Below are 136,102 nucleotides of genomic sequence, written 5' to 3'. Positions count from 1 at the left end.
GGCTTTTAAAGCCAGGCAGAGGCTGCAGGGCTTAGAAGAAAACAGGATGGAAAATCAGAAAAGGGGATTGAAAAACCAGTGACGGGAGCCTGCCCTCTCTGTTGATGTGGCTGGGGAGCAAAGAGTGAAGGAAGGGCTCATAGTATGGTTATCCAAGTGTCCTGAACTGTCCCCAAGACTCACTGCAGCTGTCACCCTCCCACCTAGCCTGGGAGCCTCCAGGAGGGCAGGGTTCCCACCTCTGCTGGTCTTAAAGGTACAGTGCATACCCAAAGCAAAGTATAAATAGTAATTAATAATCACAGCAGCTGGGTGTGTGACAGGGACATCCTAAAGAATAAACACCACGAGCAGAGACATCCCGGCATCTCGTGGTCGCACAGCCGCGTGCCACGGGCCGCCAATTACTGCGGATGATGCTGTTGTGCCATCCCACTTATTCTCAGCGCTCTTTGCCTGCAGCATGCTGGACATGAACTCGCCAGGCACAGCTGGACCTTGCTGCACACACTGTGGAGCCCATGCTCTCAGCCAGCAGGTGTGAAAGAGCTTCGCTCATCGAAGCGTTTCCTCCGCACCCTCTTGCCCCAAGGCCAGGCTGGCAGCCATCACCCCACGAGCCAGGGTTCATAACCCTGAGTAATTTGAGCACAAAGTTCTCCAGATAAAACTCCAAAACTCCTGCTGCTGCCGCCACCAATGTGTCGTGTGTGCTATGGCAGTGCGACAAAGCTGGAACACCATGGCCAAGCTGGCCTCTTACCAGCTCCAGCACCATAGGCCCATCCCAGGGCACTGTGCATGTTCACAGTTACATTTCCAGGGCACTGATCACCTGGGAGGAGAGGACAGGAGAGGAAAACGTGCTCAGTGAAAGGCAGCATGTTCAAACCCAGTGACAGACAGGATGATGCAGGACTTTTCTGATTATCAGACAAGATCCAAACAAGGCAAGCACAGCTGTCATTTATTTCCTTGATAGAACCCCACGAGATGCCTCCAATGAAGACCCACACAATCAAGAGAAAGCTTGGGCTTCCTGTTGTGTCCAAGAGCTTTCTGGAGGTGGGAGCTGCATGGTCACGTTGCACAAGCTACCTCTTTCCTGTGTGGCTGGGCAGCGATACTGATGCTTGTGCTGGGGGCTGGGTAAAGGGACTGGGGCTGGGTACAGGGGTCCTGCTCCTCTATTGGTGTAGTGCCTCTTGAGTAAAATGGGTCAAAGGTAGCAAAGAAGGAAGTGCTGAGAAGGAGGAAAATACCACTGTGCTTAGCTAAGGAGGTTTTGTTACAGATGGAGAACAAAGCAGCTGAAGTGAAGGGACAGGATGTTGAAGATTGTTTAACACAGGACAGAAAGAAACCCTCTAATTGTTGTGACTGGGGAGTGCTCCAGGGAAAGAAAGCCTGAATGCAACTCAGGACAACAAAGGATCGCAAAGGACAGTCTGGGAGGAAGAAAGATACTCTGAGCCTTTGTCACTGCCCAGAGAAACAACCCTGCTTCACTGGAGATAGTCCCCAGGTCACCTTTCTCCTGTGCCATTCAGTGTCAGACACCAGCATACCAGGTGGGCTGGCTGCCCTGAGGGACAGTCATGAACACAAGTAAGGTCTCCCTTTTTGAGCCCTCAGCTCTTGTAGTGATGGGGCTGTCACAGGGACTCGCAGAGACTCAGCCTGCCCTGGCCCACCAGCAAGTCACATTCAGTTGGTGCTGTTGAAAGGAAATGGCAAGACTTGAAAGCGAGGTGTTTGCACCCTTCTCCAACTGAGCCGTGCCTGTGGCTGGACAGGCAGGCTGCACTCAAGGCAGAGCCAAAGGGAGCAGTCAGCTCAGTGCAAAGATGCTGCCACTGCAGGAACAGAGACCCCAGCAATGGAGAAAGAGAATAAATAATAAGGCATGGCTACGCAGTGTTGGCTTTCTCTGCCCTAGGAACAAACAGTGGGAATACCCCAGGAAGTTGAGGTTCCTTAGATGGTATTTAAGAAATGTAACAAATACAAAATTCAGTATTATTAAATCGTCTGGGGTTAACAGTGCCATGAATATGTAAACACGTAAACAGTGCGGAGCACTGCCAGCCCAGCCCCGAGGCTTTGATCCTCCCCATGCATCCAGATCTGCCAAGCAATTTGGTTTGGCAGGGGGTAGCTGCTGGAAGAGGAAACATCTTTTGTGTTAACTCGTTCCTAAGTATCTGCACAGCCAGAGTCAAGCATATGCCTGTGCAGAAACCTGGGAGCAGGACATTTACAGATCATCTGTGTGCTCTGCTCCACCTCTGCACAGTGAACAGGGTCTGGAGGAGAGTCTCTTCTGCTCACTGCTAGCAGCTCACAGCTCATCCCAAGCTGAGAAAAGCTCTTGCCATCATCCAGGCCCATACCAGCCTCTGAAGAGATTGTCCATTTTCTTCCCTGTCAAGGTTAAACATGTAGACAATAAACACATCAGAGTCTAGGTCTGGAAACTCAAGGACCGTTCACAGAAGAGGTACAGCAGTCCAATTTGGGCCTGTTTGACTTGGTGACTGCACATGGAGGACGTGTCCTCTGTACTTTCCTCCCAGGCGCCCGGCTGCCAGGGGCACAACTGCCAAGCCAGTGGGGTCAGCTTAACTTGCTTTGTCACTGTTTGCTTTAGGATCTCAGTAGGGCTCAGCAGGCTGCAAAACTGGTACCTCTCACCCATGTGAGATACCACTTGACCCTGGGCACCGAGTGCCAGTGAGGATGTGGGCACCAGCCTGGAGAGAAAGGTGCTGTGCTTCAGCAGAGCCCCAGAAAGGTAACCTGGAGGGGTCCCCATCCCCAGTTCCTCTAGACAGGGGTTCCCTCCTGCCTTCTCCAGGCAAACCCAGCATTTCCCAGGGAGCTGGAGAGACACTGGAGTATGGAGCTGTGAGTTTGGGCTCATGCAGCTGAAATGGGGCACCACGCACTTGGCCCCATCCAGCACACACCACCCTCTCAGGGCCCACTGTCCCCCTCGTGCCATGCGGCACAGCCGTGCAGGACTCCTCCAGGCTGCCAGGCCCACCTGGACTAGACACTGGAGATTTGGGGTGCTTGCTCATGTCGACATCCCAGCCAGGCTTCCAGATCTCCCCACCCTGATAGCCCGCAGGTTCAGAGTGGCAGCAGTGGGCTTGGGATTGTATGAGCAAGTACGTAGGGCAGTGGGCACACTCAATGTGTTTGCACCTTAACCCCAGGCAAGTGTAGAATCTAGAAAAACCAGTAAAATATTGTAAAAATCTGTGGTGCCAACCCGGCAACCCCAGAGAGACACAAATCACTGCGATGTGCTGGGGTCTGGCACTGGCCAGCAGGCGGTGAGCATTTGTATTGTGCATCATTTGTTTGGTTTTACCTCCTTTCCCTTTTACTATCATTATTATTGCTGTTATTCGCCATTATTACTGCATGTAACTTTGTTCTCAATTATTATACTGTTCTTATCTCAACGTACAAGTTTTACCTCCTCCCCATTTCACCAGGATGGCAGGGCGAGAGGGGAGTCGGGCGAGAGGCCGTGGCGCTAGCATTCCATCCGGGCTGGAGCCCCGGCGGTGCTGTGCCCCGCCGCCGTGCCCGCGCTCCGGTCCCGGCCCGGCCGCGGCCCCCGCGTCGGCCCGGCCCGGCCCGGGCGGCCCCGCGGGCAGCCAGGATTCCCCGCGGGCAGAAGGCAGCGGTGTGGGCTGTGGGTTAGCAGCAGCCCCACAGCCGGCAGCCCCACGGGCGGCTTGTGGCTGCTGGGCGCCCCTCCTCCGTGCGCGTAACGTGAGCAGGGAGATGGGCCCTGGTTAAAAATAATGCCGCTGAGAAGGTGGGTTTATTTTTAACTGGAACAGTGGTGCAGCCTCTGCACTGAGGAGTCTGGCTGGCAGTCCGAACAGCCCAGCTGCAGGAAGAGCCCAGAGCTGGGATGGATGGATGGATGGATGGATGGATGGATGGATGGATGGATGGATGGATGGGCCACAGAGGCCACTATGCAGGCTCTGCTCTGAGAGAAGTGCCCATCTTGCCCTGCTGCAGGTCCTGGCTGAGCAACCCCAGCATATGTGAACAGGTCTGCTGTGCCCATCATCTAGCTTGCTGAGTGGAGTGTGGATGTAAAGTGAATGTCCACCAAACCTGAGAAATCTAGCCTTGAAACAAGTGGAAAAAAAACTAAGAAGTAAACCACAGATGTTGCAGTGTTTTCTGGTCCATCTCTTGAAGAGTGGCCTGATCCCTCAACATCCTTTGCCAGCAGCATCCTCTTATAAGCCTGCTCTGCCAAAATTGCCCAGCAGACCACCCAGTGCCATCCACGCTCCTGTCACCAGCAGCAGGAGTGCCCAGCAGAGGCCGGACAGGACCAAATGCTCTCCGTGCATTCCGAGGCAGCAGGGGCTGCTCCAAAGAGCCCTGTTCCTGGTGCATTGTTTCCTCCCCGGCAGCCGGCCTTTGGGTGTTCCTTTGAGCGTCTTTCTCTCTGACATCAGCTTCCTCCCTCACAACGTGTGGCGGCCAGAGCCCTGCTAGGTGAAACACCCGACGGAGAGAGCGGCTGACGGAGGGATCCACCCACCGGCATCCCCGGTTTCCCCGTGCCAGGGCCGGCTGGGTGGCTCCTTGAAATCCCAAAAGCTGTCTTTGCACGGGGGGTTGCGCAGGAGCTGCTGGCAGACGGGAGAGGAGGGAAGCTCGGGGCCGCCCCGGCCGCTGAGCCGGGTGCCTGCGGGGTGGGAACTCCCAGCGCCCGCTCCCGCCGCCGCCATCTGCTGAGGCCAGCAAACTGGAAACCAGCTGCTTGCCCAACCCTCGCCAGCAGCCGGGCCCTTGTCATTGCTGTTGGCTTTACATCAGCCCTGTTTAGTTTGGCAGGCTGAGGGTAGCAGGTTCAATCCGGGCGATTTTACGAGGGCTGGTTCCTGTCCCACGCCCCTCGGTGGGGAACACGGCGTACGCTGAGGATACCCTCGCCCTGCAGCCCCAGGGCAGGAAAGGGTGCGGCTGAAATTAGTGTTTGCTTCTCAAGGGCAAGCCTGAAGTGCCGGTGTTTGGAAAGGCAATCAGCGGGCCTGGGAAGGTAATCAGCGGGCGTGAGAAAAGGCTTTCCGCACGGTCACGGCAGCATTCCGCATTCCGGGGGTACCCGGTCACCTGCTCCCGGAGACCTGGCCGTGTGGGAGACTGTAGGTGGGTGGTCAAAGGCAGGGATCACGCCTGAGGTTTGGGGCCGCAATGCAGAGCATGTCCAAAGTCACCCGGCGGGGCCGGAGGGATGTCCCACCAGGACAGGTACCCTCCCACAGCCTTTGCCCCAGGCAGTGCCTGCTACTGACACCCGCGCAGGGGGGATGTTCTGATGCATCCAGGCAGCTGCTGCCTGTGGTATGAGGGCTTCTCCTCCATGTTTCACGTTGACACAAGAAAGGAGAAATGTCACTAATTACTCCAATTATTCTTGCTGCTTCTTTGTGCCAAAACAGGCTCTGGCCCCATGCCATCCCAGGGCACAGGCAGCAGTGCTCCTAGCACAGGCACTCACAGCTCCTGGGCTGCAGGGAGTCACAGAGCCCAATTAGCCCAGTGTCCTCCTCATTTGCTCATGTCTCTTCTCAATCAACTGGCTATTTTCAGTGTCCTATCCTGCCAGCCAGGGCTGCGACTGGGTTTCCACCCTGTCTACTACTCCCTGTAGGAAGGGAGGGAGCAGTGGGGCAGAGGACAGGGAAGGGCCAACAGAGCACAGGACAGAGTTCAACATCCAGAAGCGTGTCTGCCCAACCCTGCCCCTGCTGATCCATCCCAAATCTGTCCTGCCCTGTGTCACACAGACCCAGCTGACTGATGCTGTGGAACAAGAGCAAGCAGCTGGACACCAGAGATTGGGGTGGAGGGGGGGCAGTGTAGCCCTGTAGTGCTCCTAGTCCCCTCCTGCTCAAGTCATGTATTTAATTTCTTTGCACTAGACATAGGAACATGTAGACAAGTGGCAAGCCAGTTCAGAGAGCTGACCTGGATGGAAACAGAACACTTTATTTCAGCAGGTTGAAGGTCAGCTCAGGCATCTTGCTGCTCAGCCTTGCCATGGGCTGAACTGTCGGGGTACCATTGCCACTCGGGGACCCCATTCCCACTCCTTGCCAGGTCCAGTTCTCAGCTGTGGGGTGGGAAGTTTCCCTCTTGTGCTATTCCCTTTGTCAATCTGTCCTCTGCCATTTTATCATGGTGAACTGATTGAGAGCAGAGTCAGGAGTCAGCCAGTGCATGGAGAAGGCTCCCATGGTCCCATGCCAGGATGAATAGGAAAAGCCAGCCCACGGCAGCTCGGTGTGCATTGCTGCAGAGCTGCACCTTGGGTGGATGGGCACTCGCCTGTGCTGGCACGACACAGGGTGTGGTGCTGGCAGCTGCCCCACTCCCTCTATATCAGCTGATTCAAACCTGGGAGGCACAGCCAGCAACTTCCGAGCCAAGCCGGGATGCCCGGTGCTGCTCAGGAGCCTCGCAGTGAGCTGTGCTGGAAGACGACTAACCCCACAAAGACAAAAGATGATGGCTCCTCTGCCAGAACAGCTCCCGGATCTGGTTTGCCAGGCAGTTGTGTACAGTGTTGCGCTGGCACAACAGGGAGGATCTGAGTGAGCGCTGTGCAGTTGGTATTGCTTACACCACTTCAAACAGCCTCAGCACCAAAAAAGTGTAAGCATGGCCACAGAGGCAACTTCAAGCTGACAGGGCTCCAGTTATTCAGCAAAGTCTCTGAGTCCAAGCCTGGCACACATCTTTACTGAATTGCTGCACTAGGAAAGGAGAGCTGGAGCTGAGCTCCTGCAGGAGGATTTGTCCTTTTCACACAATGTTTGAATATATTTGCACTTCTCTGCGGAACTGAGAGCAGGCTAGTTGGCTGCTCTCCCATTTCATTATATTCCAAGTCTGTAATATTTTCACTCCCTGAAGTATTTTAGTTTCTTCATGCATTTCTTGTTTGCTCTGGTGCCAGATCTGGCAGGTTTAGTGACCTCTGCCCCCGGGCAGCATTCCACATCAGTGCTGGAGGGGGCTGTGTTACTGCATTACTGTGCCATAGCATTCCTCCTCTCCTTTGTCCGCACCCCACGTGTAGGGGCTTACAGAGCTGCTGCACTCGCCACACAAATACTCTTCCTGCACGCACACTCGCATAATCCTTGGGATGCTCCCCCGTATCCTACACTCCTCCTCTCGGCTCTGATGATCCTCTCCCTCCCTAGCAAGAAGGAGCACTCTGGAGTGAACTACTCACTGCGATCGTGACTGTTGTGAAACAGTTTATCTTCCTACGGGAGCGGCAGCCCTTGCCTGTCAGCCTGTGCCTGGCGCTCACAACGCCTCCAGCACTCACAACCCCGCTTCCTTCTCCCTGACGTGCACATATGCACGCTCCTGCACGCACACCCGGCCCTCCTCCGGCATGCCTTTTGCGCCCGCCGCTTTCCCCGGGGATCGTGCCAGCATCGGGGATGCGGTGGTGTGCTGAGGGGGCTGGGGCTCCTGGCGCCAGTGCGGGATGCATGAGGAATACAGATATGGGTCCTGTTGGGAACATCCCAAGGATGTAGTTCTCCCACCCCAGCCAGCTGTAGATTGGGTGGGTGGGAGGTGGTTGCACATGGACCACAGCCCCCTTGTCCTGCGGGCTATCCCTCACCCAGCAGTGCTTCCTCGGGAGCAGCCAGACAGAAGGTATGGGCATTCAGGCAGACACATGCCCGGAGGGGGAGGGAGTCGGATGCCGTGGCCACCGCAGAGGCTCGGCGGTGTTCCCAGGAGGTGACTCTTTAGGAAGTGGGTGCGTCCTGCCGGTGCCACGGCGGGAGGCCCAGCGGGAACTGCGTGGGAGCGAGGAGAGCCACGGAGCAGGCTGGGTCCTAGCCTGACCCCTGGTCATTAGGGAGAAGGCGGCTTTGACATGAGTCAGCAGGAGAGCTGAGCACAGGGTAAGCAGTACCCAGAGCCTGGAGAAGCAGGGAGGTGCCAATCAACATCGTGACGCGTCCTAATTACTTTAACTTGTGCTATTAAATTTGCTTGCTTGTACAAGAAACAAAAGCAAGACACATTCCCCAAAACTCCCTCCAGGCAGTGGGCTCTAGCGCTTTGCCCAGATGTTGGCAGGCTCTTCTTATGTCAGACACAGAAAGGAGTCCTGGTCATGCCGCCTCTTGCCAAAAATTCCCAAGCCGGCAAGCCCAAAGCTTGCTGTCCTGCCTCGCTAGCCTGGGACCAAGCACCGGAGCATCGCTGACGAATACACCACCCGCGAGGGCCAGGCGTGGAGCAGCCGCAGCCCACAGGGGCGAGAAGCCTGTGTGATGCCCCCGCCGCCTGTGTTTGGGCAATGGCCCTGCGCGGAGGCCGGGCGCTGCGGTCAGCCAGCGCGGCACAGGATCCCAGCGGCTGCTCACCACGCAGTGCCTTTCGTGCGGGAGGGCAGCCCGGGGAGCGGCCCCTGGGGTGGCACAGCGGCTCGGCCACTGTCTGTGTCACACAGAGGCACCCCAGAGCACCAGGAACCACAGGTAGCTAGGGCAAGAGCCCCCCACATCTCCTGCATCCGATGGTAGCAAGCTGCCCAGCACCCAGTGCCGGTGCTTGCCTGGCTCTGCCAGGCGCCTCTGTGGCCCCGTGGGCCTCCTGCACACCCGCACAGGTTCCACCGGCAGAGCAGCCTCCTCCTGCTGTGGCTGCTGCCACCTAATGGAGCCGCTCCTCTTGCCCGGGTGAGATGAGAGCGGCAGTGCTCTGCGGCGGCCGGCCAAAGCCTGCCCACCCCGCCGCCCGCTTGTGCCCGTGCCCGCGCCCGCTGTGCTTCTGGCGGAGCACGTATGATGTGCTGCGCTGGAACGGGTGAATGGGTGAACCCCTGGGTGTATGTCACACCTCCCGGCAAGGAGGAGAGCCGGGCTCTCCCTATAGATGGTCGTCCCTGAATCTCGCTGGCACGCTCCCTGTCTCCGCAGGCACACACACACGGCACACTCGGCGCACCTGGCCCACGCAGCCGCACGGAGGTCTCGGCTGCCGGCAGCGAGCGTCCGAGCCTCTGGTTTGTAGCGGCTGAAAGCAAAGCAGCTCCCAAGCGACGCGGGTCATGGCAAGATGCTTTATATAACCCACCGCCACAGAGAAAACCAAAATAGCTGCCTCCCTGCTGCTCAGTTCGTCTCTTCCATCAAACACGGATAAAATTAGAGCAGGCCGTGACGTGCACCTACGTCTGCGCAGGGACTCCAGGGAGACGGAGGGAGCCGGCTCAGGGCTCTGCCATTAGTGGCACAGCCTGCCAGAGCTTTCAAGTAAGATCTGTCAGCAAGGCTGGTGTGTGGCCGCAGGGGACAGATGTGTGGAAGAGGAGGCGGCAGGGGGGAGCACGGCTGCCGAAGGCTCACGGGGACGGCTCCATGCCTCATCGCTGCCCTTTGGGAATGCAGGCTGAGAACTCACACGCAAGCTGGGCTTCAGCACTGCGCTGACCCTCGCTTTTCTAGCATGGACACCGCCGTGGGCGGAGCAGGGCCTCTGGAGGCTCTGGGTTCACCGTGTCTGAGGCCAAACTCCCCAGCAGAGGAATACTGGAATAGGAATACTTCTGCCAGAGCTTTCTAGCAAACTTGTTTCTGTGGGCTGGAACGTGGAGCTACTGCTGTCCCCTGGGAGGTGACCTGCAGAGCTGGCCAGCTCCCCTTGTCTGCTGGCTTTGCAACCTGGTAGAGCCATAGCCTGTGTAGTACTGAAAGGAGGTGAAAAGCTGACTCCGAAAACACTATGTTGAGACTCAGACCCTTTAAGAAAGAAAAAAAAGCAGGAAAATAAAGCCAGGGGAAAAGCCTAGAAAGAAGCTGGAAAACAGTCACTCACACTCCTGTATAGACACATAGATTAGGTCTGAGACTTTCCCTGCTGACATGAGAAATCTCAATTGCTCAAAGCTCCTGATTACTAGGTAATAGTGTCATTGTCCAAAGCACACACAGATGAAAGTATCTAACTTCTCTTTTGAATGTATTTGCTTTGATATTTTTTTGCCTGGTTTACTAGTCTGAATAGAGGAGAGGAGCCAGGGATGTGGTCATCTGTTATTCTGTGACATTGCTCTTCTCTGTGACTTTGGACAGAATTTTACCTGATGTCTTTGTGTCTGTATGGGGGCTTTGGTGTTCCATGCTGAATTCTGGGACTAATATTCCTCCATCCTCATTCAGCTGACATGTAAGACTTGTGAAGGGAAGCAAGTTAATATAATGTCATACACCAAACATAAGAACTCTGGAGAAAATTGCTGTGTTTTTCCTTATTTATGGAAAAACAACAACAAAGAAAAAAAATAAAAAGGACAAAAACTGTTTTCCTACCCTGAGGGCCATGTGTCTGCTTGAGACGGTAATATATGCTGTGTCCCCTGGACCTCTGCCACCTTCTCCCTCCACCTCTGTCATATGACAGTGCTGAATACGTCTCCTTTTGGAGAGGTGGCTCGGATCCCAGACAAATCCTGGAGACAGGAATCACTGATATATATAGCAGCATGGCAAGAGGTGAATGGAGCAGCCACAGGAGCAGTTCCTCATGCTGGGCTTAAAAAAAACCCCAAACCCCAGACCACTCAGAGCAAATGAAGCCTGTTCATCTTCCCCATGAGTTCCTGGCGGTGAAAGCTCAGCAGGAATGAAATGGCTGGGTAAGAGGAGGAATATCTGTGTCACATGGTGATGTCCCTCCTCACTCAGCCCTGCCCTCAGCCTGGCAAGGCCAGCTGGTAGTTGCTTGCATATCCTTGGGGACATTGTTCACTGAGTATCCATTGATGACTGTTATCTCACTGGTTTCTGAGGAATTGCCTTGCTGCAATCCAAACGTTAACCATATGGTGCAGAACACCTGGTGTGTCCCTTGTGTCTTCTGTTATCTTTTTCTCCTTTGGCCCATGACAATGCAATGGGATATAGAGTGCCTGAGGTGGCACAGACTGTTGTTGAGTATTCAGTGAGGCAGTTCAGAAAGTGTGTCTGGGAATCAAAGGACTGTACAGCAAAGTCCAGCTTCCCTGGGTTGGTACCAAGGTCTGTGTGACTTCCCCAGCAACAAACTCCTCAATGCAAACTCAGTGCAGCCTCATGCCCCTGCGATGCTAATCTCAGCGGGTCCTGCCCCGTGCTGCCCATGACAATCACCCCACAGGCAGGCAGAGCTCCTGGTGCTTCCTGCCACTAGGCAGGGGGGAATTCATCTTCTGGCTGCCCAGGTTGCCAGATTCTTTGATTCCACTGAAATTGTGTATTTGTAGCAGAAAGCCTCTGAGAGAGCAGAGTATACAGAAGTGGAAAGGGCCAGCAAGGATGGGACAGGCCAGGAGGGGCCACAAAACCTGTCCTTTCCCCACAAGCCACAAGTCAGTCCTGCTCAGACCAGGCTGGCTGTTGCTGAAGAGTTATGAGACACCAAAGGCAGGTGAGGCAGCCAGGGACCAGCTGCTGGGAAAGTGGAGAGAGGGTCACACATCTCTGTGGCCCAAAATATTGTAAGCCTTTTGTGCTTCCACTGCACTCAAAACTTGTCTGTGCTTTCTCCTACAAATCAGCTCTTGAGGATTGGAAGATGTAACACATGCACATGAAATATCAGGGTGTATTTGTTGCAGGAAAAGGCAGGAGAGCATTGTGATATGGTCTGGGATTTCCCTGAGGCTGTTGGAGGACTGGTTTTACTAGCGGGATCTCTGCTGGGATGAGATGAATGGGAAGCAGGATTAATTTGCAATCCCTCTTACGTCAACACTTGACAGAAGACTTAATGACTGGGATTTCCCTCTGATTATCCTGGGGGAAATGGAGATCATTCTACAGCTCTCACCCAGTGTCAGGCAAAGAGCCATTCTCAGGCTGAGTCTTTTTAGATGTCAGGAATAAAAATTGTTTCCTGTGAGCAGCAGCAATGAGTATCCTGGCACAACTGTGGTCTGAAAAGGATACTTATAACAGGAGCATCTTTTTCCTCAAACCCTCAGCATATTCCTCTTTCATAACTGTTCTGTAGCTCAAAATAACCTGTCCTGACAGCTGGTATTACTTCCATAAAGAGGAAGCTGAGGCCCTCAGTGAGGTCAAAGGGAAGAGCACCCTGTCTAGACCAACATCCCTGGGGATTTCAGCCCCTGACTCCTGGAAAACCCCCTGGTCCAGAATTGCCCTGGTGAGTCAGAGCCACTTGCACAAAGCCAGCACTGAGACAAACTCCAGAGCTATCCCACCAATCTGACACCTCTGGGGAAGGCTTCTGCAGGGCAAAGGAAATTTCCACTTTTCTCTGACCACTTGATCCTCATCAGTCTTCATAGCCATGCTGCAGCATGGATGAGAACCTGTGAATACACATCCTATCCATCTTCACTGTGTGTTTTTCCATTCCCTCCAGCTAGAATGCACTCCTTGTGCAGCTCTCCAAAAGGCCTGCCAACTGATACTCTCTGTACCAGACACTGCAATGGCCAGCCAGGTCTTTGGTGCTCACTGAGACAGGCACACTGGCAAGGCTCCATGGCCCACCGGCCTTGGGTACAATGCTTAGTGGCTGGTTCAACAGTGAGCAAAGCAGTACCTCCAAAGTACCTCTTCCTGGGTTTTGGGGTGCCTCCTGCACCCCCACCCAGCCCAGCAGCTCACTGTGCCTTTGCAGAAGGAACTCCTCAATGCAGAAGTTGCCCATCTGTGCCAAGTGGCCATGGAAGCTGTGGTTTGGGTGAGCCATCCTGCCCCCAGAAATCTTGCTGTACAGGAGTTATTAATATTCCTATTGCCCACGTGCCATGCTGACTAGCTTCCAGAGATAAGTGCTCTGCTCATGTGCCTGTGGAGAGAGGGGACTTCCCAGGCCTAATTCAATGCTTCCCATTCCTGCTTTCTTACACACCAATCTCTGCCGAGGCTATGAATATGTCCTGCTGAATCAGTGTTCATCCAGCCAACTTCCTTTTTTCACAAGGGGAAATATTTATAATCTAACAGTCAAGCCACCACTCAGTGCAGCTGGTGGAAGACATCCAATAAACATCCCATCTAACTGCTGCCTTTGCTGCCAAGCCTCCTCCCAAGAACTGGTGACTTGAGCAGCAATCAGCTGCACTGCTGTGGATATACAAGAGCTAATATTCATCATGCTGTTTGCTAGATGCTGGCTATTCTGATGAGTTGCAGGAAGCAATGTTCTTCATGTTAATCTTCAAATAATCATCAAGGTTGCTCTGAGTTGAAAAAAAATATGTCAGTCTGGAAGAATTCATTAAGCGTTCTCTTCAGTGGGGAACCTGGCTTGATACCCTCTATTAAATCTAGCATGGCGATATCTTTGAAACAGATAGTGTTGCTGTGCAGAGATGTCCTCTTTTTATTCTTACCAGGTGATATGAGGATAATATAATTCAGAAATCATGGCTCCATAGCTACAGCTGAGATTAGTTTTGTGTTTCAAATTAGAAATTCAAGCTCTCTATTGTCTTGGTGTTTCCTCCCCAGTGTTCTTGCACTTACTCTCTATCTATAAGAAGGAAAGATCTAAGAACAGACAGATTAAAATGTTAAATATCTGAAAGTTAAAAAAATAATTAAAATTAGGCATTGAAGAAATACAGCCTCCAGTAACAAAACGTTCTGACATTTAATCATCACTGTCGTAGAATACTAAAAAGACTTCAGGCTTCCTACACAATAAAAACTTCTTGCTATCACATGCAAAGCCTACACAAGAGTGTTTACATTTTTAATTCCTGAGTATTTTTCACATTACTTTTGACATGTGAAAGTCTCTCTGGATGGTTACATTAAGAATTCAGTTCAGAATTTTTCTTTTAAAAATACCACTGAAGTCACAGCTTGTCTTAACTGGGAATCATTTGAGAGAGTTGCCCTTAGACACACTGACACTCAAGCCTTTCCTGGTAGCTAACCTGGTACTTTTTATTATCTATTTCCCTCAGTTGCTCTCTCCTTGCAGCTTAGGCAGACACCTTTCTTGAGAGTGAAATCGACTATGTTCCCAACAGGTACAACTGCAGGATAGGTTCTGTGACAAGCTTGCAGTTATCAAAATCTGAAACTGATTCTAAGGAAATACCTTACAGACATTGGCCAGCAGCTCTGGAAAGCATCTGATTAAAGAGTTCAGCAATATTTAAAAAGCATTGAAATCTATATGGCTGGCAGAAAGATACAGATTTTTAAAAATGAGTGGATGTTTTACAAAGGATTGTGAGTCTTCTTCTGAGGGCCTCCGGTTAGGTCTAACTCATAGCTGTTTGGTGCTGGAGTAAATATATCCTGTCCTTCTGCTGTGGACTTCTCCATTGTCCTATGCCATGTCCATCTCTAGCCTTTATCAGAGAGAGACAGTGGAGGAGCTGGTCTGAGTGGTCTGGAAGCTGGCCTGGGGGTTCCCATCAGTTGGTAGGGACGAGGTGAGTGAGGACTCGAGCTGAGCTGTGTGGATGTGCACCTGGCCAACCACCTGTTATTTAAGCTGCTGTACACTGGGTAAGGACAGCTGTCTGACTGACAGCACAGTCAGACTCGTGCACAGCATCAATACACAAGGTAACTGCTGATTAGACCTTGATTTCAGCATAAATTCAGATTGATGAAATCTGAAGTGAGATTTATCTAACCGGATTTAGATGTCTGGTTCAGGATGAGGAGACTTCTCTAGAATAACTTATTTCTCCCCTGTGCTTGGAAAGGGAATGCAGCCCCCGTGGCCCATGAGATGCAGAGATGAGCAATTAATCAGATGGAACTCAGCTACAGTCTTTTAAGAAAAAGTAACTATAATGTTATGCCCCAAACACCAAATGTACTCTCTTGTGCATTGTTTTGAGCCTGCACTGTGATTCACAACTGAAAGAAAAATAATAGTATTACTTAACATTGGAGAATTCGCCTATTGAGACAAGACAATATCCCAAGCTTCTATTTTTTTACAGTTGTGGCTTAGGTAACAAAACCTCTTTCGCAGAGATTCTTGGAAGCCTGTGCAAACAGTACCCTCCCTGAGCAGAGGCATGTTTATTACAAAGGTCAGAGGAGGACAGGGCTGGGGCTTGAGAGGAGGCAACAAGACAGCTGCTTCTTGCAGAGGTTGGGTGTTTCTAGGTGAACTCTGTATTAGGGTTTGCTGGAAAAGTTAATCCCAACACTGTTGCTGGTGAGCAGGAAAGGCAGCAGGCCTCTGCTGTACATGGTTCATGCTGCTGGGGCTGTGGGAGAAGGAGGGCTTTGCCTGGAGCCATCCATTGGGAATGGAAAGGGATATGGGCTTCCCTTGAGCTCCAGGAAGGCAGTAGGTGAAAGTTGCTGGGAAGTGAAGTGGGAGGTTTCCAAAAGATGGGAGGGCTGTCAGGCTACTACTTAAAAGCTGAAAACCTGTCTGGCAGCAGGAAAAGCTCTGAGGAGAGATGAGAGAAGAATCATGAATGCTCACGTCCTCAAAGTGGTTTGTTTGTGATTGAATCTGAGCTGTCTTTGGTGGAGGATGTTTTGTTTCCCTAAATGAACTCATCATTTAGATTGAGTCCCATACACTTGATTTCAAGCAATTCACATCCATGCAGGATTTTGAAGTACTTTGTAGGAGTAACTTTAGTCACTTGGTGAAATGGAAGCAGATACATATAAATGGTAACAATAGTTTGTCTCCTCAAAGGATTCAACTCTAAATGATTCTTGATATCTAAAGTTGTTTTGTTCCATGCCTCTTACCCAAATGCTATATATGTTAGCTATATGGCCAGCACACAGTACATGTCATCTCTGGATCAGATTACAGGAGAGACAAAGCAGTGCAATGCTGGTTTATGGCTGTTTAGCTACTGATTTATTTTTAGTTGGTTGAATAGCATTTCTATCTGGAGTGTGATCACGATGATGACTGTGAGAGTTATATCCCAGCAGTGAGTTCAAATATAGCCCCTTAAAAGGAGTGGCCTTGCACTTTCTAGAAGTGGTGGATGGATAATTTTGCATGGTTAGTAAAAACACTGATTAGCATCGTAAAGCATTTGCAATTTTTATAGCATTTTCCCAGTAGCTTGTAGTGGATTGCCAGGTGCAAGGCAGAATGCAAAAGGATTAGAACATAAAAGTAAGTCTAGAATAGTTTTTAAGAGGAACATTGTTTCAACTTTTTATTGTCCAAAAGAAGAAAATGCAAAAATGCCACAGCAGCTGACGCAGAAACAGCAAAAAAAAGGTCTAATTATGTAATTCATACACATTCATACACATTGTTTCATGGAGAAAGCAAATTAGTGTTGCTTTCTGCCATTTACCACAAATAAAAGATTTTGGTGTGGCAGGAATTAGCAGACTACTGCTAACACTTTGTGAACTTTGTCAGTTGGGAAAAAATTAGAAATTTGGTGGGAAAAGGCGTATTTTCTTCATTGGCCTTTGCTGTCTCAGACTGTTGAGACATCCAAAGGTTTCCATTGCTCTTTTGCTAAAACAGAACTGAAAGCTGAATAATTCATTGCTCTCTTCATCACTTTCAAGACAGCGATAAAACCGCATTAGGGATATTTGGAAAGATAAAAGATATCTTTTATCACATGGACAAAACGGTTTGAATTTTGTCAGTGTGTCGGGGTTGGCAGCTGATATTAATGCTTCCTTTGGGGATACACCCGTGTGTCTATGGGCTGGTGGTAGGGAGAACAAACACCTGCCTCCAGCTGGCTGCCGAGCTCCCACAACGCCTAACGCAGCAGATTAAGCTAAAATAGGTCATCGCTTCATCTGGAGAGTTGTGTAACAAGTTATCAATCCCTCCTTCACCTCTGTTCAGGGTTTTTGAATTACAGGAAGCATTTAATTTTGTTAGCCTCCACTATGTGGAAACATTAAGGCATGTCCCTGCAAGACTGTTATTTCCTAACCTGCAGCTGAAAGGATCTTCAAATGCTTTCCCTCTGCTCTAAGTTACGTTGCACGCTCAAGGGAAATTGCCCCATTGCACGTTTAAGTGCTTTTAAAAAAAAGCTGGGGATTGTGAAGAGACTCACAGCAGCTCTGTAGCATTTTATTTCATAACGCACTGAGGCACTAAAGGATCTCTGAGGGGGGTTTATAATTGGATCTGAACTTGCCTGTGTGGCAGTTTCTAGAATAATGCATCCACAGGAGGAGACTACAACAGAAAGCAGGGGACAGATTTGTTGGTCATAAATGTAACTCATCTAAAAATGTACCGTGACAAAATGGCCACAACAGAAAAAAGGGATGGTAGTCAGTGATATGTTTGCTTTTTGATGGTTGAGTTCACTCTTTGATTTTAGAAAACGAGGCTACTTTAACACGAATGAGCCACTTCCTCTGGAAAACAAGGCAATATTGAATGCTTTAAACATGTTAGAAGGCTGGATACATATCACTGGTTTGAGGAATGTTCTGCATGAAGAAGTTTGTCATGCTCTGCCAGTTTTATCAGGAATTTTATGGTACAACATTTCATATCTTCATATTCTAGCAATCTGTGTTTCTTAAAGTTTGTGAAATAATAGCTCATTCTGCCTTAAGTGCTGCAATGGAAAGAATGTTTTCATTTGCAAATATACTTTGACATATTGCAGAAAGAGCCAAATATTTATTTTATTATGGTTACGTTTCCAAATAATTTAATTGTCCAAGTAAGGGAAGGTTTGTGAACTGATAAGAGAATTAAAAATGTATTGAAATGTCTGTCAAGTGACTGAAAATCCCACTTCAAATAATAAACTGGAGCTTAAAGTAAGGGCAAAGGTCTACTGCTAGGAGTTTTTTGTTGTTTTGGGGATTTTTTTGAGATTTTTTTTTTTTGGAAAGTTCTTTTTATTTCCTTGCAAGCAATGAGGTCACTCCACCACTGTACATTTGGGTTTAGTGCCTCTTTCTGCAGGAGACTTTCATATTTTCTCAGTAAGTATGAGCACAAGCAGGCAAAAAGCTTTGAAATGTTCTTTAAAATGCTCCACAGGTGAACATCCAAGCACGGAATTTGCTGCTAAAGCCTCTTTAAATTGAAGTTCATACCGACTCCTTGTCATTGCTTGTCATTAAAGACGTTTTGACCAGAGAGAGAACACAGCGGGTGATGTTTAAGGAATAAAAGTGGAACAATTACAATTTTTTATACTCAATTTTTTTACTCAAACCATTCAAGCTAACGGAAACCAAAAAGATATTTTGCTTTCTAGCAATCTTACTATCCATTTCTTTCTTCCTGCTTTTCCTTACATCTTAGCACACCCGAAATATTTGCAGCTGACTGCAACCGTGGTGGTCACAACCACACACCTGGGCAGTTTTCCTGCTCCCTGCTCGCGGTTATGCCGCAGAACAAGTCACTGCTCCCGCCTGTGCGTGTTCCTCCTGGCGATGGAGGGCACCTGGTGCCAGGGGAAGCAGCAGCCCAAAGCTGGTCAGTGGCTACTTAATGCTGTCTGACTAAAGAGTAAAATGTATCAAGAGCGGAAAAAAAGAGAAAAAGGAGATCTGAGTATATGTTGGAAAAAGAGAGAAAAAAGTAATGCTCTGTCTTCAAAAATCAGCATCATTTTATTTGCTTGGATAAAAACTTGGATACTCCTATTGAATGCTATTTGCAAGGCATTGATGCAAAGAAACGAGACATTCAATAAAACTGAATTTTCTTGTGTAAAGAAGTCAAGAGGGAAGTTACTCCTCAAAAAATGAAAAACCCCACACAATAAAGAGCAAGCGTCTTTCCCAGTGAAGGACTCCAGCCGCCAGGCAGCCTCACGGAGATGCCGGCTGCTTGTCCATCCCCGGAATGCTCCTGTGCCTCAGAGCACCGCTCGGTTTTGCTCTAATTTTCCAATTTTTTAACGAGAGAAACCTTTATTACTCTCCCCCCTCCGTTATTAGTGGATTAACTCCATTACTCATTCGTTTCATAACGAAACAGCCCCCTGGGAGGGTCACGCCTCGGCGCCCCGGCCCGCAGCCCTCACGCCGCGCCCCGTCAGGCGCCCCGGCCCCGCCCCGCGCTGACGCAGCGGCGGCGGCGGTCACGTGCGGCGGAGGCAGGCCCGGCCCGCCGCACTCGGAGCCGCCGCCATGCCGCTGCCGCCGCTGCCCGGCCGCCCCCGCCTCGGGCGGGCCCCGCTCCTGCCGCTGCTCCTGCTGCTCCTGCTGGTGGGCCCGGCGCGGCCCATCTCCTTCCAGCTGCCGGGCAAGGCGCGGAAGTGCCTGCGGGAGGAGATCCACCGCGACACGCTGGTCACGGGCGAGTACGAGATCAGCGCCCCGCCGGGCTCCTCCACCGGACCCTCCGCCAACCTCAAGGTGCGGCCCCGCCGGCCGGGGGGGCGGGGGTGGCCGGGGCGGGCGGCGCGGCCCCGCCTCCCCTCGCCGGCCGTGCGGGGCGGGGAAGGAAGGAAGGAAGGAAGGGGTGACGTTTTCCACGCGTGACACCGGCCCACGCGTGAGCCGACAGCCGCCCGGCCCCGGCCTGCGCCGCGGGACTCGCCCTGTGCGAGGGACCACCAGCCCGCCCAGGAGCTCCGGGGGCTGGGCAGCGAGCGACCAGGGCAGCGTTTTAGCTTGAGCCAAATAGGAGCTTTTTCTCCCCAAAGATCGGTTGCAGCGGCCCGTCCCCCAGCCTGCCATTTAATCCGCACACGATGCAGATTATCCGGCGCCTGGCGAGATGGGCCGCTGCGATAAAGCTGTACCGAGGCTGCTGACACCGTGTGAGCAGGAAAGAGCTGTGGTGACGTGGCTTTCCGAGGGCTCCCTCCATGCCTAGGGCCTGGCACAACGGGATCCTGGCACAGTGGAATGGGGGCTGAGGAAATTTTGCTGTACCAGATTCTGGTACCCAAAATGGCTATTCTCATCTTGCTGTGTCGTGGCTTGCATGGATTTTAGGTAGGCAGATATTTGCTGCAGGGAAGAAAATTATCCTGAAGGATGTTCAGGAAGTACAGGATTGGCAGAATATTCGTGACTAATACACCCGTGTGACACACAGCCATAAAATTTTAACAGCTTCACTTTAATTCAACAACTCCACTTAAATTCTGCCCACAATCTGCCTTTCCTAGGCTATCTTCAAAATTCCACCTTAGCTGAATAAAGTCTGTTGCTACTTAGTTCATAGCAAGGTTTCTGCCCCCTTTTTTATTTCTGTCTACATTCCCAAAAGTTTCAATAGTAAGCACACAAACTTAGCAGAATGTTCTGCTTAGGAGTTTCTGAACTTGGTTTTCTTCAGGTTTTTTCTTGGTTTTCTTCTTGTTTTTTTCTGAAATCAGGTTGCCTTTTCAGCATCTGCCTACCAATGTCTGAAGGCCCTGGCACTGACAGTTGTACTTGGTTATGGCTAGGGAAGGCTTCTTCTGGAGTCTTACTTTTTTAAAAACCATGTTCTCTTCTTGCTTCATTTGTTAGAGGAAACTCTTCTGTGTATAGGCAGAGCTAAGCAGCATTAAGGCTTTAAAATATGGGTGTAGTATTTGCCTGGTAAGGGACATGTATTCCAGATGGAGTGCCATGTTCCCATCTGTCATTTACTGCTTTGTAACCAAGCCTCCTGGTTCTCAGGTTGCCCACTCTTAGGCCAGTTGACCCCAGGGTCTTTTCCAAAAGTCACTTTCATTACACAGGACTTATCTAGGGAGGTGATGGTGAACCAGTGAATCCCATGTTTGAGTCTTGCTTGGCTTTGCTGATGAAACTGGTATCTGGGTGGTACTGCTTGTAGAAGTTCTTTCTTTGTTCAAACCATAAAATGAAATAATTTTTAAAAGTCACGTATAGTTTGAAAAGCTACAAAGGAGCAAAAGTAATGTGTGCAATTCCTGCTTTCCTTCTTATTGTTCAGTTGTGCTGTGTCCTCCCAATATGCTGGGCTTGTTATAAGTGCTGAAACCTCTCTGATAGGTGCCTGCTTTCTCTGTGGTCTGTGTGGGAAGGGCCACGATGTCTGCAGGTACTCTCTGTTCTGCACTGATGGTCTGCTCTGGCCCCTTGGACTGGGCCACCGACCAGAGGCGGGAGGAGGCTGGTAGTTAATTGTGCCCGGGCTCAGCTGGGTTCCTGCCGGTGCGCTGGGATTTGTGTGTGTGGTAGCCCGGCGCTAACAGTGGCCCCCTGTGTGCTGGAGGAATCCGGGGCTCTGCCAGCTGGCTGCTGCGGGGGGCGTGGGGCGCCTGGGCTCTCTTTGGCAGCCACGTGCCTCTGCCCCATTGTCGAGCCCGACGGCATCGGGCTGTTTGTCAAGGGCGAACAATGCCCTGTCTGTGGGGGACTGCCTTACCGTAAATAACGTTAGAATAGCATGAAAAATTCCTTTCAGGTCGACTCCCCCACAAGCGTTCTGGCTGGGCTATTAGCAGCTTCTCCGCCCTCGCACACCGGCTGAATGGGCCGTGTATTTGGCTGATTTGGGTAATGCTATTCAGTTTTGATGAAAGCGGATAGCAGAGCTTTTACTGTCCAGAATGCTGTTCATGAGCTGCAAAGGGCAAAAGTGGATCAAGCTGCATAAAGATTAGCTCTGCTGCCTACAAAGGCATAGGAAAATAGTGCTCAAAATAATAGGGGCATCTGAGAGCTGCTTTTGTGATGGAGAGCCTGGTGTGCAGAATATACGGTGTCATGCTGATGGGGCATCTTGGTTAATTGTGACCGCTCCACTAAAACAGCGCATGCCATGTCACGGCCAAATCACAGGCTTTTACATTGTGTTGGCATGGGCAAACGTGCACAGTCCTCTACTGCAGATGGGCCTGCTCACTTGGGCCCAGTGCTTCCCGGTGCCCAGTGGCTTCCAGAAAGGAGGTAGCTGGTGGCTTGTGGCAAGGGGATGGCAGCACAGCTGCCTGCACCTGGCCGTGCAGGTGTGCTTTAATCTGCTTGCCACTGGAAAACAGGTACAGCTCTGAGCTGCTGCATGGAGAACAGTGCTCTTCATTGTTCTCAGACGTTTGACAGCATATGGTGCAGGGGCAGCTACAACAAATCCCTTAACAGGCCATTGTGGGATAATCTGTATATAGAGGAAGCTTGTTCCTAAACTCTTGCCTGCTATGGTTTATACCATAAAGTGTGAGAGTTTATGTACTTGATTGTTTTTTCTACCTAAAGTGTGAGAGTTTATATACTTCATTGTTTTTCCTACCTAATGCAGCAACTCTCATCCATGAGTAAGTCCACACTTGTTTCAAATCCAGTGCCAGAGAGTTAAGTAGGTGCTCTAGTAAGAATAAAGAGTGTTTCTGTAGAATAGTTCTGGGTGCATAACCCTTCTGCATGGCCTTTGTACATGGAAAAAGGCTGGAATAAAGTAGTATGTTTGACTTAACTTTTCCATGCCACAAATTATTTTGTGTACTTTGGTCTTATTGTTAAAATTATTCCCAAGCTTTTTATTTTCTTCATCTCTTAAGACTTTCAAAGACCCCTAGTAACTTTAGTGTCCATGCTGTTTCAGACATACCTGTTAAAAATTAATGTTGAGGGAAAATGGGAAGCGCTCCAGTGGAATACACACTGTTCGTTTTCATGCAGTGTTGTAACACCTTCCATTTTTTTCACCCCTCTCCCCGGTCGGTGTTTCAGCTGGATGGAGCCTTTAATTAGGCACAATTATTCTCAAGCTTGCGTCATGAAATGCGTGTCCTTTCTTTTTATACTCTTTGTTGAAGCATTTTTGTAGACCTTCCACAGTTTTTGCCTATTCTTAGTAGTTTTATAGACTTAGTGCAAAGCACTCATTATTCTGTCTGTGTAGTCTGAATTGTCCTCTGAAGTGGCCACTTTTATGGATCTTGGCACCCAAAACTTGTGTAACTCAGGGCCACACTCATGGTTCATTTCTAGAGGAACAGATGTACCCTTCTCCATTTCATCTTCTGGGGAATGTGACTCTTGTCCCATAAGTCTTCTCCCTATCTCTGTTGCTATGGGAATTCATGAATTTTGCTTGCACAATAAAGGCAATGAATGACAGTTTGTTTCAGCTGTAGTTCTTACATGTAGTCTGTATTTGGGATTCACAGGAGGAAGAGAAATTAGTGGGTTTCAGTTTGGGATTTTTTTTTGATTCTTTGGTCAATAGATTTTTTTTTTGTGGGGGGTGTTGTTTTTTGGTTGATTGGTGGTTTTTGGATCTAAGAGTCAATAATTATTTCTTAGTCACTCTGACTTCGTCAGCTCCTGGTGTGTGGATGAGGAGGGGAAGAATTGATGTAGTCACAAAGAGGGAAAGAAACTGTTGAAAGGAGAAAGCAGCAGATCCAAAGGGGAGGCTAGGATTACTCTTGCTGCTCAGGCAGCATGAGCTCACAGCAGCAAAGTAGTGTTTCTTACCTTCATTGTCCCTCTTACAGATAACTGACTCAGCCGGGCACATCCTGTATGCCAAGGAGGATGCCGCCAAGGGCAAGTTTGCCTTCACCACTGAAGACTATGATATGTTTGAGGCCTGTTTTGAGAGCAAACTTCCTGTGGGTAAGTGAAATGAAAGGTGTGCTGGCTGTTTCTAGCTTCTGATCAAGTTTGTGTAGTACGTGGATTTGGAATATGAGTAAAGTGGGCCACAGAACACTTTTTGACTTTTAGAGCTGATCTTCAGGAGGTTGTGGCCAGTCTCACTGCAGAACATCTGCTCTGTGTGTTGCATTTGAAGTAATCCTCTGTGGTTGTTGTGTAGAGCACTTGGGTTTCCTCTGAAAGGGAAATTGGACATTTATCCTGCAGAGGTCACCACAGTTGCAATGAGTGGCAGTACCAGTGAGCAAACCACACTTCTTTTGCCAGTTTCATGCTTCTCCCCATCTTGTAGTTGAGCCAGGGCAGAGCTGGGTGCCATCGTCTCCAGGACCTCTCTTTCACCCCAGCAGGCCATTTCTTCCCCATTTGTTAGAATGTGATCTATGCACAATATGTTCTTGGTAGCTATCCTGCGATAGGTTGACAACGGTTTAATGAGGTTGGATTGTGTGTGTATAGGGAATGTGTTCTTGATTTGCACCCACAACTGCTCTTGAAGTGGTCAATAAAGGGAAGGGGAAATGAGCAGGGACGTCAGCTTTGCATTTGTGCTGCAAGGATGGTTGCCTAACGAGTGCTGAGGCTTGTTTCCTGTGAGTGTGATGCGTGTATTGCCCGAGCTCAGCTTCAGGACAAACGTGCTGGAAGTGGCCAGTGTGTGGGCTCTAGTCTCATCAGTGGTGGTGTGAGTGCTTGCAAGTTTGTAGGTGCTCCATCTTTTCATGGGTACTGTCAGAGTTCTGCTCCTTGGGCCTGGTTTTTCTTAGGTCTTATCCTAAAGGATCCCAGAGTGTTTCACAGAGCTTTCACTAGCAGCATTCCTCAAATCAGTTGAAAGGAGCTGCTGTTTTGCTATTTCTGCTCCATATATAAGATGTAAATAGTTTGCAAGTTGAAGAGAACTTTAAGAAGGATATATTCTTTGCTGGGATTGGGAGGGATCTGGCTTGTAACATCTCTTCTGTGGTGTTTTACAAATGAAATAGTGACCCCAAATGCTCAGGATTATGTTTTTATGTTACTCCAAAGGTAGGACTTCCAAATGTTCCCTAACACATTGAGACATGCAGGCAGTAGTGACTCATCTGGGACTCACTCATGCTATTTACTTTCCAACACCTGGGTATTTGAGAAGTCTCCAGACAGTCCTGCAGACCTTTTCATAGCTTCCATGTGATCACACACTGAAGTGGGAGAGGTTTCTTTCTTTAGTTGTGTCTAGACTCTTAGTTCGGTGCTTTTGAGCAGAGGTTTCTTGCCTAGACCGAGCCCCTTACAACTGTTTTGATTGTACCAAATGTTTGTTCCCTGACTCCCTTGTTGCAAGTTTGTTTTAAAGCTTTCAATATGGTTGAGGAGTATGTATTTCTAAAAGCTGTTTCTACCTTGATGACGTGTGGGGCGCTGAGCTGCCAAAATATAGAGCTCATCAACTGAGCAACTGGATCCCCTTCTGGAGGCTTTCTTTTTGGACCCAGGTGCCCCGAATTCCACCTGGGGTATCTCCAGACCTCCCATGTGTGTGCTGGAAGTCAAGGAAGTATTAAAGTAAGGGACATGACGCTGTGAGTGAGGCTTGATCGTCTGCAGGACTTGGTTAAGGTACTTGGAAAGAAGTAACCGTGTCACAAGGAAGTTTCCCCTGTAAGGTCAGCATGGGAGTGGAGGAACTTAGGAAGTCTGTTTAATTCCCATGTTTCTCTTTAAAGATTAGGGTCTTTTTCCCAGTCTCATCAAGTAAGCAATCAGGACTTGGACAGCAGCCAAGGAGGATGTTTGTAGAGTATTGAAAGAGGCAAACTGTTGGTAGAGGAAACCTATAGCAGTTGGATCTGAGGGGTCCAAGCAACTGGGATTTCTCAATCCCTAACCACAGAAATGAGGAAGAGGAAGTGAAAAAGAGATCCTATAGTGAAGGTTCACCTTATCAGAGTGGAGGAGTTCTTAGGGTGCTTCTTGAAGCTGTGGGTATTTGCATGATGGGCTTTTTACCCTTTTCTAGGCAGTATGGTCCTGTCTTCCTGACCAGTGCTCTGCTCCCAGGCACATTTAATCTCCCACAATATGCTGATTTCAGGTGAACAGCCTGGCCTCACTGCATTCTCCCTTTAGGGTTCTTCTGTGTGCTAATCTTTAACTGTCTGCTCCTTCTGTAATCCTTCTCTTCCCAAACTTTCTTAAGAGTGTTAGGACTAATTTTTTCTGGAATTCCTGTGGGAAAACTTTTTGATGTTTAGTTCAACCATCCTGCTTTTCCAGTGACTTTGCAAATTAAGAGCTCCCCTAATTTCCCAGGAAACAGTTCAGTGCTCATGTGAGATGACCTCTTGAAGACCTGAGGAATGTAGGTAGCAGGAATGTAGGTATCAGTTTAGTTCATGATCTCTGAATCTCGACTGTTTTTCTCTTTGCTGCTGATCCGGCTTGCTCTGGTGAGCCTTAGCTGCCAGAGAAGCAAGGAGTTTCTGAGGATTTGGTGACGGTGAACGGAGCTGTCTTGGGCTTAGTAAACTTATAGGAGAGCAGCTTGAGTTCCTGCCAGTTCCTGACAATGTTAACCTCTTGCAAAATGTCTGCTCTCTGTCCCTTTGCAGCTGGCAGCTTTAAGATTTCTGATTTCTTACTGCCTCTTGGCAGCTCTCCCTTCCAGTCTAGCAAATTAATTCTTCTAGCTCTGTTCTTCTGTTCACTGGTCTTTCGTCTTTCTCATCTCTTCCTGCAAACTTCAGCTCTCCACTCAAGTTGCTATAATTTGAGCACCTCTAAAAACAAACCTCTCACTGAACTGTGTGCTGTGAATTTTTTTCTACAGCCACTGTTGTCTGTCCTACCTGCCTGTCTCTGTGCATGCCAGTAACGTGTGTGGCATCTGCAGTCAAAACTTGTGACTGGGGAAAGGAGTACTGGGGGTTGTATACAGCCTGTCTGTTAAAGAACAGTGTTGGGACTTCAGGGGTTTCTCACAGTAGCCAGTCTTTTATAGGAAAACAACAAAATTCCATCCTAATCATAATTTATCTGTTGGGCTCTTGTATAGTGCATTCCCATAAAGAAACTTAGGAAGTGGTTTGTAGCTGATGTGCACCATCTTATCAGTGGACTATTCATTGTCCTGCTAGCAGTAGAAGGTGATTCTACTCTGGTGTTGAAGAGCTGTTCAGGGAGTGGGTAGAAAAAAAATTTGGGGATGTTGTATCAAAGATCTGGAATATATTCCTAGCTTCAACTGGAGTGACCCAGCATAACCTATATATTGAATTTGTTTATGGACTGAGGGAATGCCCACCTGGCAGCCTTCTGAGACAAAGTGTGAGTATTAGACACACTCCTGGATAGAGACTCTGAAATTCATAGTTTAAGTAGGTTCAGACCTAGTGTTTTGCTGGCAGCCAGCTGAGGACAGCTGTATGTCCCAACATGCTGGGATTTGGAAATGTGTTACATACAGGCATTTTCTTGGTGGGTGGTAGAGAATGATACTCAGATAAGCTGATGTGCAGCATTTTTGAGAGTATCTGATATGACTATCTTTTTTTTTTTTTTCCCTCTTGTGAATGTTCTCAGATGTGACAGTTTGAAGCAGTTGGAAGAAGCTGTAAGCCACAGGTTTCCCTGGCCTGGGGTATCAGCCTTGAAAGATACCTGCTCTGCTGGTGACTGCAGCCTTATGTGCTGTTTGTGTGGCTCCAGCTGGTAGCTCTCTGAGGCAGTGTTTTCTCAGCTTCAGAAGCCTCTTGCTCTTGGGGTTTGCAATAGCAGTGTGGTTCTTGTGCATCTGAGATGGTTAGTAAAAGGATTGCCTTGGTTTATGCAGATATTCCAGCATGTAGGGGTCAGTAGTCCTCATATGCCATGTTCCTCAGTTGGAGCAGTTTATCAATTGCTCCTTTGAATGTAAAGCCATTTACAGCCCCAGTAACCTTGACAAGTTGCTTGTTCACTTCCTGTGACCGTGGGCCTCCCAGCTGAATATTTGTCCCTCCGGTGACTTGTCTTTCACTAGGCTGTCTCATAGCAGCTGGTGTTCGTGTTCTAATGCTCTGCAGTTTTTACAGTGATTTGCATCTTGTAGACGCTCAGTGCTTTTAGTTACAGCTTGTTCTCATTATATTTGGGAGGCTCTCCTTCAGCCAGGATTTATTGTGAAGTCTCTGTATTTTTAGGCTGGACTGTGCTGCCTCCGCAGTTAGCTGCAGACGTGGAGGGAGGGAGGGGAGGGATTTGAGTTCTTCCTCACTGGTGGGAAGAGCTGGTGATTTCCTGGCAGGCTGAATGTTTCACACAAGGAATCCTTTCATTATGCTTCCAGGAACAGGGAGGATGCCGGACCAGCTCGTGACTCTGGATATGAAGCATGGCGTTGAAGCAAAGAACTACGAGGAGGTATGTCCCCTGGCTGCCTGCACTGCAGGCTTCCCTTTCCCAGCACTCACGTGATGCTTTTGTAGATCTGAGCTCGTGATGGGAAGCTGTTTTCCCAGTGGTGATGAAAGCCTGTCTGCAAACTACAATTGCAGCGAAGCTTTGTGTGTTATGGGAGGAAAAAAAAAAAAGACAAACATCAACTAGAATTGATTCTGTGCTCTGGGAATTGGAGCCTGATGTGTGAATTTCTTCGCTAGGTCAGCATGACCCAGCTTCTGGGCATAGGCATTTAGAGGCAACAAGACAACTGAGAGGTGACATTTCCCCAGCTCCTGCAGCAGAGGTCATCTTAAGTTAATATCAGATCCTTTCTTAAAGGTCAAGTTTCAATGTTACTGTTCTTACCTTCCTGCCTGTAAGATGTACTGGCTCAGCAGGCCTGAAATGGTGCTTGTGTGTTTCTAAGAACTGGCAGTGTATCAATGTAAAGGTGTTTGGCAGAGTAGTAGCTGCTGTGGAGTGGGTATTTGGTTTGAAGGCATGACATTGGAAATAGACATAAAAGCCTAAACATTTCCATCTTAGGAGGACATAGCTTGCTTAGGCCCAAGAGCCAGCTGTGTAGAGTAGCAGTTACTTTGTGGCTGAGACAGTCCTGACTGGTTTGGATGCCAAATTTTTGTGGCAGATGTCATGCTTTTGGCATGATAGAATTTGGCTCCCTAGATTTTGGGATCAGTCATTCCCCAGTACAGAGCCTGTGCCTGAGAAAATGAGAATTATTGTTGGAGAAGGAGTCCTGCAAATGATTGTTGTGTCCACTGTGCATAAGGGCATGGGAGATGCCATAAAGAGGAGAGTGGGTCGCACAGGAGGCTGTGCATGGTGCCAGATAGAAAATTAACAAAAATCTGAGATGGTAATGCTGCTGTTTTTATATCCTTTCAGACTTTGGGCTGTCTGGTCTTGCGTGATTTAAGTTGGCTGGGAGCACTTCCTATGTGGACTGTAAGGAGGTGCTTGGGGTCAGAGAAGAGCAGAGCAATCATTGCTTAAGTCAGTCTGGAGCTCATCCTACATGGACAATAAAAATGTGCTTGGGGTCAGGGAAGAGTGGAGAGCTCATAGGGCCAGCTGTTTGTCAACCTGTGACTGAGGGATTGCAAGATGTTGAAATTTTATGGAGTGAATCCCTGAGAGTGTAACTGGGAGGATTATTTTTGCTATATTCACAAAATCCCTTTAAATAGCACCCACAGCATACTCTAGAGTTACTTTACTGTAGTGCTACCTAGAAGCACCATTGCTGTGCAGAAAGGTTCTCTTACGCCTGTGTGTCTGCACACTCACTGGTTGGAATGATGAAACTGTCTTGGAATAAATGCATCTCTTACGCTCATTGAGAGAAAAGGTCCGTGGACAAATAACAAGAAAAGAAGACTTTAGGCTTGCAGTCCCATTTGATACCAAATGCAGATTTTGGCAGCCCTGGCAAGCATCCTTGACTTGTGAGGACCTCTCAAAATTGTAAACTGTATTGAGCCTTTGAACAGATACCTACAAAGGACTCAAACTGACTTCTTATTTGTACAGCTGCTATAGATGTTTAACCACACTGCAGAGTAGTATGGGGTTTTTTTCACCATCTCTCTTCTCAGGTTGCTGCAGTAGTTGTGAGTTTTGACTTGATTGTTGCTGTAAGGTCTCAGAGGGCAGGAATGTTGCTCAGGTTTCTCTTGTAGAATTGCAGTCTTTTTGAGCCTTTTGCTTGTGATGTTCATGTGTTGTTGGGTACCAGTGACCTGTTGTACAGCCCTAGTCCTTCTTGTTGAATGGCTGCAAGGAGACTTGATTCAGGGAGTTTAATGAGGGTCACTGATACTGCCTAAGTCTGGCTTCATAAAATTTCATAGATCCAGACATTCTTGGAGCAAAGCAGCTGGAATAGTGAGCCAGATTAGAAAATCGAACTGCAAAGTCATATCTTAATTATCTGGGTTTGGGAGGAATAACTTTACCCATTCAAGAAGTAGAAATGAAGACTTGTGAAAAGATTTCTGATGGCACTAAGAATGCGTGATGATCTAGTATTTTTTCCACATTGACTACTCCTTATCAAGTCTTGGCTATAGTGTATCTCTTTCTATGCTAGAAGAGAGTCAGGCTTTGACAAATCTTTAAGTGACCCCTGGGAAGCTCATTGGAGTTGTTATCCTGGTGCTGGTACTCCAGATGTTCTTTCTAGGATGATGATGTACCACCATCACAGATGCTTGGTGGGCTTTTTTACAAAATCTCTTGGAGCAGCTGTGCATATTGGGTCCATTGGGGTAAAAGGTTCCAGGACTGCCCAGGGAGGTTGTGATGTTCAAGGAAAGACTGGACATGGTACTTAGTGCCATGGTCTAGTTGTCATGGTGGTGTTAGGTCTTAGGTTGGACTTCATCTGAGATGTCTTTTCCACTCTAATTGATTCTGTGATTCAGATACACATCTTGGAATACATGCAGGACTAAAAGTAGCTATTAGATTGTAGCTACACCTGTTAAGAGCAGCTGAAGGGATGCAGATGGAGCAGATAAGCCTGGTTTTTCCCAGTGGAACCCTTGTAGCCTTATGTGAATGAGGAAATGAGCCCTCAAGGAAGATAATGGAGGTGGTCAGTGCAAGGCTATAGCGTATCAGTACAGCTGCCCAAGACCTTGTGTGTGTTAGAGACCTGCTGCTCTGGCAGTGTCAGCAGAGTCTGGCTGTAGATATGCAGACTCTGGTGCCAGCTTTTCAGCAAAGGTCTCTGCTGGCAGATATGTGGCCAGGCCTCAAGGTTTTGTCATTACAACCTATTGGCTAGAAAGCAGGAGGGGGTTAACCTACTTCTTCCCACCCCTCCTCTCAAACACACTGCAAACTGACACTGCTGTGCTGGCAGAGCTATATGTACAGCTTGCCTCAGCATAAAAACCCTCAGATGATTGTTTGATGGCTTGCTGCTTGCCAGGATATGTGTGTCATGTGGAGACCCTTCAGTGAAGGGCTGACTAGCTAGCACTGGCTTGGTCACGAGCATCTCTTCAGCTCTGGCTCTGATGCCCAGGCAGCTGCATCTGGAAGTGGCAGTTTGGGGATACCTGCGTGCTGGGTGCCCTCGTGCCTGCCTGTCAGCATGGATCGCTGAGATGGCCACCATGCAGCTTTTATCTGAATAATCCTGTGAGGCTGAGACTGGTGGTGAACTGCAGGTGCTTTGTGTGTTTTCTCTAAATCATTTTTCCTCTGCTGCATTACTTGGGGACACAGCATCTGGCCTTATGTCAGGGCCCTGTCACTTCTTGATAATAGTGACAAATTCTATTAAAGAACCGCAGTTACCCACACCCTGGAGAAGTGTCAGGAACTGCAGTTAGCTTCCTTTGAGTGTCCTTGTGTCACAGCTTTTATGTAACACGTGTGTCAGGTTATAGCCACAGCTGGGGCTGCACATTCACGTCTGCACATTCAGCTTAAACAGTTGCTGTTGTGTGCTGTGCTTTAATTGAAGTTTGCGGCGGATTTTTGGGTTCGGATCCCAAGCGTGTGAGCCGTGTGCCGCGGGCTGGGCGTTGCGCGCAGAAGCCGTGTCCCGCCTGGCCCGGCGCTCCTGAGGAAGCGGCTGGTTCCCGACGGGAGCGGGCCCGGCAGCGGCCCCGCAGCGCCACCCGCTGGCTCCGGGGTCCCTGCCGGGAGCGTGTGCTGCCCTGCAGCTCCTGTCTGAGGGGTAAAACCCCCCAGCTCTTGTGCGATAATCAAGCCGCTGCTGCTGGGAGCCGGGCTGCCTGGGCCCTCTGGGCATTAGCGAGGGGAGTCTCGGTGCTAATAGCCTGTGTGCCTATGGAACTGTATCGTATACGTATGTGAGTTAGTCACCTGTATCTCAATCTGTGACTTACACTCGCTGGAGGTTTAGTCATGTGGCAAGAGCTTCTACCCACTCCTCAGAAGCCAACTGTGAATTAGTTAACATTAAGCCGAATAAGGAAGAAGTGTGCTTGCATGCATGCTGTGCTCCTCCATTGTGTAGGTGGAGTAGTAGGAAAGTGTGTTTCAGAAGACAGGTGGGAGAAGTGATAGTGCTTTATGCAATGGTAGTTTCTGGCTTGTAGAGGGATTTCCCAAGGGGAAGGATGCCCCAGATCTGTAGCGCGTGGGGAGGAGTGGTTCAAACTGGCAGTAAAAACCCATGTGGGAGCTTTTGGTTTTGGTTCAGTGATTTGACTCTCCTGTTTTCTAGATTGCTAAAGTGGAGAAGTTGAAACCCCTGGAAGTAGAATTGAGGCGTTTGGAAGATCTTTCAGAGTCCATCGTTAACGACTTTGCCTATATGAAGAAGCGAGAAGAGGAGATGAGGGACACAAATGGTGAGAGCCTGTGTGTCCCTTCAGAGGGATGGAACTCTAAAACCCCTCATTTCTGTTAAATGTGTTATTAGGGCAGCATTTGGAGATCAAGCAATTATAGTGGTCTCTGCCTGTTCTGTTCCTAGTAAGGGAAAACAGAAGCAGTCACTGAGTCTTGTTGTTCTGTCTCTGGAAATCATTTCTTCCTGTTTCCATTCCTAATGGGAATTACTCTGTTCCATTCCGTGTTGCCCATTAACCACAGCTTCACCTTGTTCCCTCTTGTTATCTTTTTGTTGTTCTGTCTGCTTTTATTCTCAAGTGCTGCTGGTTCTCAGGTGCCCTTGCCTTCACACTGTCTTGCTCTTGCATGGGGGAGGAGAAGTAGTCCTGGAAATTCTGCCATCTTGGGGTGCATCCTGTGATGCCAGACTCAGGTGCAATGGTTTGTTTCTGTTTCAGAGTCGACAAACACGCGGGTTCTGTACTTCAGCATCTTCTCCATGTGCTGTCTCATCGGACTGGCCACCTGGCAGGTTTTCTACCTGCGTCGCTTCTTCAAGGCCAAGAAGCTGATTGAGTAAAGGAGCAAATCTTCTTCCCCCTCCTCTCAGGCCCAGCTGGACACTGCTGGGACCTAGCCATGGCCTCCTGGAGCCATCTCACAGATGATATCCACTGACTGGAGCTTTTCTGGAGGAACTTGGACCCTAAAGGGGGAGGGGAGCCTGAACATCGGAGGCAATGGGGGACTTGTGAAATCCTGTTGGATGTTGAGGGTGGGGGAGGTCATGATGGGTTTGGGTATTCCTGGGGCAGCGATTAAATAAAAAAAAGATATTTCCATGACAGCTGCAGCAAGTTTTTTTGCGCTGTCTATTCTCCTTCTATAATCATGGCTTGATGATGTCTCCCATCTGTCTGTGACTGCAGTGTTACTCAGAACCACCTGACCCTGCTGCGCTCTTTAGGTGGCATGCAGGTCACACTGGGGCAGAGCAGGGGGATTCCCTGTCCTCACCAGCTGGGATCTAAGCCTCGAGCAAATGGAGATGAGTGCAAAGCTATAGGATTCATCATTCCAGCAGGGCCTGAGAATAGAGGGTCTTCCAAGGTTTGGTCCCTGTCGTGGACCTCTGTGTTTCTCCCTGTGGGAGCTGGTGTCTTTGTGCTGACAGGTCAGAGCACTGAGCATATGGTGATTCAGCCTGGAGGAAGGGGAGCCTTCTAAGGCAGGCTTGGAAGTGTGTTTGAACTTGGAAAGAAGCCTGCTTTGCTCAAATAAGCTCTCCAGCCTTGGTCCCACCCTTCCCCCACATGTTTGTCTTGGATTTGCCTCTCTTGTTTTGAAATGGTGCAGCAGCTTTCCTGAAAACCTTGGTCAGGAACAGCCTTTTGTGCAGGAGGCCTCGGTCAGATACAGTCACAGAGCAGATGGGAGCAGGTCATGCTAGGAAACTTGCTCTTACACTGAGCAGGAGACTTCTCATCTATCCAGGCAGCTGGCTGAATATCATTTCATGAGACCTCAAAGCAGAGTGAGCTGATGCTCACAGGAGGCATGAGGGCCTGTGCTCTGCATTGAGGTCTGAGGGTACAATGATTCTGTGCAGGGTAGCAGAGGAGTTGGAAGAAGGTGGATGAACTGCAAAAAGGCAGTACAGTCTGGGAACAGGCTTATTCTATAACTAAGGGAGCAGTCTGTACTGTGCCCTCAACAGACCTGTTATTTTCCTGTGCAGTACTAGACAGTAAGAGCCAGCAGCTTCTCACCATTTCTCAGCTGTCCAGATGGCCCTGTGTTAAAAAAGCCAGGCTGGGAAAAAGCAGGCAGGTTAACTTCCTGGACTTGTTGCAGTTTTTAGGCAATGATTACAGTTCTGTCATCTTGTCTGCATTCCTTCAGATTGCACAGCATTCTTGCACAGCATTCTGGTGTCCTGTGTCTAGATACTTCTGGGTAGGGATGGTGTGGTCATGGCCCTGGGCCCAGCCTAGCAGTTTCAAGAAAGCATAGTTTTATAATTTCTGACCTGAGTCTGATCTATTACTAGGAAGGAAACAGTTGTCCAGGGTGAGGCAGTGGAAAAGAGCATGTGAAGATGATATCCTGTCATCTAAATACATTAGTCCTTTGCCATTCCCCAATTCCTGGAGTTGTTAGTTCCACTGCAAGTACTTTGATTGCTTTTAATTTGTTTGTTTTTTGATAAGGCCATATTGGGTTCCTAAGTCCACTCCTCTGCCCTTGCATCCATTTTATCCTTGTATGTTTTTGAAAGCTGTTACAGTGCAGAGCAGCAGCATGCCACAGGACTGAATTACAGAAGTCATTTGAAGATAGTTTTAGCTCCTACAGTTTGAAGCCTGTAGATCTGTTAAAGGTTTTGCTTTTGTTTTTATATAACTTGAAAAGACAGTACAAGAAAGGGTCTTTTCTGCTCTTGTCTGTTTTGATATCCTCTCCCCATCCTTATCTCAGTACAAAGTTATCTTAAAAATGATGGTGAGGCCTTAAGTTCCCCAGGTGACTGTTACACTCTCATTGTTCTGGTGTTACGTTTTGATCTTCACTGTACTGGAGTAGTTACTGGGGAGCAGGTGCGGGGCACTGGTGTGGATTTACCTGTAATGACTGGTTGGGAGACTTTTGTCAGCTTTCTCAAATAAAAATTTTTTTGGGGAAAAACAACCCACCTCACCTTGTTGCTGTGAGTCTTGTCCTCTTTGTGCATGTTCCTACAGGCTGCTGTTCCCTGAAAGTTGACCTGTCTCAGGAAGTAGCAAGTAAACAGAGTCCCCACAAACCTTAGGCTTCTCTAGTAACAATTAATTTTAGCCTAGTACTTGCACAGGCTTCTCTGTGGAGTGGGACCAGCACAGCAGGTGAGGTATCCCAATACATGTTACCATTTTTTGCCTTTCTCCCTCCCCACTTCCTAATTATATTGCTCTATGGGGAGGAATTTCGAGGCTGGTAGTGAAACAAGGGCTCGTGCTCCGGGGTTCAAGATCCAGTTTTTCACCACCAGCTCTCATGTAAAGTTTTTTTCATTAAGACAAACAGAAGTACCTTCAGTTTTGTACTTTAGAGGAGATTGAAAACTGTTGCAAAGATGAGTTGGTACTATGTGAGTGGCAGATAATGAAGAGAGTGGTTAAGTATTTACTGAAATGCTTCAGATCTCTGCTGACCCTGCAAGCCTTTTGTTAAGCAGTAGCCAAGTGAAATATGCCACATAACAAGACTGGGGACATATAAATGCTAGATAACTAGTTAGTACTATCAGGGAGAATTTCAGGAAGGGAAATTCCCAGATCCTTAGATAAGGATTAGCCTCTGCAAGTTCTTTCCCCAGATGAATATTTTGAGTATGTGAAATCATACAGCTGCTTGCATGCGGTAGGTTGGTAGTGGGTCTTGGTTGTGTTACAGCACTGGGGATGCAGGGCTGGTGTCTTCATTCCATTTCACTTCTGGGAAATAGCCTAAAGTTGAGCTGTTGCAGATGCTTGGGTCTGAGCCCATCTTTGTGACAGATGCATCACTGGTAGATCTATGATTGCCTGTAGCAAACTGCATCAGACGTTTCCAGCCTCTTCCACCCACTTGTCAATGTGACTAACGATTTAATTATCACAGTACTTAGCTCAGCACGTGAGCATTCCTAAGTAAGGTTTATCTTGGTGTATTCTGCAGCGTGGGCTGCACCCAGTACAGGGTGCCCACTGCAGCTGCTGTTTGCCTACATGTGGGAGGGGATGAGCATTTTACACAGTTGCTCATTTTTTAGAAGCTGCTCAGGTATGTGAGAAGTAACCCCAGTGTACAACACCTGTGTTATCTTCTGGCTGGCAGATGAGAGACGTTTGACTCAAACTAGTTTGGCAACTGGTTGTCAAGATCATGAAGGGATTCCTGCCTGTACATTTTGGTGGGTCCTGAGGCAGAGGTTTGGGAAAGTAGCGTGGCCTCTCCTTACCTCTGTCAATTCACATGGTATATTTCTGTCTCCCATATCTTTAGTTGTGTCCATGTGCTGTACTTGTCTTTCAGATGCCTGAGATGACCATGATTTTAGTGAACAAAGTCTTTGGGAAATTAATTCTTAAGTTGAAGGTGGCTTATTGGGAGAGAGAGACCACAAACCTGAAATGGATAAATCTTTCAGAGAAGAAAAAAAAAAGGTTGGTCTGGTGAAGACTACAGGAGTTCAGTGTTGGCAGGTTTTTTTCTGCTGCCCTTATCCACCTGGAAAATTTGTCAGACTTGTGCTTGTTTTTTCTTCCTCCAAATCACTGCATGTGATGGTGTGGTAGCTTGGCAGACCAGAGGCAGGTAACCTTTCTCTGAGGAGGCTGGAAAGAGCAGAGGGTTTAGAAAAACTGAGCTGGCATTTCTTGGACCTTTCTGTTAACCTGAAACAAGTGACCCCAAGCCTTTGCCACTGCACTAAAACATTTGTATTTGCTCAGTAGTGTTTGTAGGAATCCTATTTTGCTTTGCACTAGAAGGACTGTCAGGAGCTAGAAATTTCTCTGTTCAGCTGCAGCTGAAGTGACTTAAACTTTCTGCAAAACTGTCGTAACAGATTCCTGTTCTATTCTTCTATTGCCAGAGGTCCATCACCTCAAACTCACTGCATTAGCATCTGGATTTCAGCTCGCTGGCACAGCCTGCCAGAGGGCCTGTGATCTCTTGGTGTCCATCCCAGTGATCTGTGCTGTGAGGATCATTGGTTTAGCTCATGGCTGGAGAAAGCTGCTATCTCCCAAAGGACTGTCTAGTACTTCAGTTTCTGCAATAAAATGTACATGTTGAATAACTTCCTTTGGGGACACATAACCCCAAAAAAAGTAATGACAGGACCATGCTCACGTTGCTTTCTCTCACTTCTGTGGTTTCCTGTCACTTAAATTCCTTTCACAACTGATATTCCTGAGGTAGCTTTCCCCTGAGCTTTTAAATTGATTGCATTATATGATCTTTGCATAAACTGCACCAAGGTGTTCTGTTGGAACTGTAATGGTAAGAACTTGTTTTTCCTTGGATTTTGGTGGATGCTGTTCCTACAGCTGCCAATAGATGAGGCAAGCAGAGGAGACAAGGTGCTTTTGTTTTCCTGCTATGTCCCATGGCAGCTCTGGTCTGACCTGCTGCAGTTTTACCCTCTAGCATTTTCTCACCCACACCAGCTGCTTGGGCCTTTATTTCCCCCAATGTACTTTGTTTGGACAATCTTCCCTCACACGTAAAGTATTTGTTATACATATGCAACAGGATTTTCATGGTGTTGTCTTCTTAACTATAATTAACTATGTAGATGCCTTGCCACTTCTTTCTCAGCATGGGCTGATTTTCCTTGTAAAATGTGGGCTGTTATTTCCTTAGTAATATAACCAATGTACTGCCTTGACTCTGAAAACCATGAATGAGATCTTTGAAGTAAGGCCAATGCTTTCTATGATTTGGTTTAAATGACAGTTTTCCTACCCTTACCCAAATTCATCCTTCAATACTCATTTTGCAAGAGAGAAAATGACACATTGCCCCTTGATGGGGCTTGATGGTCTGATTTCTTTAAATGCTTGAGTGAAAAATACAGTGTAAAGTCAGGTATGCATTCTTCAGCCATATTCCAATAAACCTAAGCACACCGTGACTGCTACCTTAGGGGCATCTTGCTGTGAGAGCTACTGCCTGCTTCTTAAAGGGCAGTAAAGGCAATGCTGTGGGGTGGCTAAACCTGATTGTATCTACTACTGTAAGCATTTTGTGGAAGAATTTGTAAGATACTGTAGATAATAATGGTCAAGATGGCTCTACTTTTCAAATAGGAAAAATGAAGATTGACTTTTTCAATTAGTCTTCTGATTTTCTACAACTCCAAATTCCTTAATTCCATTTTCATGAGATTTTTTCATGTAGATTTTTTTTTTTAATTATTACTGTTTGCCAGGTGACATTTTCCCAAGTACTCTCCAAGGGAGGGAGCAAATGATCTTTAGCAAGACACATCTGAGCTTTTTCATCCATTACTGCAAGCTTCTTTATCCTAAAATTGACATGCTGTCTTTGCTGCTCCTAGGGACATCATCTTTGTACGGAAATAGGTTCAGTGCATGACAAATGGATGTTGATGTATAACGTACAAATAGGTGTATATAATGCCAAACAGCTCTTGAACCTTCAGCACCTTGCGAGGAGCATTGCTCATTCTTTCAAGTATCTTTCCAAGGTAGTGAAATAAGAGCTGAGTGGGCTCCATTGTGCTTGGGTTTAGGGCTTTGTGCTTCAGCTCCTGAGGTCTCCTGTAAGCATTGGATCAACTGGCTTGAAGTGAACGTTCTCCATCATTCAACTCCGCTTTCTACCTGTAGTTGTGACTGCAGAACTTTGAAAATAAAACATTGAAGCTATGATGGTGTGCATCATTTGTGAAGAAAATGAATCACAAAGCTAAGATTAGGGTTGCAATTACTTCTTCATGACAGGGAAGTAATTGTAGCTTCAGCTCTAAGATTTATGAAGCTTTTAGTTTATTTCTTCATCAGAGCGAGAATCCATGAACTGTGAGTGGCACAGAGAGAGAGACGGCTGTGTTTTATTAACAGTGGGAAATGTGTATCCACTCCAAGTGCTCTCACTATTCCCGCAGACCTCTTTGTGCTTGGTGTACAGTCGTGGTGTTTATCCAGGTGTGTGTTCTCCCTTGTGTCAATTATTTTTCAATAATGTATATTACGTGTAGCATGGCTAAGCAAAAAGAAACACTAACATCTGTATAACAGGAAGCAGTAATTACTTTTTCTATATAAATCAGTTACTTCAGACAGTCTTTTATTTCTAAACCTTCCCACGAAACTGGCGTTGGACTGTTCTCTCGTCGGGAGCCGACATGGAGCCCGCGGGGCCGCGCTGAGGGAGCGCCGGGCCGAGCGGGGCCGCCGTCGCCATGTCGCTGGGCGAGTACGAGCGGCACTGCGACTCCATCAGCTCCGACTTCGGCAACGAGTCCTCGGGCAGGGGCGGCTCCCGCGGCGGCGGCGGCGTGCCCGGCGAGCAGGAGGAGCTGCACTACATCCCCATCCGCACCCTGGGCCGCGGCGCCTTCGGCGAGGCCACCCTGTACCGCCGCACCGAGGTAAGTAGGCGGCCCCGGCGGCGGGAGAAGGGCTCCGCTCCGCCGCCCCCGCCGAGGCGCCCCGGGGCCGCCCCGAGAGGCGCGGGGGCCGCTGCCAGGGGCCGGTGCTTGGAGGCGCCGGTGCCCGACGAGCCGCAGCAGGGCTCGGCCCCTGGCGTGACCGACAGCCCCTGGGTGACACTGACAGCCCCCAGGCTGACATCTCCCGGCACCGCTCCGGGAACAACCCGGATACGAAGTGACAACTCCAGCCCTCAGTGTCCGGGTGCAGGGTCTGGGTTTTGTGACATTTGGGCACTGCCAGTCTCTGGGTCCCCTGAAGTTTGGCAGAGAGATGTGGAAGTTCTTCCGACGTGGTAGACTACTCATTTTTCTGTGTTTTGTTCCAGTTACAGAGGACATGGGGTCATCTCATACAGGTAACTCTCACATGCTCAGCGTTTTGGTGTAATCAGGGGAGGCTGGATGAGAAGCCAGTCCTCCTGTTGCTCCCAGCTCGTTTAATACCATCCAGTTCAATTGCAGTTGTGGTTTTAGTGGCTGTCAAGGAAAAATGCTTGATTTAGTTCCAAAGGAAAGTTCTTCAGTTTTTTTCTGGCCACCTTGAGATGTCATGGCTTGCACAGGTGTAAGTGAACGCTGTTCACTTGAGAGATCACTTGTAGCATGGCTGACAACGTGTGTGGGCCTAAGAAGGGCAAACTAAATCTAAATTCATTCTGGTTTCCTTATTGGTTTGTTTTAGAGGGTTTGTTTTGTTTTGTTTTTTCTTTAGGCTTTTTCCTTTGAATATTTGTAATAGCTTTTGGTCTTGTACAATATCCTACAGTTACAGCACTAAAAATACAACATTCTCCCTTTGTTGAACGAGTATGTTTAGTCTTTATTGAAAAAAAAAACAAACTCTGTGTCTTTCCCTTGGTTTGGTGTTTTGGTTTTGGCTTTTTTCCCCCAGTGAGTGTTGGCTAGCTAGCAAGATAGCTTCAGGCCATCATTATTTCTAATGACAAACTACAAACCTCAAAATTTAAGTTGTGAAGATTATTTGTCTGAAATCTGTAAGAGACAGGAAAGTCTTTTACTTTTCCTGATATTTTAATTCCCTGCTATAAAGGCACACACTGTTCTATTCATAAGAGTGTGTTTTTAATTGAAAGTTGTTTTTGTGTTTCAGGATGACTCACTTGTAGTGTGGAAAGAGGTGGACCTGACCCGGCTCTCAGAAAAGGAGCGTCGTGATGCTTTGAACGAAATCGTTATCCTGGCCCTGTTGCAGCATGAGAACATCATTGCATACTACAATCACTTCATGGATAACACCACGCTCCTGATTGAGCTGGAGTACTGTAATGGTGAGATCCCTACTCCCGTTTATGAACAGGTAGCTGCCCTGTGGCTGGGTCAGCCCCCTGCAGAACCTGCAGCGAGTGTTTCTGGCGTGTTGTCTGGAGGGCAAAGGAGTGGCGGTGAATTCTGCTGCATAGCTCCTGGGGAAGAGGCTGAGAATCCTTCTGATTTGTGTCTCAGGTGCTAGAAAAAGAAGCCCAGTAGTTAGGGGAGGCAGTCTATACAGTTAATGATTCCTTGAGTTTTCTGAATGGCTGGTGCACTGAAAGGAGTGGATTATTGGAGATAAACACTTCCAGTGCACCTTGCTGTGTTCTTTTAGGAGGGCAGTGGGAAAAGACCGGGAGACTGCCTGGGCATCTCTACCAGTACAGAGCAGGGCTGTTTTTTCAGTACTTAAATAGGTTTATAATTTGGCAATTATAAATCAAAGCTTAAAAATCTTGTGGTACACTGCAGTCAGAACTTTCTTCCTGCTTTCTGCTTTGAACTTTTACACTTACTATTAAAAAAACCCAAACAACAAACCTGGTCCTTCTGGTGGTGGAGAAAGTTTTAAAATTCTGTCCAAGAGTAGCTCAGATGGTGGTGTTTGGAGTTGGCAGGGAAAGCAGTCCTAGCTCGGATGGAGCGATAGAAGGATTGGCAATGAGGTTGTGACTAGTAGCTGCTCTTAGATGGCAGGAAGAGGAGCCCTTACACTGCTGGAACAGGATATGTGCCTGGAACTGCAGTGTGGCTCCTGTTTGGGTGAGTGGGACAGCTCCCCAGGTGAAGTATCTGGTGTTTGTACAGGGCTTGTGTTAAGCCTTGGCTCATCCGTAGAAACATTTTTTGCTGGAAAAAGGTATGGTTGTGTTGTGATCACCTTATACAGCATTGCTTTCACTGGAACAGGTTGGAAAGCACAACAGAGTTGTGTGAGGTCTTTTAGAAGGGTGTCAGACACCCTGGCTGGCAGCTTGGCCAACGCTGGTTTTTCTTCTCTGCTTTTTGTTCTTGTGGAGGGTGGAGTCCAGTGCAAGCATAGGGGAATGTTAGCTCTTTGAGGCACCTTTTATTTTAGGGGCTCTCTCTCTGGGTCAATTGCTTACTTGTCCTGAAAAGAGTGCATGCTTGAGGCCATGATAAATTTGTTGGAGGGCATAGAGAAAAGCTGTGTAGTATTGATGTCTGTGAACATTTGTAAATGCCTCAGTTGGCTTTGGGATAATAACCAAGAGGTGAGTGTATAGCTGATGTTGCCTGAATGTGTCTGAATGGTAGAGAACAAGGGACATGAGAAAGAGGAAGTCTTGTTTGGACTTCCATGTAGTGGTTGTGCCAATGCAGAAATAGTTGTTTCTTTGGCTTTTTTTTTTTTTTTTTTTTTTTTTTACAGTGTACGAGGCCAGGATAATTCGTGAGTAATTTTTAAAGTAAGGCTGGACTAGTCACTGTCAGGCACTTCTCTGAATCCAAAGGTTTTAATGTTTAATTGGCTTGTCTCTCCTGAAGAGCTAGAAAAGAATTTCAAACTTCAGTTAATGTTACCCCCGTTTTACAGAGGAGAAAGCCAAGATTTATTTACCTTTAGTTCCTTGTGTATATGATGGTACTGTAAGATTGGATTTACCATGGGATAACATCAGTGAATATAAATTATTTACATTTGGGAAGAAATATCCTATAAAATACAGTAATTGAAGAGACAGTAACCTACATTGGAAGGTTAGATGTGAGTAGATGAAACAAATACAAAATTAATTTGGTTTTTGTATGTGTGCATAGAGGTATTGATTATATGAGTCAAGAGCTAACTTGTCTCCTTGTGTAGGATTTTGGCAATGTAGTACCTATCATGCTGCTCTTTGGTTCAGAAAAGCTGCAAAAGAGATGGGAACAAAAAAGAGAGATGCAAAACACAATTGGCTAAAAACCTGCGGTTTGAATGGTTGGAAAAGACATTCATAAGAAGAGGCAGAAGTGAATACTTTTAAATTGTGAATATGAGGAATAGTTTGTAGCTAATTTGTGAATGTGAACATAAGGCAGAAAAAATAAATATTGAGAAGTTATGGCAAGGCTGAATGAGAATAAATCAAGTGAAGGAAATCTTAATTAGAAAAGTCTTCCTAACCCGGAAGTCTGAATTAAGTCCTTCAAGTAGACAAAGGAGTTTATCACTTGACAGACCCACAGAAATCATGCAGCCAAAAGCTGTCTTGCACCATGGGAATGGTCCTGGTGATCCATTACCGTTATGACATAATACATGATAATTGGGGATTGGAGTAGCAAGAGGTGGTGATCAGAATTTTTGGATTTACTGTTTGAGTACTGATCTGACAGGGAGTTTCTCTACCTGCAGCCCTCAGCATCATTTCTTTTAGTTCTCCTTGATGTTCAGTCTGCTCTCTTGAAGCCATGGGGTGCACAAAGATTTCTGCTAATTTCAGGCTTCTGTTAATGGTACTGTTGTTGTCAGTGCTTTGTGAATTCTGCACCAGTGTATTTGGCAGGGCAGAAAAAGGAGAGGCCAGTCCAGAGGGTGTAGGTAGGGAAAGACAGTAAATTGTGCTTTCAGGGACTACTCTGACTTAAAAATTGTTTTCTTTCTCTTTTTTAATGTATTATTTGTATATATAATGCTGAACAGGAAAATCTCACATTATTTGGTGTACAGCTCATACATGTTTATATATCCCAAGAAACACTTAATAAATAAATAAAAAAGTAGGGACTGCTGGCTGAGCTTAGTGATTTGGTTTTCAGAGAGTATTAAAGGGTGGTGTTAGAGAATTGTCTCTGCTTAGACTTAAATACACCACTGAAGTTCTTAGATGGAAGAAGAACCTAATTTTGTGAGTGCCTGACGAGTTTAAGTGAAGAATGCTGTGAGGGAGCTGTAATGATTGATCAGATCTCTTAGGGGTTTGAGTATTCCCAGCAGCACTTGAGCAGAGTAACTGCTGCCATTAACTAAGATGAACATCTCTCTCTTTCTCACTCACTTATGATTACAGGAGGGAACCTCTACGATAAGATTCTGCGACAGAAAGACAAGTTGTTTGAAGAAGAGGTAATCTGGGGTGGTTTGAGGGAGCAGTGGGGCTGGCCTAAGGTTCTGGTGATCTGTAGGATTATTTAAGTATTTCTTCAAATTTTTTTCTTTGTGATGGTGGGGGATTTCTGTGTTTTTCTGGAGACTGGTATCCTCCTCGTTCAATATTGCAAGCATTTATGGACTATCTGAAACTTATTTTCCTTTTAAACTGTCCATAATTCCTAGCAGTGTATAATTCCAAGGGAGGAATAATGAAAGAGAACTGGCTTTCTTCACCTTATCATCTTGGCAAACATTTAACTTTTAAACCTCTTTCTGTGTTTCTTCCTAGTGGGCCCTCTATTTCCCTTCTTAATAATTTTGTAGGGGTTTTTTTCCAAATAATTTCCTTGAATCTGTCTTACTCTTCTAATTTTCTGTCTTTATTTTATTTAAACTTACTTTTTGCTGTCTGCTTTCACTGCATGCCAAGCTGATTAATGATTATACTTACTTGTCTTATATAGTGACTTCTAAGGCTTTCTGGCTCATGGAGAGTATTTAATGGTTCCAATTCATATTTTGGAGAGCACAAGTGTAGATGTTTCCCAAGTGGTCATTAGTTGTCATTCTGAAGTCTTTTCATTGTTGAATCTGTAATGCTTGTCAGGACAGACACTATGAATGGAAGTAGAACAATCTACCATTTTGAAATATCTCTTTTAGAGATTTCCAAACCAGGAAATTTAAAAATTTTGATACTCCTGAAAGAGCATCTAAATGGCATGGCCAGGCCCCCTTGCTGTGCTTCAGTGTGACAGAGACGTGTAGTTTTGTGGTTTTAAAATTTTTTTCAAGCCTCACATTATGCTTATATTCCTACCTATGCAGATGGTGGTTTGGTATCTCTTTCAAATTGCATCAGCTGTGAGCTGCATTCATCGAGCTGGAATTCTTCACAGGTAAGGGTGGCATGCAGAAAGCTGAGGTTACAGTTCTTGGGGGTGGATGAAGAAATTCTTTGTTTCTTTGAAGCAAACACCAAGCTTCTCTCCACAATGTAATAGGATCTCCTAGATGTTAAGAATCCATTTTTTATTGGGCTAGAAACTGTCTTGTGATAAATGTGCAGGAAATCTCATATTTGAAATTGGAACTGCAGCTATGTGAACAAAGAGTTTATCCACATAGGAAGGAAGTAAATTTGCCCTTTATTGCGATAGCACATAAATTATGTTTGTTAAAGTGGGTAGGAAGAGCATTTACCACAGGCCAAAGGTGCTTCTGACCTGTTCCACAGTTAATAGCTGCAAGCCAATGTGTACATAATTCTGTAATTCTGGAGGCTAATGGTGATGAAGACTCTGCATTTGTCCATTGCTCTAATATAACCCATGTGAAGATTTGTCCTGCATTTGTCTGAATCTTATTTCTTTGGCCTGTTACTTAAGGAGCTAGTACAGTCTGTTAGTTTGCAGTGGTAATTTTGACAGCTATTCTGAGATTTTAGTGTGTAGCTAATTACCTTTTCCTATTGCCCTTTTCTGTTTGGGAGCAGTAAATTTCATGTCTTATGTGTGTTTCAAGGAGACCGTGATGTTCTGGGGAGTATGCACATGTAGACAGCCTCTTCCAGCACAGTTGGACCAGGTGCTGCACTAGCTTAGGGGCATAGCTGTGTGAGGATGTTTTCTGTAGGATGGCGTCCTGGCTGCTGCCATTCTGAATCTTTAGTAATTGGTGAGCTTTGCTAATGAGGGGTTGGTAGCCTACAGTCAGCAAAGCAGTGCCTAAGTTTTTGGCCTGAAGCAGATGCCACGTCTGTCCTGCTTTGTAGTGATTTCCTGCTTGCCACCTCTGAACGTGTGTGGCCCCAAATCCTTCCATAATAACAAATTGAACAATTATTTAAATGTTTGCAGTGATTTCCTTCTGCTGCAGACACTGTGAGAGTGACCCAGGACTTTGCGATGCCCCAAGTGGATGAATGCAAAGTGCTGCTTTACTTGATGTTTTCCTGATCTACACTGGGAAGTTGTTGATGGTACGTTAGGAAAAGTGGGTGTTGAGAAGTGTTGGCCACGAAAAGCATATCATGCTGCGGGGGCTTCTTCTCTATTTCCAGCCCCTTGTGTTGATCTGTGAAACTACACACAGATTACTCTGTCTGAGAGTGTTTTCTATCAGTTTTGGAGTTGACTTTTTGTGGCCATCAGCCTTTCAATCTCTTGGGCATAGTACATAGAATCATGGTATCATTAAGGTTGAAAAGACCTCCAAGATCTCAAGAGTCCAGCTGAACACCACCATGTCAACTAAACCATAGCACTAAGTGCCATGTCTAGTTGTTTCTTGAACACTTCCAGAGATGGTGGTTCTACCACTTCCCTGGACAGCCCCTTCCAATGCTTAACAACCCTTTCAGTGAAGAAATTCTTCTGATATCTGACCTGAACCTCCCCTGGTGTGTCCTGAGGCAATTTCCTCTTGTGACAACTGTCACCAGTTACCTTGGAAGTGAGACTGACCCCCATCTTGCTGCAACCTCCTTTCAGGCAGTGGTAGAGAGTGAAAAGGTCTCCCCTGAGCCTTTTCTCCAGGCTCCCTCAGTCACTTCTCATCAGACTTGTGCTCCAGACCCTTCATCAGCCGTGTTGCCGTTCTCTGGGCACGCTCCAGCCCCTCAATGTCTTTCGTGCAGTGAGGGGCCCAGAACTGGACTTGAAGTGTGGCCTCGCCATTGCTGAGTATAGGGGAACAATCCCTGCCCTGGTCCTGCTGGACATGCTGCTTCTGATCCAGGCCATGATGCCACTGGCCTTCTTGGTGACCTGGGCACACAGTGGCTCCCGTTCAGCTGCTGTTGACCAGCATCCCCAGGTCCTTTTCTGCTGGGCAGCTTTCGAGCCATTCTGCCCCCAGCCTGTAGCACTGCAGGGGTTGTTGGGGCCCAAGTGCAGGACCCAGCATTTCACCTTACTGAACCTCTACAACTGGCCTCAGCCCATCAATCTAGCCTGTCTAGATCCCACTGTAGAGCCTACCCTACCATCCATCCCATCTGCACTCCTGTCCAGCTTGGTGTTGTCTGCAAACTGACTGAAGGTGCGCTCAGTCCCCTCGTCCAAAATATTGATAAAGATATTAAGCAGGACCAGCCCCCACTGAGCCCTGGGGAACCCCACTGGTTACTGACTGACAGCTGGATGTGGCACCCCTCAGCCACCACGCTCTGTGCCCGGCCACCCAGGCAATTTTTAGCCCAGCAAAGAGTGCACTTACACAAGCCATGGGCTGCCAGCTTCTCCAACAGCCTGCTCCTGCATCTCTAAAATTTCCTTCCTAAAGTATGTCCAGCCTTCCTAGACCCCTTTGTTTTTAAGAGCAGTTTCCCAGCGGTCTGTCTGAACCAGTGTCCTGAAAAGACCAAAGTCTGCCCTCCAGAACTCCAAGGTGTGGAGGTTTTGTTGACCTCCTTCCTTATTTCACCAAGAATTGAAAACTGTCATTTTGTGGTCACTACCTAGGATGGCCTCCAGCCATCACATCTCCCACCAGCCCTTCTCTGTTCAGAAACAGCAGGCGCTGCCCCCGTAGGCTTTCCAACCAGATGTGTCAGGAAGTTATCTCTACACCCTCCAGGAACCTCCTAGACTGCCTCCTCTCTGCTGTGCTGAGTTTCCAGCAGACATGCAGCAGGGTAAAATCTCCCACAAAAACTGATGATCATGAAACATCAGCCAGGTGCTTGTGGAATCTCATCTGGCTCTTCATCCTGGTTGGGTGATCCTCCCCCTGCTTCTCACCCACAGGCACCGAGCCATATCGTCCCTGACCCTGGGCTCTATGCAGTCCCTAATGTAACACTCCCTCACGTTCAGAGCCACCCCACTGCCTGTCCTTGCTGGCCTGTCCCTTGTGAAGGGCTGCACTGCAGCTCTCCAGTGATGCAAGTCCCCCCAGCACATTTCCATGATGTCAGCTGTGTCACAGCTTTCCTGCTGCACAGTGGCTTCCAGGTCCTCCTGTTTGTTACCCACTCTGTGTGCGTTGGTGCAGATGCACTTCACCTGGGCTATGGATTTCATCCCAGCACTGGCATGCAGCCACAGGCTCCTGTCTAACCAGCCTGCTCTTACCTCCTCCCTTCAAACCTAGACTAAAGCCTTCTCAGTCAGCCCAGCCAACTCATGGGCTAGAATCCTCTGTCATGTTATAAAGAGTTCTTCTTGAGGGATAAGGACATTATGCTTAAGTTCTAGAGTGGCATCTGTTTCACACCCTCCACGTATGTGTTTATATTTGCATATATACATATTCATATTTACACTTATGTTTTTAGTGAGCTCAGCGTCTCCTGGCTTGGGTCTATTTATAAAACTAGCAAAAATAAGACCTGCTCAATGACCTTCATTCATATGAGAAGAAACTGAGAGAGGGAAAAGAACCTTTTGCATAGATGTCTGAGCCTGAGCTTTTGCAACTGTGTTGTGTTTGTGTGGGGAATGTGATAAAACATGGATAACTGCAGCTACTGCCCTGGTACTTGGAGCAAAATTGCCTTTGGAGAACTTTGTGTATGTGTGTGTGACAGAGTGCTGGCAGAGTAGCAAGTAGCTCATTTTGGGGGAAAAGTATAGTAGTCTGTGGAAAACTGTGAAATCTGTAAGTGTATTTGAGTGTTTGAATTTCTTTTTCTCATTTCAGAGACATAAAGACATTAAACATCTTTCTAACAAAGGCAAACCTGATTAAATTGGGAGACTATGGCTTGGCAAAGAAGCTGAACTCTGAGTACTCTATGGCTGAGACTGTGAGTATCTGCCATCTTTGTGTGCAAACTGAGATGAGTTTTTCTTTCATCTCTGCATGCCTTGCAGAAGAGCAGGGACATTCTTGCTGCTCGTTTTCTGTTACTTTCCTTTCCCTCACCCCTCAATTTCCCGCAGTGTTATGGTGTCATAGAATTACGGTTGGAAAAGCCCTCTAAGATCATTGAGTCCAAGTGTTAACCCAGCACTGCTGTGTTCATCACTAAACCATGTCCCCAATTGCTGCATCCACAGGTTTTTCTGAACACTTCCAGAGATGGTGACTCAACTACTTTTTTGGGCATCTTGTTCCAATGCCTGACCCTTTCAGTGAAGAATTTTTTCCTAGTATTTTATGTGAACCTTCTCTGGTGCAGCCTGGGGCCATTTCTTCTTGACCTGTCGCTTATACTTGGAGACTGACCCCACCTCGCTACAACTTTACTTCCTAACTTTGTCTCACTAACTTTGCCATATTTGCTGATGTGTTGCAGCCTACAGTTATCCTTGCTCCTAGGTTACCTTTCAGAGGTCTGTCTCTCTGGAAAGCAGCAGCAGACTAAAGATAGGTGCCACTATGGGAATAGAATTGTACCAGAGCTAGTGTAGCCATGCTAGAGAGCACTGCTCTTCTTTCCCCTAGGCGTGGTACTTTTAAAGGTGAATCTGTGTAACTCTAAGGCAGTGCTAGCTGAAGGGCAGAGACAACATTATAGTCACATCAGAACAATGCTCTCCCTCTGGGCTAGTTAAGGCCAGCTTCACAAATTACATTAATTTTGTCATGCTGCTGTGCTAACAGGTAAATTTTGCCTCAGGTGGATCTGAGATAGCTTGGATGTGTGTGCCTGACATTGCACTGTGCCATAGGCATGTCTCAAATATCTTTAATATTCAGGCTCTGAACTGGATTGCGAAGAAGCAAGAAAGGCACTTGTGTTTCTTATGGTAACCAGATGTATGGTTTATTGGTAATGTTCCTGAAGGGGGACAAAGCTTTGTAGGAGAGATTAATTCTACCAGAAGGCTGTCAAGCTTGGCCTTGTTCCAGACCCTGACAGAAAGCATTTTTGCAGCCAGTTATGACACAGGGTAAGCTGTATTGCAGGCACCTAAAAGGTTCAGCTTGGATTTCTCAGCTCCATTAATTTCTTGGGGAGTGTTAGGCTTGGAAAGGGAGATATTGTCTGAGGTTCCTGTCTGCTACAGCCTTTATTATAGTTTGGGACACAATCCAGCTCGCACTTCCTCTTACCAGCCTGTATCATTCAATTTAATGCCAGGCATTGGTGTTCTGTTAGGATGTGTAGTTAAATACTTGCCAGTCCCCTTCCAGAACATGAGCACTATTGTGCAGTTCTACTGTAAGTGGGAACTCAAGGCTACTGCATAAAGCCTTCACTAGGCTGGGTTGCAGTAGAGCCACTTCTATTTTGTCACACTTTCATATCCTTCCGACTTTCAGAGGCAATTCAGTCTGTGCTGTGAATTTCCAGGTTTGTTTTTGCCTGTGTTGTCTATATTCATCTATACCTACTAGACCTGCAAACCTTGTTTTTTCCCTTTTTTGCATATGAAAAATTTTGAACTACACACCTTCAACCATATTTTGATTTTTATATGCTGGCTATGCTCTGGTCTAGTTGCTCAATTTGTAACCTAATGACCAGTGGCAGACTGGAAGTAATTTTTTGGGAAATGAGTGCAAAACATGTTATTATCAGTATTTGTAATTGTAGCAGTCAAATTGTGATTTTGTAGAATGTTCACATCTTTCTTACTAAACACTGATTTCTTAATTTATCATTTTCATTACCAAAGAAGATACAGAAAATACATCTGTCTTACAGAAAGCTTATATTATCCTTTGCTTAAAAAAGGTTTTGTTGCAGTGTCCTAGTTCTCTGTGTGATACTCAGAATCCGGGGCTTCTGAACCTTCCCGTGGCTGGGACTCTGTACCTCTGTGGCGGCCACGCTCTGTGACAGGAAATGGGAGGGACATGGCAGACTCTCAGTGTGCCCATTAGGTATCCAGTGTACTTGCAGAGCCTCATGAAGGGCAGGCTTTGTAAAGGTCCTTGGAGCTTTGCTGAGAGAGTTGAAAAGAGGTCATCTAAAAATATTTCTCCTTTTTCTAAATTCTCTCTTACTTTGTTTTGCTGTCTAGTTTTTTTCTAAGGAGTGAACTCCATTCATCTGGAAGCTTCATTCTTACATCTTTTAACACGTTTGTTCTGTGTCTCCTTGTTGTGACTTTGAGCTAAGTCACTACTTCTGCAGTACCTGGGAGACCTTTGTATTTATGTGCAGGGGTTTGGATTTTTGTGTGGTGGGGTGTTTGTTCTACACAAAACAATTGTTCAGGAAAGTCCACTTCTGAAGTGAAAGCCTTTTGGGCGGGACTCAAGCCAGCTTTCTACGTACTGACCCAAAAGGAACCCTTCTTTTTGTTTGAGACAGAGCAGCCTTTGTCCTGGCACTATCTTGTGATCAGACCCAGCTCCATAGCTAAGGTCTGGCATCTGTATTTGGAAGCTTTGCTAGATGCTTTTTTCTTCAGCCTCATGTGATGGTTTCCATATGCCTGGTCGGTATATAAGGCTCTGATTACCCCTAAATGGTGTATATTTAAGGGAAGGGAAAGTCCTTGCTGTTTTTCTGTGACTATTACTTTAGTGAGAAGTCTGTACCACATCAGGCACATGAGAAGAGAGGTGTCTAGGATCTTTCAGGAAGCTCAGGGCCAGACAGGTTTGTGGATGACAGGAGAAAAAGTGTGCTTATTGTTCCTATCCCTCCAGCACATTAGGGAGGTGTATCACTTCAGTGCTGTGTCTAGCTCTGTCTTGTCTCAGCAGAATGGATACAGAGTTCCTGAACTGAAAGCTGCTGGACAATTTCTGATTTTCAATTTTTTTTTTTCCCTAGCTGGTGGGAACTCCATATTACATGTCCCCAGAACTCTGCCAGGGTGTGAAATACAACTTCAAATCAGATATTTGGGCTGTGGGCTGTGTCATCTTTGAGCTGCTTACTCTGAAGAGGACTTTTGATGCTACTGTAAGTCTGCAAACCAAAATGGACTGAATAACCTTATTTTTTATTGTCCTAAGATTCACACTCAGTTCATAGCTTTCATCAGTCATGTTTTTCCTTCATTGTTGTTTAAATCCACTAATTAAAAGAACAGCGCCCTGAGAGTGACAGCTATAGCCAGAGAAAACGTCTGCATGATTCCCCTTACCCTTTGTGCCAATTTCCCTTCTGCCTTCATACAGCAGCCTCCCTGGCTTCTGCCAAACCAGCCTTGTCTGCAGCCCATGTTTACTAGATGCAGAATAATAACTGTGCTAATTTGTATCATGGTTGTGAACAAAGTATCCTTTTCACTAGGAAGAGGAGGTTTGTGACTGTGTAGTCTTTTTGCTCTTTTAACATTACTAGCTGTGAATTTTCTGTGTAGAGTTCTGTAGCAAAAGGTTCCAGCCTTCACATTTCATAGGATCTAATTCTGTTACTCCTTCTCAAAACCTGATTGGAAGAAAAGTCTGGTCAAGCTGGCACAGGGGAGGGTGAAAGGAGCATTGCTGGCTGACACATGTGATTTGCTGACTTGTGCCATGTGATGGGAAAAGCTGCTAGTTGTTGTAGGCAAGATTTTTTGTAACCCTGAAAGTGAAGATGTGAAAATACCATCCTTTCCTGGCTTTCTCCAGTGATGGCTCTCGAGTCCCAGCAACTTTGCTGCTGTGCTGTGTTTAATGGCAATGTGCCACATAGGAGATTTCATGCAAAGAGAAGCCTGATCTCCCTGCACTGTTAGAGAATTTGGTGAAAAGCTGGATGCTGCCACTAAGTCCCACCTATCAGAGGTACCATTTCTGCAGGAATTGTTATTGGATTTCTGGAGAACTTTCTAGGCAGGGAAGAAGAGGGGTGTGTCCTGATCAGAGATGGAGGAAGAAAATACTGGTGGCCTATAGCATCTCTCCCCTTTGGACACATTGTCCAGTTTGGTCCCATTATGACTGATTTCTGGTTTCTGCCTAGAATCCCTTGAACCTTTGTGTGAAGATTGTACAGGGAAATCGTGCCATGGAGGTTGATTCCACTGTCTACTCCTGGGAGCTGATCGAGATGGTGAACTCCTGCCTTGACCAGGTTGGTGAAATACTTTCTAACTTTCAGATACCCATTCCCAGCTGTCTCAGCCATGGAATTAAGGGGTGAAGGGGAATGACCTGCCTGTTTCAGTATGTGAGCTGTTGATGCAGGGTAATTTTTGTGAGGCTTGAGGCATCACTAAGATTGGGCTTTTTCTGGTCTTCTGAAAGCTGTGTCTCAGTCCTGCAGGCTCTGGAGGTGTGCTGGGTTTACTCTGATCACAAGTATTTAATGGGCTGGCAGAAGCAATTAGTTTTTAATTCAGTGCTGTGAAGGTAGGAGCATCATCTCAGTACAGTCTCTTAGGGTTCTGGTTTTCTGTAGGGAATTAATTTATTGAAAGCAAAGATAGTATTAATACCTTTGGGGCATGCAAGTCCCTCCTACACATCTGTAGTATCTATCCCTACTCATTCTAAATGTTTGAATTAATTCCTTTCCCTTCTGAAGGGAGTCAAGGAAGGAAGTCCATGCAGGCTTGAATGAGGTCTTCTGGCCCAAGATTTTGTTGTAGATAATGAGTATTTCCCAGAGAGTTACTTGTTGCTTCCTTCTTTCAGGACCCAGAAAAGAGACCCACTGCAGATGAATTGCTTGAACATCCCCTTCTCAGCAAGCGCAGGAGGTAATCAGATGGTCTTGCCTGAAAACCTAGATAGCTGACAGGGAAAATGGGGATTTGTGCAGACTGGTGGTGTTTATGCTTTCATAGCAACCTCCTTAAGTGAAATTTAGACTGCTGTGAGGCAGATATTTAAGTAATTTATTTTCTTTAAAGGAAAAGTGCATTTTTGCAGTCTAGTCTTCTGATCTGATGTTCTGTTGGTGCATGGGAAAGATCTCTGCATCCTTAGGAGCTGTTGTATAGAGAACCTTGAGGTATTCCGTTCTGAGACTCTTTGAGGAATGCTTCTTTTTACTCTTCAAATTTCTGTGAATGAAGAGTCACAGAGATCCTCTTGCAGTCCTTGGAAAAAGCCATTTTGAATATATATATTCAAAATATATGGATCATTCAGTATAGAGATCCCCACTTTTTCTTTTTGTTGCCTCCCTCTTCAGGAGAGACTTGCATTGAAAGTGGCCCATGTTAGCTTAGTTTGACCATCAGCCTGCACACACTATCTTGTTATGAAAGGTGGACAGTAATTCTGGGCTGTTTTTATTCCACATTTGTTTATTTGGGAACAGCAGACTTAGTCCTTTATAGCAATACTCTTTTGCTTGGCGATCAGCAGAGTTTGAGTTTTATCTCGCTATAGGTATTGGTAAAAGCCAAAATCCTGATAATATTTAGCCTTTTAAGGTTATTCTTGTGCAATATGGGTATTGGTTGGCTGCATTTTCATGCAGACATAGTTTGTTGTCCTCAGCTCTTCTAGAAGTTAGCTGTGAGGTACATTACTTCTGCCCTATTTACTGTGTATTGCTGTGAACTGGTAAACAGCTGCCATGCTTCCTCCAAGAGGCAGCAGCATTTTATTGGAAAGGAAAACAGTCTGTGTGTGCTGCTTGTCAGTAAATTGCATAGAGCAATGTTGCTGTTTCCTAAAATCCTTTTTCTCCCTTGGCAGAGAGATGGAAGAGAAAGTGACGTTGCTTAATGGGCCAAATAAGCGACCAAGGTAATTATTTAGACATGTGTTTGAAAGGAAGTATGGAGAGAACAGCTCCCCAGAGAGGAACTGAGAGTGTTAGCCTGTGACAACCTAATGGAATAGTGTAGTTTAGAAGATCCCTAAATGGTAGAAGTTTGACACAGCTTATTGTCCTGTGTTTTACTCTGCCTTTTATATCCTACTTACTTGTATGGCTGGAGCTGCCCCATCCAGATCTAATCTGTCATACTGAGGATGTAATCTTTACAGCCTACATATTTGAGTTGTAATGTAGATCTCTCCTTTCACACAGGTTCCCTTCAGCTGGAGGAATATGACTGTCTGTGTGATGAATATTACATTAATATAAATATCTTCTATAAAACTTGATATAGCAGAGCTTCAGCACAGTTCCCAGCAAGCCTGTAAACAGGGTTGCTCTGTGAAGCAGTTAGCTTCTGTGACAGGTATAGCTGGTTGTCTATTATTTATCAGATAGAATTTGACCATTTTTTCCTCCTAAATTTGGAAGTACTAATTCTATCTGAGCATCTTAGGTGAAGTTGTCCCAGTTCATGGGCTGTTCACAGTTTGCTGGAAGAACAGTTTTTGAAAATAAAAACCATGAATGGTTGTGAAGAGGAAACTGCTAGACAACAGCAGGAAAATGGGTGATGACAGGGAATGCAAACTCATGAAAGCACGTGTGTTTTGTGGGGGGTGTCTTGTGCAGGTCAAGTACCATGAACGAGGCTCCCATTGCTGTGGTGACTTCACGCACTAGTGAGGTGTATGTTTGGGGTGGTGGTAAGTCCACCCCCCAGAAGCTGGATGCCATCAAGAGTGGCTGCAGTGCGCGCCAGGTGTGTGCTGGTAACACTCACTTCGCTGTGGTGACGGTGGAGAAGGAGCTCTACACCTGGGTGGTAAGTGAGACAAGCTGCAGGAGGGGGGTGAGAGTGGGAAAGGGGGGTTCACATCTACTGCTGACTGTTCATGAGCCTGTTTGAATCAGATGGGCAGGAAGCTTGGGAAGGGAGGATTCTGACTGCAGTGGACACTGTGGCCATCTGATTTGGGGCTGACACAAATCTCCCAAGGCAAGTGTGTTTCTGGGAGACATTTTTCATTGTGACAGAAAGTGTCTTGGAGACTTGTTGTGCACTTGAGGTTTGTAGATGGTGGTCTTGTAGGCCCAAACACTGAGTCAAACATCTCTTCATTCCTTTCCTGACTACTTAGACATGCAATGGAGACTTAGTGATTCTCTGTTTTTATATTTTTGAGGAGGTGTTTCAAGATCAGAATGGGTGGGATGAGTGGCCTTTTTGTAATACAGTTGTCATCTGCAAGGCAACTTTCATCTGAAAGCTGAGGGATCTCATGCTAAACAGCTGTGCTTTTTTTGATGAGTGGAAATTCTGGAATAGTTTAAAGTGAATAAAAAATGTTAGCATATAATGCATTTTAAACAATTGAATTCAGTCTTCTCAGGTTTAGATGACCTGTCTGAGACATGGAGGTGCTCTCCATTTCCAGACTTCCGTCGGTTTTTATATTGATTATACAGAATCTGTTAAAACAGGTTAGAAAATAAGCCAGTAAGAAAGGAAAGAGATCCAAATAGGAGGAGACAAACTTGGAGTAATTTGCTGGATGTTCCTGCCAGAACAACCACTAAAAACTTTCAGCTGGCTATTAATAGTTTTAGTTTCAACACTACTTGTTTTGTATAATTTTCCTGTGTTATTGCTATGTCAGGCCGCGTCAATAACATCTGGTTTGTGTTGTACATTTCTTTGCAGCCTCTAGGATTTAGAAAAGTAGTTCAGAAAGCAGAAGGATTAAGTTCAGTTCTGCAGCAGGGAGCAGGTTCTGTAGTCTGGCAGAAGAGGAAGGAGCAGGGATTCCTCACCAGATGCTGACCTGAGACTGGATCACTCCTTGTTAGCGCATCACTGCCAGAAAAGTCTGTGCTGCCACTGAGATTATTGCCTGCTGTATGCACAGAGATGGCAATCTCTTCCCAAGAGCAGACAGAACATTTTCTCTTGCTCCTTGCAGTCTTCTGTTGTTTGCTTCTGTTGTTCACTGTTAACTATTGATACATCTCTGGGATTGTGGAAATGTAACCTTACCAGGTGTTTCTGTCTTGCAGAATATGCAGGGGGGCACCAAGTTGCACGGGCAGCTGGGACATGGAGACAGAGCTTCCTACCGGCAGCCAAAGCATGTTGAGAAGCTTCAGGGAAAAGCCATTCGCCAGGTGTCCTGTGGAGATGATTTCACAGTGTGCATCACGGGTGAGAGCTGCAACTCCTTTGGCTCAGACTATTAAGGATGTGTAGGCATTGACAAGTCCTGTCACTTTGCTGAGCTGTTGGAGGTGTTTGCCTTCACCATGAGATTAGCAAAGCAGCTTCGTGCACAAAGGAGAAAGCCTTTGAGATGTTACTCATCCCTCAGTTGGGAGGATAGTACCAACGTTATTACATTTGGGGTAGATTGTATCTCAACATTTGAGATAGGTCAACATTATTACACAGAGGAAGATACTGACTCCCAAGAAGGATGGGATTTTGCTAAGGATGTGCTCCTTTTTGGTGATAAAGCTGGGTGTTGACAACAAATGTCAATATTTGTTGTGTCTGTGCAGAGTTTCTGCTTTTACCAGTCCATGTGTTGCCTCCATTCATGCTCACACTAAAGATAGTGAAGCCTGAAGTCGAGAATGTAGATACATTTGAAACTCTCTTTGGACTGTGTGGGAAAAGAATCACCCAGTGATAAAAAAGAATGTGTATCTAGGATTTGCTGTTTAGTTTGGAATGCTTGCCATCTGGTAGCTGTCTCTAGTTCTAACCCTGCTCATACTTTAAAGGATGTGTTAGGTGTGGTGTTATCTATTATAGAAGAATCTGACTCTGCTTTACCCATGGAAATTATTCTCAAAAAGGTAGTTTCAAACTTATTTTCCAGTGCTGAAAAGGCAGAAATTTGACAGAGATAAGCTCAGGTGGTCATTTTGAGGAAGGAGTGACTTAGATGGCCACAGAATCAATTTGTGGGTTATTGTTAGAGAAATTGACAGGTTCAAACAAAGATTTTTTGGCACTGAGGTAGCTACAGGTTGTCATGTAAGATCCATGTTAACATGAACAAGAAAGGACTCTATAGTCTCCTGACATTCTTCTGCACTAAAGAGGATGATTGCAGAAAAGAAGTTGCTCTGACCATGCCCTAAGAGGTTAATATGCAGCCTAGCACGAGCCCTGTGTGCTGACCAAGCTTCTCTTACGTCCTTCAGATGAGGGCCAGGTGTATGCCTTTGGCTCAGACTACTATGGATGCATTGGCGTTGACAAGGCTTATGGCTCTGAAGTGCTTGAGCCCCTGCAGCTGGATTTCTTTCTTACCAATGCTGTGGAGCAGGTCTCATGTGGAGACAACCATGTGGCAGTGCTGACCAGGAACAGAGAAGTCTACACGTGGGGCTGTGGAGAGTATGGTAGGTGGAGCCTCCCTGATCCCTAAAGGCCCTGGGACATGCCTGCTGGAAAGTGGCCTGGTGCAGGTGTGTAATGCAGGGCCTGCGTGAGGGCTGCCTGGTGTAAACCCTGGGGGCAGAAAACATAGTTTCTTTGGGACTTTCCTTCCTTTTAAAAATGGGGAACTGGAGACTGAAGCCTTAGGACTTTACTCTGGAAAGCTCTAAGGTGCCACTTGGCTTCCCAGTGGTTCTGTGAGTGGGGTTGGATTCCCTTGAGGGTTGGTGGGCGATGACAGATGGAGGGGAGCAGGGAGATTCAAATTAGATAGGGAGATTATTTTGGGACTATGGAGAGACAATACCAGTTGTTAGATCTGGGCAGCTGGGGAGGCCGTTTTAACTGCAGTACTTTCATTGATGCAGGACGCTTGGGCTTGGATTCTGAAGAAGATCACTACACCCCTCAGAAGGTAGGGCTGTGACTGCTTCTCAAAATCTGCAAGGACATAAATCCAAATTAATTGCTGTTTAGAAATACTATCTCTCTGAGGCTCAGGTGTTTTTTTCTGAGACATTATAGAATTTTCAAGTGTTTTAACTTTGCTTCCTCCCTTCATTTTGCTTCATTTCTCTCCTAGCAGAGTCATACCTCTCACAAACCAGACAGCATCATAGCTTAGAACTTCATTGCTCTGATTTCCGTGATGAAACTGGAAATGCCAGTTAATGTTGTAGAAATCGTAGTGAGAAATACAAATGGCTTAGCTTGGGTCTGTAGAGGAAACTCACAGCAGTGCAACTACTGCAAGTCTTTGAATGTAATATAATGAGTTAAAGATTAGTTGAAAGTAAAATCCTCTTGAAATACAGTGCTGAGGTAACTGCAGTATTCCAACCCACTGGGGGTTAGAAACAAGTAAGGATGTGCCTGGGAGCCAAAGATATGTGATCACACAGTATCACACCCACATGGCACAGACACAAACCCAGTCCTATCCACCTAACTGGGTTTGGTGTTTGTAGAGCCCATCTGGCCAGGTTGCCTATGCATCATATTTCAGGTTCCTGTGCTGGTCACTGGTGTCTGCCTTGAATATCTGCATTGTGACCAGAGTTTCCATATGCTACAGACTTTATGGTATTGTTACACCTTCATTCAAAGCAACTGTGTTGGCTATTGATAATGTCCAGGTTAGCTGTGCCACTGCTCTACCCTCATATGTTTTCCATGTGCCAGCTTCCGTGTAATAGGTGTTGGGATTTTTATTTTCTTAGGATGTATTTCTTCCACCTAGGTGGATGTTCCGAAGACCTTAAACATTGTGTCCGTTCACTGTGGCTGTGATGGAACTTTCCTGCTTACCCAGACAGGCAAAGTCTTGGCATGTGGACTCAACGAGTTCAACAAGCTGGGCCTGAATCAGTGCACAGCAGGGATAATCAATCATGAGGTAAGTGTGTTTGGATCCCTGGCTCCAGCTCCCAGCAATCAGTACTATATGGGGAAATGGAAGTTCTCTGACAAAGTGTTCAGTAGCTTCGTGGCAGTGCTTTAATTCCAGTCAAGGCAATGGATACTGGGATTGTGGCAAGGGGCAATTTGTTCCTCAGTTTTCTGTTTTGCCCTGTGCGCTTATGTCAGATCTGAGGTAGTGAAACAGAGTGAGCTGCTCTGGTGACTTATTCAGTGATACGGATTCTGACAGTTTTTTATCATACTTCTTTTAGGACTGTCTTTAGGTCCTAAAACCCAGACCTTAGGTCCATTAAACCTAAACTTCAGGTTTAATATTGTGGTCAGACATGAGCTTGCTTGAGTAGGTCTTAGCTGATGAATGTGTGATTTTTTCACTCTGTTTACCCGCATCTTTTGTCAGACATACTGTGAGGTGCCATACGCCACTTCCCTTACTTTGGCCAAGCAGCTGTCCTTCTACAAGATCCGAACCATTTCTCCAGGGAAGACACACACAGCTTCTATTGATGGTGAGAGCCTTGTGCAGTGAGAACTGAATGCTGGCTGCTGAATTACATTACATCAACTTTGCCCTTTTAGCCTGGCCCTTGATACTGGGGGTTTTGCTCTTGGTAGCAAGGTTCATGCCTGCTCCAGGAACTCAGGATTCCTGTTTCTCAACAGTCTTGTTTCCTGGCCAGCTGAAGCAGCAATGTCAGCCTTCCTGTTTTTTCAAAGGGGAGAAAAAAAAAAGTTTTGGTAAGAACCATGCTCTGGGCTAGCAGAGGAATCATTGTGATCAACTTAGGCTATGCCCAAGCGACATCAGTCAGAGAACTGTGAGGTGGCCCAGGCCCCAGCATCAGAAAAGGGAAGCAGTGGGAAAAGAAACTGGGGAAGTGTTTCCAGGCTAAACCCATTCCTTTTGGTTAGCACTGTCCCCTTCCAGCCTGGCTGGCTGCTCAGCAGAGCCATTCCTGTTGCTGCCTGTGCTCTGTCTGCATGGCTGCTTGCAGAGCTGGGCCCTCACTGTGGCTGTCTCCTCCTTCCTCCTGGCAGAGCGAGGCCGCCTGCTGACCTTCGGCTCCAACAAGTGCGGACAGCTTGGTGTTGGGGACTATAAGAAGCACCTGGGAATAAACCTGCTGGGAGGCCCCTTGGGGGGTAAGCAGGTGATCAGGGTTTCTTGTGGAGATGAATTCACCATAGCTGCTACTGACGGTGAGTGGCTCTTTGCCAAGTTGCGGTGGGTTACTTTAAACTTAATCTGCAGAGGGGTTAGTTGGCTCCCACTGATCGTTTCCTTTACCAGTCCTGCAGCACAGCCCTGAAATAAAGAAATCCTCCTGGACTGGGGCTGTCTTGCCCTGTTAATCACCCCCGTGCACCCCCAAGCATTTGCTGCCCCTAAGGCTGCAGAGTACTAACTCAGTGGCTGCCTGTTAGGTTTGTTACTGGTTTGTTCTCCCATTGTCAAAGTGGAGCTGGTGAATTAGATACTTTGGGATGGCAGTTACAGCAGAAAGACTGATCCTTACAGCAATTACAGGCTGAGAAGGAGGGATGGAATTGAGCCCCTGAATTTCTCTCTCTTCAGACAACCATATCTTTGCTTGGGGTAATGGCGGGAACGGGCGTCTGGCAATGACCTCAACTGAGAGAACTCATGGCTCAGATATTTGTACCTCGTGGCCTCGGCCAATATTTGGATCATTGCATCATGTTCCAGACCTGTCATGCCGTGGCTGGCACACCATCATCATTGTTGGTAAGTGTAAATTTAGGATGCAGTTTTGGGATCTTGTTTATGATGATATATTCTTTTGCCAGGAGAGCATAAATTTTGCCTGGGGGAAATGTGGCAAGCTGCTCTGAGCCATAGGCCTGCAACACTGGCTTTATAGGAGTTATCTTGCTTTCTGTGTGGCACTCTAACTGAAAGCATGCTTCTCTCCTTGCAGAAAAGGTGTTGAACTCCAAAACAATACGATCCAACAGCAGTGGCTTGTCTATTGGTACTGGTGAGTAACATGCCCTCAGGAGCTCTGGCTTAAGTCCACTCAGTGGTTGGTTGAGTGGAGGACGTTTGGTCCTGCAGTGCGGGTTCTCTGTGTTTGAAAGGCCTCACAGAAGAGCTCAAAGGGAAGAAATCTAGTTGGTGTCATGCATGAGAAGGGATGGCTGAAACAGAGGAGAAACAACATGGGTGCAGAGAGGCCTTTGTAGTTGAGGAACTTTAATTTGACAAGGAAAAGCTGAGAGGAATTCACTGAAGAGAACATATGAGAAGGGGCTCTAGTTGCTGGAGAGATGGAGTCCAGTTTCTTGGACCTGTGGGAGGGCTGGGGCCAAGAAACTGCAAAAGGCTGCTGCACACAAGCCCTTGTGGAGAGGCCTGCAGGGAAGTGTTAGAAGCTAAACTGCTGAGGCAGATAATGCTAGCATGTACTCTCACATGGCCATACAGTACAAATTTATGCATCTTCTCTGCTCCATCTGGGGTTTGCAACAGGAATAGCAGAGGTGGGAAAAGTATAAAGTTTTCACTTTTGTTTTCTAGTGCCTCAGAGCTGCACAACTGGGGGAGGAGAGGAAGAGGATAATGAACAGGAAGCAGAAACCCCCAATCCCAGTGGAGGCTTTCGGGGAACCATGGAAGCAGATCGTGAGCTGGGGGGCTGGATCAGCACTACAGAAGCTAAGGGAGGCAACAGTGCTGACAGCAGCTCCTGCCCTGGCTGGCTGCGGAAGGTAATGTGGCTTCTCAGAAATGCCTTAAAATGGGGATCTGGGCTGGGAGAACTGGGTGGCCCCTTCCACCTTTGAGGGATACTCTGATAGGTTCTTAAGAGTTGTGTTGCACAGAGCTCTTAAGGCCTTGCTGCCTGTTTAACCACAAGAGGGTGTTGGTGCATCGATTGAGAAGATGAAATGACCTGCAGGAAGTTGGCAGGCCTGAGAGAGCTTCTTTTGTGTATCCAGGAGCTGGAGAATGCTGAATTCATCCCCATGCCTGACAGCCCCTTTCCTCTGAGCATGGCATCTTCAGAGCCTGAAAAGGAGACTCTTCCTTACCAGAAACTTCAAGGACTTAAAGTGGCCTCTGAGGAACCTGTTGGATTAAACAAGCCCAAAACGGAGCCCTGGGTAATGTTATCAAAGTGAATGCTTGGCAAAAAGCTCTTGGGGACCATAAATGGCAATGTTTGAATTATGGGGAGAGCTGAGAAGAGACTGTTAGATAGGCCTAATTCATCTGGATGAGGAAAAGAGGGCTGGTGATAATCAGAGATGATGCTGCAGAGAGAAAAATTCCCAAGGATTTTTTTGGGAACACAAAGCTGATTCTTGGTCAGATTTAAAGTAATGAGCTCAGAAGCCTAGCAGAAAACAGAAATTTAGAAAGCAGAATTTGTTGTGAGATAGGAAGAAGAGCTGATTTAGAAAATCAATTAGAAATTACAACCTGTGAGACTACCTAACTCTAGGAGTTTTCTGTCCCAAGGGAGGCATGGATCCTATGCTTAGGGAAATGGGGGTAAAACTGTATGGATTTTGGTGCTGGGAGGATAGGAACAGCCTTCCCAGGGAAAGGAGGAAGCTAGTGGCTTTGTACAGAGGACAGAAGGAGAAGTATCTTGTTGACCCTAGAAATTTGGCAAGTCAGGGAACAAGCTGGAATAACACTCTGGGCATGTTTTTTTTCCTTGTGGCATATACAGCACTTGGCCTTGCACTCAAATCTGGCCTGACTGGCCTCAAATCTGACTTCCTTCCATGTCTCTGCAGCCTACTTGCCTGAGTCCAGCCTTACCATGTGGTGAAGGGAAGGATGCATCTCCTGGTGCAGGCTGCATGTGCAGTGCTCTGCAAGTGGAGGTGACGCACCTCCGAGGCCTGGTTTTACAGTGTCTGGATGATCAGAAGAAGCTGCAGCAGGAAACCATTCGTCTGAGTGCCCAGCTCCAGCGGTTCTGCAGGAAGATGGAGGAAATGCAGCAGGTAGGAATCCATCATCTGAGTGCATTTCTGTGCTCAGGGCTCACCATGCTCCTGCAGATTGTGGAGGCTGCGCAGAAGAAAGCAGCTCTTAACAGCCACCTCTGTCAGAACAGAATTTGGTGGACTAAGAAAGATGCCTGTTTCTTATAAGCTGCTGATGCAGGCTCTGATAGTAGCAAAACAGGAATGAAGCCAAAAAGAGTTTCCTCTGAGGATGGCCCACTCTTTGAGGGACCTGGGATTTCCCTTTATTTCTCCTGAAATGAGAAGGGATGGGCAGTCATATGTTGCGAAGAGTAACAACAAATGGCTGTGTAGAACACAAGCTGGGCCTTGTGCAGCTTCTAGCTTTTGTGCAGCTAGTCCGGCGCTGTTTGGGTAACTGCTGTGTGTTCTGACAGGTGAAGGTTCATTCCAAAGGAACACAGACAACCAAAGAGGAGATGGAAGTGGATCCAAAACCTGATGTGGATTCAGATTCCTGGTGTCTCCTGGGAACGGACTCGTGCCGCTCCAACCTCTAGTCTCCTGAGCCCACTGGGATCCATCTAACTTCACAGCACACTAACCGAATGCAGAGAGCGGCTTTTCTGGCGTCAGGTCACTCGCGGACAAGGAGCGAGGCCGGAGGCTCCAGAGCAGCACCCATGTACGTTTGATATGAACTAGGAGTGAGTTTGAGAGGGGGAGGGCCCTTGAGCTCTAGGCCAGCTCAGTGATTGAAGCAGCAGCAGCTCCTCTTTGTACCTAATCTGTCAGTTCTGCACGTGAGGCAGAACGGCCCCATTATGGCGATGGCTCCAGTAGCAGCTTGTGGCCCTTTCATTGTTTCACTGTTTCCTGGGAGCTGCCTTTGGGACCCCAGTATTCATCACTGCATCTCTAGACGAGAGGAGGAAACATGTTCTGTACTGAAGCTGGCTGAACCCTAAGACTTGCCACCTTCACTTCAGGGGGGTGAAGGACTAGGATCCTCTCCTCAGCACGTGGTGAGGCCCCGCCAGTGAGGCTGCTTCCCTCTGCTCAGGCGCAGGGGGACCAGCGAATGTATCACTCTGGAGGCAGTGGAGATGTTCCTCTTAGGGAGATCGTAGTAGACAGCACGTCCCTGGCCTCGAGGCACAGCTTCTGGCCGTATGGCTGCGTCCACTGGTCTGTATAGACAGAGTTCGAAGGCTTTATTCTGGGTGCCAAGGGCTTTCCAACTTCCAGGCAATGCACCAAGATGAGTGAATCAGGTGTTTCCTGTTGAAGTAGTGGGGACTGTCTGAGGTTGGATCTGTCGTTCTTGGTTTTCACCTGTCTCCCAACCAGATGCCAAGCATCTGGGCCTCAGACTAAGCTACCCATTTCTTGCTCCAGCTGTTCAACTTGGTTTGGGTGCCAGAGTTTCTGGTTTCTTGGCATAAGCCTGTAGCTGCTCCCTGCTTGGCTTCTCTTCTGCTCAGTCCCTGTGCCTACACTCTGTGTGGGTGTGGGAAAAATCTGTGGTTTTCCACTCAGTGTTCTTATGAAGCTGGAATGCCATTTCCTACCCAGAATAGGTCACTACTGCTGTGGTCTCAGGATGTAGCCTTCCCCAAAGACCGTGAATGATCAAATCTCAGTCCGGAATTCACCTTCTTTCAAGAAGTGAGAAGCTTTCCCAAGAAAATTGGAGATGGGAAGAGGCATGGTCTGATGCTCAAGATTTATTCATTTTCTGTTAGAGAATGAGGCTAATTTTATTCCCCTTAAATTTATTAGCAAATTGACTTTGAAGTAAAGCTTTTGGGATTGGTAGGATCCCTGGGAGCAGCTAGCTTCCCCTGTCTTACTTGGCGCCTCCAAGGAGTCCTGAGTTCCTCTCACCTTTGCTGTGAGAGTGGGGTTGTGATTTCATCAGGCTTAAATGGCATGTTACTAGAATTGATCCCCATCAATGGCATGTTACTAGAATTGCCTTAGGTCTACTGGAGGTGAATATCATATCACCTCTGACAGACTTCTTTTGAGAGACTGTTCTGGGGAATCCAGCATTCCCCATTTGTCTCTAGAGGTGGATGCCAAACCATTTGCTCATAATACAATGCTCCTTAAATACTTCTTTGGTGCCTATTGCTAGTATCTGGGAGCTGAATCAAGTGCTGTCTTCCCAATGCAGTGTCCAGGGCAAGAATTGTTCCAGTGCGCCTGTCCATTGCTACCAGAAGCAGGGCAGGAGGAGAGACCTCCTGGGAGGCGGTGAGAATCAGGTGCCCTGGTACAGCCAGGCTTGATTGCCCTTGTGACTCTGCTCTCCTTTCCCCCACGTGCGTTGGAGCCAGTTCTCAGGTCAGGGTCCCGGCTTGAGGGTCGTTGGTCACGTGCAACAGTGCCTTTGAGGACTGAAAAGTCGAGCCTGAGCCATGTTTAATAAGCAAGCACCAAGCTGATGAGAGTCGCTCTCCTGCAGTGCACTGCTATCCTCATTTCTCAATGCTCTGCAGTTGGGAAGCTAGGTGCACAGACTGGATTCCCCTTGGATCTAGTGGAGGATTAGGGCTCCTGACAGGGGATGCCCTGTGCTCCACAATCTCATATGTGCCTTAGAGGATTCACGCTATCCAGGTTGTGCCTGTTACAGACCACAGATTTCACACCAGCCAGCTATGCAACAAAAAAAGCAGTTTAAAGGTAGCACCTTTGTCTTGGGCTGAAAACGGAAAGACAGGCAGGCAGAAGTGCCTTCGAGCAGTTTCAAACCCTTTTTACTTCTCCCCTTCTTGCAGTGCTAGCTCCATATGTGTTGGTCTCCTGCTAGTATTGCTCCTGAGTTGTTGTAGAGGAACACAACTTAAGCCTGCTCTGACACTCTGGCTGAAAACTAGTTTGTCGTTGTCTTTCTTTGAAAGGTTAAAGGGTGGAGTGGTTTGGAATTTCTGTTTAAATAAATGGTTAAACTCATACTCCTGTGTTTCTACTCCTTTTCTTGTCTTTTTTTTTTTTTTCCAAGAGAGGAAAGGGAAATATGCATACAGTCATCTGGTTTTTTGGCATTCTGGTTTTGATTATTTTCTTTTGCTTATAGAAAGAGGGTGAAAGGGCTTTTAGATTCTTTGCTCTGGTTAAAAAAAAAAAGTCAGTTTCTGTGTCCCTTCATTAAAAGAAACCAACAACAACCAAACAAAACCCCCATTCTTTTCTCATACTGCTACATCTCCTCCTAGTGACGTCAGGAGCTTGTGTGTGTGTGTGTTTATTTCCACAGTTTGAGTGCCAAGTGGGGAAATGAGTAATGGGAAGAGAGGCTTAAAGGGAAGAAGTACCTGTTTTTCTCAGAAGATCTTCACTGATCGTTGAGGCCTACAGAAGGGAGAACATGCCTGACACCCCCTGCTTAGCCAGCTTTCCTGCACGCTGTACCTTAAAGCCTGTCACTTTTATCAGAAATTTTACTAAATTGTGAAATATCTTGACAGGCAGAGGAGAGTTGAAGATTTAAAATTCACTAGAGATTTGGATGCTGAAAATGCAGCATGTCTCTGAGAGGGGGATTGTACTGCAGGAGCAAAAGGAAGCTGAGCTGTCATGAATAGCACAGCTTGAGTAGTGACAGGGTAACTAACCATGGTAGCAAAGCAGCACCCTAAATCTCTGTGCTGACCTTGATACTTTGTCTGACATGTTACTAAGTTTTAAACCAGTTATCAGGGACTCTGGATACTGAAAAAATAGCAAAGAGGGGTGAACTGCCTGCCTTGGCTCCAAAACAGGTAACAATGAAGCATGGTGATTTAATAACTTTTATTTAATCTACAGTTTCAATCTTTTCAGTCTCAGTGTTAGCCATTTGCCTGTCAGTTTTGAGAAGTCCCCAACACATGAGTTTATTTTACAGCATCAAATGTTTTTTTGTGTGTATCCATGTGTCACCATTTACACTGCTGACCTTTAGGGTCCATTAAATATAGTCAATAAAATGTAGTGCAAGGGAAACAGAGTTAATATTAGAAGACAGGCAGTGGTGCTGAATTTTTTAACTAGTGTGTTCAAATCACTTGTTCCTTTAATGAATTCAAGGAGGCTGGCATAAAGGTTTCAATTTACCCCTTTCCTACCTCTTGCTATCCTGGTTTTCAAAACCCTCAAGTGAAAGCACTGGTCTTGCTTCTCCAATCAGTTTGGATACAGTAAATTATTTTCCCTTCTTTTGAGTCTGCTTTTTCTCTCAGGTTTGTACACCCATCGTTGGCTGGCACAGTGTAGCAATGATCCTTTCTGGGACCTTCATGCTTTTCCAGGGTGTTTTGCCAAGGGACTGAGACTTCTGCTCACGTATCTATAGGACAGAAGGTCTCCAACCTCTTTCAGGAGTCAGGTTCACTCATTGAAGGCTGGAGTATTTCTTCATATTCAGCTTCTGACTATTCCAGTTTAATCTAGTTGCTTTAGATCTTTCTCTAGGTTCCCATGAGCTGCTGCTATTGCTACCAGAGGACTTGCAAAAGGAGCTTCTGGAACTTTTTTATTCCTTGTTCACTTGTTGCAACTTTCTCATACAAAGTAGTCATTCTTACTGTGAGAACACAGATCATTCTGTGACCATTTAAAATAACTTTTACACAAGAGAACTAGTTTAATACATTTAATAATCACAATCTAGAAAAATAACATCTCAAGAAGAAAACAAAAGAAGGGATATGTTTTTGTCATAATTCTCTCCCATTGCAGCAACCAAGATGAAATAAGCGGATGACTTAAGAAGGGGTGAAAGCTTTGCTTTTAGAGGTTCCTAGCAACTTGGCCTGCAGGAAGAAAATTCCATTTTTTAAAATACTAAATCTGATTGTGATGGTTGTTCTGTTGCCTCAAGGGCCTGGCTGATTCAGAGTATCCTTGTTCTATGCACGTGAATTGACATGAGGATCCAAACAGTAAGTGCCTGCTATTGCTAGCTTTTCTAATCCCTGGAATTTCTGATCCTGAGCTTCTTATGCTGAGGAAAGGGGCATCTTTTGTTGGGCAACCTAGGGTGCAGGTCAAAGTATACAAGTTCTGTTTTTCAGCTGATTCATCCTGAGCTGTTCACTTGCTGTACATAGAAGCTTGCAGCCAGTGTTGAGACTACAGAAAACACAAATGTCTAACTGTGAATCTGGCAAAAAACAGGCAGGGAATCACAGCAGCAGATACAGCTGAGCTTTGCCTCATCAGCGCCTCCTCTGTGGTGGAGGTGGGGGCCTATTCCTTATGTTTTTGCATTTGGGAATATGCCTCTCAGCTACTCGGGGAGCAAACTTGCGTCCACAGTAGGTGCAGGCAACATAGTCTGGATTTTCGATGGGAGGCAGTGGGGGCAGGCCAGACACCTTCCTCCCCTTAGCGAGGATTTGCTCTGCCCGGCGGGCCTGTGCCATGATGTGGATGAGAGCCTCGTGCTTCTGTTTCCAGTTGCTCTTTCTGGGTGGTGTTTTACTCTGCGGAAGGGAAAGGCAGTCAGGGCAACTGGGACCACCATCAGCCTCCAATCTCAAACTTACACTCGGAGCCCAACCCATGTCTCCTGTCCCTGTGCGTTCCCTGTTGATGTAAAACCCAGCCTGAGAAGCTGAGTCCCACAGAGGGAATCAGAAAGACCAGCACAAAGGAGGATGTAAAGGAAATACTGATGGAAACATCAGTATTTAGAAAGAGCTTGAGGATAACCAGAAAAGCAAGCAGCAGGGCCAAGGAACTAAAGAGGGTTGCTACATCTCCTTTGCAGGAACAGAGCTGCATGTTTCCACTGCCTTCGTTTTAACAGACTCTGCTATTATCTGGATTTTTCAGTCAGCTCCCTGCAGCCCCTGATGTCACAGAGTTTTACTGCAGCAGAACCAGTCTGCATCCTAACTACAGCAAGGAAGTGAGCTTTCTCCAGTAGTGCACCCTTAACACATTATAAAGCCAACTCAGGACTCCTGCTTCCATCTATGAGATTTTAAATGGATCTATTTATCCATTGGCAAGAACCTTTCAGAGGCAATAGCTGTATTGTATCCCTTGGCCCCATGTACATGGGAAGGTGCTTGCATCTCAGTCAGAGGTTGAAATGGAAGGAATGTGAACAGTAGATGTGGATCCAGGGAGGCAAAGGGACTGCACGTTACCTGAGGACTCCTTGAGCTCTTCTGCTGCTGATACTGTTCCAGTTCTGTTCCCCTAGCTCTGGCCTTGCTGGAGTCAAACACTTTCCTCTTGGAGTCTTGGTTCTTGCCACAGATACTCATGTGTTTCTCAAGCCTTGTGCAGAGAAACTTACGTCTGCAGAAGCTGCACTGTCCAAAGCCTTCCTGCTCCACAGCACCGGCAGCCTCCATGTGTGGCAGCTCTGCAGAAGGGTGGTCATCAGAATCTTGGTCTGAGAGGACGGAGGGAGAAAGGCTCTGCTTTGGGACCAGTTTTGAACCAGAACCTAAATGCTCCACGGGTATGTTGTCTTGTGTTTCGCTGTTTGTTTTGTCGTGTTTTGCGGCCACCAGCCACTCCTTGAGTTTCCCCACAGCCAGCTCTTGGGGGTGGGGAGTGGTGCCAGACTTGGGAATGGTGTCCTCTGCAGACTGTGCCCCGCTGAAGATCTCAACACCTGGCATGTCTGCAGCTCTGCAAGTTTTCTCTTCAGGGTGCCTTGTGGCCTTTTGCTCATAGGTACTCTCCACTTCACTTCTCTCCTCTACTTTGATAAGATCCCTCTCTCTTTGAATCCTCCTAAGTGTCTCCTCTGTCCTCTTTAGCTTCTCTCCAAGAAGGGCCTTTTTCTTTTGAATTGCCTCTTCTAGGTTCCTTCTATCTGCCTCCAGCTTTAGGATGTAGGCCAGCTCTCTCCTGAATAGATGGGGAGCTGATGGTTCAGGCTCTCGTGTCCAGGGGCAGAGCACTGCAGCTAACTGAGATCTCCCTGCTGGAGCCATCTCTTTGTTTATTGAGCTTGATCTACTATTTGGAGCTTCCTGCATGTGGGGGGAACTTCCAGTGCTGAGCAGTGGATCACTTGCACTCTTGTGGTGAGAAATTGGTTGCAGGGGATATGCACGGTCCACTCCTTCTTTATGTCTGCCTAACGATTTAGCTGACAGAGTACAAGTCTGGCTGATGAGATACTTGCTCTCTAGTCCACCTGACCAGAAGCCTCCATGCCTGGGCTTGTCCTGAGTGCTTTCTGCAGACATAGAATAGGAATATCTTTGGTTCTTTTGTGCATAGAGATCTTTTAAACTTTCCTCTTTGTCAATTATGAATCCGTGCTGAAAGTTGCCCTTCTGGTATTTCAGCTGGGAACCAGGAGAAAACTTAGTAGCTGCCTCCACAGGAGCCACCGGTGGAAAAAAATCCATTCAGTGCCTGAGAAAGAGCGTGAGGTTAGAAGCAAAGCCATTACAAACAATTTTATCCAAACTGGACAAATCTTCTCCTAACAGTTTATGCATGAACACTGCAGACAGAGGTTATAATAAGTATTAGTAAAGGTTTGGTAACTTTTCTGCTTTCTGTAAATTTTTACATTCCTCCCATCTTGGGAGCTTCCATGCTGCCTCTTCTAGTCCCAGAAATAAGACACACTTTTATTTCTCTTTCTGTCTGAGCCCTGCCTTACCGTGGTAGCAGCAGAAATATACTGCAATGACAGAGGAATTGTTGTAGTCCCCAGGCAGTTTCCCATAACGTGTCCCTTCAGTTCTGGCAATGTGATTCACCACTCTGTCACACACATCTGACATGCAGGAGTCCCACCACGCTCGGCGCAATCTTCCTGTGGCCCGTTCCACCACATCCCCCGAGGTGCGTCGGTGCTCACGCCGCGGGGCGAGCGGGATTACCTGCGGGGCTGCGCCCGGCGCTCCGCCGGCCTCCCTCCTCGGCGAGCTGCGTCGCCGCACGCCGCGCTTACGGCCCGAGAGACCCGACCCTGCTGCCGCTGCCCGCGGCTCCCGGGGCCCCGGCGCGGAGCTGTGCCCGCCGCGAGGCCGTGCCCGCCGCGCCGTCCTGGCGCTGCTGGCGGCTGTTGCCGGGAGACCGGCGCCGCTCCGGCCGGCGCGCGCCCCTGGATCGCTCCCGGCCGCGCGGCCGTTCCAGCACGGCACGAGCGCGGCACCCGTGGGCGGCCCTGATGCATTATTCATGAGGCGGTCCGAGAGGTATTATTCCTGAGGTGATCCGACATGCATTATTCATGAGGCGATCGGACATGCATTATTCGTGAGGCGCTCGGATGTGCATTATTCATGAGGCGGCGAATGAGGGACCGACCCCGCTACGGCTCTTCATTGGCCGCGGAACGGAGGCCACGCCCCCGGCGGCCGCCGGGCGGCGCAGGCGCAGCGGGGCGCGCGGCGGCTGCAGCGGGCGGAGAAGCGGGGGCGGCGGCGGTGCCGCCATGGCGGACGTCGAGGGCTTGCTGTCCGTGGACTACGAGGTGTACGGCAAGGTGCAAGGCGTGTTCTTCCGCAAGTACACCCAGGTGCGTGCCGCGGTCCCCGGGGGCGGGCTGCCCTGCCTGCCCGCCCGCTGTCAGCCCCCTGCGGCGCCGGGCCGCGGCCGAGGGCTGGGCTCCGGCCGCTGCTGCTGAAGGGGGCTGGCATCGCGGTGCTGCTGGCAGCCCGGCCGCGTTATGTAAGCATGACTGAAGAGAGAGTCTCAGCCACAGTTTTTCGCGTGAAAGAATACTGCGTAGTCGAGTGAATCCTCTGCTGCTTTCCTGTTGGCCTGAGCCAAAGGAACTTCCTTGGGGGGGCTGTGTCTTGCTAACAAAATTGGGTCCTGTATGTGAATGTTGTTCTATTGCTCTTATAGTTTGGATTAACCTCATTTTGCTCTGCATTGTCTTCTCAGGGAGAGGCCAAGAGACTGGGGCTGGTTGGCTGGGTCCAAAATACCAGCCACGGCACTGTTCAAGGGCAAATCCAGGGTCCAGCTGCCAGGGTGCGGGAGCTGCAAGAATGGCTCAGGAAGATAGGAAGTCCCCAGTCCCGTATCAGCCGAGCAGAGTTCAACAATGAGAAGAAGATCGAGGCGCTGGAGCACAAGGAATTCCAGATTTTGAAGTGACTTTGTCCAGGAAGAAGCAGTCTGGAGCATGAGCTGCCTTCATGGAACATTGCGTCTCTTCCTCACTCATTCAGTCAGCCAATGTTCAGCTCTAGAGAACTTTATTTTATTAAATTTCTAATTTATTGTTTTGTTAGTTTGATGCTCAGCTGTTCACAGAATTCCAGCGGGTAGAGGAAGAGCTGTGTTGTCTCTGTTAAAGGGGCTGTTCAGGGCCAGAACCTCTGTTTACAAGTGTATGTGGTTTTGGGAGTTGTACATAAGATAAGTCTGAAACTGGTAGAGTGCGGTGCTCATGTGAAGGAAATCAGAGGGTCACTGCCGCTAGAAAACATCATTAAAAACATTATTTCTGTGTACTAAATGTCTCAGAAACTATTTTATCCCAGAAGTTCATATTTTCTGTAGAATAAAATTGCTTGGATTTTGCCTCCTGTGTGGAATGGATGTCGGATGGAGGGGCTGAGTGGATGAAGGCCTCGGAGCGGGATCTTGTTGCCAAAGCTGCCCCTCTCCCTCCCCGCTCGGTGCCGCTGTGCGGGAGTGGCCGGGGGAAGCCGTGCTTCCCGCAGCCGGGCCGAGCTCCCGCCTTTCCCGGCCTCTTCGGGCTCGGTCGGGTGGGAACTACAACTCCCGGCGTGCTCTTAGCCGGGCCCCGTGCTCTCGCGGCTGCGCGCGCGCCGTCGCCCCGCGGGAGGAGCCCGGCGGCCCGGCCCCGGCGGTCTCGCGCCGCGGCCGCTGCGGGGCCGGCCCGGCCCGGTGGGTGCTGAGGGGCCGAGGGCGGGACGCGGGCCCGGGGCGGCCGGGAAGAGGAAGCAGCTCCGGCAGCTCCGGCTGTGAGGGGAGGGCACGGACAGCGTGTGGTGGCGAGCTGAGCCGCGGGTCCGCGCTGCCCTCCTCAGCCCCGGGGCTAGGGAGCCTCGGGCGACCTGTCACAGCTGCGGCACCGGATCCTCGGGCACGGCTAGCAGGCCCCTTGAATGCCGCTAGGAAACCAGTAGCAGCCAAGGACTTGAAAACAGTGGGTTCTCTTACGCATAAACAGCTTGCTCTTTGTGCCTGTCACCCATTGCCAAGCCTGCTTTGCTCCTTTCCTGGATAAGTAGCAGCAGATACTATTTTACCAGGACTGTCAATTTTTTGTGGGGATGTAAAAACAGGAGAAAAGCAGCTTTCTGCCCAGTTCTTGGTGATATTTACTCTATAATTCTGATTAAAATTGCAGTAGAAACCTTTGGTTGCAGGTCCTTAGAGTTTTGCCTCACATGGTAGGAGTGTGATTTGGATATGCTAAGTTTGAGAACACAGCGTGTTGTTAGTAAGGAGCTGAGGCTCAGGCTCTGGCCATCTACCCTGAAGGCACTGACTGTGTGTAGTCAGAGCATGAGCATTAATCACAGAAAAAGCCTCTGAATGCCAAGAAAGCTAAGAAAAGTGTATTTATGAGGGTGAACGAAATAAATCAGTCTTTTCAGGTCTTTAATTTGTATTTATTTAATTTTTCCCCCTTGTCTCTCTGTGTTTTAAGGAACATGGAGCAGTGAGCTCCCTGCAGTTTCTCGTGGTTCTCATCCATCAGATTTTGACATGATCAAACGTTTGGTGGAAGATGTGCGAGCCAGGCTGCGTTCTGGAGTCACTGTCAGCTCACTCGGACACTGTGTTGAGGAGCTTGTCCTCAACAGCATCGATGCCAAAGCAACATGTGTAGCTATCAGGGTGGATCTGGAAGCTTTTAAGATCCAGGTGGTGGACAATGGCTCTGGGATGGGGAAAGAGGACCTAAAGGCTGTTGGAAAGCGCTACTTCACCAGCAAATGCAGCTCAGTGAGAGACTTGGAGAACCTGACTTTCTATGGCTTCAGAGGAGAGGCTTTGGCAAGTATAGCCAACATGGCCAGTGTAGTGGAAATCTCATCTAAGACCAGCAGGACAGCAAAAACGTTTATGAAACTGTTTCACAATGGGCAAGCACTGGAAGTGTGCGAAGCTGAATTGAACAGACCAAGTGGCGGAACCACAGTCACTGTGTGCAATCTGTTCCATCAGTTACCAGTGAGGAGAAAGTGCATGGATCCTGTGCTGGAAATTGAGAGAGTGAGACAGAAGGTAGAGGCTGTTTCGCTAATGCATCCTTCTGTTTCTCTTTCTTTAAGAAACGATGTTTCTTGTTCTATGGTGCTTCAGCTGCCTAAGACAAGAGACGTATACTCTCGGTTTTGTCAAATTTATGGACTGGGCAGATCCCAGAAGTTGCGAGAAATAAACCACAAGTCTGGGGGATTTGAGATAAGTGGTTTTATCAGTACTGAGGGGCATTACAATAAGAATATGCAGTTCTTGTATGTGAATAGGAGGCTTGTTTTAAAGACAAGACTACATAAACTAATTGATTTTTTATTAAGAAAAGAAAGCGTAATTTGCAAGGCAAAGAGTGTCCCTGCAAGCCGACAGGCTAATTCAAGTCCCGGTCGCCATCGCTGTGGGCCAGAGTTGTATGGGATCTTTATTCTCAATGTAACCTGTGCATACAGTGACTATGATGTGTGCCTGGAACCTGCAAAGACTCTGATTGAGTTCCAGAACTGGGATGTTCTTCTTACTTGCATAGAAGAAGGAGTGAAAATATTTTTGAAACGAGAGCATTTATTTATTGAACCAAGTAGTGAGGACATCAGAGAATTTAGTGAACATAATGACTTTTGTTTGCATAATGCTCCAGTTCTGAAGCCTTCAATTCTTGACGAGAAGAGCATCCAAGAAAGTTTTAAGAAAGCATGTAATGAAATTGTGGATTCTTATGAAATACGTAGCTTGCAATCAAAAGATGTCAAGAGGAAATCCATTACTAGGAAAAAAAGTTCAGATCTTATAGAGTCAAGTAAAAATGTGCAGGAAACTAAAAATGCTCCAGTTCAGAACACTGCTGAATCATCTGATCCATGTAGAAACAATAAAGCAGAGACTCCATTGCCAAGCAAAGATGACACAGGCTCTGATTTAATTAAATCAAATACCTCAGAACAGGATCGAAAACACACTAGCAGTTCCCAAAAAGTACCTGATATTCGTCTGAAACCTTCAGAACATCTTTGTTCTTCTTTCAGTGGAGGGGCCAGATCGGAAATAAGAGAAATAGATGGTTGTGGTGACCTAGGGGATTGTGCAGAGAATAATATAAAAAATGTGGGCAGCCGGCAAGGTCAAGTAACACAGGAAAGCAGTAAGGTTCTTGTCTTAAATAAGGATGTTATTCAATCACTGCTTGAGAGAGAAGACCCCACTGAAACAGCAGTGGGACCTGAAACTGTCTCTGGAAGTTCATTAATGAGACTGTGTAATGCAAGAAGAAACAGGGCAACAGCTGAAGTGATAGGTGATGCCAGAAGAGAGGCTGTTAGTTCAATACCCTTAAAGCTGTGCCTTACAGACCTCATAAAAAGTGTTATGCAAAATGAGTCCCCACATGACTGTGAACAAACAGAAACAAATCTTGCAATAAACACACAGTGTAGGCCTGGCCCTGTCAGTGCCAAGGATATTTCTGACCACAAAGTGAATGTTGTGATTCAGTCTTCAAATGCTAAGGATATTTCCAGTAATAGTAATAAAGAATATACAGCTTCTCTTACTAGAGAAGTGTGCAAGACTGCTGGTCATGAGAACAAACCTTTGTCACATCGGGTGAGGGAGGAGATAGCTATGGGCACTGCTACCAATAAACGACCTTATGAAACATCAAACAGTACGGAATTGCCGCTGACAACTTCTTCAGGTATTCCTCGCAAGAAAATTGTTATCAAAAACACTAGAAGACAGATAGTTGTGCCAAGATCGCAGCCCTCTAAGAAGCTGGGCTTGTCCACACAGCTGGGATCATTAGAAAAGTTCAGGAGGTATTATGGGAGAGTTAAGTCTACGCTACCAACACCCACGTCAGAGCAAAATGAATGTGGTCTCCCAGTTCTTCATTCAGAAACTAGCTGTGACTTTTCAAAGAATGGGAAAGGCAATCATGATAACTTCGGCAGTTGTGAAACTCCACCTGCAGAAGATACAGATTCTAATATTAACCAAGGTTTTGGTTCCTTGGAAAAGACTTCATTTTGCAGTGGAGAAGTGTCACAGGCCAAACGAGCCCTTTGTCAGAGTCCTTTGACATTGTCTGATTACTCTCTGGTTAGTAACAAAACTACAAGTTGTCAGAGATCTCCAGGATCATTATCATCCAAACTGTCCAGAATGAAAACTGATCACAAAGAAGTAGAACAACGTGGTGAACAGTTCCAAACAGACTCAAATAGAAAAGATAACTGTTCTTTCGATTGTGAATCCTCAAATAATGATTTTTTGTATAATGTTTGTCAGACATATAAACCCTCAGTGGAAAAAATGAGGGCGTGTAAGTCCAGCATTTCTAAGGAAGCTGTGTGCTCGCAATCAGATGGTGTGATAGCAGAGTCTGTGAAGAGTCCTGTCAGCTCATCACCTCTCAGCAGTATAGAAGGAGAGTACACAGTCTCTTCAGTTTTATCATTACCTGCTAAAAATGATTGTACTAACATCATCTGTAAAGATAGAAGTACGTTAGGTGAATCCTCAGAACAAAATATGAAAGATACTGAGGTTCCCCATGTGACCTTACAAAGGAACTTGGAATTCTCTGCTGACTGCACAAGCACAGGCAATCCCAGGAATGATTCATGTTCTGTCTGGCTCCAAGATTTTGATGCTTTATCGGGTAAGACGGTGTACATCAATACAGCAACTGGACTCAGCACCTACGGCACTCCTCCTAGTGAAGGATTTCAAACTGCCTGCATTCAAGATATAACAACAATGGCTGTGAATGTTGTTTCAGAGAATGGTAAGACAGGTGGTGGTTGTAAAAATGGGATGAGGAAAACTGTTCTTCTAGGTGCATGAAATAATCTTGCTGGCAGCATCTGAGGGCTTTTACTGAATTAGTCACTACCTTATAGCTAATAGCTGCATGGAAAACAAGAAAGTGTTGGGAGCTATGGAGACAGTGAAGCATTAACAGTAAAGTTATTAAAAGATCATTTTAAATAAAATGATAAAAAGAAATGTCAGCATCATGACAATTAACAGATAGCTGCCTAGTTTTCACTGGGTATCATGACATTCTCTGTGATGACAGTTACATATAACTGTTGTCACATATAAAATGAGAAACATACTTCAAAGTAAATGTACCAGAAAAGTACCATGTTTTTTACCATTTTATCCTAAACAGTTATGTTTCTAAGAAAGTGTTGTTAAAGAGAACCTTACATTAAAATGATCTTTTTTCAAACTGCCTACAAAATTTAAAGCAACCCTTGAAAGATGAATAAAAAATCTAACTTCATTGAGAATGTGTGTTCTCCATGGATTTTAGAAGGCAGGCTGTTCTTTCACACTTTGTAGCTGATGTTGTACAGCATTGTTGCTGTTTTGATGGTGGACCTTTTCCACTAGTGAAAGAACCCTGCATTATTTTATTTTTTCAGGGGCACAGCGTCCATGAGTCTTCACAGATCTGTCTGTTTGGTTTTGACTTTGTGTATATTCCTGATGTAGTTTGTCTGTCTAGTACTGTCTTTGACAATTTTCCCTTCAAGGGATATATCTGTGTTCTTGTTGTTGTTCATTCTGTCTATAGGCAGATTTTATGAGTGAAGATGCAGCCATTCTTGGTGTAGACTTTATTTTCTACTACATAAATTGTTTTGTTAAAGTAGTTTGGACTTCTTTCTAGTTATCTTGCAAAAAATACGTCTAATCAATTGTCATGCCCTTTGGTTTGTTCCATTTTTGTCTGTTACTTCCTTGTTTGTCACCAGTCACAGAAACACTGGTGCAGTAGGTATTTCAGTTATTGAGCTATTCCCCTTTTTGTATAATAATTGATGCCAAAAGCTTTTCATATCTATTGTGTTCCATTGAAGAAAATTTGATGCAAGTTTTTTTAAGCAAAATTACTTGGCAAGTGCAAATATACACTCCTTCACTAACATTTTAGTTTCTGTGGTATACCAGTTTTGTTGCCCACAGTACTCCTTAGTAACCAGCAAAGCCCTGAGATGTAGAAATTGACCTTCTATCCAAAATATTGGATAGTGCATTCAGGTTTATAGAGAGAATACCTCATGTACTCTTATGCTTTCAGATGGTGTACAGTCTGTAGGCTTTGAAGACATGTATTGGATTGCATCTTTTTACCTCCCATGGCGCTGTCCTTAGCCTTAGCATTAACTCTCTGTTACTCTCCGTTGTGTCTGTGGTTGGTGCCAGTCTTTCTAAACTCTGCCAGTTCTTTGGCGACGTGTCTGATTTTATTCTTTACTTAGGTTAAGAGCTGGACCTCCCAAATCTTCACAAGGTGTTTGAACTGCGGCTAGATCCTATAGGTCTTAGGTTTTCAAAGTTCAACAAACACATTCTTTCATATGTTTTTGAAGCAAAGGATGTTTGTTCCTTTCACCCATAGGAATAAACATAACTGCGTCCTAACACAGCATTCACGTCCCTTAGTGTTGAGCACTGTTTTGGATTGCTGTTAAGACCCAGGAGCAGAATAATTTCCTCACCTGTATGCTTTCATTTTGGTTTTCAGAGTAGTGTCAGTATACCAATGGTGTTGACTTAGAATTTCATAGCCCCTAAGAATAGCATCTCATACACAATTCTAGGGAAGTTACACTGCTTAGCAATAGGTGGAAGTAGGTAAGAATAATCCATATCCTCTTTTTCATGACAGCAGTGGCTGTCTGTCATCTTTTCCAGCCACAAGCCATGTGCTCAACAGGGATGTTAGATTTTGTAGGCCACACCCAGGCATCTTCATACTGATTAACCTGATTGCTACAGGAAAATTCAGCAAACTTCATTTCACCATTGGATGCCTTTTTGAACAATGCATTTGTAGTAGGAAGCTATCCTCGCTCAACCTGGTCTTTGTTGTTACGCCAGCTATATTGGCGGTGTTTGTTCCTTACATTATGCTGTGTCATTACACTGGTGTATCTTCATGACCTAACTGAGGCAAGTGAAAATGAATGCTCAAGTATGGTAATTGTATGGCATTTGCCTGCATGAAGTGTATACATTACTATCCTCGCCACCTTTTCTGATGTTACGTGTCAGAAGAATCATATTAATAGTACCACTGCCAAGTCTGAAGTCTCACCAGTTGTGGAGCAAGTAAATCCTAACTTTCTGAACAATATATATCTTGATCAAGGATTTTTCCTTCCAAGAAAATACAGGGAGATGACTCTTTGTCTATTACATGTATAAAACACTGGACTTGTGTTGCTACAGATGATAGATTCTTCTGTGAACTTGAGAGATATTGTCTTTTTATGACAATAGCTATAAAAGTTCTGCCGTAATCTGAATTGGGCAGCATTCTTCAATTTGCCACAGTTTAGCAGGAACTACATCAGGCATTTTGTCCTTTCCTGTGACAATGGGATGCTGAGTTACTCCCCAGTGCTGGGCTGTCAGTTTGGATTCTTGAAAGGATTCTCAGTCCCCAGGGTCAGTAGTCCTCACTGGAATGGAGCCAACAGTCCGGAGTCTGTGGACTGGCCTAAGATTTTATAGAGCCTTTTCATTCTGAGCTTATCAGCACACAGCTGGTTTTCTTTGGCATTATCACTCTGCCTCTTTTCCTGAATGCACACCCTTAATTTCTTGGTAGAAAGGAACTTTATTAATTCATTATTATTTCACAAAGAATAGAAGACTGAATTGTACCAAAGGAAGGGTGAAATGTTTACCAACGTGCTGGAAATCTGAGCCACTTTTCTTAATACTCTTGATAACAATACAAGTTTGTAATATTAAATCATTTCTGGGTGGGTGAGAACATATTGTTGGACTAACTCTGTTACCTCATGTGGGCTCACTGACTTGTAGTTTTCAGTTTTACAAATTCCTGATAACTGTATTAAGTATTGATAGGAATGGTGATAGACTGACAGTTTTGCTGCTCCTTAACAGAGGGAATTCAACAATGTTTTGATCTCTGATAGACTACTGTATGTGTCCTTTCTCTTTGGAGAAAACACTTCTGGTTGCCCTAATTCTGGAAATAATTATTATAAGATTAAGGCAGCAGCCAATTTTTAAATACAGTCCTGCAGAAACCATGGTAATATTTTTACATTTCCCAAGGCATGTATGTCTGATAATTCTCAGCTTTTTACATATGTGTTGTTATTTCTCAATATTAGGTTGCAAAATCTGCACGATACTCAAAATTTTATAGGGCTAAGCACATGCTCCTTTATAAGAATATAATACATATATAGCTTTTAGTAATTTTGCATGCTGCTTATTATGCAGCAGTAAATTTATTTCTTTGTTTAGGGTTTCAGTTCAGATGCCATCCCTTTAGAAGTGAGACTGTGCTTCCCTTCCTTCCTAGACCTCAAAAAGAGAAGATTCAGACAAGCCAGAATCTGAGAGGTAGGGCCAGCTTTCCAGCACACAGTGTTCTGTGGTAAAAACAAATCACAGAATTCTCCCAGATGTCCCAACAGGAACCAGAATTACTCAAGGTCTGTTAACAATGGGACTGTGTGAGTCATCTCAGATCTAGAACTGGAAAAAAAATTTTTGGGTTGAAGGCAGGTTAAAGAATACTTATTTACAGGATGAAATACCCAGTTCTTTGTTGAATTATGTCATGAGTTTAAAGAATAATTACCTACTCCCTTCTTTGTACTCATTCCAGCCTTGGAATGTGAAAAATATCTTCAATCCTCACACTTTTTTTTTTTGCAGTGGAAAGGATGAAATAATATTTTTGGTATGTAACTTTGTCAGAGGGAGTGGGTAGCTAAACAGGTCTTTCTTTCCCTACCATCCCTCCACCCCTTTTCCAGGCCTATTGAATTGTGCTGCAGCATTTTTAGGGGTCAGAAAGATGCACATTGCCCTTCCTAGTTAAAGCAGACAGTACAGAAGCCTAGTGCCATGTTCCATTATTTATTTGTACACTCTCCCCTTTTTATGAAGGAACAAAAAGAAATAATACTTGTGTGAGGTTGAGGTCCCCAGTGAACATTCTATTGACAGATGGTGGTAGTTCCTGTATTATCTATGTGCTTGTTCCTAGATGCTGAAAGGGAGTCTCTCCAGTCATTGCTTTTGGAATGGGATAATCCTGTTTTTGTTCCCTGCCCAGAGGTAAGTATTACCTTGCATATAATGCTGAAATAGGAATAATTTTAGATTTTTGTTATTTTATGACAATGGGTCCAAAATTGCAAATATAATGATTGTTATATAAGTTATCTAGAGATATATTACACTATGGACCTGGAAGTTTTGGTTTTTATAGACTGTTTAGATGCAAGTCCTTGTTGTGGATTTATTCAAAGAGAGGCAGGTATCAGGCTAATCTTTCATTTTACATAATTCCAAAACCAAAACATTGTAAACTCTTTCCCTCTACAGAGATAGTAATCTCAAAATTAAAAGTTGTCGAATGAGAAAATTGTAATATAGTGTCTGTCTGCTTTATGGACAGACATAAAATAACCCAGGTTTGAACAGGTCTTAAAAGTGTATTTTACCACAGCTGTTTTTAAAGCCTTGGCAGGATTACAGCATGTGAGAGGGAAACAATGTTGGAGCTTGTAGAAAAACTTCCTTTGCTGTCATGAGGTAGCATTATCTTTAATCCTCATGTTGTGTGTGTGTGTAAACATATGTATGTAACCATTTCCACCTGCAAACAATAGGCATGGAGCTGCAAACCACCTGCTGGTGAGTTTCTGGAAGGGAACACTTGTGTTCAGTCCTTGCAGTGACGTGTGCTCTGACTCATTCCAGGGTAATACATCCTTTGTAATGCCATCCCCCGAGAGCTCACGTAGGCTGATAATTAACTTCAGCTTTTGATAGGTACTTGGAATCAGCTGGATGCATTGAAATTAGCAGGTAATAGCTAGATGGGAAAGATATGTGGGGGTAGAAGTACAGGTATTGCTAGATGATTTTTTTAGTTATTGTTATTCTTGTATAGAAAGCTTGGTTTGTCAAATATAGTTATTTCCAGTTTTTGTTAAAACTGGTTTGTTTGGAGTATTTGCTCTGTGTTTGGGGTTCTGCGCCATATTGCTGAGCCTTTCCTTGATGTGAAATCCTGTTTTTACAGATTGCAGTTGATGTGACCAGCGGTCAGGCTGACAGTCTGGCTGTGAAAATTCACAATATCTTGTATCCTTATCGTTTCACCAAAGACATGGTTCATTCAATGCAGGTACAGTATAATCTATTACTAGCTTTCATCCCCTAAATCCTACTCAGCAGGTGGGATTTGCTGGTGTTTCTGCCTGGTAGGAAAGAAATATCCAGGAAAACAGTTCACATTCCTAATTTTCACAAGCACTAACAGAATTCTTGGTCATGTGTGATACCAGCAGACATGTGTGTCATGCCATATCTTAGTAACATCTCATGATTAATCAGCTATTTGCAAGTGACTCTAAAATGACTTGACTAGTATGATTAGATCAAAATCAAGAGATAGCCCTGTTACTGCTGCTTAGAAACATTATTAACTAAATGATAGTTCAAAGTACAGTTTTTATATTTGTTGTTTATCACGGCAGTTTCCAGCCGGGCTGTGCCCGGTGGGCTGCCGTGGCCAGGATAGCTCAGTAGGCCCAGCACAGCAGCTGAATTCCCAAGCAGTTCCCAGCTGCAGGCAGCCAAGCAAGCTATAGTGATTTCTGGCTCTTAGTGATTATCAGCTCTTTGTGATTTCAGCTCTTTAGCTTGCTGGTGCTGCTGCAGCAGATGCAGGGAGAGAGGAGAAGAAGCTGTAGAAGGTTCTGCAGGAATTCTTTATTGGTGTCCCCCATGAAGGGTCTCAGTGACAGCTCTTCTGCTGAACCAGGCAGAATTAGGGGTTTTTATACACTGCAGGGGTTTTGGAAATTGTCCAATAGCAAGGGTCAGGGAAAGTGACCTATAGGCTTACAGAGAGATAAGGAGGGTCTGATAGGCAGAAGAGAGCGGCTTCTAAGGCCCAGTCATCATGACTTGGCATTTCCTAGCTCAGGCTTCTGACCTCCAAGGAGGCCTTGCAGGCCCTGGGCCTGCTACAGTTGTTTAGCATTTTCTTAGTTCATATTTCTCCTACATCTATAGCTTCCTTTTTTATTTACTTTAGAAATTTAATTTCTTAGCAGAGTGATTTCAAAATCAAATCCAAGGTTTAATGGAAAAACTTGAAATTTCACCCTAAGATTTATGTCTGTGCTTAAAAGTGATTTTTAATAGTGGCATAATAACATCAAGTTTTATTATTTTTGTGTTTTTTAAATCAAATGTTTTGAGTGTTAGCTTAAAAGCTAATGTAACTATAAGTCTTCAGCTTACATATGTGATGGTTTGCTTGGGTAGAAATGCCAGAGTGGGTTCTCTCCCTCTCTTGCATCCCAGTAGCAAAAGGCCTACAGGTCCAGCTGGTGCTACTCTTACACAGCCAGGTTGCTGACTTTGAGATTGCAGGTCCTGACTGTGTGAGGCATGGAAATGTTCATCTCCAGGGTGGACAAGGATTCAAATTATTCCCTTACTTATGTTGTGAGTGCATGAATAATAGGAGTAAATAAAGTTACTGTAGTGAACAGGTTATGTTTCACAAAGACAAGAGAGAAAATATGTAGAATGGAAGGTACCATTTGTCTGTTTTCTCCTAATAAGAACTGTTCTTTAAAACTTACTGAAAGTTTCCGGTATTACCTGTGTCATGTTTTCCTTTCTATGTTTTTAAGAAGGCAAAACTAGTGGAAGTTAGTACTTCTTGTCTCTGAAAAAGCTAAATACTGCCTTCAGTACCCTACAGCAATTTTGAGAATCTGTCTACAAAAGATTAAAAGCAGAAAATGTTACATCATGCAATAGGAAAAGAATAAAAAGAAGAATTAGTCTTGTATCCCTGTAAAGAAATAGAGTCATCCATTAATTTTTACCTACCAGGTGAACAATGCACATGTTGTGAAACAGAGAATTCTGGTTGAGCTGCCTATGTAACACTGGGAGAAATTACCATAACACTATATCTGTGTATTTGAAATCTAACAATAAGATACTGAAAGCATTGTAAACCTCATCTCAATATTGCATGGTTGATTTTTGATGCTTGAGGGAAAGTGGAATCAAGTCACAGAGGCAAATTCTACATCAAAAAATGAAGGGAAAAATTGCTTCCTTCTTCTGCAGATTATTAACAAGTTAAAAAAAAAAGTTGTTTACATTCTCTTTTGGTGATATCAACAGATCAATTATTCTTCAGAGTCACTGTGCCTAGCTTTCATTCCCAACTCAAGGAGGTTTCTACATGGCCATTTAATTCACCTTAGAACAGTTAGTACCCATGCCCTTATTACTATCTTTGAAAAAGTTTATCCAGATTTTTTTAAAATATATTTCAACACTTTCTCTTAGTTCCAAACTAAACTGTTTTGTGACCATTTAATGGTCATTTGACCTTCTGCCAGTATTATATTTAGCTTAAATAATGTCTGCCTTTTTCCATATTTAGTTTCCCACTGTATTGATAAAGAATAACTATATAGCTTCTCAGTCTAGTTTTGCTAGGCCCTTTGGGTTAGGAAAGATGTAGCTTCCAGTTCTCTAGTTGTCATACTAGCTATTTGTTGGTCTTGATCCATTTTGATTGTTGTTTCTTTTGTTTGCCTTCATTTTAAAAATATTTGTACTGCTCTATAATGAGTTTTATGAGTATCTTACAGGTTCTTCAGCAAGTGGACAATAAATTTATCGCTTGTTTAATTAACACTAGGAATGGAATGGAAAAAACAGGTAAGACTAGTTAATAGCATGAAGTTGAGGTGGCTGTCAAGTGGACTGCAGGGGGAGCACTGACCTATTTGTAATCTCTTCTTGCTTTGGGATGATATTGTTAGTGGAGGAAAACTTTAGTCTTCGCTTGAAATTTCTTGGATCTTCTTTATCTTTATTTTGGACATTGCTGAGTGTTCCTACCGCCTTCAGATTAATGTTATAAAAATAGATTGTACTCAAATTGCTAATATCTTTCAGGCTCTGTTCACAGTGTCTGGACATATTCATTGCTGAAGCTTTCTGAAGCTGTACAAAAAAGGCATTCAAAATCAGTAGGTTTTGCAACGTTTTCAAAGACTGTGTCAAACAAAACAGTTTATGGGTGACCTCAGCTCTCATTCTGAAGTTAGAGGAAGATGTCAATAGACAAGAGTTTCTGACTCAATTTAATTCCCTAATTTAACCATCATTTTGGACCACTGAATTTCTGTTCTGTAGTAACTTTATGTTCTGCCAACACAGCCTCCTCCTCACTTTGTTTCTGTGAAACAAGCTGATACTTATCTTCTAAATGTGGCCTCTGGGAAGTGGTTATTCCTCCTCACCCCTGCAGTTGTCTGGTACAAAGTTGCCCATTTCTCATCTGTTGTGGTGCATTTTTAGATGGAAACCTCTTGATTTTGGTGGACCAACACGCAGCTCATGAACGGATCCGCTTGGAGCAGCTGATTGCAGGTGAGGATTCAGGTGGTATAAGAAAGCAAGATAATCAGTGCACAGAAAAGTTCAGATGAGCTCTCTGGGATGTACAGAACCGATAGGATATCCATTTGACATCTTTATCCTGATCCCTAGAAGAGTGCAGACGTTCAGTATTTGTAGCAATCATAATATTGGCAGCTGAAAATTCCTACAGCCTTTCCAAAAATAAAAGATACACTCCCTACCCACAGAACTATTGAACTAAAATAGTCCTCACATAATGAAAGAGCAGGAAGACTGATAGGAAAAACAATGAAGAGGAAATAAAACAACATCAATAAGTTTGTGTGGTTATACTGTGAAGAATAAGACATGGGATGCTGAGTAAAGAACCTAGTTAATTTGGTTCCTTTTTAGCTGAATACTGTGCTTAAAACCTAAAATTTCCACAGTCTGACTGTTTGCAAAGGGATAATAGTCTTCTGTGTAAGCTCATTAGCCATTGGTTTCAGTGTTAAAAAGCACAATTGCCATCCATCAAGTACTTAAAAATCATTGACCTTCTCTTACATCAACAAACACTGCGCAGTTCCTGCCGAGTGTTCCAGGAACTCTGCTCCTTTTGGTCAGGTACTGAAAAAAGGTAAAGACTGAAGGGAGAAATGCTTAATGAATAGTATTTTAACTCCATTTATATCTGACTTTTCTGTGGAAAAATTGTTCTCTCTGAGTTGAACCAAATATATCAGTAGGTTGTTTTGCTATTTAGGGTGACTCTTTTTTGGAACTGGTGGGAAAAAACAAAGTGGCATTAACCAACCCTTCCCCAGAGACTGGATGTCTGGTTTGTGACATTCCCAGTCCTCCACAAGTTTCAAGAGAAGGCATTCTGTGGTCATTTTTTAATCCGAGCAGGGGACTACATGCCAGACCAGAGGGTCATTAAGGGTAATGCCTCCGTAAATATTTTAAGAGGGGTTCTTCTAAATCTTTCATTCATAGATTCCTATGAGAAGGAAGCTGCAGCATGTGGCAAGAAGAAAATACTGTCATCCTCCATCTCTCCCCCTTTGGAGATTGAAGTTACTGAAGAGCAAAGAAGATTTCTACGGTTAGTAGTGACAAATAGCTCTCAGTTTTGGGGGATGGCTCTGTTGACCAGGAAGATCTCTATATATTGCCAGGTTATCATGAAACTCAGGAGAAAATTTGTTGATTCTTTCCTGAGCAGAGCCCACTTGGCTCTGTCTGTACTGAGGGAAACAGATACACTTCTTAGGCATGTTGTTACAACATCTCAAGACAAAACCCTGGGGTGTGCCATTTCTGTGCCTTTGCAATGTGCTCTGATTTCCCTGGGAAAGTAAACCTTCATGTGTGGGCCAGAAGACTGCCAAAGCAGCTTCCAACAGTTCCTCCTGTCTGGGGCTCAGGACCTCGGAGTGCACAAAGGAGTGCAGTGCCCAGACTGTCGACCTAGGTACTGACTTTACAGGCACTTTTTGAGAAGAGGAGGATGGGGTATGGAAAGTCTGTATTGTGAATCCTTCAAAAACACATTCCTCTTTCCTAGGTGTCTGCCAAGAGTAACTAATGAACACTGTTTCCCAAATGTTTCAGAATGGTGACCTAGCTACAATTAGGATATTTAACTTTTGTACTTCAAGAGGTTAGATACAGATTTCTTGTTGGGCTATTGCAGACCTATTGGACACTCCTCAAACTTTCTTTTCCCCCACATCCCTGTCTGTCACCTGCCACATGCATTTGTGAGGTTTTTTCAGTGCATTGTTCTGAATTTTCAGATGAAGTTCTGTCAGTATTACCTCATACTGTTCTTTTATTTTTTTGTGATTCCTGTGGCAAGCTCAACAGCTGCTGATTCAGTCCTTATTAAGATTGTTGCCTATTACAGGGATACACTTGCTTAGTGGTGTTCATATTTCAGTAACAATTGGATATTTTTTGTTCCCACCTCTCAATGATGTTGTTGCCAACGTCACAATACATGTAATGCCTCTTGTTCGACTTTCATTTATTTTTGCACTCACCTATGAATGTCTCTCATTTCTAATAGATCTACTTTAGAGAATGAATGGCTGAAACTGAATACAATATACCAAGTGAGAGAATCCCATTGATTTGTACAGTAGCTTTGCAGCTGTGCCCATGTTTTCTGTTTATTATATCCACACCTGATATTCTGTGGATTATATCCACACCTTATATCCCTTTTTTGTCTACTGCTGCTTGCATGAGCTGCTTGTCTGTGGATGGTCAAGGCAAAGAAACAGAGTAGTGGGGGTTATTTTTTGAATTTGTGTTGTTTATGTAGAAGCCAGCCAAAAGTAGAAATAGATTAAATTACTTCTGATAATTTGTATTTATTTGTCTTTAGGAGGAGTAAATTCAGTTTTTCTGCCCATTTTTCATTCATCCTACTAATCTTCATTTTTCTACTTATTTTAAATTCTGATTGATTTCAGCTTTGTCTCTAGTCTCAGCTGACCGAAATAATTTTGTGCTTTCTACAGATTTCCTTGCTTGACCATGCCTCTTCTTTTCCACATCATTAATAAGCAATCATGAGGATACAGATCAGGACTCGTGTTGAACGCTGACCATCTGTTACCAGCATACCTTGCTTCCGTAGTCTCTAAATCATCATAGATGGTGCTTCTCTATCCATGATAACCTTTTGCATTTTCTTTTTTATCTGCTTTTAAGAGGTGGCATTAAAGGCTTTTTGAAAGAGCTAATAAATTCTGACAGCTACTTTTTTTTTTTAATCAGGTAAATCATAAACATTTTGCAAAACTGAGTAAGGAAGTAAATCAGAAAGGTGTGTGTTTCTTCTAAGGACACTGGTTGAATATGAGGGGCACAGAGGGATGTCAGTTGTGATTCTCAGCAAGAAGCTTACTAGTGCTAGCTTACTAATACTTTTATTGTGTGACTTAATTTTTCAGTCTGTATTAGCAGTTCATCCCTTTGCAAATGCTCTGTGAGAGCATATCATTATTAAAAAGTTAGGAATTAAAAGTATTATGAGAAAGTCTAAATTCTATTGTTATTGTTACTGTCAGACTGTGACTGTAGTCTGTGGTAAAGTCTGGTGTAATAAAATGAACTTGTCTAAAAGACCTTTCACTTCAGCTATGCTTGCAATTTAATTGTTTAGCTGGACCTCTGGTTCACCTGCAGCTTTGGTTCTGTTATTTATCTACTAAGCATTGTAGTAACGCATTGTTCTGTTGACTCTCTTGAACTTCCTTCTTTATTTTTTCTTTTAATAATGATTTAAAAAATAGAAAAGCCCAGTTGACTTCAATAGCTGCTTGGATTTTGTCATTTCATTCACAATGGGCTTTTGTCTTTCTTTCTGTATAGCCTGCTGAAGGCTACACGTCTTCCTTTTTTTGTTTTGTTTTTTTTTTTTTTTTGAGTAGAATTTCACAAGCCATGGAGGCTAATAATTGTACTATTCTCATTATTGATTTAGGTAAGTTTAGATTTGCTTCTTTCTATTTTTTGTTCAAAGAATTTCTTTTCTAGAACTAACCTTTACCACCTTTGTTTTAAGTCAATACTCCCTGAATTAATAAAGTATACATTGTTACAGTTGTTTTCATTTCGAAGATAAGCTCTCATCTGTCTCTGAAGTCTCATTTTTGTGTGTATTTTTCCATCCACAGGCTGACATATTTCATAATTAACTAGAGGTTGTTCTTTCCTGTGTTTTCTTTGCTTAACAGGATATAAAGTTCATTAAACCATCATAAATTTCTCAAAATATTTTTTCCATTTTAAGAATTTGCTAATACACGTTAATTGAAATCACTGTTCTTTTAGATTAAAGAAGTCTTAATGCTGTGTAATTGCAGTATTTGGAACATTTGTATGTTGAACCAGACATCTTGTGCATGTTCAGAAAAGGCAGATTTCTGGATTTAGAAACAAAGCCTCTCTTCATATAATACAAGAACTCTTAGATCTTGTAGTTGTGGAACATGAAAAATGCATGGTTGATTGGAGAGAAAAAACGTCTGAATGTAAGCTGAAAAGGCAAAATTACTTGGAATCTCATGAGGCATGGATTTTGAGATGGGAAACTGTTACAGGAAGTGATATGAGAAACCATGTATGTGGACTACAGAAATATTTACGTGTGCTGTGGAGTCACAGATACAATGGTTGACGTCTTATTTATGTTGGGATTTTTTCCTCAGATGCTGCTACAAAAATTTGGAGGACTTGGGTCTTGAATTATCATTTCCTGAGACAAACAACTCCTTGATTCTTGTGAGGAAAGTGCCAATGTGTTTTATAGAAAGAGAAGCCAACGAATTACGACGGAAAAGACAACCTATCACTAAAAGTATTGTGGAGGTCAGCTGTGGACATGGGTGAAGTCATGATAGTAGGTCTTGTTCTGTATTCATGGCCCAGGGTATTACAGGATTATGAAGGACACAATGAAGTCCCATGGCAAATGTGAATGCCATCCCTTTTAGTAGCTAAATAGTCCCAAAAGTGAAATCACTGAACTGAAATGATAAAGGACTGTTTCAGACTTGGACTAGTGGAGAAGCTAAGAAAAACTGTACATAGCAAAGATATTTTAACAGTTTACTGCACATGGGTGCTTGAATGGACAGTAAATGCTTGAAGGAACAGTAAAATGAACAAGTTGTAACAAGTAATATTTATGTATCAGCAATATTAAAGTTGCTTCCATGAAATCTCTACATGGTCAGTGGGGCTTTCTAAAAACCACTGTTTCAGATGTTCTGCAGTTTGAGGGAGAAATTTCTGAAGTGATTACTTGCAATGGGAAGTCAGGACTTCCACCTAGATCTTCCACACTGTGGTCAGTGTACTATGGACAGTATCACTTATTCTGGCAGTCACAGAGTAAATTACACACAGATGTGAACAAAGTAGGGTAGGGGGATGGAAGGGAAAAATAGCAACTGATGACGTTACCTTTTTTCTTTCTAGGAGCTTATTCAAGAACAAGTTGAGGTGAGTTGCTGTCTACTTCTAGAATTGACTGTAATGTCCAATGCTTACTGCATGAATCAAAGGGAGCCTGCTGAGCTTCAGATGAGAGAGTGCACTAAATAATCCCCTAGCTTTTCCTCATTTTCAGTTTCCTTTGTGTTACAGTTCTTTTTTCTCATATTAAATGGAAAGTAACATGATACTCCCTTACTGCTTTTAGCTATTGCAGACCACAAGAGGAGGAGCACGAGGGACACTGCCTCTGACGTTTCTGAAGGTGTTAGCTTCCCAGGCCTGTCATGGTAGGGAAACTGTACTTTTCCTTCATTCGTTCTCTTTTTGGCTTTTTTTTCCCCCAAACCTTTGTCTCTACACACCATCCTCCCTGGGGCAGTGTTTGGATGTGTTTGCAGCTATTGCAGGGTTAAAGACTATTTCTTAGGGATGAGGAGGTAATGCTCATGGACAGCCCTAAGGTATAAGCAATACTCCCCCAATTTATTAATGTATGGGCCTAACATACTTCCCAACCTTCATGTGAAACATACAGTTCTGAGATGCATTCATCTGTGTGTGCTCTAAACCATTCAAGTAACAGCTCTGGGTGGGGGAAGGAGCTAAATCTGCTTGAAAGCATGCAGGAAAGAACACTTAGCCACTCTTTCCAAATTTTCAATTTCCTTTAAGTATCCCAAATGGTAGTTTAAGTGTGCCTGCAACATTTCAAGTACTTTTGGAATGAGTGGGGTAAAAATTTACATCTTCTTAGGGAACTGTTGCTTCCCAGCACCTGGCAATGAGCAGGCCTTCTTGGTCTTGACTGCAGTAGCTCCAGCCTCTTGTTGCAATTCCTGTGCCATATACAGTATCAACAAGATCACACTGAAAGGGCAAATGTGAACCAGAAGTATCTGTTTTCTCAACAGTGTCTCAATTTTCAATTGGCAGTCAATAGGTTTTGGGTTTTTGTGTCTAAAAAAGTACCACGGCTGAAAGTATATTGCAGATGGTCTTGTGCATCTGTGAAGGCTAAAGTTTGTAAACACCTCTGGTATAACTCCCTAATGTTCTGCTTGAATTTCCTCTGGATGCCTTTAAGTGCTCACTTGTTAGAATGGACTCGGTGGCAGGGCTAGCACTTGGCTTCACAAGTGACACCTGTCCGTGGCAGCCACGGAAAGCCACTAAAGCCTATCAAACTGTTGTTAACTGTTGTCTTGGTTTAATACTTCTTGATTTTGAACTGTTTCCAACTTAGCTGTAACACACACACAAAAAAGCCCATTTGACTCTTGCAACATTACCTGAAATGCCAAAACGTAATAATCTCACCATCCATCAGACTTGGACTACGTTAAAGCTTAAGCCATGGAAAGCTGATCTCCTTATACAGCAGACTCTTTAACTGAGCTAAGCCCCAAGTCTGCTGCACTGCAGCCTTTGGGTTGCCTTTGCAGCCTCTCAGCTAATCTTTTGGAGATGCCCCCAATGTTTCCACTGAAATCCACAGCTGTGGAAGGAAGTGGAGTCCTCTTTGGCAGCAGGGGCAAGAATGCGTCTCTCTTTTTCAGGAGCTATTAAGTTTAATGAGCATTTGACTTTGGAGGAGAGCTGCAGGCTTATTCAAGCTTTGTCATCTTGTAAGCTACCCTTCCAGTGTGCTCATGGAAGACCTTCAATGCTGCCTCTTGCCGACATAGACCATCTAGAGCAAGAAAAACAGGTACTGTGTGGGACACACCTCTGGTAATCCGTGCTCTGGGTTACCAGAGGCACATCATGTATGTGTGTGAGAACTAACATCATCCAGTTTGAAACCATCCCCACTGGCCTTATATTACTTGACTTGTAACATATTGTTATCAATAAAATGAAACTTTAGGACAAAAGCCATCTGTCTTGTAAACACTTTAGCAAGGATTTTACCATATATTATTTGAATAGTCACACTGACTTGAATAGTGTCCTTAAGGTTAAGCATACATTTAAAGTGCTTGCAGTTTTAAAGTGTAAAATTTGGAAAACATGGAAATTCTGCTAGTGGCAAGGATGCTAATTAAACAAAAGCTTACTTTCTCAAAGTTTAAGATGCTATAAAATGGGGATAAAGCACAGGAATAGCAACATTTGTTATAAAATCATAGAATGGTTTGGGTTGAAAGGGACCTTAAAGATCATCTAGTTGCCATGACTACAAACACCTTCCACTAGAAGAGGTTACATTTAAATTTAAAACAAAATCATTACTCCTCCCTTTTGCTATTAGTGTGCTTTATTGTTATTAAATTGGATTCTGTTGAAAGTCAGGTGGGACTTTGAATTAGATATTAACTTAGGAATGACTGTATTAGGGTAAAGAGTATGGAAACACTGAAACTTATTTACTCAGTTATGACTTGTGCTTCTTAATTTTTCTCCCTCCAGCCTAAACCCAATTTGACTAGACTGAGGAAGATGGCACGAGCATGGCAGCTATTTGGAAAAAAAAAAGAACCTATTTAAAAAAAAGGTAAAAACTGTAAACTGAAACCACTGGAAGCATTGGTATGATCCATGATCCTGTTGTTAGACTACAATACCCTGTGCAGAGCCAAGTTCTGAGCCAGTGCAGTCACCAAAGCTCTCCACCAACTACTGACCAAAGAAGCAGAGACCAGCCAGGAGAACATGGCAGGAGGAGCCCACCCTTGGAGCCTGGAGAAGCATCTTCAACCTTAAGGAACAGCGCTGTAAGTCTGGGTGCTATGTCAGTGCTGAGCTGTTGGGTGCAAGGAGCTGCACCCACTTGCAGTTACTGAAGCAAAGCACTTCTTTTCTGCAAGCACAGCATAATTCTGTATAATAGAGAGGGGAATTTTAATTAGTGTATTTTATAGTACTTTGAAAATTGGAAGGTATTTCTTAATAAAGTTCACACTCAACTCACTCCTTGGGCTCATGGCAGTGGTTGGAATGAGGATCGACCAGCTTTGTAGTATATTTGGGCCAACTTAGAATCAAGAAACACTTAACTAGGCAATGAATGACACACAGAGCTGCCTTCTCCAGCTCCTTGGTTTGTATTCTTGAGTGAGAGATTTCTAAATCCCCACCTAGCCCCACAGAAATAACTCAATAGCTAAATATCAATTTTGAAGACAACTGTTGATAAGTTCCTACTCCTATCACATTTACATGTGAAAGCACACTGTAAAACTGGATACTGCATCATGTAGTAAGTGCAGGCAACTGACTACACTGGTAAAACTCCTGCTAGTTAAATAAACAAAACAACTGCATATGGAAAATGTGCTTAACAGTGAGATCACTGTAAACAGCCTTTATTGCAGCGTACTTTGAAGTAACAGCTTAGCTGCCCCAGAGTTACACATATGCCTTGCTATTTCAAAATCAAAGTGGGTTAGCAGCTCCACATGGTTTCTTACACAGCATGTGATATAAACCTGTACAAGAGCTCTGCCTTCTCTTGCTTTTGGGTAGGAAAGACATTGCTGAGCAAATTCTCCACAGCAACTTGCCTTTGCAACATACACTTTAATTAGTTGTTGTATCTTTCTAAAGGGAAAGAGAGAAGAGTCTGAGTAGTGATGTGCTTCTCAGCATTAGAGTTCATAGTCATCTGGATGGTAGAGCTCACTCATGAGGCGGTAGATGTAGGAAGGCGCGTTACCCCCAATGTTAGAAATGAAGAGAGTAATGAGCTCCGGAGGGACGTAGTCAAACACTGGGCAGTGAACATTGATTTTTGCCAAGATCTCCCCTGTGAAGTGAAAAGCAGCAATATCAGTAAAAGCAACTCAAAGTACAGTTAGTCTTTTGCACACCTTCTGGAGTCCCTAAACAAACAGGCTATGCACATGCCACCCTGAAGTTAGTACTTGAACATCCTGAATATCTTCAATGAATGGCAAAACTCTGTTTCTGGTCATTTTTGCTGGTAGAAACCCCAGATCCCCTCTGATATAGACTGACTAATTGCCAAAAAGCCCTACCAATATAAAATACAAGAGTCCTGATACTGCCAAAGTTATTATTTAAAGAAATGCTCAGAAGGTCAGAACTAAAATCTGCTGCCAAGCCTGCTATCTTCATTTCAAAACCCTTTGTCACATAGAAATGGGGCTTTGAAAGAGACTTTGCTAACTGAAAATGGGCTTGGGCACTGATGCCTTTCTAAAGATGGTGCTTGTGTGGGAAGCCCATGGCAGAGACACTGTTGTTTCAATGGCTGTATCATGTAACAAAGTTTCAAGAAGTTACACAAAAGAACAGAAGCTGCCCTTGGTATTGGGCATTGCCCTGTCCCACAGGAAACTGCTGCCTACCTGGTATCATTATCACCATTCTATAATTAAACACTGTTTCAGAGCAGAAGCAAAACTGCAAAGACAGTGTTCAAGAGAAATCCTTTTTCTCTACTTTACATTATATACAGTTATAAAACTGGATGGTTCACAGCACTCTTTTCTGTCAAAGACAGTAGAAAAGGATTTTCTGTCTTGGATTATAACATTGTCTGATGTTTAAGTTTTTTGTATGAGTTACAAAAAGAAAAAAAATAGTCTGAACCAGCTTGACCAGACATATAAAGAATAACCAGTACCTTCTGTGAATGGCAGCACTTCCTGTGGTGACACAAACTTGTGGAACGAATCTTCTTCATTAGGGAACTAAATGAGAAAGAGCACAGGAAGATCAGGAAAAAAGCCCTGCCTGATAATCCTTGTGGAAACAGATCCTGGCACTGGAAGGAACTAATGCAGAGGAAGATGACTTGCCAGGTGATATTAACTCTGTTTATAATAATTACATAGTGCTTGTGTCTACAACCTCTCTCACATTTACAGGTGAAAGGTTTTTCCTCAAAGCTTTTAGAGCCTTCTGTAGAGCCTTCTATGACGTGGCTGGCCTTACCAAAGCCTAGTGAACTGGAGGAGTGACTTCCTCAGTCTGCAACTTCGTGTTGACCATATTGAAAAAGTACTGAGTGTAAGAAAGAGTCTCATTCTACATTCTCTGCCTTTCAACACTAATGGTATAAACTGAAGTCTGTCATGGTTTAGAAAAAGTAAGTATGGCAGTGCCAGTCTCATCAGTCGAGGCAGTGGTCTACATCCTGATATCCCATGTACTGCTCTGCACATGTGGCAGAGGTGCTTCAAGGAGATCCTGAGGTGTGCCAGATCGGGGTGAGGATCTCCTGTCTGAAGTAACAGTGCTAGATGGGGGAGATGGCTCATTTACTGACCTTGCCTTGCACCTGATGATGCTCTCCACCCTAAGCTCCTACAAGTAAAAGCCCCTGCAGGTGCAGTCCTGAAGAGCTGCTGTACTTACCTGTGGTGAAAGCTTGAACATGGGGGCACACACGATGAGCGGAGTGGAGTGGTGTTTAGCTGCCAGTGCCAGAGTGTGAGTCCCACTCACAGCAATCAGGGCGCCATTGGCCAGGATTGTCTTTGTACCAATGATGACCTTAAAAGGGCAAATCAGAATTGGATAGCATGTTCCACAGCAAACTGGGGAAGGAACACTTCCTGGCTCACACCCTGACAGATGAGCTGGAGGAGGACTGTGTCAGTACAGCCAGCCAGCCAGCGGCTGGAGTTATAGGGCAGCTGAATGTCTGATCTGTTTCATCTGGCACTGGCTCTGCACTGAGACGTTCCTCACTAACAAGAGCATGACTCCAGCACAGCGAGGCCAGCACAGAGAACTTCAGAAGACAAATGTATGTTCTACTGCAGGGAACACCAAGCAGAAACTGGGCTGTGGTCCCTTTTCTACAAACCTACAAAGTAAGCTTTGCACAAGTAACTTGACTACTCACTGCAAAAATTCCCATGCATTATGGTTGAGGGAGTAATACAAAGCAGCTCAAAATACATAGATAATTGATGTAGCTGCATTTTAATATGCTACAAGTATTTCCACCCCCCCCCCCCCCCCCCCCCCCCCGGCCCCCATTCCTCTATTCTTNATCAATTTAAATAGTATAAAAGATTTTCCCCCCCCCCCCCCCCCATTCTGGGGTGCCAAGTTTTCATCTCTAAAAGTACAGAACATGTCTGTTTAAGAAGACAAACCTTAATGATTTGCTTCATCAGTCATCTTCTGTTTCAGGCAAAGGGGTGTTTTGTCCCTTTGAAAATGCTGCTTTTTGTTCAATCTCCTTTGAAAACTGAGGTTAATCCTTTGAGGCTCTCTTCTAAGTGTAGCCACTAAGCCAGAAAAACCTGTCACTATTCAGTCAGTCATCATACTGACTTGGAGCTCCACACTGAATCTCCACCCCTGCAGTGAACAGGGGCTATTACAATTTTGAGTCTTCAGTGAGGAGACACATCCATCACTGCTGGGACTTGCAGCTGATTTGAGAGGCCCAAGCACCCAGTCTGCCATGAAATCCCTCCTCCAGTGGAGCCCTCCTTACCTTGTTGACTCGAGACATGACAGCAAAAATAGCTGCATCACTCATGACAGTAGTTTCAATACCCTCTTTAGACAGTCGGACAGCCATTTCATGACCCTAAAAAGAGGGAGAATCCAGTTGGTTCCCTGTGACACAGCTCCTGCAGTGTAATTGTAAAGGTATCAGCACTCAATTCTTGTCTGAACTGCAAAAATACCAAGTGATGAAACCTGAACACAGCCCTTCAACTCAAGGATGCTGGGGTAGGACAACGAGCTGTCTCCAATCTCTCAACTGCAGAGGAATTTCCATAATGCTCATCTTGACTGCAGACACAAGCTTTCAGTAAGAATGTGTGGGACAACAGGGTACAGCTGGCCTAGGCCTTACCTGGCAGAACGGCGCGCACTCTGCCACGATGACCTGGAACTTCCGCTTGCGAGCGGCCTCCTTCAGGAAGGCCTCGACAGTGCGCGAGTAGCCAATGGTCATGATCACCTCGTTGGAGTGGATGTGCTCCAGCGCCTGCATGGCAATGTTATCAGTGGTGCCCTCTGTAACACAAGGGACACGTGGGTGTAAAAGCAGCCAGCAAGAGCAACACTTGTGCTGCTAGGACTGCCCTCCAAGATTATTTTCCACTAAAGCAATGTTATTAGCACTGGTAGAGCAGGAGCAGCTTTTCTCCCCAGACTTTTTGCCAGTGGAGTGGAACCAAGAAGCTGGCCCTTGAATGCGCCATACTCCCTAGCTACACCATCGTTATATATAGAAACAGCTCTACTGAAAACTCCGTTGTGAGGGGAGTGGATTGTGTCAGCACAGATAACCACGAGACCCACAAAACTTCAACACTTTTGCAGTTCAATGGTGGGAAAACCTGGGCCTCGGAAGGTGGGTCCAGTGCCTGATTTGTCACAAGAATCACAGAAAAAGAAAACTGTATCACAGTTCTTTGTGACAAGGGTCGGGTTATATGTGCATGTGCACTCTTCTTCACAGGACTCAAGACTTCCCAGAAGATCAAGAGTACAGGCCTACAACCCCCCATATTGCTCCTTCCACAATCTACCCATTTCCCCATAAGCCAAAGAGGACTTAAACCTAAGTCCTGAGAGCAGCAGGGCTTCAGTCCCTTGGCTCCTTCGGATTAAGCCTCCCAGATCCTTACTGTTTTATTTCACCTAGAGAAGAGGGAAGCATCAGTCCCATCCCATAAAATCTTCACTCGGGAGCAATTCAGACCCATCCATACCTAGCTCAATTAGCATCTCGTTAATAGCTTCAATAACATTAGCTCTGAGGGAGGGGTAAGGGGTCCTGAAATCTTCGCTCAGTCCTCCAGAAGTCAGGAGTTTGTGCAGGGATTCTTGCTGGTCACTTTCCTCACTGCGCCCATGAAGCCTGTGGAGAGAAGTGGCCTCTTCAGCCTCAGGACAGAGCACAGGGCCACAGCCAGGCTGAGCTGGCACACCTCGATCTGAAGAGACAGGAAGGAAAGCCACCCACAGGAGGCACACCATGCCACACTAGAGTTTCCATAGCTGTCTTGGCAGAAAAACACCCAAATCTCTGCCAGAAAGTGCCTTCTTAAGACGTGCAAACACTGCTGTCCACAGACAAGGAGCAGGCTCGAGGCTACTGCTCCAGTGGGATGGACCCCACTAGGCACAGACACAGAACAACCCAAGGCCAGGGCACACACTGTTCTCATGCACTCACAATATATACACCAAGTGGTTTCTAAAGAGGAAATGTCATCACCCACAGTGGAAACAACAAGGTTTCCTTTGGCATTAAACTCCCTGAATCCCTCTCTAGGAGAGGTGGGAAAAGGGGGTGATGGAAACTAAAGGGGTTTTACAGAAGCAGCTTAAAAGGGCATTTCTGGGTTTTCAGAGAGATACAGGGAGCAAGAGGGGCACTTTACCGGCCATATTCCTCACGAATGACCTTCAATACCCGTCGCACCATGTTGCCCACTGTTGTCTCTGACGGCTGGGCTGCTGTCATCCTCTGGCCCTCTGTCCGGATCAGATCCATGAGCTCCCCTAAAAGAGGGGAGGGCCTGGGTTATCGCTGTCCAGAGCAAGCCCATGTGGGCATCAAACCAGTGCACCCCCCTCAACATCCCAGGGCCAGCAGCTGCTCCAGCACAAGGGCCACAGCACCAAGAAACACCAGGAAGAGGCGAGCAGAGAGCCCTCACAAAGCAACCGGTTCCACCGGTGGGTTTTGCAGTCGGAAACGCTTGGACACAACACAGACCTAAGGGAAGACCATCAGCAGCGCATTTGGTCATTCCTTTGAAAGAGGAAACCACGTGCTGCTGGAAAGGTCCGTGCTCGGGCTGACGCCGCTGAGGGGAGAGCAGGGCTGGAGCGGGGCAGCTCCTCAGGTGCCGGGCCCGTGAGCACAGCAGGCAGGGAACGACAAGCACTGCGAACCCGCTGCTGGCTCCCGCCTCGGGCCTGCCCGGCTTTGCGGATCCTCCGCACCCGACGGCCGCGACCGGGGCGCAGCTGCCCTCCCGCGGCTCGCCCCGCCGCCGGGCCCCGCCGCCGCCGCGCCCCCGGCGCTGGGGGAGCCGCGCCCGCCCGGGGAAAGCGCTGCGTCCGCCCGCCGCCGCCCGGCCCTCACCGGCCCGGCTCCATCGCCCGTGCCCGACGATCTTCCGCAGCAGCGAAAGCGTCTGCCGCGCCGTGTCCTCGGAGCGCGGCCGCTCCCCGCCGCGCCGCAGCCGCGCCGCGAAGGCCTCGATCTGCTCCGAGAGCTCCGAGCCGCGCTCGGCGGCGCCCGGCATGGCGGCGGCACTTCTGCTTCCGCCCCCCCGCCGTCCCATTGGCGGAGGCTGCCGAGCTGTGCCCGCCCCCCGGCGGCGGCCCAGCCAATGAGAGGCGTGTCCGGCGGGGGGCGGTGCCCAGAGCGCACGGGAGGGTTCGCTGCGGAGCGGGCTGGCTTTGGGAGTGGGCTGGCTTTTGGGAGCGGGCTGGCCTTAGGAGCGGGCTGGCTTTGGGAGCGGGCTGGCTTTTGGGAGCGGGCGTGCCTCGGAGCGGGTTCGCTTTGGAGCGGGCTGGCTTTAGGGGCGGGCGTGCCCTGGAGCGAGTGTGCTCCGGAGCGGGTTCGCTTTGGAGCGACTGTGCTCTGGAGCGGATTTGCTCTGGAGCGGGTTTGCTCTGGAGCGGGTTTGCTTTGGAGCGGGCTGCGCCGGCCTCTGCAGAGCCAAATCAAACGGGTCGGGAAAGGCGCAGTTCCTGGCAGCCCAGTTGTTCTTGCTGGCAGAGCCAGAACCGGCCCTGGATAAGGCAGGAATGTAGCTCTTTTGTGTCTAGTTCCTGGAGCAATGTGTCCAGGGAACAGGCAGGAGCCATGGAATAATTCTCATTGCCTTACTGCTTTACTCTATCGCTCTGGTCTGTGTCCTGTTGTTTGAGATTAGGAAATAAAAGCAAACAATTTTAAGCTGGAAGATGTCAGCGATTGCTTCATGCTGAGGCCTGTAGGGCCTTGGATGTTCACGACATCGTATTTGCGTTTGTCTGGTTGGCTTAGGACTCGCCCTACAGCCAGCTCCTGTCCAGGGACTGTTGGGTCCCCAGCAAAAACCAGCAGCTGGTGTGTTGGGTCTGAGGACTTAATGCAGGTGATTTGTCACCCAAAGCCTGCAGGGGACTGAGTCCTTCCATGCCTCTCTATTCCTCCTGCTTCCTCAAGTGCCCCTGTGTGCCTGGAAGGCAGAAAGCCCAGCAGCCTGGGGAAGGAAGCTCACTGTATTCCTCCAATGCCTGGCAAAAAGCCACGCATCTGAGTTTGACTGGATGCGCTTGGCGGCTACTGCAGCCCTGGACAGAAGTCAGAATTTCACTCCATTGTGAGCTTGTCCCATCCTTTGCCCCTGGAGAAAGTCAGTAGAGGGTGGCAGGGTTTGCCCAGCTATTGGCTCCACTGTGCTGGGCCCCACTGTCCCAGCTGGACATGTCCTGGTTCCCCATTCCACAGGGTGTAAATCGGACCTCCCTGGACCTTCTGTGTCTTCTTCCACAGTGTATAAATGGACGCTCCCTGGAGCAAGGTCTGCCCAGCTCTGCGTCTGTACAGGGAAACCCCCTTCCCCCTTTGCCCCTCTGCACAGGCACTTCCAGGCAGGGCCGGCCAGGCTGTGCCTGCTGCTGGTCCTGCAGTGCAGTGTGCCAGCTGCCTTGGCGTGCAGAAACAGCTCCCACACGTGCACCCAGGGACTGGGACCTGTGGATTGGCCAGAAAAATAAAAATCACTGCGTTACAGCTTTCCTTTGTTTGTTTACTTATCTTGCTAGTAAACAGAGCAGCTCTTGGAGATTAGGCAGGACGGAGCAGAGGAAGGGAAACTGGGCTCTGAGGTTATGACCTCCTTGTGGATGCTGGGCTGTTTACATTCCCTGCTTTGGTCCCAGTAACTATTGCAGGACAGTTTTTTCCCAGTGCTTTGCCAGGCTGCAGAGCTTTTCCCGTTTGTGCTGTTTCTGTTCTTTTCCCTGTAGCACTTTCTGCCGGGCACTGCTGCCACAGCCAGTTTAGGCAGCTGGCAGTCTGGTGTCCCTTGAGGGACAGAGTCCTGCGCTTGGTCTGCTGCCCTGTGTTTCATGAATGAAAGCCTCTGAATGGGGATTTCAGGAGCCGTTAGCTCTGCATAGCGGAGCTGAGCCAAAGCCTGGGGCTCTCTGGAGAGCTGCGAGGCAAACCCCAGGCTGCTCGCGGGGACCATGGCTACGGGACATCTGACTGTCACTAGCCAGCTGCTGCTGGCAGGACCCAGTGAGTTAGACAAGGACTGCCCAGCAGGACTCAAGAGGAGCTGTTGAGGAGGAGGACAGGCAGCAAAGACAGCACAGGAGCATAGGGCAAGTGGGGAAGGAAAGGTTCATGTCGGTGCCCGGTGTACTCTGCTAAAATCCCACCGCCTGCAGGCCGTGGCACTGTGCAGAAGGGATGGGGGGTGAGGAGGTGCAGCCCTGTGCAACTGGAAGGAATCTCACCTGCTGCTCCACAGCTGCTGGGTGTAATGGAGCAGGACCTCCCTCTGTTGCCACAGGCACAGGGAACTGTCTGCTGCACAGCCCACCCTCATTCCCTTCCCGGATGTGCCCTGGGCAGAGTTGGTGGCTGCAGCTTCCCAGCTGGTGCACAAGCAAGCGAGGAGGCTGACACAGCTGCAGACAGTGCTGGTTATGTGCACAAAAGAGCTAAGCAGGGAATGAGCTGGCCAGCCGAGCATGGCAGCATGTTTTATGGGCCTGCAGAGGAGCTGAAAACTGTCTCACCTCCTTGGAGAGCTGCCAGCCTAGCCAGGATGGCATCCTGCTCTGTACCACCAGGGCCGACTGCTGGAGACACTGCTTCCCTCTGCCCAGGGAATTCTGCATCCCTGGGGGCTGAATGAGCACCAAGTGCTTATGTGAGGGAGGAACAAGGCAGGACAGAGGCTGGGTAGAGCCTGGGAGCACTGGAACATCGTGTGCTGGGAGGCTGTTTGGATTAGAAACTCTCAGTGGATAAGTGGGCTGGATAAAATGCCAGGGAGGGGAATCAGTTTGCTGAACTCTAGTAATTGAACTCATCTGCAAGAGTTGGGTAAGCAGAGTGAGCTGCTCACGCTCAGCACAGGCAAAGAAAAGGAGACAGCAGAGGAGAGCCAGCTGAGCCATGGCCCAGCAGGAGCAGCAGGCAGGCTGTCAGCTCGGCATGGACTGTGGAGGCTGGGTGGGTGACATGGGCAGAAGCAGCATTGCTGCTGGGTGCCTGAGCCACTTGCTGGGCACAAGTGACTGAATGAAGGAGGTCACAGTGCATGGGTGTGGGGAGAACACAAAGCACAGTCTGAGGGGAAGGACGCACTAAGGTATCTTTGGTGTGACATGATTGCTCTTTAGAAAACCTGTGCTCAAAGGCCTAAGACAAAAACAAGTCAAGACCAAAGCTTTTGCAGTCACAGACATAGAGGTAGGAATGAGTCTGCTGAAGGGAGCCCAAACCAGTGTTTTCTGTGTGCTACAGGGGAGAAAGTAGGTCACTTAGTAAGTGAAGGGGATGGAAATGATGAGCTGAACTGAGCGTGGAATGCATGTTTAGAATTCAAGCTTCCAAGGAAAGAAGACAAAAAGCCCAAACAAACAGCTGCTGATCAAATGCAGGTACGTGAATAGCTGGAAAGCCGAGCTCTGTGGCTTTTCAGGCGCACGCACGCACACCACACGTTGTCTGAGTCATCGGCAGTTTTGGCATGCTTGACATTCACAGGTACCAGGGCACGTGCTCTGCTGGTCTTCCTGATGACTCTGGTAACAGCTGTCTCCTAAACTGCTCATCCTCAGGAAAGCCTGGCTGCCGTAACTGCCTGGGTGGCCAAGGGGAAACAGGCATGGGTTGCTAAGGGGAATGACAGGATGGATTCAGTACCTCAGGTTAGCAAAGGATTTGGTGCAGCTCCTGGCTTGGCCGCCTGCTCATACATGTGCTTGTCTCTGTCTGGAAAATGGCTGCTGTCTCAACATCACGTCAGCACAGCACACACAGGCAGGCCAAGCCCATAGCCAGACCCTTGTGGTACCAATGGAGTCCACAATCCCTATGGAAAATGAGTAGGCGGTTCTGAATCTGGCCCAGGGACCATCTCTCCTGCCAGCAAGTTTGTAATTTGCGCCCCCCTCCTTTTAGGAGCCTTAAAAATAGAGACCAAGGCTGGGAAGCATGAAGGTTTTTCTAGGGCTTGTTGTGGAAGCTGGGCTGCCTCTTGCTCTTCCCAGCCCCTGGGAGAGGCATGGGAAGCTGGTGTCTAAATGCCTGCCCTGGATGTGGAGCCTCACTCGTCGGCTCATTCATCTATGGCAGTAGCCCAGGTCTCCCCTCGTGATACAGGCAGCTGGAGGCAGCTGGTTCAAAGGCCAGGCTGGTCAGGAAGAGGTGAGGGAAGTGTGGGAAGTCACTGTATGTCATGTAGGAAAACAAGCTCTGGTAAGGGATGAGGGAGCTTGCTACAGAGCTGGGTGGGAGCTGTTGTCCTCAGCATTGCTATTAGTGTCCTGGACCTTCATACTCTGAAAAGGCATTGGCTTTTTTCACTGCCACAAAGGCACAAGTGCTCAGAAAACTCAATGGCACCATGCAGGTGTTGGCTGTGGCCCTGCCACCACTTTGAGGGTGCATGGCACGCTGGTTGGGCCAGCACCACAGAGGAGGTGCTGCTGGGGGCTCATCCCTCTGGGCTGGCTTCAGAGAAGCCCCGGAGCAAACCTGCTGTGGCTGCAGGAAGCCAGGCCCTTGGAGTGAGACAGAGTGCAGCCTGGACGCTTTGTGGTCACCAAGGGGTCCGTGACACCAGCAGTCTGGGCTGCTTCCTGGTCACCAGCCAGCTCCCCGCAGCTCCTCTGCTCACGCGCTCCCGGCGCTGCAGCTGGCCCCGGCCTCGCTTTGCTCATTGTCTGCTGCGGGTGATGGCAGCTATTCAGCGGCTGCCAGGTTTCGGGGAAAGGGAGAGATGAGCCACTCCTCCACCCACATTCTAGGAAAGCCTCTGGGATGAAGCCCTGCCGATACACACGTTCACTCTCCTCAGCAGGGAGGGTGTGCTGTGGAGCTTATATTTGCCCTCTGCCCGCATCCCACATCCCCCTCTTATCAGCGGGAATGATGCTGAGGAGCAGAGCTTGGAAGCAGCTCTGGCTGCTGCCCTGTCCCACACAATAGCAGAGTCTGCTACTCCCCGTCTCCTTGCCTGTTTGCCTTCCAGAGCCAGGCAGAGTCTTGCCATCACTGTTATTTTGCTTTGTGTCAATATTATGACAACTAAAAGCAGGAGAACTGCATCCACATGATAAGCGGCCAGAAGCTCTGGGCTGGGTGTGGATCGGGTTCCAGTTTGGCAGGGGAGAAAAGCGCCTGGCAGCCCCTGCCCACCGACCGGCTGGGCTGGGAAAGCTGGAGAGCAGGGGCAGCAGCAGCAGCTGCTTTGTGCCTGTGTGCCTCTCTTCGCTGTTCAGCGCTCACTGTCCTTTCCCCAGGGTAGATGAAAGATGATAAATGTGCAGAATATGCTTGGTTCTCTGGTGGAAAAGTCTCTTTCTCTTTCCTGAGGAGAGGGCTGCTCCTGCTGGGAGAATCTCGCCCCTCCGTGGTTGCATACCCGGTGCCTCCAGGCGGTGCGGGCCCAGGGTGCTCTGTCTCTGCCGGTGGCAGAAGGTCATGCACACTGCTGCAGCAGTCCGTCCTGCTCTCAGCCTTGTTTTTCCCAAGCACCGCACTCTACAGCTTCTGGAGAGAAATTCCTGCAGGCTTTCTGGGGCTGCATTTCCCACCCAGGGCTTCAGGAGAGGGACTTGGACAGAGCAGGGTGAGCTGTGCTGTGTCTCTACTTCCTGCTCTGCTCTCAGGCACTTGGTGTGCATGGGGCTGTTGTTTTGGCACCGTAACTGCGCTCGCTGTCGGGACTGCTGACAGAACGCTTACCTGTAGGTGCCCACGTATGCTTGGGGCTGTGGTGTGGCTCTCCAGTGCCTCACCCTGCTCCAGGGCTGTGCTTTTCTGCAAACACCCCTGGCCTGGCCAATCCCCGCAGCGTGGGGCTGCCCACTGAGCACTGGGTGAGTGGCACTGGGTCTGCCAACATTGATCTGTTCCTGGAACGCTGGCTGGATGAGGGCCGCACACACCCAACCCAGGGCTTGGCTCTGGCAGTCTCAGGGACATCTTTCTTGGTAGCATCGTCCCTGCCCCAAAAGGGATTAGTGTCTGAAAGCAGTACCCAGACTTGCCAAGGATTCCCCTTGCCTGGGTTCTCTGCCTGGAATGCTCTCAGGCAGTCCTGGTGCTCATCCCATGCCCCTCCAAAACTCATGTCTGACCTAGGCCAGCCTGCAGTGCCTGTGACCCATGGGGACCAAACCCTGATGTCCCCAGGCATGGAACTGGACCGTCAGGTGCCTGCAGGTTTGGTTGTGGGTCCCCAGGGAGGCTGAGCTCCCCTCCCCAGGAACCAAAACAAACAGCAGAGTTCCTGCCACGTGCGGCCGGGGCTGACTAAGGCCGGACGCTTCCGCCTGCCGCGGGCCGCGGAGGCCGGAGCCGTGAGCCACCACCACTGGGGTGCACAGCCCGGCCCATTTCCCTCTATTGTCAGCCTGCCCCTCAGCAAACACATCCCCCTGCGCACCTGGGCTGGGAGAGGCGCTGACGCCACCACAGCCAGCCGCCAGGGACAGGGGATGTGCTGCCCAGGACATCTCAGAGTTGGAGCTGCTGCAGCACAGCTCTGAGGAGTCCTTCAGGGCCCAGGTAGGATGTTTGAAAGCTGTTTCCTTGAGGAGCAGCCCTGACTGTTCAGGGGTCATTGGTGCAGCTCTGCAAGGGCATTGGAGATCTGTGTGTTTCTCAGAAGTCAGCACAGTCTCCTGAGAGAGAGGCCTGGGCTCCCTGTGCCCACCGGCTGCCTGCCCTGGGTCACCTGTGCCAAGAGGCTGGAGCTGGGGATGCGCCAGCCCGATCATTCCCATCCTCATTCTCACTGTGGAGATACAAACTGCAGATGATTGACCTGGTTTATCTCAGTCCTAGCTGTGGACTGGCTCTCTGGTAGTGGAGCTTAGGAGACTCTCTAAGAAGAGATCCCAGAAGCAATCAAATGAAAGCAATCAAATGAAACAGCGAGGGTGAGACCTGGGGGCTCTGGGATGATGGGCAGGTGAAGTGCCCAGTGCCCTACATCCTCATGCTGCTTTGACCTCAGGAGTCCCATCACAATGCAGGATATAGGGAGCTGCTGGTGCAGTTCTTGCCTACTGGGGTCAAACACAAGAGGGTGACTGTGCTGGGCACTGGATCATGGTCCTTCCCTTGGTAGAAGCTTATAGCTTGGATGAGACTGAGTTATGTGTCCTAAATAGCAGTAGAACAAAAATAATGCCCTGAGGATTTCAGAGTTGTTCTCCGAGGGCTTCAGGGGTGACACAGGAGGTCCTGGCTGCAGTCAGTTTAAGAATGATGCAGGGACAAATTTTTGTTGGGTTCTTTACATGTGAGATACCAAAGGGGGTATTTTGCAGGGTATAAGATGCCCATTAGAGAACTCTGGTGCTGAAATGGGGCTGTTTTATGGAAAAGATTACTTAAGAGGGACCTTGAGTGCAATGGGCAGGGTGTGGTTTTGCAGGGAAGAGCAGCTGCTTCCTCTGGGCTCCTTCAGTGCTCATGGGCAGCCAGGGCCCCTGCTCTTGCCCCTCACCCTGAAGGAACCTGGCAGGGCTGTGCCATGGCATGCTTGCAGCTGGGTGCCAGAGCTGGCCTTCCCCACCTGACAGCCAGAGCTCACCCACAGCCAGGACACACCATCATTCCTCACCTACCTGCTTCCTCAGCTCTGTGAGCAGGGCAGGGAGGTGGCACGGGCAGGCAGTGGCATATCCGAGGTGATGCTCTCAGTCAGCCGCCACTGCGTGGGGCTCACTGCAGGGGAGGCATTTGTTCTCTAAGGAAATGTCTCTGTTTTCCTTATGTGCCTGGCTGGTTCCTTGAGCTTCCTCTGTCCCTTGCTCCCAAAATGCGTAACTCTGCTCCCCAGAGCCGAGTGGGAGGCGGCACGAGGGACATGCTGGTGCATTTATAGTATCGACCTCCAGCCCTATCCTGCAGCTGGGGAAGGGCAGATTTGGCCCCCCGGGGAGGAGCATGGCAGAGGGGAAAGCAAGCAGATGTGACCCCAGCCAGCTTGATGCTTCTCCCATATGCAGGAGGATGTTGCTGATCACAGGTTACCGGTGTCCAAATATTATTCCTCTTCTCCTGTCTCTGTTCCACACTGCCTAGAAAGTGGATGCTCATCCCAGGAATGTAAACTCTGCCCAAGGCCTCTGAGGAAATAGCTTCAGACCAGGAACAGGACTGCACTCAGCAATTAAGGGTTGGTCTCCCCAGCCACACAGTGCCTGGGGGAGAGCCCTTTGCTCCAGCGCCAGAGGCTGGCCTTGTGTCTGAGAGGTGGCCCCAAGGGACCTTCCTGCAAGGACAGGCATGAGGCCCCATGTGGTCACGGTCTTTGCAATAACAGGATTCTGTCTGTCCAGTGAGTTGGCAGCAGCTGCTGCTCAGGGCGGCCTCTGCTCTCGGGTGGGAGGAAATGCTCTCTTCCTCCATCTCACAACTATCCCTGGGCAAGTGGGAAGGGGGTCCCCTTGGCCCAGAAGGGTCCGTAGGGTGGCAGAGGGAGACCACAGGCATGCACCAGTCATCACATTAAAGATGTTACCTGCTTTTTGCTGCCCAGCCAGAAGGAACAGGTACTGAATGCTGCCATAGCAGCCCCGGCAGCTGCTGAGTCGGTGCTGTGCCGCTGAGTGATGAACTGCAGCACACCCTCCCCGCGGTGGGGCTGGGATTTCTGTGTGCTTATCTCTGCAGCATCTCCATGCTAATTTGCCAGGTCTTCCTTCAGTAGCTTTGTCACATACTCAGTGGTACCAATGCCTAGAAGCTCCTGACTGAGCCCAGCCTGAGTCACTGCCACTTGCATGGCCCAACAGGGCTGAGGACAGGCAGCTGACATTCCTGCATCCTCTGGGGACAGATCCCACAGGGCTGGGAGCAGATCACTGGCATCCTCATGCTGCAGGGACAGACCTCACATGGTGTTGGGTAGGGAAGCCCTGAAGCAGCCTCCCCACTCTCCCAGGAGGACAGAAACGTGAATCCTGGCATGGACACAGAGCTTGTTATTTCCCTAGGACCTGCAGCCCACGGGGGATCGTGTTGCCTGTTGGCATCTCATCACACCTCCCATAGTTCCAGCTTCCCTGGCCTCTGGGGCTTAAAAATAGAACAGAAAAGGCCAACAGAGCTTCTTTGGGTTGGCAGCAGGATTCGACCTGAAACTTGCTGTATGCCCTTCCCTTCCAAGCTGTAGACCAGAACCAGGATGCTGTCCCTGGGGCTGGGGGAGCTGGAAACCCTTTGGCAGGGGTCCAACAGCAGGAGCTGATGGAACAGACACGGGGCAGCTTGAGGGGGAAGGGGGTGGGCGGACAGTCACTAGAAGTCTGAGTGGGAACGGGGCATCAGCAGAGGAATGAAGAGAATGCGTGAGAAAGGGGCTGTTTTATGGAGGCAGGAGCCAGGTGGGCACAGAATGAGTGGATGGGCACGGAGCAGTGAAAACAGCAAGCCGAGAAGCCCAGCATAGCCCCGGTGGTTCCCGCCGGCCGGGGATTCATCGGGCTCGGGACGGTGAATGGAAGCGCCGGGGCAGCCCGATGGAGCAATGGCCGGAGGCGGTGCGGGGGCGCTGGAGGAGGAGGCTCCGCCGCGTCCGGGAGCACCGGCCGTCCCCGCGGGGCCGGGGCCGGGCACCTGCTCCCGCCCCGCGGCGGGGCCGGGGCGGGGCAGCGGCGGGGCGGTGGCGGTGAAATACGGCGGCGGAGCGGGGCGCGCATGCCGGGGGCGGCGGGGCGGTAGTGGCGGCGCCGAGTCCGTACCGGGGCGGCGGGAGCGGCGATGCGGCTGCTCGGCGCCTTCCTGCGGTTGCTGGTGGCCGGGACGCTGGGGGCACCGCCCGCCCCGGTGAGAGCCGAGGGGCGGGAGGGGATCGGAGCAGGGTGCGGCTGCCCGGGGTGGCCACGGAGGCCGGGACAGCTGCTCCCGGCGCTGGGCGGGGGGCGGCAGCGGGTCACCCCGTGCTGCCCCTCCAGAGCCTTTCCCTCCCTGCAGGCCCCGGAGGAACGGGGGACCGCCAGCACGGAGTCTCCCGGTGAGTTGGTGGTGGGCGGCCGCCGGTGCCCCGGCTGGGAGGGGGCAGCAACCCAGGGAAGGCTTCGCGCAAGGCCGGGGCGCGTTGGGTACTACCCGGGGCTGTGTTACCTCTGGAGTCCTGTGGTGACAGCCGGGGAGGCAGCCGGGAGCTGTGCCGAGGCTCGGAGGAACCTGGTGCCCCCAGCCCTCCTCGGGCACCGGGCACCGCCGCGGGCCGGAGCGGAGCACAGCCCAGTCCCCGGACTGCCGCCCCTGCGGCGCCGGCATGCGGGGTCCCGGGCGGGAGCGCTCCGCTTCAGCTCTCCGTGCTGGAAAGCCCCAGGGGACGGCTGTCCGGCCGGGCGAGGTGCGGGGGAGCCCCTTCGCGGCGGAGCTCGGGGTGAGCAGAGTGCCTGGGCAGGAGACGGAGCTGGCAGATAGAGGGAGAAAGAGCCTGTCGGGGCGGCTGTGTGAGCCCCCGCACAGTGATGTGCACAGTACGCTGACGGACTTTCTGGGAGCACAAAGTGGTCCTTTACTCCCCTGTGCTCCGCGGTGGCTGCAGGATCCCCCCGCGGCTGCTGCACCTGCCCCGCAGCGGCTCCGCTGGGCTCTGCCTCTCTGGGCGCCTCCTTATAGTCCCTGTCCCTGTCTCTTGCAGTCCTTACCTTTCGGGAGATCTGGAATCGTAGTTTCTGCCGGCCTCTAGAGCAGCTGGTGGACGTCATTACCGAATTCCCCAACGAGGTGGAGTACATTTTCAGACCCTCGTGCGTCTCCCTGCAGCGCTGTGGAGGCTGTTGTGGGGACGAGGGTCTCCGCTGCGTCCCCGTGGAGACCAGCACGGTCACCATGCAGGTACGTGCTGCTGCTGCGGGGCCGGGGCTGTGCTCACCGAGCGCCGGGAGGGTGAACTAGCAGCTTTGCATCCCCTAGACATTGTAGCAGTGCGGCTAGCAAGGGAGCGGACTTACAACCGCTCAAATGCGTGCCAAGCCAGTAGGGTCCCTCTGCCTGCTCTTTGAGCTTGCTCCTGAGGTCAGGTGTCACCCCTGGTGGTACTTGCCTCACTGCCTCCTTCCCCGACTTCTCTCTGTGTGGTCTGTCTTGTTCATTGCTGTCATTTTCCCAGAACTTTGCTGTCCCGTGGTGGGGCTGGGGGGTGTTCCAGTCAGCCGTGGCTGCCTGCTGGGACAAAGCAGGTACTGTCCTTGGATCGAAGGGAGAAGTGAGGCTCTCCTCTATCAGGCGATGCTTGGGGTGGTGCTGACATGAATGCCCCCACACTGGGGCATGGTGAGCACGAAGGGCTGAGCCAACTGCATTTTCAGTCACCACTGTGTGAGCTGTGAGATGTGGGGGGGGGAGATCCGGGCCGTTCAACTCTTCCCCATGTACCAGGCAGCAGTTGTCCTCACACTGCAGCCCTGGCACTGAGCTGCCAGAGATCAACCTGCTGATGCTGTAGGGACCAGGGAAATGCTCTGCTTTGCCATGGATCATGGACTAGGGAATGCCTGTAATAAATCACCAGTGATTTTGGTCTCGCTGAAGTCTGTGAGGATTTTGGTCTCTCTCCAAGTGTGTTGGAAGGCAGGATGGCAAAAAGCTCTTGGCTGAGGTTGATCAAAAGTCTGGCGTGAACAGGAGGCAGCTCCCCAAGCACAGGTCTCCCTCTGTGGGAGGGATCTTCCTGCTGTGTACAGAGTGGAAATGCCAGACACTTCTACAGGGGCTAGTGTGGATCACATCAATGGTGAACTTGCTCTGTAAGGCCCTTGGATGTCCAACCTGAACTTCAGGCTGGGCTGTGACATGTGGCAGGGCGAATCCTGTACCCCTGGGCTGGGGAGACACTGTGGTACTGACTCCAGTCAATTCCAACTCAGTGCTGTAGGAAAGGGGTCCAGGAGGAGGCAGCAGCAATGGGATTGGCCTGAAAAACATGACTGGGGAGATATTTCTGTCAGAGAAAGGGGGTGTGTGAAGGGGTCAAATATGTGAAAATTCTCTGGAAAGGCAGAGACTGAAAAATCTTTTTTAAGGCTGGAAAATCCCAAGACAATGGGACTTAAATTAAAGCCCCGAAGACAAGGGGCGGCACTAGCAGAGCCTCCCAAGCTGCCAGGGCAGCTGGGCCTGGCCAGCGCTGCCTACGTGTGGAGGTGGACTCTGTTGTTGGAGGTCCCGAGGAACAGGTTAGACATGCATCTTCCCAAGAGCCTGGGGTGGCAAGGCAGTGGTGCAGGAGTCTTTCCAGCCCCCTCCTGCCACTGCCTGAGAAGTAACCTTTGCTCTTCTTTCAGCTCCTGAAGATAAAGCCAAATGGGGAGGCACCCTATGTGGAGATGGCGTTCACCGAGCACAAGCGGTGCGAGTGCAGGTAGGGACTCCTGGGTTCCAGCAAGGGCAACCCTGCCAGCTCACCCTGTGTGTGGAGCAGGGCTGCCCTTTGGGCACCCTGGCTGTGCTGGCACCCCTTCTTGCTGTCTTTGCATTAGGGTTTGCTAGTGCTTGTGGCCCTGTCCAGCTGCAGGCTGCAGCACATCTCCGCACCTGCTCCCCGCAGATGACGGGGTGCGTGCCAATGTGAAGGCTGGTCAGGCACCATGCACTGTCTGCAGGGCTGTGTCCCCATCCCTGCAGCTGCCTTGGCATGCCTGGTGTATGCTCCTTTAGCCAGAGGACCTGCCTGTGGGTAATGGAGTAAGGCTGGTGGCTCTGTGGCAGGTGTTTGGTGTGTGATAGCACATCCAAGGTGGTGGCTCAGCGGGGAGCTCCAAGGTTGGCATACCTGAATGTGACCGTGGCCCACAGAGGAAGCTCAGCAGCTGAGTCTTGGGCCACCATTTGAGGGAGGCTGTCCCATACAGACCTGGGGGTACGGCAGAGGTTTACACCCAAGCCAACAAATGAAAACCTAAAACACACAGTGCCAGCCTGGCCTGGATAGGCAGTGCTGGCCTGGAATGGATGCGCAGCACCTGCCTGCCACAGACTCCTGGCACCTTGTCAACCCCTTGGGATGCTCACTGTGTCCAAAAGTGGTGAAAGCCTGGGCAGAATGGGGCCTCTGCCTGAGGACTGCAATGCTGTGGGAGCAGCTCTGGTGCTGCCTGCAGCTGATCCTTGCCATAGAGACTCCAGCACTGCCTGCATGGGGGGTCCTGGTAATCACTCTTCATCATGATCCAAGGGTGATTTAGTGTTGTGAAAACTGGGGGATGTGTGTCCTGCTGGGCAGCCATTAGACATGACCCTTGCCTGGAAGAGCAGGGTCCTCAGAGATCCTGAGGATTCCCATATTGGTATTCCCCTGCAGTTTTACGAGCAGCTGTACTGGAGCAGACCCAGTTCCACACAGTCTCTGTCTGGAATGTCTGTCAGTAGATGCAGAAGGGAGAGTGGGAAGAAGCAGATATGTCACTTGCCTCCTTCTCTGCTTCCAGCTATTTCCCATGCAGGGAATTTCCTAAGCTTTTTGTGGTTTTCCTGCCTAGGGTAACTCCCAGGGGACCTCCTATGAGCACTTGTACAGACTGCCTTCTGCAGCAGTTTTTGGCTTCTTCCTAATCTGCTTTCCACACCCGTACATCACTCCCTTTTGTAGTTAGTGTAGGTGTGGCAGATGTCCTTGCTGTGACCCCCATGGGGGAGGTAGGTCATGGCTAAGAACCACTACTGAGACTCTGCAGCAAATCCCCCATGTTTGTTACTCAGGACGCTGCACCTTGTTTCACTGTGAGATGTGAAAGCCATCACTAAGAGCAGCTAAGACTGAACTTGCCCTCCCCAGCCTCACTGGTAAAATGTCACATCCCCAGGGTAGTCACCCAAGCCGACCAGCCCCTTTGCTGTCTCTGCCTTCTCTCTGCCTGCTGCAATCAGCCCTGACTGAGGGCTTGATAAGGTCAAGAGAAGTGATATTGTGTCTCTTTTAAACATGAATGATAACAGGTAGATTTTGCTGTGTGCTGGGGCATGTCACAGGACCAGCTCCTGCAGCTCAACGTGCAGCACTGCCCAATGACCACTTCTCTCTGTCATTTTTCCCACTCTGCAGGCCCCGGCAGGACCTGATGAGGCTGGGAAGGTAAGTGACACCAGGGGCATTGTTACTGGCTGGGACTGTGGGTCTCATCTCCCACACATCAACCCTTCTTGTGGTACTTTCCTTCTAAAGGAGGAGGTCCAAGGGCCGAGGTAAGAGAAGACAAGACAAGAAGGGACGGAAAGACTGTGAACTGTAAGTGAGCAGGGGCAGGTATGGGTGGCATCTTCTGGGTTAATTTTCTTGGGATGAATGTCTTCATTAAGCATTTAGATCTTTGCTGACACTGTGAGCAGTGAAGGGTTTGTGCAGAGCAGACACAGAAGTAAGCAGGAGGGGACAGTAGCTGTGGGGAAACAGGCCTTCTACCAAAGACTCAGAAGGTACTTGATAGTCTCCAGGCTCAGCTCAAACTTGAGCACAATGGGGATGGATGGGCTGGGTGACTTGATGGTGTTTAGCTCTATTGCCATCACAGACCATGCTGGGTTTCCTGGATTCATGAATTTCTAGTTTCAGCCTCATCTTGCTGCCAGTTTTGTCCTTACTGCTGTCCTTGACTGACTGTTGTTTGGGTTACTCTACTCGTTCCATCCTTTATCTCACTTTCTCAAACTCCTTGCTGTAGCAGCACAGGCTGGACTCATTGTGGGCACTTTTGAGGTGTGACATCTGTGGCTAGCAGTTTGCTCTAGCATTTCCCCCTTTTGTCTGAAGTCTGCTGTTGGGGGCTCAGCCGGTGCCAGCCCCAGCACCCTCACTCCTCCCCGCGAAGAGGCTGCCTGCAGGCCTGCCCTGCAGTTCTGTGTCACAGGGGCCAGGCACAAAGAAGGGGATCCAGGGCAGAGCAGGTGAGGCTCCCGTGCTGGCATTGCTCACCCTGTGCCATGCTCTCTTTGCAGATGTGGCACACCACGCAGGTAGCCTCTGCCCTGCCCCCAGCCTCGCTCCTGCCACCTGGGTTTGAGCCAGCTGCCTTTGTCCCCAGCATGGGGCACTTGTGGAGTCATGTCCCTCCAGCTGCAGTGGAGAGCAGGACTCCAGCACGGAAGAGCTGACTGTTACTCTTGCTTGGCCCTGGTGGGAACAGCCTGGCACCAAGGACTCCCTTGCCCCATCTGCCCCACTGGCAGCAAGAAAAAAGGACTCGTGACCAAGCCTGGGGCTGAAGATGAGGAGCTCAAGCAGTTTGTTGGTGTTTGAGGACATTCTAGGGGCGATGAGGAGCCATGTGCTGCTGGAACTGTCTGGGGAGGACAGCATGATGTGGAGATGGCTCAAAGGGCTGCACCTGCAAAACTTCTCTATCCTGCCAGTGCTCTGCAGCTGGGGAGGAAGGAAATCTGGGGCAGGCAAGGCTGTTGGGCTGCATCCATCCCAGTTTTGGCATAGGGCAGCCCAGGCAGGTGCCAGGGATCTTGCCTGGGAAGCTGTTCTGCTTGGGAACAGAAGGGAGCTGGGCTCCTCATGTATTCACAGCTACATCTCAGCTTTGCCCTGCTCAATAAAAGCTGGTCAGACATGGGAGCTGGCAGCTCCTGTCTGCTTTCCAACAAGCGCAGGGAACTTCCCCATGGGCACCCACTCAGGCTGGAATAGGGCAGTGACCCAGAGTTTGTCCCCATCACCAGTCCTGCAGCACCAAGGGACTGTCCTTGGTGTGATGCTGGAGATGGGCACCCAGCAGGTTGCTCCCTGGGCTGGGGGCTATCCATGTGCTGGAGTTCAGTTGGGTACTGGGAGACCCTTGGGTGGGCTGCCCTTCCCCTCCACACCACAGTGTGGGACTGGTACCTCTCTCTGTTCACCGTGCCCATCCTGTTCTCACCCCAGTCCAAATGTCTGGCTCAGTGTCCTGTCCTCCCTGGCAGGGCTGATGCAAAGTTTAGGGCACTGGAGGGCAGGCTGCCCACTCAGGAAATACCCCACCGAGGGTCATTTACCTGACATGGGAACAGACTGGTCTGGGGCCTCCTTTCCTTACTGGGAACGCCCTTAGGGTATGAGGAGCTGGTGGCCCTCATCGAGGTGGCTGTGGGGACTACTGTTTCCTGCTTTCCCCACTCAGCCAGCTCTCTGCCCAGGTCTAGGGGGAAGCCACAGCCCCTGGTTCTCCATGCTTTAGGCAGTTCTCCTGAGTTCTCCCTGTCTCCACTTCCACCCTTGCTGCAGTGGGTCTGGGGCTGTCTGCCAAATGCATGCCATGCTGATCTGTGCAAGCCATATCCTGCAGCAGTGCATATAGCTGGAAACCCTAGGGGTGAGTTGGGACTTGCATATTTATGGGGCACTCCTGGCACTGGGTTAAAAAAAAAAATCAAGGGTCATTCTTGAAAGCTTCAAACAAAAGACTGGAGGGCAAGATCTGCAAAGGTTTCAAGGTTACCCTTAAATGATGGGACCTGTGGTTTATCCTGCTCTGAGGAACAGGGGTGAAGCCTAACACAGCAAGAACTGGGGTCCAAGGTGGCTCCTTCCCACATCTGACAGGGCTGCCTGTGATGGGGGTTAATTAGGACTCTCTAAGCCATAATGGTGGTGTTGCCTGAGGATGGCACAAGGACGTGGGGACAGGGCAGATCCCTGTCAGGGAAAGCTGGAGGTGGTAATGTGAACCTGCATGCTGCCACCATGTAGCTGGCATGGACTGTGTGAGTTGTAACTGTGCAGCTGGGCATATCGTTCAGCAGCTTGCTGGATCCCTTTTGGATCCCATTTCCAGGCATCCACAGTATCCTGGAGCACAGCCTACATGGGTTTTGCCTCAAAAATAGCCCATGAAGTTCCTCCTTCACTACCTCATAGATGAGGGGAACTCGCTGCTCCCCTTCCTGTATCACTCAAAGTCTGTGTGGACCATGTGCTGGCCTGCTCCACACAGGCTTTCCCTGTCACTGTGTGTCATTTCTGCCTGGCTGGTTTTGCTCTGAGGCCAAGGAGAACCACGTGCAGCACTTGAGGATGCATGTGATGGTTTCTGTATTGTCTTTAATACCCTGGTAGTATTACATATTTAAAAAAGGAAGTTACCTAAATCAAGTATGTTAATTAATAAAAATAAGTTTATCAAGACTCATTATTACGATTAAAACAAAGTCAAACACACTAACACACAGTGGCTTTTCCAAACAGTTCCTGGTGTCTGGTGTCACCTCTTTGGCCACTGCCTGGCACTGAAATATTCCAGGCAGCTCTGCCCACCAGACGTGGCAGGGCCAGGCACCTTCCTTGCACAGACCCCTGTGTTGCTTCTCTCCCTCCATCACCTGAGCTGCCTGGGTGCTGTGTGTGGCCTTGTCCCCTGCTCCTCCCATGGCATGGGGTGCTGGACAGCAAAAATGTGGGTGCTGGGAGGGATGTGGCTGTCCCAGTGCAGCCATGCAGCCATGATGAGCAGAATAGTTGGGGCAGGGCAGGAGCAGGGGGAAACATCACTTACACAAGAGGTTTAGGAGCTGCATCTCCAGATGTCAGGGCTTCCTCCAGCTCTGTGGAGGTAACAGGAACCTAATGAGCCCTAGCTCATGAAGTTCCTGTGATTGCTGCAGGCATCACACACCCAGGGAAATGGTAGCTCCTTTCCCTATCCCTGCCAGAGGGGACAGTCCTAAGACCCTATTCATCCCAGGGTGGCAGGGACTTCCAGCAGGACATCACACCCAATGGAAATATGAGGATCAGGGTGGGGGATTGCTGCTCTGAGGGGCAGAGGGGTTCCTGGCTTCAGGGCTTGTGTCCAATGCCCGTGTTTCCTCTCAAGGGGACCAACCACTGTCTGCCTGTCCCTCCTCTGTGTGGTCCCAGTTGTAGGTTTTTTATACCTGCAGCTCCTGGCAGCCCTCCTTGGCCACAGCAGATGTGTGAGCACTCTGACAAGGTCAGCTGCATCTGCAGAACTCCATGTTCCCCAGGCACTGCAGTGCAGGGCTGTAGGGGGACACTGGTGTCCTTGTGAAGGGACCCTGACATACCCCAGCCCCAAAGCCAGCAGCACCCACCATGGACAGGCAGAAAACTTGTTCCAGCCCCGGTGCTCCCAAATCCCTCATCCTTTCCCTGCATGTGTACCCCTTGCAGCTGTCCCACAGAGCCCAGGAATAACACACCACTGGGTTATCAGTGTCCCTGGGCTCCCTGTGTCTTCCAGCCTTACAGGGCAAAGGTTTGTTTAATAAGGCTTTAGGAGCCAGAGCTGCAGTAAGATGGTTTAGGAGGATAGTTATAGAGAGACAAAACAAAAAGCAGCCTTATGCACCAGGAAAAAAATTAAGTTTTTTGGGAAGTAACTGTAAAGGTGATGTGGGGATTGGCCCAGAGATGTAGCATCATAGCTGATGCTTCACTGGTTACCTCTGGTCTCCCTGAGCACAGGCTGCCATCAGAGCCCTGCCACCCAGCAGCGTCTCCAGGCTGTGCCCATGCAGGTCTCCCACGTGTCTTCATGCAAATAAAGAAACACCGAGGGCCTAACTTCTTGATTGTGACTTACAAGTCTTTCACACCCTCACAAAATTTGGCATAATCCTGCCTGTTGAAGACAGTGATGTTTGAAGTCTCAGCATATTTTAAGCTTTTGCCAGCTCTCGTGTGTCAGTTTTAGCCTGTGAGAAAAAAGGCAGCTCTCACTCCTCTCCCTGCTGTTTGTCTGTGCTGGTTCTGCTTTGGCAGTTCCCACTTCCCAACAAGGCCCACAAGCTCTTCAACAGGTTAATCTGAAAGTAATCCCCCAAATTTAAGGTTCTCTGTCCAGTACTGACATGCGAACCTGGAAGACCACAGGTAAAGGCAGTTGTGCCTGAGGGCTGGTACAAGTTTTCCTTGGCAAGACTTTTCCTCACAGGAGCATCCTTGAGGCACTTCCTGCTGATGCCTTTGGCTCACTCTCTTCTGGCCACTTCAGAGGTGTTCGATGAAGAACTTAACTGAGTTTTGTGCCTTCCTGGCAACTCCTCTTCACACATCTCCCTGCCACCATCACCTCAATATCCAAACCACTCTACAGATACATTGTGCTGGATTTGTGTTTTTCCTGTGCTCTGTCCTCTCCAGGCCCACACAGATCTGCTGAAGCCAGGCAGGTGAGTTGTCCCAGCAGCACCCCTGCTCTCATCCCTGGCTCTCCTTCACTTCTTGTCTGCTCGACTTTTCACTTCAAGGAAGAGCCTCCAGTCTCTGGTGGGAATTAAAAGACCACAAAGGGTGTGGGGTATAAATAGGCTGGGCAGACAAAATTTGTCGCTGCTAGGCAGAGGTTGGAAAAGGAACCTGGAAGTGTTTTGAGGAGAAACCAAAGGACCAAGCACACCGATTGTGTTTGGGCAGTGAGTTGTCTTACGAAGCAGATGGCTTTGCATCCTCCTAGACTTGCCCTCTGAGGCATAGTTAATACTTTCATACTCCCAAAGAAATGGTGTTTGTAAGAGGGACAGTGTTTGTTTGCTGGATGCTGAGCTGTGGGCACAGGCTTTACCGTTCTGTTCTGTTGTTAACAGGATGAGCTGTGCAAAAGAGCTGCCCAGTGCACCTGAGCCCAGGGAGATCCCCTACAAAAGTGTGCAGGGTTGAAGTAACCACAGGTCAGCCACAAATGGGTGTCACCTCTGCCAGTCCCACAGCAAGTACCAGGTCCAGTGACTGGACACAGTGACTGACCAGGCTGATATGGTGTGATGGCACAGCACAGGGCCAGCTCCTGACAAAATGAAAACCCGCATCTTAGGATCATTTCCTGTTGTAGTGGGACATGCATAGGTTAGCAAGGGATAGACAAAGGTGCTCTGGCCTCCCTCTTCCCAAACAATCTTAGCACAGTTTTTCCAAGGGTATCCCTTAGCTTTCATTCCAGCCTTTCTCCCTTTGCAGGTCCCCTGCCATGCCAGTGGTAAGGCAGCTATTTAATCTGGGACCAACCATCCCACAGACACAGCAAACCAGTTGGCCAGTTGGTAGTAACCACTTGAGCACTCCTGGTTCAGCAAATCTCCTTCACTAATAACTGCAGTGATCTAGCAGGCCCTGCAAGGCATCCTGGCCTTCTGAGAAAAAGCCAGGAGGGCAGGAATACATGTTTCTAGGATAAGCCAAAGACTGATATTATCCACATACAAAGCATTTGTTAACCACCAGCTGGGATTTCAATTACGCTGTCACTTTACTGCATCTTAATGCATTTGTGCTGATATTCCCTGTGCTGTACATTTGGAATAAGCTGATAAAACCCAATGAGCCTGCAAGAGCTGGTAGAAGGGCTGGCTGAGAGCTCACCCACTTGAAAGAGGAAATCGGGAAGAGCCAGGGGTACCCTGGGCTGGCCATGATGAAGTGGCAAGACACCCACCAACTTAACTGCGGCAGTGGGGAGCTGCTGAATGGCTGCACCTGTCGGGTGGACGACAGCGACAAAGACTAATTAAAACACAGCTAATTACGCGTTATGGGAGGAAGGAAACACGGCTGCAAAGGCATAATTTAATGAATGGGAGCTTGGTTAATTAAGGGCAATTAATGGTGAATACGGATGGTAATAAAGCGAGTAGAGCAGCGGCGCTCACCGCGCGTTAACGGAGAGGTGGAGCGCCTGCCTCGGGCGGGGGCGGGACCCCGGCACGGATCCCGCGGGGGGCGATGGTGGTGATGATGGTGATGATGATGATGATGATGATGATGATGATGATGATGATGATGATCTCATCCGCGGCCAATCAGCACCGCCCGCCCCTGCCGCGCCCCAGCCGCTCCGCCCGGCGGCGCCGGGGGATGCTGGCGGCCGCGCTGCCCGGGCGCGGCACCGTGCCGGTAAGCGAAGGGGCCGGGCCGTGCCTCGCCGCCCGGCTGGCGGCGCAGCCCCGCTCGCCATGAGCCGGGCGGAGGCCGAGCCCTGCTCCCGGGCGCTGGCGCAGGCCCGCGCCTACCTGGGGCAGCGGCGGGGCCGCGTGGGCCCGGCGGGGCCCGAGGGCGGCGGGCGCCGCGATTACCTGGTGGAGGCGGCGCGGCAGCTGCGGCTGGCGCTGGAGCGGGACGTCAGCGAGGACTACGAGGAGGCCTTCAACCACTACCAGAACGGCGTGGACGTGCTGCTCCGCGGCGTGCAGGGTGTGTGCGACCTCCCGGGGAGCGGGGCATCCCTCCGGGGACACCAGCCAGGGGACCGGGGCATTCACATCGGGAGTTCCGTGAGGGACCAAGGTATCCCCGCAGGGAGAATGACAAGGGGACGGGAAAATCCCGCTAGGGACTGTATTGAGGGCACTGGGGCATCTGTCCAGGGAGCGCATCCCTTCCGGAGAAGGGCAGAGGGCTGGGGCATCCCCCTGGGGACTGAGGCCAGTCCTTCGGGGCCGAGCCGGGCCCCTCACACCCACCCTTTGCACCGACCGCAGTTGACCCCAACAAGGAGCGTCGGGAGGCCGTGAAGCGGAAGATCACGCAGTACCTGCGGCGCGCCGAGGAGATCTTCAATTGCCACCTGCAGCGGGCGGCGGGGGGCGGCAGCACCACGGCCACGGTGAGGGGCTCTGGGGACAGTGAGGCTGGGTGGGCTGGCAGCCTTCTGTGACGCCGGGAAACGGGCCTGGGCGTGTGGACACGCGGATAAAGCAGCCCCGGTGGTCCTCCTTGTCTGCCTCTGCCAGATGCCACGCTAAGATGGTGTAGAGAAAACGGCAGGCACATGGAGCTGCCGAGTGTTCTGGCTGCCAGTGGCTGCAAGGGAGCTGGCAGCTCTTCGTCCTGCCTGGATCAAGGAGCCGAGGTGGGCCCAGGCAGCCCAGGGTGCTTCCAGGACCCCACCCTCCAAAGTGTGTATGCTTGGCTTGCTGCCACCGTAGTGGGTATGGACAGTTTTGTGGAGACTGAAGCCACTGCAGGGAACCACCCTGTCAAATGTTAGAAATGTCCTCTTCCCATCGTTTCCATCTGTATGGAAACCAAAGACAATGGCTGCTTTCTGCATTGTGGGAAGGAGGTGGTTAAAGAAGGGAAAGGGGAGTGAGGCAGGGCAAGGTCAGAGCCTACTGGGAAGAATGCAGGGAGAAAGACAACTATCTTCCACACAGATCCCCTTAATGTTGAAACAGTCCAGGTCTAGCTTCAAATTTTGGTGCAATTTTTACCTCTGCTGCAAGTGGTCTTTCCCTAAAAAATATAAAAATCTAAGGGTTGGCCAAGAAAATTGTCCAGCTGGTGATAGAAATGAATCATGGCCATTGCAGTGTTTTCTTTGCATGTTGACTAGCTGGGCAGTATTGTTGCCTCCTCTGGAAAATGCAGGCGCTTTTTTCACCCACTGTAATAGACAACAGCATTTCTAGCTCCTACGTCATCTTCTCTTACCACCTTGCAGGGCTACAGCAGCCTGCGCTTCCGGCCCATCAGGACCCTGAGCTCAGCAGTGGAGAACCTGAGACGCTGCAAGGTTGTGGGAGTGATTGATAAGGTAATGACTTGACCTGGAGATGTGGGGGTGAGGCTGGGGTGGATCAAAGGGAGGGTCCTAGCAGCTGGAATGGGGGTGCCAGCCCTCAGCACATCCATCAAGCGATGTTGGGGTATCTATCCACACCATTCCCACCCAGAAAAACTCATAGGAGAGGACTCAAGACCCCTTAAGGAGTTAATTGGGCAATCTGTTAATGTTCCCATTACTTTTGCTTACCACACCTCCCAAGATATTTACAGGGAGGTTTATGCACCTCATTCTTTCCCACATATGGAATTGTGTTTGATGCCCAGGTGCCACAATGGTGGAGTCCTGTGGATAATCTAGACTTCAGCAAAAGCTGAACTATCCAGATGAAGAAACTAATTAGAAGTTAACTATCTTGGAGTGAAGATGCCAGGCTTACTGTATCCACACACATGGCACATTGTTCTCCACTGCTGTTCTCACATCTCAGTTTGGTTCAGTCAGGACTGATGTGATCCTCCTGTCCTGCCGAGCCCAGTTTGAGCCCAGAAAGAGCACTGTGAAACCCTTCAGTGTGAAGGAAGTAAAACCGGCATGGGAGTTGGCATGCCACCTTGGCATGCCACCTCTTGGTTTAATTAATTTCCTGCTTCTTGGCTGCATGGCTATCTCCTTGCCAATAACCTGTGTTTTGTCTTTCAAAAGTAGGGGTCTGAGCCTCACAAAACTCTTCCAGTTGGGTGGGAGTTTGTTTCACTTCCAGAGTTGAGACCTTTGGGTCATTCCTATAGGCTGTGTGTTGGGTCGCCACTTCTGACCAGTACTGTGTATACTGTCCCAGGTGCAGATTGTCCAGGATCCAGCCACTGGTGAGACCTTCATACTCAAGGTGGGTGTTTTCAGTTTCATCTGCTTGCTTCTCCCTCTCAGGCTGGGGCCACCTTGTCCAAGCTGATGGGCAGGTGAGAGGATAACAAATAGCAGCTCTCAAAGGCTGGACGAAGTTCGTGGCTCAAAAATCTTCTTTTGGCTGCCTCAGCCATCCTCTGTGATCAGAAGGGAAGTGGTTCCCCTTGGTCATCTGTTTCTCTGGCTTGTAACACTTCAAGCCTGTGCTAAACTGGGTCAACCCCTGAAACAGGTTGTGAGGTGTGCTCAGTACAAGTCCTAGGGTATTTTTCAGTGCCCTTGGAACTAACAATGAAGTACTTCATTAACTGGACAAGGAGGATCTGGCATGAGAGGGAGAAGCATCATTTCCAGGGGAGGAGGAGAAAGGGTTGGGATGGTAGGTTCCTCCCTGAAGGGAGCAGGGTGGCTGCAAAGGGGTCAGTGCTCTGGAGCAGCTGTGCCCTCGGGGTCCCACAGTGCAGATGGGGATGCCCTACCTTGGCAGAGCTGTGCCCAGCGCTGCCTTTTCACAGCTGGGTGCTGGGGACAGACAGAGCTGTATGAGCCACAAGTTTGTGTAGATGGGGAGCTCCATCATGGGTGACCTGGGAGCAGCCGCGGGGCTTGGCAGAAGGCACACTCCCTTCTGCCTGGCCTCCAGCCCTGCCAGGTGCTGGGCTGCACAGAGTCCAAGTCCCTACCGTGCTGTACCACCCATCTACCTGTACCTCCTCAGAGCCTCCCCAAATCCCACGTTGAGACCCGTGAGCGACAGACCATCATCCCTCATGGGGTCCCCTTCATGGTCAAGCTGTTGTGCTACTATGTGAGTGAGGACTCCATCTTCCTCCATCTGGAGCACGTGCAGGGTGAGTGAGGACAGCCTCGCCTTCCATCTGTGAAGCATCCTTGTTTATCCCAAACTGTCCTTTCTTCAAAACACAAAGTATGTTTCTTCTCCTGTTTTGGGACTTTTTTTTATAGTGATAATGTAAGCTGTCTTCTTCATAGAAGGGTGGTGGGTACCAGGGCTTGGAGAGTTAGTTAATGAACAGAGGAGTTCAGCTGTGAATTGCAGAGGTTTGATCAGAACTGGCTGAGCAAGTAACCTAGAAATGGGCCTGTGGAGACCTACAAGGAGAAAGAGTTGTCTGTGTGTGGCTGTGTTATATGGAACCCAGCCTCAGTCTTTAGAGAGCCACTGCGCCTCATGGGAGGGAGCGGTCATGCCTTTAGGTAACAAAGTTGATGTGATTCAGCATCTTGGAAAGAAAAACCTCCTCATTTTACTGGCATTATCATAACAGGAAGGTGATGGAGAAGGAAAAGAAAGTGAGGTAGTTCACCTGAATGTTGTAAAACAAAACCATCTTTTGACAAGACCTTTATAAAAGGTTGCACTGGATTTTGAGATCATACCAAAGAGAGGAAATGGAAAATTAGGGCATAAGGAGCAGTGAGCATACTGGGGTTTGGGTACATCAAGGAGGCATACTCGAGGTTGTCCCAGATCCTGGTGAAGAAGTATGACAATGTGGAGGCTTCTCCCATGTAGCTTATTTACTCTGCTGGTTGAATGGATGTGTAGGGAGCAGCAGCTGGAGTCCAGTAATGATAAATGGAGGCTGACGTGGAGAACAGGCTCAACTCCTTGTGCATTGCCATGGGATGAGTTTACAGAAAGAAGCAAGAAGCCAGCACTGAATGTGGTGAGGCTGGGAAGCCCTGGCAACACGCTGTGGGCTCCAGGGTTTGTTGCTCTGGCTCCTTGCTGACCCATGGCCTCATGCCATGCTGTGGGAGCTCTCTGGAATTTCTGTCACACAGGAAGGAAAGGCTTTCAGGGGGAAGTGGGGATGGCAGTGGGATCAGGAGCATTTGTGAAGATGTGGCTTTTCTGTGACGTGGTAGTGGCAGAGATGGGATCAAAGAATGGTGTAGAGTGGGGAGAGGGCTGTTAAAGGAGGAGGGAATGGGACTTAGGTGTGTGCCAGGTCCTAGGGAAGCTGTAGCATTGGGCATGGTGTGCTTGTAGGGCAGGGCTGCATTCTGCATGGACTTGAGCTTTGCTGTTGGGGAGATTAATGATGCTCCATCACAACCTCACTGTGTGAGCCTTGGGCTGGGCCTGAATGGGCCATGTCAACAGTGGGGGAACCAGGGATAATTTCTGCCTCATCGCTTTTCTCCTTTCTGCTTTCCAGGGGGGACACTGTGGTCTCACCTCCGCTCCAAGTACTGTGTGCAGCAGGACTGTGCTGATTCAAACACCATTCAAGCCCTCCAGGACCATGGCACGGAGGATGGTGTGGGAAACTCCCAGGGTGGCAGCCAAGTATCCCTCCTCCCTGTTTGGACAGGCAGTGGCCTCCCAGGCTCTGTGAACTACCAAGTGTTGGGAAACACTGATGCCTCACTCCCTCAGGAGCAGTCCCCTGGCCCCGCAGACTCTGGCTCAGGGAACCACTGCCAGCTTCTCCTGGCTCCTGCTGGTGGCAGTGGGGCTGCACCTGGAGGACAGGATCTGAGTGTGACACAGACTGTGTCTGCTGTTGTGGACCATTTTCCAGCAGCGTCAGCCAAATGCCCTGGCCATCTTGCCAGCCAGGGCCTGGTTGTCTACCCGTGGAATGATCTAACCAGCAGCACAGGCTGCATATCTGAGAGAACAGCCTCCCAGCAAGGCCCCAGGCTTCCCCAGGGGCTTGTCTCTGTACCAAAGACTGTGAGAGGGGGCCAGCCAGGGGCAGGGCGACTGCCAGCTCAGAAAGTGTCTGAGGCCTCTCAGGCTCAGCCCCTCCTGACCCTGGGTGAGAGGCAGCTTCCTGCAGGAGTTGCCCTGTCCAGCTCTGGCAAACCCAGTGTGCCTGACCCAGCCACGTGGGAGCCTTCTTGGGGAGCAAGCCTGACTTGTGGCTGCCTCAGCAAACAGCCAGCATCAGGACAATGCAGGGCTTTGGCTTCCCATGGGCACAACCGGAGAGCGTGGGCTGTAAAGGAAGAGCAGGTGCAGCTGTGGGCAGCAGAAATCCTCCTGGCCTTAGAGGGACTTCACCAACAGGGTATATTGTGCCGGGACCTCAACCCCAGGAACGTGCTGCTTGATACAGCTGGTAGGTAATGCCCCTTTCTGCTGCCCCAAGGAGGAGGAAATTGGTCTCCCAGCTGGGAGACTGCTGCTTGCCCCATTTCCAGAAGATGTGAACTTTCTTGTGTTTGCTTTGGAGGAGGGTGGGAGTCTGGGAAGGTTTGGTATTTCTGAAATTGGAAGTGTGATCTCACTTAGGTTTTCCAAGTAATTATTACAAGAGATAGCTCTGCAGCAGGAGAGTCAAGGGCCATAACCACAGAAATGCATTGCCCCTGTTCCCATGTGGGGGTTGGCTGCCTGGGAAATCCCAGCCTGGGGAAGCTGAGACCAGCTGAACTGTGCCTCAGGTTAGTGGGACTAGTGGGTTAGTTTTCCCCTGCTTATAGTAACTGCCTGCTGGGGATGTTCTGGAGCTGTCCCATCCCTCTGAGCCATGGGTCTTGCTGTCACTGCAAGTCCCTGCTCAGCTGGCAACATCTGGGACAAATCGGAGAGCTACAAATTGCTTAAGAAAAATGCAGAGGGTTTTGCAAGGAGAAAGCTAACCTTCTCCCCCTCTTTTCCTTTAAAACCTGCTTCTTTCCTCACTACAGCCTGCACTGAGATCTGTGAGCTTGGAGCCTGCCTAAGCAGTCTCACCTGTTGGGCACCTCAGGCAAGCACTGGGAGGCCAGCAGAGGGGTGTGTGGTGCCAGGGGATGCTCAGTTCCTCTGTGTTCAGGGCATGACAGGGCCCCAGTGCCCTGGCTGCTCCCAGTGGCAGGGAAGTGTCTTGGCTTCATGCTACAACCAAAGTGCCCAGTCTTTCCTAACCTTCCTGCTTTTGACTTGGTGCTGCTCTCTCTGCAGGTCATGTCCGTCTCACCTTCTTTGGCCAGTGGACAGAGGTGGAGCCCCAGTACTGCAGCCAGGCATGGGAAGAGCTGTACAGTGCTCCAGGTAAGGGACGTGTCCCCTGGCTTCTCCAGCTCTCTGCCCAGTGGCTCCAATTGGACAGAGGGGCTCCTGCAGGCAGTGAAATGTGCCCAGCACAGTGTAGTCACTGGTGCCCCTTGTCTCCAGCTCTAACCCCTCTCTTTCTCTTTCTGCAGAAGTTGGGGGGATCATGGAGCCCACTGAAGCAGCTGACTGCTGGAGCTTTGGCTCTCTCTTGTATGAGTTGCTGACAGGAGTGGTAAGAGGCTGAGGAGCTGTGCAAGGAGGACAGGGGAGGAGGAGGCTTAAGGGCTGCCTGCTGTGTAGGGCTGGGAGGAAGCCTAGCCCTGCTGGCATCTCAGTTCTTGGCCAGGTTCCTTTAGACATGTGATTGCCAGTGCTTGTGCATGGTCTCTAGGTGTTAGGGGCCCTGGCTTTTAAATGCTGCTGTGTAGGGCTGGGGTTATGTGGCAATGATGATTCAAAGGGTGCTCCAGCCCTCCTTGGTGCCTCTGCTAACCATCACCCTCTGCCTCCTGCAGCCACTCTCCCAAAACCATCCATCAGGGATTCAGCCTCACACCCAGCTGCATCTGCCAGAGGGCCTCAGCCTGGCTGCTACATCGCTGCTCACTGAGGTGAGGGGCTTGGGTGGATGGGAGGGAGAATGGGACTAGAGGTTGGGGAAAGGCAGGATCCAGCCTGGGTACCATTTCCAGTGTCCCCATCTCCCCATCCTCATGTTCCATTGCTTTTCTCTGCAGCTCCTGCAGTACAATCCAAAACGACGCTTGGGCTCTGGAGGAGGTGGCATAACAAAGCTGAAGTCTCACTCCTTCTTCAGCACAGTCCCGTGGAACAAGCTGGTGGGCTAGGCAGGCTGTTCTTCCCCCAGGGAGGCGGGCCCTGGGCTGCTTCCCTGGCACTTGTGGCCGCAGTGGCACTGGCAGCACTGCCTGCTGGGGAAGGCTTGCCTCAAGGGCTGCCCTGAGGTGGGGCACACATGAGGTTCTGCAGCCTTACCTGTCCTTCTGTCTCGGCTTCTGTTCGTTGCCATCTCCAAAGAGGAGGTGTCAGGCTGGGGCTGTCTTCTCCAGGTCCTCCCTGGGGGGAAAAGGAACCTGGGTACCCACCTCCAGGAAGTGGTGGTGTTTCCCCTTCTTGGGGCATCTCTTCCTCAGCTCAGCACCCTGCCCTGGAACTCCCTTCCTGTGTTTTTTTATCTCTGCTGCTACCACAGTGACCCCCCTGCTCTGTTACTTTTTGTGGCTTTCAAATGCAGCCCCTCTGGGCCCTGCTGGCTGGAGCCCAAGCCTGCTGTCTCTGCCCCTCCCTGACTGCATGTGTGTGTGTGGGTCATCCTTGCTGCAGGGGTGACACAAGAAGGAGCCCTCTGAAAAAAATAAACGACTCAATATCACTTAAAGAAGCATCCTTTTGTTTCTGAGCTGCATCAGCGAGGTGTAGGCCAAGCCTGCTGAGTGACAGAGAGCCCCAGATCTGTTTCTGCACCCTGCCTGGGAGCCCTGGGTTGGTGTCACCCCAGCCATCAGCACCCTGCAGCCAAACCCCAGAAGGTGGCAGTGAGTGCCTGGCCTTGTGTCCTTGTGCTGCTGCCTGCCTCACAGCCTCAGGTCTGCACAGCTGTGTGGCTGCAGCTCAGACGTGGGAGAAATGCCAGGGTTTTCTTCCAGCCTTTTGTCATTGTTAGGTGTTGTGGCTCCAGCCTTCCACGCCCGGGTGCTCCTTCCCGCTGGCAGGACAGCAGCCCTGCCAACTGTGCTTTGAGCATGGCCATCCCTGGTGGCTCACACCGTGAGGGTTTGAAGGGGGGAGCCCTGAGAGCCAGCACAGAGGGAAGGAGGCCACGCGTACATAGATTCTGGATTAAAGAAAAAGCACAAACACATGTGTCTGCTGACAGCCCAAGGTGGAGGCTGCCGTGCTGTGCCCGCAGACACCCTCCCAGGCAGCAGCAGGAGTGCTCGTCCACCAGAGGGAAGCAGAGCTCTGGAGAAACTCATCTCCTACACCAGCAAAGGCACAGACACCTCGATTGCCGTGCAGAAACCGGATGACCGAGCAGGGAGCTGACCACTAATGCCACAGAAGGCCAGAGAGCAGGAGCAGCTGAGCCTGGAGCTTTTCCTCTCCATGGCAGCCCGCACTGGCTGAACCCTCCAGCTGCATCCTTTCACCCCTGTCCACCAGCCTCCTAGTCCTGTGATTCAGGGGAGATTCAGGAGGAAGGACCCTCTGTCCAAAGCCACAGCATGGCATCTCACAATTCATGGTGTCACCCAAGGGAGTCAAAAGGAAGTTTCAAGCATTATTCTATTACAGCAAGCTTTGACAGGGCAGATTAAATAAAGCAGTTTGCATAATTTTGACTGTATATTCCCTTCCTGCTTGGTTCAAAGACCTCACTTACTGCAGTTCCAGACAGAACAAAGGCTTCCCCAGGCTCATGTACAAAGTCAAGGTGGACCCCCTGTATCCTAAACCAGCACAGAGGCTGAATGTAGGCAGCATTTTTTAATCAAAACCTTCTCTTTCACTCAACTTATTTGTACAAGAATTAGACTCTACCCTTCCCAGAACAAGGAAGGGTTTTTTCCTCTTCCCCTAACCTAGCTTAGCCAGGGCCAGGCAAAGAAGCTGACTCTGCACTCTGTTTTTGTCCCTAGCTGCCAGGAAAATGCAGGCACCAGTACCAGGAACTGCCCTCCCTTCCATCTGTCTGGCAGCTGTGAGTGCAGTCATTTTCTGTTAGAAGGGGCTGCCCTCTTCAGCTGTAGCTGGGAAGGGTAAACCATCTCTGAAGTTGATGTCAGAGCTGGGAAAACCCTGCCATGATCCAGGAATGATTTGGTGTTGTCCCAACAAGGACAGCTTCTTAAGGAAACACCCAGTACCACAGACAGCTTCCACTGTTCCTTGCTCTTGCTTCCTTTCTCCCTCTGCAACAGCTTTTCCACACTTGCACGAATTACAATTCTCCCCTGTTGCAGCAGTAAAAATTCAACTTCTGAAAAACATTATGAGCCTGTCCCAGGTCTCTCTCTTGGCTATCATGCCCTTTAGCTAACACTGGGAATTCCTCTCACCATCTGCAATAATTCTGTTGCTAGAAAAGGATTGATTTCCAGCCCTAAAAACTCCTCTTTGCTGGGAGCAGCCAATTCTTTGGCAGAGACTTTGAGGACAGCAGTATTCACAGGCAGAGAAGACTCAATTTAGTACCACCAGCGATGGGGTCAGTGCCCATTGCCCCTTTTCTCTCACCACCAGATAACAGGACTCTTGCACTGCACTCAGGATGCTGCTGATGCCAGAGTCCTCGCCCACTCAAACACACCCCACCTTGCAGTCGTTGCACAGTTTTATTTCATTTAAAATCCGCTGTGTTAAATATTTTTGTTACAAGTTCTGTGTAGGGGGTAAGAGTAATAGACTCTGCAGGCACTAGCAACCCCCTCACCCCTCAATTCATGTGTGCGCTATCAGATTAAGAACTGCCCCCCTCCCCCCAAAACCAGCACCCGTGGGCTGGGATATACATTACAGTGAAAGGCCTGGCCCCCCAGCTGTGTCGGCTGGGAGCAGCCAAGCCCCCGCACGCAGGAAGCCAGCAGGCAGACCCACCGCCAGTGAGCTGTGTGCCAAGGACAGCTGCTGGGGGCTGGTTCTCACCCCCATGTCGGGCATGTAATGGTGAAAGGGTTGTCCCCAGGAACGGTGCTACCTCCACAGAGGGCACGGGCTCTGCCCACCCCAACAAGAACATTCACGCCACAGTGACTGGGCTGGTGAAAGACAATCGCCAAGGGAAAGTAGGGGAGCTGCCACCCCGTGTTACTGTCTGTGGAGGGAGTGTAACTAGGGCACTGCCAGAAGCATGACACCTACCTCAAGCCCTGCTCTGACCAAAACTTTTCCTGCAAGTGGCCTCGGGGTCAGACCACCCTTGCAAGGCAGATGAGTGTGAAATATTTTCAAGCAAAACATGGACAGGACAGTAGCCTTTCCTCTCCTCTCCTCTCCCTCCCAGGAACCTTAGTGCTAGGCAGTAAAGCTGAACCTGCCATGGAGGGGCAGGGAAGGGTACCCTAGCACAGCAGCAGCAAGCAGTTTCCAGTGGTATAGGACAAGCTAGAGGTGAGAGTTTGGTGCTGCGAGGGAGAAGATGCCACACAGATGGCTCTGGAAAGGCAGTGCCATTCAGTGGCTGGCCCACTGCACGGCAAGTTCTTCTGAGATACTAAACCTTCATTAAACAAAATAGGAAAGGAGGTAGGAGCTATCCCCGTAATTCCCTCTGGGACAGCTCCAATCACAGCGGAGGGAGAAAGACTGGAATGACCCCTGCCAATTCCTGAATGCCCTGCATCGTCCCTGCTGGTGCTGCGGCCCTGTCCTGGGTGGGTTGTGTGGGGGTGTGGCTGCCCTACAGGTCGAGCAGCAGCACGCGGGGATCCTCCACCGCTGCCTTGATCTTGCGCAGGAAGGTCACGGCCTCTCTGCCGTCGATGAGCCGGTGATCGTAGGTCAGCGCCACGTACATCATAGGCCGCACCTCGATCTGAGGAGGGACAGGGGATTAGAGAGCTCAGTGCTCCTGCCTGCATGGCCCCCTCCTGCCAATTCAGGAAAGACCTGAATTGGCTTTTTCCCACCCCGAATCCTGCATTCAGGCCCTCCTGGATGTGTCCTGCCTGGCAAAATTATCTACCCATCCACCCAGGCTGAGTCCATGCCACATACAAGATAAGGGCCCTTCCTGGAACCATTCCCTATCACAAAGGCTACAACCTCCTCCTTCCCACACCTAAGAGGATTATAACCAGTCTGCCCACTTACAGATAGGACAAAGTCCCCTGCACAGCTCAGGCAAGTACCAGGGCCAGCAAAGGTGCCCATTAGTCTCTGCTCCTTCTTCACTCTGAAGTGCTTCAGAAGTGACACCAACCCCTTAGAAAAAGGTCCTCAGTCTGCTGAGCCCCGTCCTTTGTTCCCTAAAACCTCTGGTGCAGGTCCACCTACCTTGCCTCCCACAGCCACAGGCCTATCGAAGATGGCATGCATGCCTAAGATGGCAGACTGGGGTGGATTAATGATAGGTGTTCCAAAGAGTGACCCAAAAACCCCACCATTGCTGATTGTGAAAGTGCCGCCATCCATGTCTTCAATGGCCAGTTCATTCTTCCGTGCCTAGAAGTAAAAATAACGTCTTAGAAAGCCACACAGACCACAGAGATCAAAGAACGAGGGTTTGGACATCCACTCTTTCCAGGAATAAATATTGATTGGAAGGGCTTTGCTTATTGATTTGTTCAACTAAACATCAGCACAAATTGCTTGAAAATGCATCCTGTCTTTAGAGTGAACACCTTGTGGCTTTTGGGAAGGATTCTCTCGCCTTTGCTTCCAACTCCTGCTTCTGCAGGAGACAGACAGAGGGACTTCTACCCCAGGGCAGTTCAGCCTTGGCCTCTAAAGACAAAGGTGAAGATATACCATGTCACTAATGCACAGATTGTAGTCTTCTGGATGGGCAACAAGTAGAGCTGTCCTAGAAGGCAAAGGCACAGCCAGACATGTAACTGGATCACTCCCCACAGCACAGCTCAGTGTGTCAGAGGTCAGAGATGACGACACAGAGACCAAATCAATACATGCCGATCCAGCATTTTCAATTCTTTCCACTCCCCCCACCCCTCCTCAGAAAACTTTCCTTACCTTCTCCCCCAACTCGTAGATAGCACGCTCTATGTCAGCAAAGTTCATGTTTTCTACATTCCTAACCACAGGGACCACCAGACCCTGGGGAGAAGCAAAGTCCACGTATAGCAAATTCAGTGCAGCAACACACAGCTGTCATGCGGCAGGAATCTGGACACAGCCCCAGAGAGCTCCTGCCTCCCCCTCAGCCCACAGCAGCTGGTTGGCAGAGCTGCCTCACACCCTGGTAGCCTGACAGGAAACCTGGCATGACACACATCAAAGGCTGACACCTTAAACTGAGCCATCATCTTTGCCTTTGCTAGCCTATCTCATAAAATCAACCAGGCCTGTCTGGAGCCAGATCCGCATTGATAAATTCCCAGGTGAGGCACTGGGAGATTTCAGCTGGCACCTCTTTCTCTCACCTCTTTTTGCTGGGCCTCCCCTTGACTTTGGGAGAAGACAGTGACAGAACTTTAGTCCTTTTCAAACCTCTGCTTCATAGCAGAATCTTCTAATCAAGAAGGTAATTCACTAATTCAACATCTGTAACTCCATCCCATACTCTCCCTGGACAGAAATATCTCTGTGGAACAGCACAGCAAAGTTAGCCAGAGGACAGGACGTTCAAAGCTTTGATTGCCTATGTCATGGATTCACAACATAAAAGGGTTTCCCTAACCTGGCCTTACTCATTAACAACTAAAATCTCTATTGACCCTATTACCAGAACTCTTATTAAGATGAATATAGTGGTAGAACACTCTTGGTCCTCCACCTTCTCTCAAAACCTATCTCAGCAGTTCATAAAGCAGCAGGTTCTCTATAAATGATTCTCATTTATAGAATCAGTCTTATCAGTTAATTTCTGCTCAGCACAAAGCTGAGCTGGCTCAAAGTATATGCTCATCCCATACGAAAGGCTGCAGGAAGCATGGACAAAGCATCCAAGGCACCTACCCGGGGAGTTGCTACAGCAACACTGATGTCCACATAATCCCTGTACACAATCTCTTTGGTCGTGTCATCAATCACTAGAAAGAGAACAAACTTGTGTTACATATGCAGAACCTAAGATCAAGAGTTTGACAGTAGAAAAAATCATAACAACTTGCTCATGTCCAGCTTAAACATAACTCTAGTGAAGAATGATTCCTTGCTGTACCTGTGGGAGAGGCACCAGGACAGACGGAAAGAAAACAGTCCACACAGCTCAGTCCTCCTCAGTTACTGTCCCCTCCGTTATTCTGTTCTTCTGTGTTTCAGCAAGCACCTCTGACACGCCCAGGAACTGCACTGTGCCTACAGCAGTCACCTGTACACCAACCAGCAGGCTCTGCCCTCTGCAAGCTGCATGTGCAAGGCCCCAGCCCCACTCCTGGTCACCCCTTCCTAATTGAGTCCCTCTTGGCAAGCTATCCTCTACCTATGTAAAGTGGCTTTAGCAAAATCAGCTGCAGCATGCAGGACTGCTCCCATGTTTTCTGTGCATTTGACTTGCTGCTCCAAGTTCCTACTCCTGCCATGGACTTGGCCACTGGCTTTCCCCCATTCTGCCATGCTCCCTAGATATGCAAGTCACCAGCAAGGGTCACCACTCACCTGCATTCACAACAGGCTGGTCCTGCAGAGCAAAGGCTGCAGCTTTCACAAAAGCTGACATGAAACCTAGCTTCAAGTTGTGCTTTTTCAGAAAGGTATCCTTGTGTACAGCTCTCATCTCCCGGATGTTGCTGCGAAACACATGATAACACACGCTGGTAAACGGAATCCAAGAAAACACCATTCCCTCACTCTGCAACAGATTCCAGTGCCGGCCCCAAGGATGCAAATCTGCACAACCAATGGGAAACCTCCAGTCTGCTGCAAAAGCCTTCATCTGTGATATAAACATGGCTCTAAGGTTCCTGCCAAAGGATCAAACAGAAACTGGTCCTGGACCACGAGCTCCACAGCCAAGGTAAACCTGCAAGGACCACATTGCCAAGAACAGAAGCAAGATGTGGCATGGTATATTTCCTGCTTAGGCCTGATGTTGCCACCTATTCTCTGGAGACAACAGTGCTCATACCAGTGTGGCACCACAGACAGCAAATGCAGGTGTGGCTGGACTGACACAGAAGGGTGAAAAACCAAGATGCGGCAAAAGCAGTAAACATGCAGGAAATAAAATCAAAGTGATCAAAGGAAAAGACCTCAACCACTCTGCAAATTCAGCACCAGACAGCACAACACCACTTTTGTACCCAACTCTCTGGCTTTGTAAGTTGAGTAAACATGAAAGGAATTTTCCCAGGAGCTATGGTAGTGAGTGCCAGTCCACCCACAGCTCTTGACCAGAAAAGTCATGTTTTCCCACTGTTTCTATTAATCAAAATTGAGGCCATTTACAAAACATCAACCAAGCTGTAGCTACAAGCTCTGCCTATTCTAGCCTAACATCAGATGCCGTGGAATTGCATGGTTCATCCCCTCCCCCTTCAGAGATTCAGAGACCTTCAGAGTTTCACCAAGGAGCAGGATTTTCCATGGTTTGGAGTGTTTGTTTTCCTGTGTCTAACCTTGTTTAGAGTTAGGATTACTGCCCAAAGACATTAGTGCCTCCCAAGACACAAGGGCTGCAGCAATGAGGATACGACTTGCTATGGAAGTGCCTCATTAAGGCCTCCTCCTTTCAGACACTGACCCCCGTGGGAAGCAAGAGGCCCCAGCACAGGTCTTCACAAATCAACTCCACAGTAATCAATCCAAACCACATTACCAGATGCAACGAGAGCCCCAGGCCTGCGTAAAGCGACACCTCAATGAGCCTCTGAGAGGAGATAAAGCTGCAGCACTTCCCTCCAATCAAGACTATTTTGCCAGCCTTATTGTTCTGAGACCCAAATATTTACGTGTTTTGTCTTAAGGAGTAGCATA

The 136,102-nt window shown here is 48.2% G+C and overlaps 10 protein-coding genes across 16 annotated transcripts in view; 7 read left to right on the top strand and 3 right to left on the bottom strand.

The window, feature by feature from the left end:
• Positions 1-19,087: 19,087 nt before the first annotated feature.
• TMED10 (transmembrane p24 trafficking protein 10) lies at positions 19,088-35,011 on the top strand. The gene is made up of 5 exons (XM_041419972.1): positions 19,088-19,373; positions 23,423-23,543; positions 27,895-27,968; positions 32,218-32,344; positions 32,786-35,011. Exons 1-5 carry the CDS (start codon positions 19,146-19,148, stop codon positions 32,905-32,907), a joined length of 672 nt encoding a protein of 223 aa, XP_041275906.1. The 5' UTR covers positions 19,088-19,145; the 3' UTR covers positions 32,908-35,011.
• Positions 35,012-39,214: 4,203 nt separating this feature from the next.
• On the top strand, positions 39,215-66,288 carry NEK9 (NIMA related kinase 9). Of its 2 annotated transcripts, XM_041397438.1 has the most exons (23): positions 39,215-39,468; positions 39,858-39,887; positions 40,643-40,820; positions 43,821-43,876; positions 44,732-44,802; positions 48,548-48,653; positions 51,582-51,713; positions 52,704-52,814; positions 53,378-53,442; positions 54,392-54,442; positions 55,149-55,341; positions 56,574-56,718; positions 57,723-57,923; positions 58,329-58,375; positions 59,201-59,356; positions 59,783-59,891; positions 60,421-60,582; positions 60,959-61,129; positions 61,323-61,382; positions 61,922-62,112; positions 62,344-62,508; positions 63,151-63,363; positions 63,765-66,288. In XM_041397438.1, the coding sequence occupies exons 1-23, from the start codon at positions 39,280-39,282 to the stop codon at positions 63,885-63,887; spliced, it is 2,925 nt and encodes a 974-aa protein (XP_041253372.1). In that variant the 5' UTR covers positions 39,215-39,279; the 3' UTR covers positions 63,888-66,288. The 2 variants fall into 2 exon arrangements, with proteins under 2 accessions (XP_041253372.1, XP_041253382.1); XM_041397448.1 differs by lacking the exon at positions 39,858-39,887.
• Positions 66,289-67,175: 887 nt separating this feature from the next.
• On the bottom strand, positions 67,176-71,287 carry ZC2HC1C (zinc finger C2HC-type containing 1C). Of its 2 annotated transcripts, none has more exons than XM_041397471.1 (3): positions 71,181-71,287; positions 69,474-70,704; positions 67,176-68,801 (listed from the first exon to the last, which is right to left on the bottom strand). In XM_041397471.1, the coding sequence occupies exons 2-3, from the start codon at positions 70,695-70,697 to the stop codon at positions 68,535-68,537; spliced, it is 1,491 nt and encodes a 496-aa protein (XP_041253405.1). In that variant the 5' UTR covers positions 70,698-70,704; positions 71,181-71,287; the 3' UTR covers positions 67,176-68,534. The 2 variants fall into 2 exon arrangements, with proteins under 2 accessions (XP_041253405.1, XP_041253396.1); XM_041397462.1 differs by lacking the exon at positions 71,181-71,287 and adding an exon at positions 70,958-71,090.
• On the top strand, positions 69,712-71,572 carry LOC121332240 (NADH-quinone oxidoreductase subunit I 2-like). Its single transcript, XM_041397498.1, has 2 exons — positions 69,712-69,793; positions 71,086-71,572. Exons 1-2 carry the CDS (start codon positions 69,783-69,785, stop codon positions 71,483-71,485), a joined length of 411 nt encoding a protein of 136 aa, XP_041253432.1. The 5' UTR covers positions 69,712-69,782; the 3' UTR covers positions 71,486-71,572.
• ACYP1 (acylphosphatase 1) lies at positions 71,558-72,835 on the top strand. The gene is made up of 2 exons (XM_041397485.1): positions 71,558-71,821; positions 72,193-72,835. The coding sequence occupies exons 1-2, from the start codon at positions 71,573-71,575 to the stop codon at positions 72,406-72,408; spliced, it is 465 nt and encodes a 154-aa protein (XP_041253419.1). The 5' UTR covers positions 71,558-71,572; the 3' UTR covers positions 72,409-72,835.
• A 275-nt stretch (positions 72,836-73,110) lies between these two features.
• Positions 73,111-93,874, top strand: MLH3 (mutL homolog 3). Of its 2 annotated transcripts, none has more exons than XM_041397401.1 (12): positions 73,111-73,429; positions 73,937-77,275; positions 81,539-81,609; positions 82,583-82,687; positions 85,191-85,260; positions 85,906-85,977; positions 86,947-87,055; positions 90,174-90,333; positions 90,946-90,969; positions 91,169-91,250; positions 92,520-92,671; positions 93,373-93,874. In XM_041397401.1, the coding sequence occupies exons 2-12, from the start codon at positions 73,996-73,998 to the stop codon at positions 93,448-93,450; spliced, it is 4,203 nt and encodes a 1,400-aa protein (XP_041253335.1). In that variant the 5' UTR covers positions 73,111-73,429; positions 73,937-73,995; the 3' UTR covers positions 93,451-93,874. The 2 variants fall into 2 exon arrangements, with proteins under 2 accessions (XP_041253335.1, XP_041253345.1); XM_041397411.1 differs by having other exon boundaries at positions 73,114-73,167.
• Positions 93,875-94,235: 361 nt separating this feature from the next.
• EIF2B2 (eukaryotic translation initiation factor 2B subunit beta) lies at positions 94,236-100,193 on the bottom strand. The gene is made up of 8 exons (XM_041397425.1): positions 100,001-100,193; positions 99,291-99,411; positions 98,616-98,764; positions 97,751-97,914; positions 97,382-97,477; positions 96,286-96,423; positions 95,552-95,618; positions 94,236-94,708 (listed from the first exon to the last, which is right to left on the bottom strand). The coding sequence occupies exons 1-8, from the start codon at positions 100,161-100,163 to the stop codon at positions 94,551-94,553; spliced, it is 1,056 nt and encodes a 351-aa protein (XP_041253359.1). The 5' UTR covers positions 100,164-100,193; the 3' UTR covers positions 94,236-94,550.
• A 9,607-nt stretch (positions 100,194-109,800) lies between these two features.
• PGF (placental growth factor) lies at positions 109,801-119,676 on the top strand. Of its 2 annotated transcripts, none has more exons than XM_041395805.1 (7): positions 109,801-109,939; positions 110,087-110,126; positions 110,769-110,965; positions 112,414-112,490; positions 114,171-114,200; positions 114,291-114,310; positions 119,208-119,676. In XM_041395805.1, the coding sequence occupies exons 1-7, from the start codon at positions 109,874-109,876 to the stop codon at positions 119,342-119,344; spliced, it is 567 nt and encodes a 188-aa protein (XP_041251739.1). In that variant the 5' UTR covers positions 109,801-109,873; the 3' UTR covers positions 119,345-119,676. The 2 variants fall into 2 exon arrangements, with proteins under 2 accessions (XP_041251739.1, XP_041251818.1); XM_041395884.1 differs by lacking the exon at positions 119,208-119,676 and adding an exon at positions 115,061-118,190 and having other exon boundaries at positions 114,291-114,353.
• Positions 119,677-120,894: 1,218 nt separating this feature from the next.
• Positions 120,895-128,885, top strand: RPS6KL1 (ribosomal protein S6 kinase like 1). 3 transcript variants are annotated; one of them, XM_041427929.1, is made up of 10 exons: positions 120,895-121,250; positions 121,538-121,662; positions 122,500-122,592; positions 123,404-123,451; positions 124,190-124,322; positions 125,658-126,566; positions 127,394-127,483; positions 127,636-127,718; positions 128,002-128,097; positions 128,224-128,885. In XM_041427929.1, exons 1-10 carry the CDS (start codon positions 121,013-121,015, stop codon positions 128,332-128,334), a joined length of 1,926 nt encoding a protein of 641 aa, XP_041283863.1. In that variant the 5' UTR covers positions 120,895-121,012; the 3' UTR covers positions 128,335-128,885. The 3 variants fall into 3 exon arrangements, with proteins under 3 accessions (XP_041283863.1, XP_041283769.1, XP_041251609.1); XM_041427835.1 differs by having other exon boundaries at positions 120,895-121,343; XM_041395675.1 differs by lacking the exons at positions 127,394-127,483; positions 127,636-127,718; positions 128,002-128,097; positions 128,224-128,885 and having other exon boundaries at positions 120,895-121,343; positions 125,658-127,067.
• Positions 128,886-130,823: 1,938 nt separating this feature from the next.
• The window catches only part of DLST (dihydrolipoamide S-succinyltransferase), an 11,878-nt gene continuing 6,599 nt past the window's right edge, over positions 130,824-136,102 (bottom strand). The window contains 5 exon segments of the mRNA XM_041417482.1: positions 130,824-132,041; positions 132,503-132,670; positions 133,199-133,282; positions 134,144-134,217; positions 134,786-134,916. Coding sequence (XP_041273416.1) covers positions 131,907-132,041; positions 132,503-132,670; positions 133,199-133,282; positions 134,144-134,217; positions 134,786-134,916 — 592 coding nt within the window. The 3' untranslated portion in view covers positions 130,824-131,906.

Source organism: Onychostruthus taczanowskii, unplaced genomic scaffold, assembly GCF_017590055.1.
Source record: "Onychostruthus taczanowskii isolate IOZ18803 unplaced genomic scaffold, ASM1759005v1 scaffold1, whole genome shotgun sequence".
In the NCBI taxonomy this organism is placed as follows: Eukaryota; Metazoa; Chordata; class Aves; order Passeriformes; family Passeridae; genus Onychostruthus; species Onychostruthus taczanowskii.
This window is presented reverse-complemented; position numbering and strand designations above follow the sequence as displayed.

Coding starts and splice junctions, on each gene's coding strand:
- EIF2B2 (XM_041397425.1), bottom strand. CDS start 100,163: ATGCCGGGCGCCGCCGAGCGCGGCTCGGAGCTCTCGGAGCAGATCGAG. Junction 99,412..100,000: donor CGGGCGATGGAGCCGGGCCG/GTGAGGGCCGGG, acceptor CCCCTCTTTTAG/GGGAGCTCATGGATCTGATC. Junction 94,709..95,551: donor AGTGCTGCCATTCACAGAAG/GTACTGGTTATT, acceptor TTCACTTCACAG/GGGAGATCTTGGCAAAAATC.
- ACYP1 (XM_041397485.1), top strand. CDS start 71,573: ATGTGCATTATTCATGAGGCGGCGAATGAGGGACCGACCCCGCTACGG. Junction 71,822..72,192: donor TCTTCCGCAAGTACACCCAG/GTGCGTGCCGCG, acceptor TTGTCTTCTCAG/GGAGAGGCCAAGAGACTGGG.
- PGF (XM_041395805.1), top strand. CDS start 109,874: ATGCGGCTGCTCGGCGCCTTCCTGCGGTTGCTGGTGGCCGGGACGCTG. Junction 110,127..110,768: donor CGCCAGCACGGAGTCTCCCG/GTGAGTTGGTGG, acceptor TGTCTCTTGCAG/TCCTTACCTTTCGGGAGATC. Junction 112,491..114,170: donor CACAAGCGGTGCGAGTGCAG/GTAGGGACTCCT, acceptor CCCACTCTGCAG/GCCCCGGCAGGACCTGATGA.
- ZC2HC1C (XM_041397471.1), bottom strand. CDS start 70,697: ATGGATTTTTTTCCACCGGTGGCTCCTGTGGAGGCAGCTACTAAGTTT. Junction 68,802..69,473: donor AGAGCTCAAGGAGTCCTCAG/GTAACGTGCAGT, acceptor TCCCTTCCGCAG/AGTAAAACACCACCCAGAAA.
- TMED10 (XM_041419972.1), top strand. CDS start 19,146: ATGCCGCTGCCGCCGCTGCCCGGCCGCCCCCGCCTCGGGCGGGCCCCG. Junction 19,374..23,422: donor GACCCTCCGCCAACCTCAAG/GTGCGGCCCCGC, acceptor TCCCTCTTACAG/ATAACTGACTCAGCCGGGCA. Junction 27,969..32,217: donor AAGCAAAGAACTACGAGGAG/GTATGTCCCCTG, acceptor CCTGTTTTCTAG/ATTGCTAAAGTGGAGAAGTT.
- RPS6KL1 (XM_041427835.1), top strand. CDS start 121,013: ATGAGCCGGGCGGAGGCCGAGCCCTGCTCCCGGGCGCTGGCGCAGGCC. Junction 121,344..121,537: donor GAGTTCCGTGAGGGACCAAG/GTATCCCCGCAG, acceptor CACCGACCGCAG/TTGACCCCAACAAGGAGCGT. Junction 128,098..128,223: donor CTACATCGCTGCTCACTGAG/GTGAGGGGCTTG, acceptor TTTTCTCTGCAG/CTCCTGCAGTACAATCCAAA.
- MLH3 (XM_041397401.1), top strand. CDS start 73,996: ATGATCAAACGTTTGGTGGAAGATGTGCGAGCCAGGCTGCGTTCTGGA. Junction 81,610..82,582: donor TTTTTGTTCCCTGCCCAGAG/GTAAGTATTACC, acceptor CTGTTTTTACAG/ATTGCAGTTGATGTGACCAG. Junction 92,672..93,372: donor ATCTAGAGCAAGAAAAACAG/GTACTGTGTGGG, acceptor TTCTCCCTCCAG/CCTAAACCCAATTTGACTAG.
- NEK9 (XM_041397438.1), top strand. CDS start 39,280: ATGTCGCTGGGCGAGTACGAGCGGCACTGCGACTCCATCAGCTCCGAC. Junction 43,877..44,731: donor ACAAGTTGTTTGAAGAAGAG/GTAATCTGGGGT, acceptor CTACCTATGCAG/ATGGTGGTTTGGTATCTCTT. Junction 62,113..62,343: donor GCCCTGGCTGGCTGCGGAAG/GTAATGTGGCTT, acceptor TTGTGTATCCAG/GAGCTGGAGAATGCTGAATT.